The following is a 133,671-nucleotide window of genomic DNA, read 5'->3' on the forward strand; positions in this document are numbered from 1 at the left end:
GACTTAACAAAATCGACACTTCCTGAGCCGCCGCAGATTGGCGCTGATACAGAGCTGCCATGTGGGGATGCCTTGTAATCGTGGCCAACACACAAAGATGCAGGCGAGCACAAAACGTGCAGCTCCCAGCTTTGGAAGGACAAATACGCACATCACAATCATCTCACAAAAGAGAGGTTCTATTTTGGTGAAAGTGTACCTGCAACCCTTTTTGTCTGCTGCCGACTTTTAAATTTAGTTAGCGAGGCAAAAATGGTGTGTGATAGGAGATATTTTTGGCCAGTTTGTACCTTGTTAACACATTCGCTGCATAATCTTAGTGTGATCTAAAAGAGCAACACTTCATCAAAATGGAGCAAGATGCCTACATGGATTCCCTGGATACCAGACCTAGATCCTTTTCTGTGAGTTTGATGTGGCTGAAGACTTCATACCTCTGCAATGGCTGCTTCCTGTGCGGAAGGGAGAACTGTTTCTTTTTGATTACCTCTCTGAATGTTTTGTTTTTCTTTTTAGAAAACTAGCAACATCTGACATAAATATTAGCAGTGTTAACAGAATGTATGTAGTCGCTCTCTTCTTCGAGGCTTCAAGATCACAGGGCACCTTTGCCTCAACATGAACAGTGCAAAAATCCTGAACTATGTCTCCATTTCAAATATATTGCTCTTTACTAATAAGACTAACAATCTATGCAATTTTACCACAAATTAAAACAGTCTTAATAAAATGTTTGTGACATGCTTCAGTGAAAATACCCCACGGACCAAGAATTACAGCACATTTATCACCCTCGCTAAACAGCCCTGTTCAGAGCAGCCAGTTTTAGAGGGTTTTTAGAGTCTGATGTACATGAACCCCTCCCTAATCAGGACTATTTGTTACATTGCGGTGTGTGTCTGGACCCCAGATGCAGAGGGCGAGAGGCAGTGGAGGTAGTAGGAGTCTTTAATGGTCCAAAAAATGTTAACAAAAGGCGATGGCGAAAAGTTACACCATGACAAACTTAAAGTCAACCTGGCAGAGGCAGGTAGCTGCTGGAGGCGCAATGCGAGAAGCGTAGAAGGAACAGCTAACAAGACGAAGCTCTAGAGTTTGTGGTAGTTGGTGAAATAATCCGGCATCTCACAGCTGGCAGTAGTAGGCATAAATAGACAGGTGGTAATAGGAGTCAGGTGCGTCCAGCAACTCCGCCTCCAGCCGGGAGTAGGAGATCTAAAGAAAAAGAAACACAAGGAGAAGCAGGAAAACAGAACAAGGACATGTGAATGTGACACTATCGCGTATGCTGTATATGTGTTTATTTATTTCCTGAATCCATCAGGATGTAAATAAGGGAAAGACGCAACAAAAATGTTCCATCTTGTGAAAAGACCCGACTGCCCACTGCCAATGCATTGCACCTTTCTTCTCGCAGATGGCTGTGGCTGAAGGGTGGATATCATCTACTGTCCTCTGCAGTGCCAGAGAGGAGGTTTTTTTGGATGAAAGGTAAAATGGGGGGAAATTTACAGGAAACCAGTAAATTGGGAGGCCAAAGCATGGTTGTTTCGTGGGGAAAACAGCTGGGTTAACAGGTATGGTTTTCTTGTAGGTAGAGTTTAATTTCTTTTAATTCTTTGTATTTATACCATTGCCTTTACCATATCTATCAATATATCCATGTATAACTATGTCTTATTTTTTTAACACACAAAAAAGATGTCCCAAATTGTTGGGGCTTCATCGCTTTGCTCAAGGGCACCACATCTGTGCTCTGTAAGGAAATTGGTATCTCAATTTTAAAATTTTGGTCTTTTTGTTTACGGTGACCTCACCACCTTGCATATTCCCAGAGCCAAGCTGGTTGAGCTGCTGCCACAGCCCGGGGAGGCGACAGGGGGGGTAAATGAACGGATGTGGAGACCTCGTTGTACGACATCATTTCCATATCACAGGAGATTGATAGTTTAAATTGCAGGAAATCTGACGTCAGCACTGCAAAACGGAGCTTTTAAAGGTCAAGGCAAAACTGACTCTTAATGACCACCAAATATGAGAAATATCATCTCCCTTATGAATTTGCTCCACTGCTGAGAGAACAGGCTTTGAAATTCTGGGTTTTTGTGTTGTCATGAATGAAAACCTCCTAGATACCACCTACAGAGTATACGCCCACCTTTGGGGACCCAGCCAGTAGTGATGTGCGATTTACCACTGAATAAAATTCGGGCTGGTATCGGCAATACTGCTCCGATACCGATACTTTGGGCAAATATACTTAATGTGTCTGGTAAAAACCCTTGCAATATCATGGTTCGTGCCCTCGCTCTATTGCGTTTTTTTCCAAAATTATTTAATTAATAAATGATCAGTGTTTCGTGGTTGACTGTGGCCTATTTTTAGTCCAAAATATATTGAAAGACAAAGGTATATGTAGTAGTCTGGCCACTCGGCGTCAGTAATGTTCCATTATTGAGACATGACGTCAGATGACGTCACACTGCATGTAGTCAGCCATGGCATGTTTGGCATGAAAGTTCTCCTCCCATTCCCTGCAGAAGTGGTACATTTTTGGCTGTTCCCCCACTCTGTTTTAAACCCTTTCTTTAGTTTAGAACACAGTAAATAAATTGGAGGCTCACTAGTTAGCTTGCTACCGAGTGGGAGTGGTAATGGTTAAAGTCATGCCCGTCTCTTGTGTCCCTGCAGTGATTCTGTAGACTACGCAATGTGGCGTAAACAAAGAATAATAGCAATGAAAAGGTGACTACATTTCACCTCTACAGGGCTCTAATAATGGAAAAGATTGTATTTAGACTGCGATTGGCTGGCAACCAGTCAAGGGTGTACCCCGCCTGTCGCCCGAAGTCAGCTGGGATAGGCTCCAGCATACCCCCGCGACCCTAAAGAGGAAATGCGGTATAGAAAATGGATGGATGGATTGTATTTAGAAAGTCATAAACAGGTTTTCTATGCTCTAACTACAACAATGTTCCATTTAGTTCCCACTCACCACGTATCACTGAGACAAGACCTCAGTAATAGCGTTACTTTCCACTGTGTTCCTGTTTATGGTATATCTCACCTCAAATGACTGAAGTCTCAAAGCATCAATATTTTGATGTGAGAATCACCTTTAGAGAATAAAGATCTGGTATCGGAGGTATAGATCGGCACATCACGACCACCCTGTTAACATTAGAAGCAGGTGATTGATAGACAGCGACGTGTGGTGAGGTTCATGGCTGGCGAGGCACCGACTCCTTTGGAGTTTTTGTAATGTTAATACAGGTTGTGTCATTATCTGTGTTGTCGCTCTGCTGCCGCCTGCTGTCGTGTCGTTGTAGTGCATGCTGCCTTGCTGAGGCGGCGCTGGCGACACACACACCTGCTGCCAATTACCTCAGTCTGCTTTTAAGCCGTGGGAAGGCAGCACTCCAGTGCCAGATTCTTCTCAGCCCTTCGCCTGCAAGCTGCGCCAAACCTGACTTCCAGCTCTCGTGCGTTTGGCTCATTGTTACCTACTGTTGAGTAGTGAGTTCTTCTGTTGTTCAGCCTTGCTAGCACGTAACCTGCTAGTGTATTCCTGCCTGGTACTCGGCAGCGTTTTCTGTTCCTTACCTTAGTACAGTATTTTTACTCCTGCAGCACGTTTTGCTGGCAGTGATTTGTGTTGTACTTTTGTGGCTTCCTTTATTTTGTTCTGGACGCTCGTATTTTTACATAGACTACTTGTTACCTCTGGTGAGGACACTTTTTGTTGTAAAGACTCTTTTTGTTATGTGGACTGTGTGTGTGATTCAACTCTGCATCTTGGGGTTCAAAACTACCAACCACGCCAGTTGCTCATTAAAAGGATAACCCCCCCCAAAAAAGAAGAAGCTAATTCGCTTTGGTTAAAAAGACATTTAAAATTGTTTTCAGATACTTCTTAGTCCCATTTATTTATTTTTCTATTAACTGAAAAACATTGGTGTTCTTACCTTTTGTCTGTATATGAAGTACTGTACATGCACCCTCCCTCCCAAGGAAGTTCTCATACATCGCCTCCTGTAGAGGTTGGGTGTATAATCCTCCATCTTAGCAGTCAAATTCATGCATTCATTCAACAGAGCATAACAATATCTTGCATTTGACTGGTATGTAAATCTAGCTTTGGCCGGCACTGTTTATGTATTTCAATAAAGTAAAAAAAAAAAAAAAACGCTGGCTTTTCCGTGCAAGGATGGGTGACAAGTACCTTCCAGCTATCGCACACCCCCACCCTTTCAGGATTCATCGGTACTGCAAGTGTCTCCCTTTTGACATTTCTGTTTATTTTATTGTGTGATTAGCAAGAATAATGATGTCACACGTACATTAAAGACATTACACAGTCATGGTGCATAATAAATGTTTCTGCAACATATTATTGGCAGGGACGCGCAGTCAGGGGAGGCAGGTGAGGTAGAGGTGGAAAAAACCCTGAATAATAACATCAAATAAATAAAAAATAAACTGAACTGTATTATAAATGTATTTTCTTTATGATTCCAGTCATTTTTAACATTTTCTTATTTTCCCGACTATAAGTCGCACCAGCCAAAAATACACAATGAAGACTGTTTTTAAATTTAATGACTTTTAATTTTCACAACTTTGCACGCATATTTGACTTTGACTTTGTCTAAACTCACTTTGTGAAAAAAATATCGGGATATATCGCGTATCGTATATCGATATTCAACATAAATATATGGAGATATGAGTTTTGGTCCATATCGCCCATATCTCTCACACACTACATCATTACAAATGTAATGAAGTAAATAACAAGATTACTTCATTAAACAAAATATTGACATCTTTAGAACACTAAACAATGAAAACATTTTCATCACTTTCTAAAAAAAAAAAAAAAAAAACGGGACAGCATGTGAAAACAGGACATGACCTGTGAAAACAAGAAAACAGCTCGGTCACCCTATTTAATACAAGTATTTTCTTGGTCATGTGATTTGTCTCGGAGCTTCACTGGCGCTCAGAAGCACACCTCAGTTGTCCTTTTCAACGTTCATCTCCCTCCAAGTCAGTAAAAGGCAGCAATACAGAAACAAAAGAGGATTATGGATAATTAATTTTACTGGAAGGTTGTGCTGGGAGGGAGATTGTATGGAGGCTTTTTTGTCCCTCATGACTTCTCGCCTACAGTCTGGAGAAAACTGCACATGATTAATTCACTTTATGCTGCTTTCTGCCCGCCGCCTCGCTCTCATCATGGCAGCCCCCCCAAAGGGAGTCATTTCACCCATTGTGAATGTTTGAACAAAGAAAAGGATTTGTGCACGCTCGTCTCAAGGAAATATTTAATATGCGACACAACAAAAAAGAGGCACAAGTTGCCGCTGCTCCTTTCTTGATGTGTTTGCTTGTTTGTCAGCTGTAGCATAACTCACATTAAAGGCATGCTCCCTCAGGGTTGGTTTCATGTGCACTGTCAGGTGCTGCAGGCTGGTTACCTGCCCGAGGGCCTCAGCACGGCCAACAGGTGAGCAAATGATCTGGAGGAAAAGAGAGACAGAGATAATTAGGTCTCCACAGAGGGGCCCCACCATTAACTGAATCCTCCCTCAGACACTACTTGCTGTTTCACTTATTATCTTGCTGCCTTCCAGTGGAGTGGGCGTGCAAAGCAAGCCAGCTCTGTCAAATGAAGCAATTCCAACACACAACAATGATTCAGCAACACTCGTGTCTCATTAGTTTCCTCACCTACCAAGAGATGACTGTTTGCTCTGTTTGTTTGGTTTCCTTGGTAAGATGCAGAGGATGTACCAAAATCAAAGTCCAGCACCTTGTGGCAGGATTAAAAACAAGACAAGTACAGCTGTATTCTGTTTATAAGTGACATCCTCAGTCATTACGCTATTTGGAAATGCACATACAGTAAGTGGCATGCGCGCCTGCCTGGCTGTGTTCTCCTTTCTGTCCTCTTTCTGCCTCAAAATCAATCCATGTATGAGTTAATCTGACTACTTGCACACCTCCACGCTCCATCCTGATTCTAATCGGCAATACGAGCCCCGGCCAAGTCTCTAACATCATGACGAGGAGTTTCTGGCATGAGATTCTAATCACAGCGTCACATTTGACAAGCTCCGACGTGTGGGCCTGACATGCTTCCTAACATGGCCGCTGCTTTGCTACTTTGTGCTTCAGAGGCATCAACTGCCAACAACATCTGATCAAATACTGTGGACCCATATGGTAATTATCCCAGGATTCCATCTGGAGGCTTCACTTCAACCTATAAAAACAACAACAAATAGCCTGTGGCAGCTTTCTCTCCCATCAGGGTTGTAATTGCAAGTTGTGCCATTCTGTGCCATGACAAACTATGTGCCAGAGCTTCATTAACTTTTTCCACAGACCTGCACGCCTGCACAGGCACAGATGTTGATGTTGCAATGAAAACCTCTTTGATTGTCTCTTATGGTAAGTATGAGGAGTGTAAAGATTCATAGTTTATGTTCATGGTTTATATTGATAGAGCATGAGCCAGTTGTCAGTATACACAGTATACTCATCATGGGTATGAGTGTCATATTCATTTCTTCAATTATTTATTTGAACCATTCTTTTTCCAGGATGCAATGATTATACAACGTGCATCTGCGAGAGCTTGCAAAACTTTTGCAAGAGAACGCAAAACTATTTTGCGTTCCCTCGCCAGCCATATTACAACTGTATTATGCCAACCGCCATAATACAGAAGAAGAAGAAGACATTTGTAGACGGTCCCTGCGCTCTGGTCTCGCTGCCGGCTTTTCACAGAGATCAATGTAAGTCAGACTGTACAGAAGACGGCCCGTTTTGATAAAAACTGGGTTGTAGCTGTTTGTCTGTGTTGTCACGTTTGGAAAGAGGTATGGTTTGCTGTGTTAGAACCATTCACTTGGGAGTTATTGATCCCGGAAGTTTGAATATGTTTCTAACTTTACCGCAGTCAATTTTGCGAGATCTCGCAAAATGGTTTTGCGTTGTCCTGCTAAATTTTTGCGAGCTCTCGCAAAAGTTCGTTCTTTTTAAAACATTTTTTTTTAATTCAGCAGATTTTTTTTTTCTCCATGTCCGCTGCAGGGCTCCGTACCTTTCTCCCTTTTAGCAAGTCAGTAAAGCATCACAGTTACTTCCAAGCTGTTCAATAATGTCATAATTTTGTCTGTTTCTCAACTTCCTCAACTCAACTTTTTTCTCTGACTCACTTTTCAACCAAATTCTGCCGCCATGCTGAGTCACCCTACTCTGCCTTGGATTGACTCTGACCTGGAGACAGTAGGCGTTTAAAGTGACCAATCAGAAAGGAGGGGAGGGTGCGGGGTTGTCTGTTCAATGCCTGACCCCAGCGTGCCAAAACTCAGCAAAGCCGAGCGCGTAGAAGGCACAGAGAGCGGCAGCAAGTGCTCATTTTATGCACGTTGATTATGGTTTTTATGCTCGTTGATGTTGGCATTGTAATGACGCCAAATCAAAGTCATTTTTTCACTAGTCGTGCCAGTATTCGTTTCACATGAATAAAATGTGATTATTATTATTGGTGTGGCTATTCTGTATAGAAAATAAGAATAAAAGTTTCAGGTTAATTGTTCATTTGACACGAATAAATGTTACTTTTCTGAGTTTCTTTAATTATGTGACTGTTTTCCCAGGCCTGTTTTTACACCCTGTCTTGTCCCGTCCTGTTTTTTCTTTTTAGAAAGTGATGAAAATGTCCTGGTTTTCATTGTTTTCTGCTGGATTTATACAGTATAGCCAATACATTTCATATTTTGTATTAAATTTGATGAGAGAGCTATTATTTTCTTACAGGCCAGTTTTGTAATCCAGAAAAGACATTATTTCTATCATTATTTCATTCCAGAGGTTTTAGTGATTTGAGTATCTCATTGCCGGGCTGAGTGTGCTTATTTTTGGTAAACAAAATATGGTCATCCTATCGAGAAAGAAAACTATTCACTTGCACTGTCCAGGTATCCAGGTATTTAATTCACATACATAAATACATACATAAATTACGTTTATAACTAAAAACCTGCTATATTGATTTATAGTCCTTGATCTGAATCCTACTATGTTATTCCAGATGAAGCAAGGAAGATTATGGAATAATAATGTTTGTTCATGAATCAGTTACACCTATTTGATACCATGAAAAAACATACAATATGAGAGAGTTTGTGAATAATACCTCAGCTCCTGCATTGTTGTAGATAATAGATATTTTTGGTGCAAATATATCTGGATACAAAAACAGATTCTCCAACAGCAATATGAATGAATTGTGTTTTACAAGTTCTAATGTAAACAAATTACAACATGTATAAATAACAATGATACAGTTTCAATAAGAATGGGAACACTGCGGCGTTGCGTGTTTGTGGTGTATCCAGCTGTACAGACGGGCCCCTGTGGCCTCAGCACTGCTTTTAAGTTGTCCTTTTAAAAAAGGTTAGAAGGGGCAGCTCAGTAAAGGAACCAAGCAGTTTTTCAAGGTCTAATCTTTACTCGAATGGCTTTTTTCTTTTCTTTTATCCCCGTGCATCAGATGATCTCCTTCTGCAGTATAGTTCATGCCATATTGACCTCCACCAACTCCTCCAAGTTCAAAATATCCCATTTGTCACGATGAGCATCCGACATATCCATCCATCCATTTTCTATGCTGCTTATCCTCACTTGGGTCGCGGGTATGCCGGAGCCTATTCCAGTTGACTTGGGGCGAGAGGCGGGGTACACCCTGGACTGGTCGCCAGCCAATCGCAGCATCCTACAGTACATATAGTACCCCTAATTTTGGATGTAGAATTCATCTTGAATTCCCTTCATTTGGGATTGCCACCGTGTGAAGAGACAATTCCAACATAAAGCAGCAGTCTTAGAAGCGGATCCATGTCTGTAAACCACCTTCCACATCTTTTTGGGTGAATTTGAGTCTGTGAATGCTCAAAGTTTCAAATGGAGTCATGTCAGTCCATGATAGCATATTAATGTTGGCAGGCAGCCAGTACTAATCCCTGTGAGAGTGTGTCTTTTGTATCAGTATGCATCCCAATATGTCATGGAAGGACAAACAAACAAGAATGTTGCTTGCTTGTCTTCCACTTCAATGCTATGTTAATTATTATTTTCTCCTTTTTGATCTTAGTAGACACCTTATTACCATGAGAGCTGCGTTATACTGGGTAATACTAAATTCTTTTTAGAGAAATATATTTAGCTAATGTATTCTCAACAGCTTAAAAAAACAGGAAAGAGTTACTCCAAAGTGCTGACAAAATTGCAGTTTTTTCAGGGCGCTGCCACTGTCCTTTTCCAGGCAGTTAGGGTCAGGAAACCTTCCACAACAATTAGGGGGCCTGTCTGGACACACAAATGGCCTAAAATGCAACATTTCCGGTTGGTTGGTTTTCTTTTTCGGGCCGGGAACCCATTAATACCCATATCAAACATGATTGATAGTGCCTTTTTCACAGGGTTTCATTTTCAGCTGTTTTGTCAGGTTAGGGTTTGGGTTAGGACCGGGATGTCGGGTTTAGGTGTCCTCACACCGGGCCATTTCTACTGTGCTAAACTACGGCATGATTCCCGCTTTGACATGGATTATTTGGAGCTTTTCTATTTACAGTCGTACTTAGCCACTTTTGAGTTTGAACTTCGCTCCCTCACTCTATTGCGTTTTTTCATAAATGAATAAATGAATAAATGATCGCTTATTAGTCAAAAAATATTGAAAGACAAGTCGTATGTAGTATTGAGGTCACTGGGGGTCAGTAATGTTACATTGAATATACATAACCTTAAAGGAAAACTGCATTTTTTTAGGAATTTTGTCCATCATCCACAATCCTCGTGTGAGACATGAACACATGGCTTTCTCTGTTGTGTGCGTTCTAAAAATATAAAAACAGCTAAAAAGAGACAGGTAATTAATGCACGCAATGGGACACACCTATTCCGCCTACAAAGCCCACTATTAAAACACTTCCAAAATCCTCCAACAACGTTTTATGGTTTTATATACATGCTGTTACCATGTAGTAACAGATACATTCATGATAACATGTAGTACTTACAGTATTTTGGTCATTTTAAGCATTAGCGAAACTTCCTTTCTGGGTGCATTGATTTCACATAGCAACATACTGTAGAAATAAACGCTACACCCAGTGTTAACTTTTCCAAACTCAAAAACAAAAACACAGCAGCAGTGGTGGCAGCTCCAAAATGTAGCGTTACCTTTCAGTAGTGGCCTGAGGCATTGTGAGCGCGGCTCTCTGAGCAAGTGTGTGGTGAAGCTAGTCGCTAGCCGGCCCGTAGCTGGCCGGTGTGGTGTGGCGAGGTGTCACTACGCCATTAACGTATTATTAACAAAGTTAATAATAATAATAACAATGTCGCTGTAGCTTGGTTAATATGTACGCCACATTATATGTAAATGGAGTGTTGTTGGCGGTTTCTGGAGTTTTTTTCAGAAGGCTTTATAGGCGGTGGTTTTCCTTGAAGTCTGCATGGAGTCAGCCATGGCATGTCTGACATGACACAGAAAACAAGTAAGAGTAAGAAATAGTACGTTTTTGGCTTATTACTACTCCGTATGAAACCCTTTCTTAAGTTTAGGATAAATATATTGGTGGCTAACTAGTTAGCTCAATAGCATGCTAATGCTTAAAGTGGCGACCGTCTCTTGGGTACCTGCAGTGATCCTGTGTGTGGCCCAATACGATGTAAACAAAGAATAATAGGAGTGTAAAGGTGATTATAGAGGTGTTATGTTGTCTACAGGGCTCTAATAATGTTAAAAACCAGAATTAGAAAGTCATAAACAGGCTGTTGATGCTCCAACTACAAAAACATTCCATTCATTGAATTGTTATTATTCTTTATTGAAGCCTACTTCACGGAAATTCACTTATCGCGGTCAATTAATAAACGAAGGACGAGCTGTACTTCCATTACAAAAGGTGGCAGTTATAATTAAGAAGTGTCAATTGAGCAGCCGCTGGCCCTCTTATGCCAGAGAAGGGGAAGTGTACCCAACTTGTATATGCATCACAGCAGGCAACTGAGCCAGATTTTAGGTGATAAGGGGGCCCAAGCACAGCATGGATTGCCTCGTGTGGGGGTTCGGGGTTAGGGTAAGGTCTTGCAGTAGAGTTAGGGTATGGTCAAGAGTACCTGGCACAAAATCATGCTTTTTTTTAAGCTACTGCCACAACCCATTTTTTAATCGGGTAAACTTCCCCAGTCACACCAGGAGCCTTGACCAGAAAATGAAACTCGCCCCTGGGGGTTAATTTTTGGCAGTTCTGCTTGTTTTTTTTTTGGTTGTTTTTTTTTTACTTGCGCTAACACCATCCTGCACCCTGTTAGATAGTTTGACTTAATTATTTTCTTAGATATGGTATTGCGCCATTTTAATCATGACAGACTTGGGCACAATTTCCCATAACAGCGATTGTATGACAAGTGGCCATGACTCCCACTGGGCTCTTCTAAGCATGGATAAAGGGAAGTGTACCGAAGTCTTATTCAGAGACTTGTACTGTAGTATTAGTGGGTGTTAAATGTGCCAGCCTCAAGGGTGCCGCCAGGAATTCTGGGCCCCATAAAAAAATAAAAACAATCACGTTGGGTCCCCCCTCTTTTTTTATTTTTTTATAATTACCTATTTCTAACTTTTTTCCCCTATACGGCCATAAACAAAAAGGACTAAGGTAACTTCTGCTGTGGTTAAAAGACAATAATACGGTGCATCATTATTACTAGGGATGAGCGAGTGCACTACTATCAGTATCTGTATCTGTTCGCCCATCTAAATGATCTGTATATCTCTACTTGGAGTGGGCGGGGCATACACATGGAGTAGGCGTGGTTTCATCTAAAATGGGTGGGGCTTAAATCAGTACATTATTTTAAGTCTGAAATAGTCATGGATTGATCAGAAGTTGCTATATTTAGTGTTTATTATTCAGCTACAGTATATGCGTACTGTGAATGTGTGTAAGTGATCTGTAAAACTATTATTGAATTGCTTTTTAATGATCTGTTTGAAGTTGGTGATTCATGCAAACATCCAGTGATGGCAAACAGGGAGATAATCCGTCAGCCTTATTCACGGTAGTTTTCCCAAAAGCACTGCGTTCAGTACTACGAGCAAAGTTTTCCAAATGATTTTATGTCACCAGCCAAATTAGAAGCAAGCAGACAAAAAAAACAAAAAAACAGTGACCGACGCAACACGAGCCATTTTACAGCTCTGTCTTGTCAAATGCACCGCGTACGTAACGAAACAAGGCATGGCTCCTCTTTACAGCTGTAAGGAGGGGCGGTCGCTGGCCAATCACAGAACGTGAAGAGTGAATACATAAGCATTTACCTAATGAGGTTTTTCCTTCATCACGATTATGGATAATGACGAGCTGTACTCGTTTCATGCTTAGCAAAAGGGCATTATCCATAACGGATATGCGTTTTAAACAAGTATCCGGCTCATTCCTAATTATAACCATTTTTAGAGGTATCAAGGTTACATTTTGGGACAGCCTAAATGCACCTATAAGCTATAAGCTAAAGACTTGAACAAATGGGCCAACATGGAACCTCAAACAAGTGGGCTTTCATCTGGCCAAGGCTGCTGGCGTGCCTTTGTGTTGATTTGCAGTTTTTCCACAGACCTTGGTGAAGTTGTTACATCAGCCCTTTATTGCTCTGATAAAAAAAGTCAAACATTTGTTGAAATGTTTTTAAATTACATTTAAAAAAAACAACACCTGCCTTTGAATGACATCTCAAACACTCACGCATCTTTCAGCTAACACTGTAACCTGAGTTTTACACACACACACTACACACAGTGTACATTGTATGTTGAGATGCCAAGGAGAAATGTTTCTAAAACGTATCAGAGCAATTACATGAGGCAAACCAATTTAGCACATTAAAAATCAAGAAAATCATCTCCTAATCAATTCAGTTACAGACACGTGACCAACAGTTTGATGCCAATAATCCTTGTCTGGCTAATAGTTCCATGGCAAATTAGCAGGGTTTCACTCACGTCACATTCAGAGGAAATCAATATTTGCGCAGTCAGAAGGGATCAAGCATCGACTTTTCTACTTGCTTGTTGATGAAAGGCTCTAATTAGACAGTCAGACATGAGCGCCACGACATGCGCATGCAAATACATTTTGGTATTTGTCTGGTCTTTCAAGAAGGTGGATAATTGTTCACTCGGCTGTCAATCACCAGTATAACATTTCAAAACAATGCCTTGCAGTTTGTTAGTGAGATTGAGGAGTACAGAGAGAAGACGTCACAGCACATCCTGCCGGCTGCTTCGACTTTGTTCCGCAGTTGATCCATTCCCAAGTGTGCGATTTTAAAACCTCGGTCCATTTTAATCAGTATTGTTGAGGTGGATTTTCGGTAAGCAGATTATTTCTGTTGACTGGCACCTCTCTGCAACACTATAATCTATAAAATGGGTTTCAAGCAGATGACATAAATACAGTGATGATGCTCAAGTTGCTTTAAAAAATTCGATTCAAACAGCACACCGGCTGGCAAGAGTGGAATACGCCAATACGGTGGAGGACTTTGGAGTCCTCCTGATTGCAGTCGTAATCACACGTGTTACTAGCCGCCAGTTGATGGCAGCTTTAAAAGCTTGAAAAACACACTTGCTGATTGGCTTGCAGATGCTTTTTCCTTGGGGGAAGTTTCAGAAATGAGGGCACATTTTGAAATCAGTTATGCAGTTATTCGGTGCTCTGACTGGAAGCTGGAGGAGACTTTGTTTGAAGTGTAAAGTCAGCACATGGATGATTTGTGCTATTTGTGAGCGATGCACACCCAATGGAGCTGAGCAACTGGATTAGTAATATTATGACTGTAAAGCATGACAACGGAGTTGCCACAGAACCAACATTTATACCACCGTGCCGTGCCGTGGAAATAAAAAAATATGTACTTTCATTTCCTGGAAATGTCTAAAGGAGACACTCAGCATTGAAAGCAACGAGGTCTTCTCAGAGGACAAAGCAAACGTTTTACGGCGACATCACTCTCAGATGCCCATATAATCGACATGGACAGTTTAACGGTGTCACAGCCTGTAAATGAGCACAATGTGTGAAGGATCGGCGGGTCAAGCAGAGTGTCACTTGCATGGGTGCAAGATGGAAGAGCAAGTTTTAGGGTGGCCGAACGCCCAGACAAAACATTGTTTAAAGAGTCAGTGAACAAGAGAAGCCCTGTTCAGAGGAAGAGACATTTTATTGGCTTAATGCCTCTAAAAGAGAATAGACAGTGTTTAAGCTTCATTCACGAGGAGAAGGTTCCAATTCACAAAACATACAAAATGAAACTTCGTTGTAGTGCACACAATAGATGTCATGTTATACTTAATTTGCTTCATTATACAATGAATTGGCTAGATAATTTATACATTTGTCCAACTATTAAAAGTTTAAAAAGCCGAGAAGCGTTTGTCTCTAGAGATCAAAGCTGCTTCATCAGAGGAAAAACTTCAGATAAATGACCAAAGTCTTACTGATCAAACATATCCAGCTGAAAACAAACTGCAAATTCAGCTTGTTGCATTTTCTTTCTGCTGAAATTAATCTAGCTTCACAGATTGTTTTCCGTGCCGCAGGAAAGCGAATTAAACTTCAAACAACTCATCGTCATCCTGCCGCATCCCACTCAGCAGATACTAGCAGGTGGAAAATTGTAAGAGCATTTTCAACATGTAAAAGTTCTTTACAAATCCAATTGTTAGACTTCAAACCACAGCCTGTCTCAAGGGCACTTCAGCAGGGTTTGGAAGATAATTGAACAGATTTTGTCTGTTGAGGAAAATGCATTCAGTGGGGACACACTGGACTTAAAGCTCTTCATGAACGTGAAGAGGAAGGAAGGATCAAGGATCAATGAGAATCTCCAAACAGCAACCAAACACACAAGTGCCTTACCCACTAAAGCCTTCATTTGTATGTGTTTTCAAGAAAAAACAGGAAGCAGCACAGAGTTCTTCATGGCACTGTGGAGCATCTTCTCAAACATAAAGGAATCGACATTTCCTCTGAGGGACTGCACAGCATTTCCCAGAGAAAGGCCCGGTTATGTTGGTTATTTATAACCTCAATCTTCATTAGGAAATCTAATCTGCAGGGCACCAGCAGGTCTCTGCAGTGAAAGTGAATTTGTTGAAATGTATCTAAGTGGGTCAAGTAGGCACGTCGAATACAAGTAAATATTTCCTCATTTGCCACAGAGCTGCACATGGCTCGGGATTTACATGCACCGAGGTATTCTGAAATTGCCTCTTCATCATGCTAATCGAGACAAACGCGCATGAGGGTAACATATTTCCTGTTTACTCAACGCTGGGTATGTTTTAGGCTCTGTGGGTTTCTCATTTTATGTCGTTGCATAGAAAAACATGCTTAAAAGATGAATTACCTTTTAAGCAACCTTTTAAACCCAAACAGAAAAATAGAAGTTAAAACCTACAGATCCCTGATACATGCAGCCTTTAGGCGCAGCCATGCTTCAAAATGTACATAACACCTTCTCCGATCCCGCTAACTAAAAACCTGACAAAGGAGTCAAAATTTACAGTTGAGGTGCACTCAAAACTAGAAACATAACTATACCATGATAAGTTCATTAAACATAGTGGCAAATAAATCCTTGCACTCACCGAAATACCTTTTAGTGATAACAAGCATGATGATGTGAACACCACAATAAGAACGGTCATAACGTTTTATTCACATGGAGTAATTTGTCCCCATAACTATGTACAGTCATCCCTCATTTAGCGTGGTTAATTTGGTTCCAGACCCGACCGCGATATGTGAATTTCCACAAAGTAGGATTCAATATTAATAAATGGAACATTTGTGTAGTTAGAGCATAGAAAACCTGTTTATGACTTTCTAAAATACAATTTACCATTATTAGAGCCCTGTAGACATGAAACAACACCCCTGTAGTCCTCTGTACACTCCTATTATTCTTTGTTTACAACACATTGCTCAACTTTAATGACACAAGAGACGATCATGACTTTAACCATCAGCAAGCCAGCGAGCCAACTATTTAGCTTCCAATTTTTTTTTACTGTATTCTAGAAAGAGTTTAAAACAGAGTGGGGATGAAGGACAAAGAAGCCAAAAACTTACCACTTCCACATGGAATGGGAGGATAACATCTTTTCATTCAGTCATGCCAGTCATGCCATGGCTGACTCCATGCAGTGTGACGGTAATCTAATGTCATGCTTCAGTAATGGAACACTACTGATACGTGGCCAGAATACTAAACATACCCTTGTCTTTGAGCATTTTTGGACGAAACGAAACCATTTATTAACTAATTTATTTTTTTTAAAAACGCGATAGAGCGAGGGAGTGATAATCAAACCGCAATATTGCAAGGGACGACTGTGTGGCCTAGCTTCTTGTTTTGCAGCTGCTGTGAGAAGGCATAAAACAGAAGGCGCTTCCTATGTTTATTAACGAGCGTGATGGTGGCAAACACGAACGCTGACAAAACTATATTGTCAATATTTTCTGTGTAGCAGAATTTGTGTGCACATTTTGCAAACAGCACATCAATATTGACTTTTACTGAAAGTTACTTTAAAGGATGCAACTACAGTTAATGTAAGAGCAACACAATAAAATATTTGTGTCAGTTTTTTCCCCCGATCCAAGATCAATTTGTTCCTCACAATACCTCCATAATGCAACGATTACAACCATGAATTTTCCCATTTTTTTTTCCATTTCACAGATGCTGACTAACAATTTCAAAATATATAACAGACCATAACCTACATACATACATAAACCTGTACCAACATGTAATTGTTTCCTCCTAGGCCAGTACCCAAAAATTGGGTATATTGTTTCATAATCCTGCTAACATATCCACAAATAAGCCAAACTATTACCTCTTGGTGGAGGTTATATGCTGTTTCAACTTGCTCACATCCCTCACACGTCCGTGTCTTCCTATCTGCACTCAAGCTGGTTGTCCTCCAGCCCACTCCACCTACACACAAAACTGACAGATCAAAAGTCTGCTTTTCCTTGTGCAAGGTCATGCCTCAAACGAGCTGTGCAAATGCAATTCACAATTCCACTATAGTACGCTGCGGTAACACTTTTTTATTTATTTATTTTTTAAATCATGGCATCCCCCTAGATGTGTGGTTTTATGGTTTTATATTTACATAACTTTGTTATTGTACATTGATCTGCGGTCCAGTCAGCCGCATATCCTTGCCACAACCAAACCACTCCACCTGATGCTCTAACCACACTAACCTTCTGCATTCAAAGACACTCCTGTACAATTTTCTGGCATTTAGCAGGGCTGCATTTGTTTCCCACACACCGTACTAGCATTTAACATTAGTTTTAATGTTTACATCATTTCATTACATTTTATATTTATCGCTTCTCTCCCTTTTTTTGAAATCACACATGATGCACATGCTGTCCCTGCACTGTCTATTTTAAACGATTTGGCCCAGGTCCACCTCATCCATTAGACAGTTTTCAGCTATGCTTTTTGAAAGTTGTTAGGTCAATTGTCCAATACCTCAGGGAATATCTTTCTCATTTTGAATGATATTGCAACTTTAATGATCGGACACAATGTTGTTCAAGCTCTGATCTGTTCATGCTTTCAAACAGATTTTCCTCGTAGGAAACAAAAGTAATCTGTTCCAGAGTCCAAGTGTCACCATCATAAAACCTGTACAGGACGGAAAATATTTTAAATAACATTTTAACATTCTTAACTGCCGTGCAAGTGTAATAAAAAAGTTAACCACTTTACAATAAAACTAAAATAAAACAAAGTTACTCACTTTTTGACATTCATAACGTCATATACAGTACAAACATGCATGGTATCCCAAATTTGAGGGTCTACTATACATCCACCTTGCAAATACATGATCCATAAGTATTGGTATTGTTTAGGAGCCATGTCAACACGACACTGCATGCATTATTACTAGGTAAATTAATATGTTCTATCTATGCACTTTTCCAACTTTCAACATAATCTTCAAGGCTTATTGCATTGAATCATTCTCACGCAATTTTTTTTGGGTGGAAGGGTGTGGGTTAATGTGATTAAAGTGGGCATAATAATTAGGCAGATTCGTTACACAGTAATCCCTCGTTTATCACGGCTAATTGGTTGCAGACCCGACCGTGATAAGTGAATTTCTGTAAAGTAGGATTCCTTATTTATAAAAGGAATATTTTCGTAGTTAGAGCATAGCAAACCTGTTTTGCAAAGTCATAAATGCGTTTTTTAGCATTAATAGAGCCCTCTAGACATAAACTAACATCCCTAAAGTCACCTTTACACTCCTATTACCCGTAGCAGCCACAATAAGTGTCAATAAGCCATTTAGGACATAAATAATGTCTTACTATAAATATGTTATTTAGGGGAGCTGAGTGGAAGAGATGTTTCAGAGGTGAGTTTTAGCTTGGCATGGGTTACAGCAGCAACAGTAGCCCGTGTTTTTATTAGGGATTATTATTCTGCCTGTTGTGCGATAATTCAAACCTGCAATAATCCGGCGGTCAAATCTGGGGTGTTGTGTGTCTCAATGAACATTACAGTAACATTACTGACACCTAGTGACCAGTGTAAAATACTACATATCATTCATAGCCTTTTTAAATGCATCTTCTGAATGCCTTGCACTATTCATGTATTTTAGTTCATTTTGTTATTTTTATGCTTGAAAATGCTTAATTTTGGCAAAAATATATGTAAAATTAGCTTCAATATGCATTTATTTTTTTACTAATACCAACCACGAAAGAGCATGATTTATAAATTCATATATTATTGAAAAGCCGTGATCGAGGGAAGCCGCAAAATTCAAATTGTGAAGTTGTGAGGGAGGACTGTAAATAAAAAAATATATTTCATTTATATTTAAAGGTATTTAAAATATTCAAAAAGGCATTTTCTGTTATGTCCTAGATTTTGTTTTTTTTTAAATTATTATTTTCTGGGCCTTGTGGCATGGTGGCATTTATTTGGTTTACTCTAGCCTTGTTTCTAATTTCAGATCTTCTTGGGGTTGGTGATGAGGAGGCGGAGCCAGGAGACGCACCTGCTGACAATTAACTTTTTGGCCTTCTTAAGCCTACCGTTTTCAAGATTCAAGATTCAAGAGAGTTTTATTGTCATGTGCATAGTAAAACAGCAGTTATACCATGCAATGAAAATCTTATTCTGTTCATTCTCCCAAGAAAAGAAAGAAAACAAATGAAAGAATAAGAACATAAGAAACATAAACACATAAACATATATACCAATAAATTAAGCAACAACAACAGAAGAGACATTAATACAAGTAAATAATACAAATAAATAAATAAATAAATAAAGTGCTATGAGTGTGTGCGTGTGTTGCGTGCGGCGTGTGCGAGTGCTTCGTTGAGGAGCCTGATGGCCTGTGGGTAAATTTGTTTGTTTTGTTGTGGGTTTGTTTCGTCGCAGGCCTCATGCCTTGTATGCTAGACTTTTTTGCTTAGCCACTTATTTCTAGTTTAGGTGCCTCTTCTTGTTACTCTTTTGTTACGTCTCCTGGTTACTTTTCCGCCGCCACCTTCGTAGTGTGTATTGATTTATTTTTTATTTTTTGGTTCCCTTGGTGTGGACTATTCCAGGCCTTTCGCCTCGCCCTTATTTTTTGTCTCCTATTTTTTACAAGCCGTGCGCTTCGCCTTCTGTTTCCTTATGCTGGAAAAATATATAGACTCTTCTGCCGTGTCTGCCTCACATTTTTGGTTTCCCATAACTCTGACCACAACATTTTCAAATGAATGGAACACTCTGGGAATAGCTTTTCAACTAAGAAGACATGACCACAGGACAGTGAAATGGTTTGTTGCAAATAGTCAAAAACATTGCAAGAACAGTACATAAAAGAAAAGAAAAGAAAAGAAAAGAAAAGAAAAAAAAGAAAAGAAAAGACACAAATTGACTGCAAAAGACTTGAGAAAAATCAGAGTTGAAGCTTCCAGGAAGCCATTATGCTCCAATGCTGTCACATTCCAGAACTGCAACCTACCTAGAGTGTCCAGAAGTAAGATGTCAAATGTGCAGCATCACGACCAAGAAAAAGAGGCCAAGTGAAGAAGGTTGAAACATGACCACCACTGAAGTATTAGTACGGCACAATTAAATAAACAAAATAAAAAGTAAAAAAAAACACAATCTACAATCTACTAATATTCTCAATAGTAGCCAGCCTAGTGCTGGGCTAATGCAGTGTTTATTCGGAACTGGCTTGGTTATGATGCTATATATAGGCGGTTAATGTGCTATCTTGCACAGCTTGCAACAATAAATCCAAAGGGTCGTCTTTGATGGCAGAATCACTACAAATCTTAGAAAAAGATGTCACATGTCACGACCAAATGAGTGACGGTGGGGGCATTGGGTGCAGCTTGGGTTGCAAGGTTTATAGTGTGTGTAAAACACTTAATTTGCGGTTCCAACCCCACTTCGCACACTGCCACTTCCATATTCCATATTATTATTATGTGCATTATCAGTCACAATAGCAATGCCGTAGCTCACAGTCTAGACTTCTGGCTTCTCATGCTTTAATCTTGCGAGATCACACCGCTGTTTATGTCAAAGTGTGGGCATAGTGGAACATTAGTTTGCGCCGCTGCCTCACAGCACGACAGTTATTGTTAGGCTCGGTTTGAATTGTGGCTCAGACCTCTCGATGTGCAGTTTGCTGTGCTTATGAGAGGTTTCTTCGGGTATTATGGCTTCTTTCGTCAGCCAGTAGGTTAATCAGACTCCATACATTTCTCATACAGTAGGTGTGAATGAGTGTGAATGGTTGTCTTTATGTGCTCTGCGATTGACTAGTGACCAGTACTCTTGAGCTTCCCTGGGACCTTGAACCGGATAAGGGGTTTAGAAATGAGTTAATTGCAACATGGCCATGTTTCAACTTGAGCCCTGACCTCAAACAAACACCTTTGGGGATGAACTAGAACAGAACGGTTCTTTTACTCACATCCAACATCAGTGACCTCTGACCTTACAAATAAATGTTCTTCAGGATGAATGCACGCAAATTTCCACAGACAAACTCTTGCTGTATATCATTTACAAGAATGGATGCTGTTATAGATGCAGTCAGTCAATTCTTTTTCACAATACTTCCATTTAGTCTACCTGAAACCAAAGCTTCATCCAGTCTGTTTTCACTCTACTAGTCAACAATTTTCATGTCAAAATTAATGATCCTTCTTTTTTTTTTTTTTTATTACAGTGGCCAATAAGGACAAACGTGCATCAACGTCCAAGACAGAAATGATCCAAAAGCAAAAACACACAAACACCATAAAACACAATTTGAAAATTTTGCAATCCCATAAACTTTGCAAGATCAAAAACAAACACAAAAGAAAAATGATGCAAAGTTACAGTAAGTTAAGCTAGTTATACTGCCGCTGTACTTTTAGCAGAGCACCATATTCATTTCGGTCTAGTCCAAATTGTCTCCTTTCTTGATAAATCCAAAATGTAGCCAAAATGACTGCAGTTCTGCAGGACATACAGTATAGCATATTTCCTGTCCTGTTTTCCAGGACATGGCCTGTTTTCTGTTTTGGTTGGAATCAGACCTTATGAAACGAATTAATGACACTAACGAAGGTTCCACTGTATTTTTGTAGAAAGTGAGGAAAATGTGTGTTTCATTGCACCATTAAATTGATCGACAATAGGGCACTCCGCTGCATGTGACATAAACCGTGAGAGGCTGCGAGATTTGCTAATATAGCTAATAATATTTCATATTTTTTAGTTACATATTTGTCCAGTATGACTTGAAAAGAGAGCTATTATTTCTAACAGGACGATTTTTTTGTAATGCTTTAGAGAGATTATTTCTATCATTAATTCATTCTGCTAGTTATTTTTGCACCATTGAAACTTCCATCCATCCATCCATTTTCTATACCGCTTCATCGTCATTAGGGTCGCGGGGGCATGCTGGAGCCTATCCCAGCTGACTTCGGGCGACAGGCGAGGTACACCCTGGACTGGTCGCCAGCCAATCACAGGGCACATATAGACAAACAACCATTCACACTCACAGTCATACCTATGGACAATTTAGAGTCTCCAATTAACCTAACATGCATGTTTTTGGGAATGTGGGAGGAAGCCGGAGTGCCCGGAGAAAACCCACGCGCACACGGGGAGAACATGCAAACTCCACACAGAAATGCCCGACGATTCGAGAACCCAGGTCTTCCCGATCGCCGGACTGTGACTTTGTGGACAACATGCTAACCACTAGACCACCGTGCGGCACCCTTAACATTATGTAACATGTAAATTAAATCTTCAATCAAAGTCAAGAAGGTTTTGTTGCTGCTGCTTAAAGTACACTCGCCTACTCTTCCCGATCTCCAGGCTGTTCCTGTATTGGCCAACGTGCTAACCACTAGACCACCGTGCGGCCCCCATTGAAACTTATCAAGTAGATATTATTTTAGCCATAAAAAAACATGTTGAGTAACCCCTGAGAAGCCCATCTGAATTAGAATTTGAGTATTTCCGGGTGTCCTGAGGGCCAATTGTCCTGGTTTTTGGTAATCAAAATATGAGCACCCTAAAATAGCGCTACTTCCGCCATAATGTGCAGTGATTACACTCACAATAGGGCAATAGACTGGCACATTTCTAAGTCATAACACAGAGGGTCTTTAATATCAGTTGCGCATTACCGATTTTCTTTTCCAATGATATCTGTGACACAGTTTGTCAAATCGGGCCATTGCATCTTACCATGTTTTTATCACATCCCTACTCCAGAGATAAAAGGGACCCCAGGATGCACCTACACAGTACAAGACAAACAAAACTCAGCACTCTTATCTTTGCAAAAACCAGAATATTTAATCCAGTTCTTGTATTAGACCACATTGGATTGTGCAGATGTACCTAATGGTGTGGCCTTTGAGTGTGTAGATGTGCATGCTTGCGGTCAACAAAATATAGAGTTAGCAATTGTGACAAGCTGCTCTAAAAAGAAGCATTTTTTTTTCTGGGAGTTTGAAAGAAAAATGTGAAGTTTGACGTCCCACTTGTGCTTCATTGGAGATTGGCAGCTCTGATGATGACTATGTCCTTCACTTTTATGTAGTGCTTTTTCTGCCTTCTCAGTATGTTGTGGAGGTACTGTTTCTTCTGAAAACTGCTCAGTATGGTAGCCAACACTGCACCAACTCTTAATGGCGAATAAACCCTCCTTCACAACACCCCTGTGGGTTGAAGAGTGACCTTTGATTTCATCATAATGAGATGATTTGGTGGTAAAAGCTGTGTCACAATCTGTCACATCACATTGAAGTCATTTGTGGTTCCTACAAAATTAAACCCGTGGTCTCCTAGGAAACCGATAAAGCATTGAAGAATTGATGACGACAACTCCTCCAGCATTTGAAAGTGACGGCTAAAAAACAGCTTTGTTTTTTCTTCAAAGAAATGGACTGCATGCCGTGGTGTGTACTTGAGGTTCCAACATGCTCTGTAGGAGGCTTTTTCTCTTGTGGCTTGGTGGTTAACATTATTTTATTTCTGCTCGAATCACAGAGGCTCTGTGGTTGTACCGAGGCATAATTGTTGCGACAGATTCAGCCATCCACAATGTGCGGGGCTCCTCCCAAACACGAGGATGTAGCACTGAGGACATCTGCATGAAGATGATGACAAAGTTTTGCCATTTTGAAAAGGTTATGTGACGAGCGAAGAGGACAGCAATGAGTTGTGACAGTTGGTTCCCAAGCCCTTCCCTGGTCCCGCCCCTAATGCGTGTTGCTTGAATGAATGAAAGAGATGTATCAACAGCCAAAGACTTTCATTTCAGGATAACATGATCGATGGGAAAACAGCATTTCCAAATGCATGCAGTTGTGCACATAAACCCCAAGTTCCCATCTGCTTAATAATTTAAATTACTAGTCTGAAAATACAAGCTCTAATGTAGATAAATGACGAAAAAGCTACGCTAATAGATACTATTTGTCTTATTGCTGACAGTCATACCCTCCACAAAGTGTAGTTTTATTGCCGTGTTTGTGTGTTTCTGTGTGTGCGCTTGCATATTCATAATTTATCCTGAGTCCAAATGTGATAAACATTTTATGAAGACTTTCTTTTGCATAGAAAACGTATTTTCACACCTCATACAATTGCTTCTACTAGAAAACTGCGTCTGTCCTTTCCTATGAATGCATCATCGCAGATTAGCAGCAAGGAAGTGCTGCCAAAAAAACATACTGGAATTATGACCTTTCACCCCTTCTACTTGAACTGCAATAGGGTTAGTAAGGTGGCCGCGGAGCAACGTGCAAACACAGAAATGATTCAAAATCCAAACCACACAAACACCATGTAAGCGGAAAATAATGCAAATTAAAAATGCTGCAATAACATAGACAATGGAGGATGAAAAACAAATGCTAAAAACCCACACAGACCTCCAAAACACATGCATGACAGAAATGCTGTAAATTCACAGAACAAAATAAAAATTAGCCAGGCTAGCAGAAATTTAGACAGAGCTGAGGGAGATCCATCTTGAAAACATGATGATGCCCAGAAGAAAGTTGGCGGAATGAAAAGGTAACATTTTCTTTTTGTCCTTGTTAAACACTTGGCCCTAAAAATCGATTTCTCTATATGGGTATGCTGGAGCCTATCCCAGCTGACTTCGGGTGAGAGGCGGGGTACACCTCGGACACGTATAGACAAACAACATTCATTTTAATCGCCAATTAACCTAGCATGCATTTTGGAATGTGGGAGGAAACCGAAGTACTCGAAGAACGAACTCCACACAGAGATGCCCAAGCGGAGATTCGAACCCAGGTCTTCCCGATCTCCTGACTGTGTGGCCAACATGCTAACCACTTGGCGGTTTATTGGTTCCACATCCAGCCGTGATAAGTGAATTTCTGAGAATCAGGATTTCTTATTTATAAATGGAATATATTTGATGTGCATACACTGTAAAACTAATATGTGATCTTCTAAGTATGTTTTTTTAACACTACGGGAGCCCTCTAGACATGAAACAACACCCCATAGTCACCTTTACACTCATATTTCCCAATATTGGAGGCATAATCACAGAAAGTAAGCCATTTAAGACATAAATGACATAATGACATAAATTCTCGTGTGTCGCATGAGGATTTTCAACACGAGGAGACTTGAAATAAAGATAATAGCTTCTTTAGTCCTCTAAAATGTTGGCGGACCAGCCTGCTTATGCTAGTACTAACCTTACTGTTCACAGATTAAGTAGTAATATTCATTACATCGTGCCAATCATTGCAATGACAGTGTGATGATAAAGACAACTGTTGTTCACTAGATTGCTCCTCTGTGGTTTTCATGTCGCCTAAAGGAACAAAGATGGCAACACACACGTGAAACAGCTTGCTTGTTAAAGTCAAGGGCTCGCTATGGTTTATATGAAAAGATTTGACTAATAACCAGATGAACATAAATGTTAAAATGAAAAGCTGAGTCTATTTCCAGCCCAGCCGATGGTTTATGGCTTTATGAACACTGTGCTCCCATGTGCAGTCTTCTTCTGTCAGCTTTGAACAAACACGTGTGGCTGACAGGAGGCCTCTGGCAGACAACAGAGAAGCATCCAATTCCCTAAACATCAGAGCCATCTCCCAAAACTCTGACGCTGGCACATGTGAATATTTTATGTGTTTCATGTTCACAAGACAGAAAAAGAACACAGCAGTTTAACACTGTTTTCTTTTTTCTTGACAGTGGGGTTTCTTTCTTCCCTTAATGGACTTCTGCATTCTGCAAGTTTAAATCACTCGTCTCAGCCTCAAATAGCAGGACTGAAAGTGTGGTGTTGCCGTGTTGAGACACCATCCGGTCAGCTGATTGCTCATTATTTTGGAGGAACCCGCATAGCTCTGCTGACACTTGTCTCTGGGCAGCACCAAGTCAACAGCAGTGGGAGGTTTGTACCGACATTACATTATCTGTCAAATTGGATCAAATGCTGCACTGATTTGTCATATTTTTCCTGTTTTCCCCACAGTAATCCTATTTCAACCGTTGGGCGAAAATGGATGATTTGTTTTATGATTATTCCAGCAACTACAGCTATGAGGAAAGCCTCATGCCACATGAAGAACCTGTTTTTCAACACAAATCCACATGTACTGGCGATGTCCTTTGTGTGTCTCTGCTCGTGATCACCTCACTCATTTTTGTGCTGGGCTTCTGTGGAAATGCTGTGGTCATCTGGATCTCTGGCTTCAAGATGAAGAAGACAGTCAACACAACATGGTACCTGAGCCTGGCCATCTCCGACTTTGTCTTCTGTACTTTTCTGCCCTTCATCATCACCAACATGGCCATGGAGAGGTGGATCTTCGGACTCTTCCTGTGCAAGTTTGCCTCGTCTGTGTTGTTTCTCAACATGTTCAGCAGCATATTCCTCCTGGTCATCATCAGTGCCGACCGCTGCGTGTCTGTCGTATTTCCCGTCTGGGCTCAGAATCACCGCACGGTGCGAAAGGCATCTGTTGTTGTGATCCTGGCATGGGTTCTCGCCATAGCGCTGAGCCTTCCCTCCGCGGTCTTCCGTGACGTTCAGAATCAAATGGGTCGAAGCATTTGCTACAACAACTACACATTACATCAGCACAGTCACAGGATAATCGTAGGCAGCCGCTTCCTGGTGGGCTTTGTTGTGCCTTTTGCTATCATCAGTATCTGCTACTTGGTGATCATTTTCAAACTTCGCACCAACAGAATGACTAAATCCTCTAAACCCTTCAAAGTCATGACAGCGCTCATTGTGACTTTCTTCGTCTGTTGGCTGCCCTACCACGTGTTTATCCTTCTCGAGCTAAACCACCAAAGCTACAACCATAGCCTTTTAACTGCTGGACTACAAGCGGGAACATGCCTTGCAGCAGCCAACAGTTTCCTCAACCCGGTGCTCTATGTGTTCATGGGCAATGACTTCCAGCAGAGGTTTAAGACTTCCTTGCTTTCAAAGATGGAGAATGCCATGGGAGACGAAGGCCGCACCACCAGCCGGTATTTGTCCAGGTCCAGCTCTGTAGATGTAGGCAGGGCGTCGACACACATCTAAAAGTCTCTGAACCGAAATGAAGGTAATTTGCACAGCAACACTATATGACCAGTAAGCTGCAGGCAATTTCATCTTAAACGCGTGCGCAGGCTTGGATCCTGATGTAAACTTCATGCTGTATTTCATCGGGGGATGACCTCAGCAAAGGCCTCCACACTTCAGGCGTGTGACAAATAAATAATGAAAATGCAAATTACTCGCATATTTCACATCCAAAACAATTCACACTGGCGGCAATGGCATTCATGAGCGTCTGAGCACATATTCCCCGTAGTTGGGAGAGCCAATAAAAAATTCATCATTCCTGAAAAGAAAAAAAATATGTCATGTTCATGTTCAGTGTGAAAGTGTCAAAAAAAACAAATGTATTAGTTAATCACACGAAGGCCAGCATCTAAATTACAGAGGAAGAGACAATGTATATAAAAGGGATTTTTAACAAATAATACTGTATATATTTTCTGATTGTAAACATTTAACCACTGCGTTTAACAATGTACTGTGTATCCTCCCTTGTGAAATACACACAAAAAATGGGGTTCTTTTATTAAAAAAAATATACCACATATATATATACAGTATATATGTGTGTGTGTGTGTGTGTGTGCGCTCATTTACCATGTTCATTTGTGACCACTGACCCACAAAGATAAACACATTACTATGCAATTTGAGATCATTTCAGCTTAAAAGCAAGTCTTTGCTGAAGGGAAGAGAAACAAAAAATGATTACTGTTTTCTCCATTTTCAAATCTAAACTGAACCTCCAGCCGCCCTAACATCGATCTGTAATTGTGTTTGCTTGGCAGTGTTTATTTACTGGTTAGTGGTTAAATGTGATGGATAAATGGGTGGATATATTTTCGGAGACAGGGTGCACTTAGTTGTCACATGAAGGCCTCGCTTAATGACAATGGGAAATGAACATCTTCATTCAGTCCACTGCTCTACACGCTATAATTGCTTTTGGACAGGAGATTATTATATGATGAATAGATCCCTTTGAACAATACCGTTCATCCATCACGCTGCAGTTGAAATACAACACGTCCAGCTGTTCTAGCCAGTCAGAAAACAGCTTGTTGAATGGACCCATGCCTTTTGTCATTTTCACAAGTGAAAGCTGTACATTATCATCCACGCATGTAATTATTTAATTTGATTTGACCTTTTTAAGTCTCCATTTTCAGAAATAAAAATGTAACTACGGCAAACAGCTGTTACGTGTTCTTATTTCTCAAAATGAAAGTAAGATAAGTGGTTCAATCACAAAGATAGATGACGCAATTAAGTCTCACCAGTGAATATTTGCTGAGTGAAATGAAAAGCACGGGTCACGTTAAATGTCATTATTTCATTGTGACCTGACATGCCAAAATACACTGCCGAGGACTTTGAAGTCACCTCGGCTACTATCAATCTGAGTTGTGATTGCTCATATTTTGGAAACGATGGAGCATGTTTTGGGGTCAAAAGAATACCTCCATTGCAGGTATAAGCTGCACACAATAAGATGAATGAGTCTACTTTGCCCTGTTGACCTAGGAAATGAGTTTTGTAGTTACCTATTTCCCACAGCAGGAACAATTTTGAAGAATTACATGAAAAGAGCAAGAGAACCTGGTTCTTTTGATGTCGTAATAGACAAGGTCCGCATTGCATGGTTACATCACAGAGCCTGAACGGTGGCTCCAATCATCTCTTTCAATATCCCGACAAGTAGAGCATGAGTGGTGTGAAGTGATTCTGTCACAAACCCACAGAAAATGACATGGTGATAAAGTCATTCTTTTCAGTTCAAGTCCAAAACTTTGCTTTTGAAAAACAAATGAATAGCAGCTTACATCCCTACATACTACAAAAAGTAACAAAAGTGCAGTGATTTATTTCTCAATTAATTCTAATATAATCCAATCCAATCCACTTTATTTATGAAGCACATTTAAAAAACAATGTTTACAAAAGTTTTGCATAGTGATTAGAATACAAATAAAAACACAAGATCAAATGCAAAATCAAAATAAATGAAAGAGACAGCGATCACGCAACTCTCAGTATTGCTCACTAAGATTTCTGTTTAGGCTTGCCCAAATTGTCCATATTATGGACATTGAAGCTGAGCTCTGGAAACCATTTTCACATTTCAAACTAATTTCTGAAACGAGAGGCTGTGCGCTTTCAGCAATGTGCTTGTTATTACAGTAACCCAAGGACTGCGCGTCACAGCAGCTCTGAGAAGACAAGGCTTTGATACAAAGCGGAGCGGAGGTTTGTTAACGAAGGAGCGTGAGCCTGTGTGACAAAGAGGGACGGGGAAGCAAGCTTTAAATGACAAAGTTCTGCAGAAAATGTATATTTTATCGTACATTTGGGTGTTTTTGCTGTGTTTTTGTTTGATAACAAAGGAGGTCGTCCGGCTGAGATAAGGGGTTAGGGGTAGAATTGCGGTTCAGCCTAACAGTGACGGTCCTTACTACTTATTGAGATTGAATGATTTGTTTTATGATTATTACGGCAACTACATCTATGAGGAACGCCTCATGGCACACGAGGAGGCTGTTTTTCAGCACAAATCCACATGTACTGGCGACGTTCTTTGCGTGTCTGCTGGTGATCACTGCACTCATTTTTGTGCTGGGCTTCTGCGGAAATGGAAATGCTGACTTCCTCCCTCCTTGAATAAGTTGTGTATGACTTATTCAAAGAGGGAGGAAATCAGCTGAACCCCAATAAGAAGAAGAAGGACCGTTAGCTAGCTCACTGTTCCCGCTGAATCCCAGTTCGACCCCTTCCCTCTTATCTTAGCCCTTACCCCAAGCTTTTGCACGTTCACGAGAATCAAGTGGTGTCCCAATTCTCCTTAAATCAAGGGGTAAGTGCTAAGGGGTGTACAGCCCTAGAAACCAAGTGTGGGCGGGGACCAGACTTGAAATGAAGCTGTGGCAGAGTGAAGATCGAAAGAAGCATATGAATGTAAGTAATAGCATAGCATAATTATTGATTTTCACTCATATTTGATTAGATATTCAATCACACCACGTAAATATTCACCATGTTTTGAATTGTTGGTTGGCTAATTATAACTAGCCGGCTAACACCGATGTAACCTAACTTCACTGCAATCTACTGCATTTCATGAATGATTAGACAATGACTAGATAGCGACCACATTCGCCTGTTAATTGTAATTGTATTTTAAGATCGCTCGTTAGCGAGGGGACTCTACATTACTGAACTGTACTGTAACGTTCGCATTTAGTTGTTGGCTATCTAATCACTAACGCAGCATTTCGTAGTGAGGTCTGTTTGCTGTGAATTACAGCCACCCTAATCCACCAACAATTCTCACGGTGAGATATGGTGAGGCAGCACACCACATTATCGAAGTTCATTCAACTTTGGACTCTAACATCCCATCTATTTTGTTTTTTTTACCATTACTCTATATTGTTTTCCGCACACTGTTACGATACTACTATTACTATTATTATTTTAGTCACAATGAGTAAAAAGTTGTAGCCCATCAATCATGCGTATGTGTCATCCCTGCAGGAGATGCTGAGCCAACTGACCTCAGCCCTCTGCTACACCGCACAGCACTCCAGGACCATTCTAAAGATGCAAACCCAGTATGGACAAGTCAAAGGCAACAAAATGCCATTCTGGACTTTCTTACAAAAGAATTTGGCAGACAACATCAACGACAGGAGGAGACCGAAACAGGGAGGTTTTTAAACCTAGGTTAGAGTAGGAAAAGGGATGGTGTCACTTTCTCTGTTTTGTTACTTCACGAAAACTAAACATTCAACTTAATTGTGTCAATGCTTGTACACCATTTTTCGTCTTTTCAATCCTCCACTTTTTCGTATTCCTCCTAATTTTCTGTCCGCTAACTCCTTTCACATTTCTCAACCAATTCAAACCAATCCAAGGTCAAAATGTTGAGCTCATTCAGGACGTGTTGGCTATCTCTCAGGACTTACAAATATTACCACATTCACTGTTAGTTCATATTTCTGGGACAAAAAAAATTATATGGGGGGCCCCCAACTGGTAGAAAATCCTTTCACATTTTTCCATTACTGTAACATTCTGCTTATTCTACAGGGTGACATGGCTCAGGAGGTAGTGTTTCTTTCCCAATGTGATGGTTGATGGTTTGCGCCTCGATCCTGCTGTAATCATTCAACTTATTTATACATTTCAACATTCAGTCTGCATTTTTACTTCACAGCATTTCAAATTCCGCTGTTTTTAGTCTGCTAAAAACGAACGGACAAATTAAATGGTGCCATTCCACTTATTCTACAGGGTGATATGGCCCATGGGGTAGACTGGTTGTTTCCCAACCCGATGGCTGCTGAGTCAATCCCTAATCCTCATGTAATCCTTCAACATATTTATACAGTTCAACAAAATCATTCTCCATCTCATTCCATCCATCCATCCATTTTCTATGCCGCTTATCCTCACTAGGGTCGCGGGTATGCTGGAGCCTATCCCAGTTGACTTTGGGCGAGAGGTGGGGTACACCCTGGACTGGTCGCCAGCCAATCGCAGGGCACATTTGAACAAACAACCATTCATACTCACATTCATACCTATGGACAATTTAGAGTCACCAATTAACCTAACATGCATGTTTTTGGAATGTGGGAGGAAACCGGAGTACCCGGAGAAAACCCACACACGCACGAGGAGTACATGCAAACTCCACACAGAAATGCCCAAGCAGAGATTCGAACCCAGGTCTTCCCGATTTCCTGACTGCTAACCACTCTGCCGCCATGGGCCCCCCATCTCATTCCAGCATTTTTAATTCCGCTGTTTTTTGTCCCCTAACTACTCCCACATTTCTCAACCGTTTCAACCCATTCCAACAACAAAATGTTCAACTCATTTAGGACATGTAAGCTAACCATCAGAACTTTTTTAAAAATTCTCAAATTGTCCATAATTCAATATTTCCTGTGACATTTTTCCCTTTGAAAATGAACGGACAATTCCAATGTCGCCCCCTATAATTTTACCCTTAACATTATCCATCCATCCATCCATCCATTGTCTATGCCGCTTCTCCTCGTTAGGGTAGCAGGTGTATGCTGGAGCCTATCCCTGCTGACTTCGGGCGACAGGTGAGGTACACCCTGGACTGGTCGCCTGCCAATCGCAGGGCACATTTGAACAAACAACCATTCACACTCACATTCATACCTATGGACAATTTAGAGTCACCAATTAACCTAACATGCACGTTTTTGGAATGTGGGAGGAAACCGGAGTACCCGGAGAAAACCCACACACGCACGGGAAGAACATGCAAACTCCACACAGAAATGCCCGACGATTCGAGAGATTCGAACCCAGGTTTTCCCGATCGCCGGACTGTGACTGTGTGGCCAACATGCTAACCACTAGACCACCGTGCGGCACCCTTAACATTATGTAACATGTAAATTAAATGTTCAATCAAAGTCAAGAAGGTTTTGTTGCTGCTGCTTAAAGTACACTCGCCTACTTGTTGGTAGCCAAGAAGATTATTAAGAAAATGACTAAAGTTAAAAGAAACAGTGGTAAAACACAAACAAAAAGTCACTGTTTCCGCTACACTGAACTTTCTTCCTGTTTACAATAGTGTGTACTCCACTGACCAATAACAGAAGAGAGCATTGTCACATGTATTATTATTTTATAGCTTTCTTATTATTTTTTTGTGTGTAGCTCTCACCTTCTCACAGAAGAAATACAGACGCAACATTCTAAATAATTACCAAAGGTCAAACATCTTTTGAAAGAAATCAGAAACAGCACCGTGGTTTAATATGTCAGATGATGTTTGCTTATTCAATCAGGCTCTGAACACCAATTAAAGTAGGGCAATGTCACGTCAATGCTCGTTGAATTATGTATAATGAGTAAACAAATAGTTCATTTACTTTCAGTCCACATAGTGAAATCCATAGAAGAATAACTTTCAGTTCACTCAGCAGTTTAACTAAGGTTCTGTTCTTTTTGTTTTATTATTATTAAATTATGGCAAAATTAAGATAAGGTCAGGTCAATGGACTGTCTGACTGTGTGTGTTTGTGTGCGTGTGTGTGTGTGTGTGTGTGTGGTGGAGTGTGGGGAAGAAAAAATGCGGGATTGGGATAAAATGGCCGTCGAAAAAGGTCAATGGGTGGACTGATTTTGTGTCTGAAGAAAGTTTTATTTGCAGGAGATTTTGGAGTACCGTAATAGCACTAACCCTTTTTACAGTACGGAATGAATGTCGGTACAAGATGGACGAAGAGGTTCTTCCCACCTTCATGTGCTGCACGCTGGCCATCCATCCGCTGGTTCTTTAAAAATGAATCCTTATTTCTCCTGCATCCTCCTCCTGTTCACTTGCTGTCCTGTTCTTTCATCTCACCTGTGTCACCTTTTATCTCATCCCCACTTCCTGTCCCTTGGTTGGACTTCCTGGGTCAAGCTAATCTGAAGCTGTCTCTCTCTCTTTTTATATGCACATACACAGTATATATTGTTTTAACTAGAGTTGTCCGATAATATCGGCCACCGATAATTATCGGCCCCATATTGGAATTAAAATGTGGTATCGCCAACATTTTTTTACCTGCATTGAAAGCCGATATAGAGCTTTTAGCACCAACATCGCAAAGTTGCTGCATCATGTAGTTAATACTGTGCCGCTCACAAGCCTGTGGGGAAGAAGCAACTCTTACTTAGCAACTTAGCAAGCAGAGTAATAACAGAGGTCACAATGAACTTACCAGCTCCATAGAAATTGCGGGGGGGTTACCAGTCTTTAAAGAAAGAGGAAAAAAAAAAACATCACACAGCAACATAATAGGTAGATAACAACAGAAAGACACTACCAACGGATAATGCTGAATAATCAACAACTGTGAGCTCGGAACGTGTGACTTAGCGGCCATTTGCTATAACAGTACAGCAAAGCGCGCTGAGAAACGGGAAATGCTCTTGGCAAAACCATATATGTAGACGCCGCATCGAGCGCTGCGCCTTACTCAATGTCGCCGCCATATTGGATGTGGCAAGGCTGCGCTGCAAGTGAATACAAATAAATGTACTTACTTTCATCCCTTAGCAAAAAGTTTATTCAAGTGTACTGTGAGTATACTTATTTGATACTAAAACTGAGGTAGTATACTTGAAGTTTACTTTTTATAAACTATATTTGATATACTTAAGAATAGTACAGTGAAGTACAGTATACTTAGCGTATGAAAGCATAAATAAAAGACCGAGTACAGTAGTACCTCGCATAACATAAACCTCCTTTTACATAAATTCCACTGAACATAAATGTAAAGTTTTTATTTCGTATTACAGAAGAAATTCCATATAACATAAAGCGTCAAGTCAGTGCAAGTTAGTTTTTTTTTCAATCAACTTTATTAATGCCTCGAGCCGGTGCACGTTCAGACTAACACTTGCTGACGCCTTCTGACGCGTCACGCTCTCATTGGCTGATTTTTGGGGCACCGCCTCCGCTCTCATCTCATTGGCTGATTATCGGGGCACCGCCTACGCTCTCATCTCATTGGCTGAGTTATACAGCACGTACGTGAGTTTGTGTGAGAGACAGGCTTGTCCCTTCAACCTCCTTGCTCTTCGTAGTCGCCCTTGAACTAACTTATAAACAATTAAGTTAAGTTACAAATTAAAATTTTGCACACAGCATTATCGTGTAGTGCGTGTGCGTTTGTTTGTGAGACCAGCTGACTCTTAGACTCGTTGAATCGCGTTTCGACTCAGGCTAGTCCTCCTCCTCCTTCCTGTCTCCACTTGCGCTGCTGATCAAGACATCTCGTGAATGGTAGGATTGTTTTTGTTTTTCAGTTTTATTCATTTACAGTAATTTTATTTGTTACCTTATTTTAGATTGGAATGTTACTGTACTATGTTTGGCCCTTCAAAATATTCAAAGTCCACCAAATATGGTGGGAAAATATAAGAAAACGTTAGCATAAACATAGTACAGTAACATTCCAATATATATATATATCGAAACGCGACTCAAAGAGTCTAAGAGTCAGCTGGTCTCACAGACAAACGCACACGCACTACACGATAATGCTGTGTGCAAAATTTAAATTTGTAACTTAACTTAATTGTTTAAGTTAGTTTCAGGGGGGCTACGAAGAGGAAGGAGTTTGAAGGGAGAAGCCTGTCTCTCACACAAACTCACGTACGTGCTGTATAACCAAGTGTTGGTCTGAACTTGCACTGACTTGAGGCATTAATAAAGTTGATTGAAAAAAAAAAGACTTGCACTGACTCGACGCTTTATGTTATATGGAATTTCTTCTGTAATACGAAGCAAAAACTTTACATAAATTCTTTATGTTCAGTGGAATTTATGTAAAAGGAGGTTTATCTTATGCGAGGTACTACTGTACTTTAATACGAAAACTTATACTTGAGTATACTTTAGTATCTCTTGCTCCAAGTCTCCTGGTCAGTGCTCTCGTCTCCCATTCCAAGGGTACTGTGGTCGAGCCCCAGAGCGGGCAGTGTGAAGCAGGCAGGTCATATATACCAAGTACATCGGTTGTACGGTATATAGACGAGTGTATTATTTAAGTGTACTTTTGCAAAGTTGAAAAGTATACTTATAGTATACTTCTATAAACTTAAAATGTTCCAATTTAGTCCGAAAAAAGTATTAAATTAGTATACTTTCTAGTACACAAAAAGTACATTGTCTGTTGTATACTTGTTACACTTATACTGAAGTATACTTAATAAAATGAACTTTAAGTATACTACTTTTTGCTAAGGGATAAAGCGCCTTTCTACAAAGAAATTTAAGTTAATGCCTCTTGTTTATACTTTCACACACGCACTAATATACTTGGGAAACAGTTAGGCACCAAAAACAATGTATTTGATCTTCTCAGATGGCTAAGATAAAAACTTTATTGATCCAACACAGTAGTAATTCACATTCCATCAGCTATAGAGCACAAAGTAGTGCCCAAAAACCATACACCGTGTATATATATATATATATATATATAGTAGTTTTGATTAGTTTTATTGCAATAAAATAAGAATCTAAAATAAGAACATGATATCAATCAATCAAAATAATAATCAGCAAATTCATGTATTTTAAACAATACGCCTTTAACTAAAACTAATGAAATCTTTCCAAAAATAACATAAATGAAGCCACAAGAACTTACTTTAGAACGATTTTACTCAAGAAAAAGACACAGTATGTGATGTTACGCATAGTGGTATCGGAATCGGAAATGGAGTGTTGGACAATATTGGCATATCGGTTATCGGCAAAAAGGCCAATATCGTACATCCCTAGTTTGAACCTTTCTGCTACAGGGCCAATGTCGGTGTTTTTTTTTGACCAGCTGGTGAATGTCACTCTTTGCAAAGTCAGGTGGGAACACCAGCAGACAAATGCTGACATATAATATGATAGGAGGTCATATTTCACCGCACTGGCATGTGATAGTGACCCACAGGGCGTCCATACGTATGCTCTAGAACAGCCTGTCAATCAATTCCAAAAGGAAAGCCTATTATATCTAAATGATGCTCCAAAAATGTGCTCTTATCTCTCACACATGCTCTACATATACAGTACGTGTATGTTTCCTTCTCACCTTGAGAAGACCACAGTTGATAAATCTGACTAGTTTAACATCATCGTGGCTTTAGAAAGCACGGTGTGGATGGTGTTTATGGTCAGAGGCAGCTTTTACAGTCTTGTTTCCTTCTTGATGCAAACAAGAATTGAACACAAATCCAGTTCTTACTTGACCCATCCACCTACACGGACCTTCTCTGTCTATGACATCTGAAGCGGAGTGAGTCTCATTTAAATGCAAATGGGTTTATATTTGAATTACCTGGAACACAGACATGCCCTCTGCGGTGGACACACACCAGGGTGAGAGGAAATCTCACTATCTGACGAGCTGACAGGGGCGATATTTAACATTGGGGGATGAAAAGGAGGATGCATTTGTGTTTACAGTTCATGAAAGTGTTATTGTTCGTTGTGTTATCCTTTACAGCAGGGGTGTCAAATTCAATCGCACGGGGAGCCAAAACTCAAAGCCGACTTTAGGTCGCGGGTCGAACAAGACAGCCGCTCCCAATAGTTTTTTTTATATCGGAGTGGGGGAAATGTGCATTTTTGAAAATATCTGTGTTTGTTTTTGTTCATTCCTGCTTGAAATGTCTACTTTCCAAGAGTCTCTGAATAGGGATGAGCGAGTACGCCACTATCTGTATTTGTGTCTGTATCTGTTCACCCGTATCCGTATCTGTACAATGAGTGGACGGGGCATAAAAGTGAATTTTGTGTTCAGTTGTGCTGTCATTGACTAATATGTAAATTTATTTGATGATATGAAACATTTATTTGTGACAAACATGCACAAAAATAAGAAATCACACCACTGTACATGAGACAGGTTTTCACAGTGCAGGGATTGGAACGCCAATATAAATTAAATCTTCAAGATGAAACACTCTTAATGCACAACACGATCATCAAACGTACTTACTTGTTCATAAAACTCCCACAGAGCGATAAAGAACGTCACGCTTTGTCTCCTTTTTTCTGTGATGTCTTCAGGTACACTCGTAATTGTAAGCGTTAGGCGCGAGTTGTTTTTCATTTTTATTCACGTACACCCATGACAATTGCCATACCCCTGGGGGTAAGCATACTCCGAAGCACCGTAAAGGAGGGAAAAGTTAGGACAATTCCAAGGGCCTATGACTGACAGGGGGCCCCAGCAAATAGGCAAATCATTTTGCTATTTGGTTGTGATTGTTTTTATATATGTAGGCAGGAAACAATTCAAACAACCTCTTGTATTTGGTAGTAACAGCTAAATATCCACATTGATCAAAGTAAACTTCCATATTGACTCACCACCCCCCCATAGCTACATGAAATGGTTTGGTCTTCTACTGCCTTCACCTTGCTTCGTAGCTGCAGCGTGTCGCCTGTCATTCGGCAGTCGCAGCAGAGCAGAGTGAAACAATGCTACCAGCGCCTACTAAAATAATGACAGAGTGAAAAAAGGAAAGAGAAAGGTGAGAGAAGAAAGGCAAATGAAAAGGGGGTCAATATGTGACCTGTTTTTTTTGTAGCCAAGGCAGACTGTGTGTTGTGGAAATTAACCTGTTAACCTGCTTAATGTCCACAATCAAATAAGCTAGCTGAGATGTGCTTTTAGCCTACATCTCACTCCCTTTTAACCAACATTTAATAAGCGCAGGTAAATGTTTAGCATGTATTATTAAATCACTTATCCCTCCCCCATTTACCAGATTTAACAACACATGAGTCAGCGGCAGCCGTGACTCCCCATAAGTAGATTTACCCCTCCCAGTCCGAGCGAAGAAGGTGAGCAACGTTGTGTGCAAGGACATGTCACTTAGTGTCATTGCAGGGAGTCTGGGGGAATTACCAACAAAGAAAAAATATTTTTGTGATGACAGAAATTCAAACAAATAATTTTGCCACATAATTATTCCATTTCAACTTTATTGTCTTGTTGGCAGATTTCAAAGGTAATGTACTCTATTAGTAACTTTTTCCTCTTGTCTTTCATAAATGTTAAAAACATTTTGGAATTTTACAATTAAAATTACAATGAGACCGTAAGAGATGCCCTTTAGCACATTTGTTATGTTCTCTTGCATCAAATAGTGAATCACATTCTACAGTATATGTCGATTTGCATGGACAACTCACTAGCAGTGAATATTACACTGGTTGTATTGACCAATAAGAAGCAAGACATTTACACATCTTCAGAGTTGGAGTTATGTAAAGCTCTGGTTGGGTTAGTTAAAGGGCTTCTTCGTATTTTTTGACATGAAGTTGAATGACATACCCATCACCGGTGTAGTGCATCAACACTGACTTACCCCCCACTTGGTCCCATGAGCCCAGTTTTGGTCGGATTTCGGTGATGAGGAACGTAGTACTGGAGTCACTTAAGTAAAGAGTTTGGCTTCTCAAAACAATATGCGTTCAAAAGGGTTATAATAGATTTTCATCACAAAAATGCCTCCTCGAAAAAAATCAGACCTCACAAATCGCTCGGCATTACTTTCCTCTTTCGTCATATCTCTGCACGCTGTCACCTGTCCATTGTTGTGTATGTGATGAAGATGGCTGCGACCCTCGCATATTCAACCTCTGTGTAACACATACGTAAACAAGATGGCTGTGATGCTCGCGGAGGACGCATCTTCATCACATACACAACAATGGACAGCCGATAGCTCTGCCCCACCTGCCTCCCCTGACCACACGTCACTGCAAACAGTTGTGTTAGCATCCTTAGCTTGCTAACAAAATGGCAACCGGAACCAAAAGTCAGTTACGTAGCCCGTCTATGATGTCATCAGCAGTTGACTCTCAAAAAAGTTAACACAAAACATGTTTCAATAGATTTACATGCATAAACCAATTCTAAATGCATATAAAGGATGAATCAAAGGAATAAATGAACATTTAAGCTTACTTTTACCAGCACTGAAGACGTGATTGTTCACGTGACTGTTCCTAAAGACATGATGTGGCAGTGAGACACCACAAGGACGGGTCCTTCCTGTTTTGTCAGGGGTTATTTCTTGAAGTCAATAGTGTTTCTTACTGTCTTTATCAAAATGGTGACACTTGTAACTTTATTTGGCGCCATTTTGGGTTATTGTGAGAAACACTATTGAATTAAAAACCAATGGCAAAACAGGAAGGTGGTCTCCGTGTTGATCTTGCTGCCACATCAAGTTTTCAAATATTCTTTTATCCCTCTCATTCATGATTTATTTATTTATTATTTTATTTATATCCATTTCTGCATTTTATGCATGCAAAACTGTAATTGTAAGTCTATAAAAATGTGTTTTGTGTCAACATTTTTGGCTTTCTGGAACGGATTAATTGGATTTACATTATTTAATATGGGAAAAATGTATCCGGTCGGACATTCGGGGCGAACGAATTAAGCACACGAACCAAGACTTCACTGTATTATTAAACCTAACCCAACATTATTAAACCTAACCTACCCAAATTGTGAAAGTTAGATTTAAAAATGCTCATTTCTTTATTTCTCACAAGCGGCAGCGCATCCACTGCCATCCTCTTTGAATGCCGCTGATTTACATAATCCATTTGATCATCAGACTATTTTATTGTTCTTGTCAGCCGCACTTCAAAACACGTCAGTTTGATGTAGTGTTGAAGAACACTGAACTGAAATATTCAAGGGGTTTGTCTGAAAACTCAGGCGAGACGGAAAGAAAAGAAGAAAAAAGGAGCACGACCTCTACTTTTAATCGCTTGTTGCAGTAAACACACCCCAGACGCTAAAGCGTCTGCAGGAATGACATAACCCCTGTGACATCATGCAGGCACTTTTCAATGACAACAAAGCTTGTTTTCGAGCTCCATAGGTGAAAAAGGTGACGTTCCCTTTTAAATGTTGTATTGCTTTCAAAGCCGCTCATCACGGTGGTGACATTTGCCTCATTATTAAAAATGGAGACAATTAACGCATTATCCAATGTACTAATTTATTGGGCTTCATCACAGTACATTCGTTCCATGGCGATACATTCAAATACGACACATTTGTGCCTGTTTGTCAATGACAACAAGAGCCAATGAAGTTTAAAGCGTCTGTCAAAAATAGAAACAGCGTCTACCATTTGTTTCTCGTAGTACAAATATTTGGATGTGCCAACACGCATTATAAAAATATAGAATATCCTGAAAATGGAAGTCAGTTATTGTCTCTTGGCTCTCAGCATTGTTATTTATTTATCTGTTTATTGATTTATTGTACATGCTTGTTTTGTTTGAAGCATGTGGCAGAGAGAGCACGTGTGAGACGTACTGATGTTATGAGTTGAATTTTTGCAGTTTTAAATTCACTGGTTTAACTATTGAGTTGCCCTTATCACAACAAAGCAATAAAAAAAAGTATTGAGTGTTATGAAAACTGAAGGAAAAAGAACTAATCTGACCTAAAGCACACAGAGAGGGATTCTTTAGAAATCTTTGGGCCAAGTGTTGCACTGTCAAGTGCTTTTTGGGTTTCGGCATTGAATCCAGTGTCAAGAGAACATCATTCACAAGCAGAGTGGACACGTGTGTGCTGCACACCAGAGATAAATAAATGCTCTCAGGATAAATCATCGTCTCTCTTTGACTCAGTGCCGAGAAACTGAGAACTTTATCATCAAAAAGAGAATTCCTGCTGCAAAGAGTAAGTTAAAAACACAGTATCATTATCAGGTAGTTATAGCCTGCATATTGCATGAATCCCTCTGATAAGTGGCTTTCTTTTCGAGAACTTCACCTAGAAATGTTTGGAGGAGGAGGAGCAGCAGAAAATGTTTCCATCTTATTTCTTCTTCTTGTTGTACAAAATAAGCTCAACATACCAAAGCGTATTAAATTGTTTTCACTGCGCTCACAGCTTGCTATCGTAGCCTCTTCATGTTAAGGCGTGTGCACATGCCGACACAGCACATGTGCACGGAAGAGGACAAGTGCTATTATGTTCTTGTCCAACACGTCAATTGCAAGAAAAGAAGAAAAAGTGTCTTCATGAAAAATAAAAACTAATAAAATACTATGACTAAGGAGGAATCTTTCCAAATGTGCTGCAGAAAGTATCACGTGTATCATCTTGGCATGTATTCATCTGGAACGCCAGACATGTTCCTCTTCTTCAAGGCAGCGTCAACCGTTCTAATTAGTTCATTGATGTTTGCTCGCATTTCAGGAGTGTATGGGTCATATTCCAGCTTGCGAAGCCCTGACCTCTTGAAGTTGCCATCCTTCTGGCCTTCCACGCAGAGCAGACGCTCCTCGGAAACCTTCAATCCCAGGAACTGGACCATACACTTCAGCTGGTAGAACAAGTCTCTCTTCAGGACCTCAAAGTGGACCACATGGACGTTCTTCCCATAATGGAGCCAATCCAAGGTGTGGGATGCCCACCACGGAGCGTAGTTCTTCACAAACTCGGGCCACTCTGCAAGAAAAAGAAGCAAACAGACATTGTATCTAATATACAATCGTATTGAAGACTTGAGAAGCCCAGCCAACAACGACCAACGATAACCTTCATCTGCCAAATGTTCAATTCTCCAAATACCTTCATTGTTCATAATTCATTATTTTACGTGAGAAATAATTAACACGGAGCAGGAAAGAAAGTGTGCAACTGGTACTTGAGGTACGTCAGGGAAATCACATCTCAGACTATGATTATGTATGGAAAGTGAATGCAAATAAAATACACCGTATTCGGATTTAATTCTCTCATCAAGGGATGGAAAATGAAATGTGCTTTTGAAGTAAGGAAATGTGCTTATAATGGTCCAATTTTAAGCCTCTTGTGTGATCTCTTTAAGTCAGGGAGCAGTCTGAAACAACATTTCGTTTACTTTTTTTCCTATTTTTGAAGTGTATTGTTGAACTGCATCAAGACACTAAAACCTGACATTCAAAAAACGGTGCTTTGCAAAGTGTCTGTTACTGGTGCAGGTTATACTATATGAGGGAAATATGAACAGTGAAAATATTAATTTGGTCCTTTCTTTGCAGCTATAACAGCTGGGAAGACCCTGTACAAGCTCTGTGACGTTTTGGGACATTGATCCTGGACAGCATTTGTGATGTTGGACCTGAGAGAGGGCCTCCTGCCTCACCATCTCTGTTCTAGTTCACGCCAAAGGTGAGCGTTGAAGGTTTGATGGGTTTGAGTCATCCACACCAGATTCATCCAAGCATGCCTTTAGGGACCTGGCTTTGTGCACCAAGACACGTTAAACATTAAAACATTAAAATAATTGGTCCAGTTGGGGGTGCAATGTTAGAATAAGACCGCAGTCATGATTCTATTTTAAATCATATACTGTACTCATTAATGCAAAGCACCACGGACGAGTAGTATAAGAATAAAAGAACTTAGACTTACAAGAATAAATTAAATCCATTATTACCTCCTTGGTGTCACCAAATTTATTCCTACTGGAACCTTGGTTAGCGTAGGCCCTGGTTATCGTATTTTTACATCAAAATTGTACACAAAAATGTTGCCTTGGTTCGTGTACATTTGCCACGGAGGTCTGAGACACTGCAGGTTTTCTTCTCACCCGGTCACGAAAGCAGGTGATTTTAATGATCAACACCAACTTCAATTTGAGGGAAGGAACTCATCAATTAAATCACCTGCTGGAAAAACTGGTTGGAGAGGAAACCTATAGCGTCTCGGCCCTCCGTGGTACACATGATAATATTACCGTCCACCAAATGGGAGAACAATCTAGGTATAGAGATGTTTGTTTTATCACTTTTGTTTTTGTTATTATAATTACTCTTCATTTTTTCCATCTATTTGGCTGCGGGGTCATGGCCCCTTCCGGTATTCCTCCTCTGCCCTGGGCTAGCCGCCAGTGACAGCCCCGCCAACTTGCACAGCCGACCACTCTTTTTAATGCACTACATATGCACAGGAATACAAAGGGGGAGAAGAAAAAAATATACATGAAAGAATAGTGTAAGCACAATACTTATTTTAATGCACAACATACCAATGCAGGGAGAAACATGGGAAAGGGGACAAACAAGAATTAAGATTGGAGTGGGCGGCGATGTGTGGCGGTTTGTCTGGCCTTGGCTGTGGGATGGGGGGGGGGGGGGGGGTGCTGGGGGTGCGTGGGTGCTGCCTGCTCACGGTGGGCTGGGCTCACCAGAAGGTGAATAGCAAATAAGTGCCTTCTCTCAATCGGTTGTCAGAAAACATAACATAACAATATTAATTATGTTTAGTCAATTATTTTTTAAATTTTGATGTTGTCCCATTTAATAAATTCAATTTTTATTCTACCTATTTTGTATTAAGTGACTTTTTCCCTTTTTTATTTTAATTGAATGACTTAGTTTAATTATACACACGTAGGTATGTATGTGTACATGTACATATGTGTCTATATCCATCCATCCATCCATCCATCCATCCATCTCTATGCCGCTTATCCTAGGGTCGCGGGTATGCTGGAGCCTATCCCAGCTGACTTCCGGCGAGAGGCGGGGTACACCCTGGACTGGTCGCCAGCCAATCGCAAGGCACATGTCCAATGAATACCTTTGAATGGTACAAAGGTAAGTGGTGAAGTGGTGAAGGTTAAAAAAAAGGTAAGGTTACCAAAAACTGAAAAAATAACATGTATTTCAGAATTATACAAAAAGGCCTGTTTCAGGGACCACAAAATGGGTCAACAATTTCAAGCTGTTCTGCAGAAATGGAGGCTGATCAAGCCTTGGTAGTTGGTGCAACTAATTCCTACAGGTGTTCCCAGTTCTGAAGTACGTACTACCTCCTCTGTCTGCATAAAAACAACGTTTGGAACACACCGTCGTACTATACCCTCGTGAACATCAGTTAAACAGCACTGTATGGCAGAAAGTCATTTGTTGCTGCCAAAATGGCAAGAAAAAGGGAATTAACAATGTAAGAGAAACAAGAGACTCCTCCAGAGAAATTGGAGGGTTGTAAAACTTTTGACCGGTAGTATATATATGTATGTATATACAATATACATATATATATACACATTATATGTATGTATATACAATATACATATATATATATATATATATATATACACAATATACATATATATATTATATATATATTTACAGTATATATATATATATATATTTTATATATATATATTTTTTCTTTTCTCTCTTTCTCAGTCCAATACAGCACAACTAAGTGACTACTATTATTCATTACTATCGTGTATAATATTGCGTACTAATAGTTTTTGCTAGTATACAGACCATTTCTCATTTAGTGACAAACCCCCCCAACACCGAACAACCCTCCCTTCCTCTTGTACAAACTTGTTACTTGTCCTATGTTTTATGCATTGTGTTGTACAACCCCCTCACGTATGTAAATAAGCACTTTATAAGTTCATCACTGCTGTAAATACACGCTCAATATTTGCAAAAATAAAAATACATAAATATCTATACATATATATTTTATATATATGTATATACAGTATACAGTATATTCAAAGAGGCTTTGGAAGCCTGTTGAGTCTGTGGTGACAGACACCATTAATATCACAGGGGACCTTATCGTAGTATCTATTGTAGTGTATGAAAAAAAAACACAGAGGAAGTGCATCTCTGTCGCAGCGTTTACATTTCTCCACAGCCTTAAAGAAAAACCTGAAAAAACCTAGTAAGCATAAGATAAGATAAAACCAAAAGAAATGCATTATGCTCTGCTCACTTGTGGATGCATTCTAAGTCAGGATCTGAATTGATTTTATTATTTGTGGACTTTTGACCTCTAATGCCATATAACTGTGCAAAGCATAAAAGTGTAAAATAACAGATAGCGCTTTATGAAGTCACGGTGACATTTCAAAGAAATGACACTTGACCCCAAGCTGACTCCAAGGGACCCCGGTAGAAGGCATCTGTGTCAGCAGCATCATCTGCAGAGGTGAGTTCATCAAATGATACATGCAGCTCCCCGTGCACGCTGTCATGCTAAGTCTCAAGCTCGCAGCTTCTCTCCCGTATCCAAAGTGGCAGCTGTCGAAAGGCCTTTCGCTTACTGATGTCATCGCATCATTTCCCCACCAACACAAGGGGGGAATGTTCATCGGAAATGGCAGACCAAATGTGCTGATGTTTTCACAAAGAGATATAACTGCTGGGTAGGCAACTCACCAGCCCCTGGAAAATCGATTTTTTCAGAGAGAAGATTCGCGGACCAGACAAAACCAGTTGCCATAGTTACAAAGACATACCTAAATTGATGTACTAGGGGAAGGGGAATATGCATGAAATATATAAAGGACTGCGAGGGGAATATCATCTGGCCTCATGGGGTTACTGAATCCATAAGTCTCTCTTCTTCTATCATGCAGAGAAACAAAGACTTCATACTGAAGCTCCATTTAGTCGTCAAGTTAACACAATTAAAAAGAGACTTGATTCAATTAAAAGGTTCCACAATGTTGAACAAACTTATTAATGAGAAACAAAATACCAATTTCACACAAACACTCGCTTTGGATAGAGAAATATAAAGCCAACTGAGGCAATAACTTAAAAATAATTTAAGTAATAACTTTGCAGTTTTATTGTAAGCTGGACTCTGGACCTGGTCTTCCCTGTTTTCACCATAATTTGCTGTTTTGGTTTCATATTTTGTAGTTTCATTTCTTGTTTTGCTCCGTATGTGTCGCCTGTACTTTCTGTTCAGACCACTTTCAGCACACCTGAGTTTGTCGCATTTAGCATGTTATTTAGTTCAGCTGTGTCCTCCTGCTCGTTGCCAATCAATGTCTTCTCATGTTTTCGCATTTGCTGGACGTTTTGTAGCTATGACCTGACTTCAGTTTACATTCTGTCTGCATTGTGGTAAGCAGTAGTCTGACTTCCCTAGACAGCTTTGTGTGTTAGTCATACTTTTCTGACTTGAACCAGTTTGCTTCTTGGAAGCTACCCCTTTCCCCTTCAATAAAGGACTACGGTTGTCACTAGTTACATCGCGGCCTCACTTTTTCAAAATTTTATTAATAAACGATTGCTGTTTCATGGTAGAATACGGCTATTAGTAAAATGGCGAAATGAACTAAATAAATCAGGGGTCGGGAACCTTTTTGGCTAAGAGAGCCATGAAAGCCATATATTTAAAATGTATTTCCGTGACAGCCATATATTTTTTAACACTAAATCCAACTACATTCATGCATTTTTAAGCAAGACAATTTTTGAATATAATAAGTCTCTCAATGTATTCTTTTTAATAACGTTATTATCCTGAAGCTAACTATAATAATAGTTTACTGTATATACATACACTAATAATATAATAATAATAAAATAATAACATACTTCTTACCATTCATGCGACTTATGGCGCTGCATGGTTTTGCATGACACTCCTTATCTTTCTTTCTGTTCGCCATCTTCTTCGTCAAAAGGGTTTGCTTTGCAGAATTAGCTAGTTGGCTATTTCATTAAAGGACGAAAGTTTACTTCTTGAAATCTTAACGACCCGGGTAGGCTACTGCATTATCCAATATTAATCAAGTTTTGGTGTCTGACATGGAAAATATCGAAAGGACAGCTGGCATTGGCTCTGGCCACCCGCATTGCGGTAGAAAATGGATGGGTGGATTAAAATGCATGAGAATGTGAACATTATTTTTAATACTGTGAGCCAGATGCAGTCATCGAAAGAGCCACATCTGGCTCACGAGCCATAGGTTCCCTAATTCTAAAATAAATGGACTAAAATACAAATACAAGGCAGATAGTATTGTTTTTGTAGACAATTGTGAATGTACTATTCTACATTGGCCAGTAGATGTCAGTAGTTGTTCAGTGAGACATGCACCAGACGTGATCGCCAGAACAGGCATTTATTGCAGGCTTAAATTATTTCACAACAAGCACAGTAATGTTGAGGCCATAACCCACGACAAGCTAAAACTTCATATCAAATCAGACACCACTTCCTGTTCTTGTACTTTTACTGTGACACACAGGAGCAGGAGTTTTATTTACGTCTTAAATGGCTTGTTTACTCTTATTATGTCTACTATGTTGACTAATACGAGTGTAAAGCCGCCATTACAATACATCGATGAGACAATAGCCAGGAAGTACAGAAAGTGTAGGAAGTACGCTGTCCAAAAAAACCCAACAAACATAGTGCGAGTCCGTTATCTTATTTATGTCTTATTTTCTGTGATTATATCTACTATATTGGGTAATAAAATTCAAAGGTGACTATTATTTCATCTAATAATGTGAATGAATTCTGTGATGCTCTAATAATGTTAAAAAACGTATTTAGAAGATCGTAAACAAGTTTTCTATGCCATGACTACAAAAATATTCCGTTTATTAATACTGAACCTACCTCGTGGAAATTCACTTACCGCGGTCGATTCTGTAACCAATTAACCGAGATAAACGAGGTGTGACTGTATCTTTTTTCCACTTGCCACAGTGGCTCCACATCATGAGCAACACCCTAGCTTAGCGCATCGTGACACCTTCGTAAATGTACTTGCATTAGTTATAAGAGGTCTACAAATACGAGTGTTAACAAGATTGTGGTGTTCTGCACATAATGGGGCACACCTATTTTGACTAAGACCCTCTAAAAAACCTCCAACAACATTTTATCGCTTGATTTTTTATTTTTTGCTGTGACGATGCAGTAACATTACCGGAACTTCTGTCATAGCTGCATTGATTTCACCAAGCCCATAGATAGGAACTAATGCTACTTCCGTCAACAATAGCAGCATAGAAAGCTTGTCTGTTTGCAACTACTAATCATGGCAGACTTTGTGGGTCGCCGACTACTTTTGGACAAATGAGGTAGAAGATCCTTATCTTTTTGAGACTGAGTATACGGAGGATGAGCTACAGCACATGTGTCAAACTCGTGCCCTGGAGGGCCGAGACGCTGCAGGTTTTCTCTCCAACCAGTTTCTTCAGCAGGTGATTTCATTGATGAGCTCCTTCCCTCAAACTGAAGGTGTTGATCATTAAAATCACCTGCTTTAGTGACCGGCTGGAAAGAAAACCTGCAGTGTCTCGGCCCTCCATGGCACGAGTTTGACACCCCTGAGCTACAGGTTTTAGAAGGTGAGTGGGCAAGAAGAGAGAGTGAAGCGTCGGGGGCTGAGAGAATCAAGACCGACATGACTTGGTGGTGTAAATGTGGAGCTTGTCAGGCCATGCCAACAGAAATTGAGTGTTTCTCCTGTACTGATTGGCATACAGTGTTACCATCAATGTATTAGCAGCCACAAATCGTGATACGAATCGAATCGTTATTAAAACGAATCGTTATTGTGACCAAAATGATCACGGTTATCATTATCACGGTATTGTTGTGCTCAAAATTTTTAAGAAGTATTGATACACACACTGAAGTCAAAGTTTTATTTGCTAAAAACAAAATACATTTTTAAAAAGCACACACAATATACTTTCCTTGGCCAAGCCCAACATTGTAAACTGTGAATGTGTGCCCTCTTCTGAATTCTTGCCATTTTCAGGGCACAAAAGTTGAAGTCACAAGGTTTGAGTGCATTTTCTGGGATTTCCGAGCATACCGCAGGGTTTCCCCTAGGATTTTTTGAAGCTGTGGTGGTGGGCTGCATTGGGAGAGCGGACTGCTGCCGCTGCGTCGTCCCGCTATTTCGTCTGCAATTTTTTTTCTAATGACAAAGAGCAATTTTTAAAAACTTATGTATTTATTGACTCATTTAACTTTTTTTTAACAGCTAGGAGAACATGAACCTAGAACATTGCAAAACTGTTAATTTAAAGGCAAAGTTGCTGAGAGCACTGCCAACATTTAAATTGCAGTTTTTTGACAAAGCGCGTCTCCAATCAGTGTGCTCGTTTGTCATTAAATACAGGTGTCATGTTTGAATAGAACACTTAAATATTCTTTGGTGAACTACTCAACATCAGCTGGCGAGCTACCTGTTGAAGACCCCTGTGATAGCGTCACTGTCTAAGGCTGTACACACGACGTGATTCTGTTGCACAACTTCCATACACAACTACTGTTTTTAAAACCAGCCATAAGTATTATAAATGATGACAACATGATGACATTTCTAAGTGACACTTTAAAAAAGTAAATTGTGATGATGATCGTAGCTCGTAGCTTGCCCGACAAAAACGAGCTAGCTAGATGGCGCCGTAAACAGTCAGAAAGTCAGAAAGTGCAATGATATTGAAACATGAGCGATCACACACGCTGGCATAGAAAGGCTTAGCATGTGACAAGCTGTCAATTGACTACACATTTTACGAGCTATTGTTCATTCTCCCGATAATAAAAAACAAAGTGAAAGTCAACACAAGACGTGTCGCGTATCTGGTCACATATTCCAAGTGCCAGCAAGGCAAACAGGCGATTGCGGTGCATGCTTATCAAAATAAAGAACAGTGAAACATTTTTATGATATTTGAAATCGATTTCAAACTAATTGTGGTCAACATGTGTGTAAGTAATAATATATATATGTATCTAAATACTGTAGCATATATATCCATTCATACAATATATTACTTGAAATTCTTTTCAAGTAAAACAAAAATCCCTCACTTTTAAGGTGTGGCGGCTTTTATCTTGTAGCGGAAACCCTGTGCCTCAATGCAACAAATTGTACTTCCGCATGAAGAGTTACAAAGTGAGTGAAAAGAATATCAACTTCACGTTTGTATTCGTATTTCTCTTTATTTAGAACACACATACACTCATAAAAAATACGTTGTTGTGATGTTCGGAGTGTCCGTGAATGCATCTCAAGTGTTGTTCCCAGGACGAGCTGACCACAGATGTGTTTGTGAGTTGGAGATACATATACGGTGTTGGAATTGCACTGCTGTTGATGTGTTCGGGTCAGAATAACGTTATAAAAGAGCATTAGACTCTGTGTGGGGACGCTATTGTTCCTCTGTCTGTCATCATAACTGAGAGGCGTGGCTTGCCATAATGCGTATGTGTTAATTACGCTAAAAAAATGTAACCTAATGATTCAAAAATATTTGTTACCGGCGTTAACGCGCTGTTTTTGACAGCCCTAAAAAAAAAACATAACAGCTCACAGCGGTTGACAAACACATCTAATTATTATGATTGTGTGCACAAGTTTAGACCAATGCACACGCATTCTCTAATTGAGTTTGGCACTGGCGCCCGAGGAAGGAGCGGGTTGTACTCGGTGACACGACTCATCATGCCATCAAGCAGCGTGACAAAGGCCCTGTTTCATTTCTCATTTCTCAAAACAGATGGCGTCACTGCAGCCTTCCCCGCACGAATAATTTACCCTGATATTTAAAAAGATTGCCACATCGGGTTAAAAAGGTCACAACTGCATCAACACTCAGTTCAGCCGTCATTTCCCCAATTTCCTCATTGTTCCACGTCATCGAACAAATGCTCATACAAATGCAAAAATGAAATATACAGTAACAGACTACCTGCCCAAGTCAACAATACATTGCTACCCGTCAGGAGCAAGAGGAGGTTCCGTCTCTGTTTGTGGATGCATGACCTCAATGTACAAGTACACTGTGAGGGATGCACAAAACTCTCTGGCTCACTTTATTTCAGCCAAATGCCCCTCTTCAATAATTTCACCTAGCCCTGCTCCTATTGCTTGCAGCAACTAAAAATATTTGCATGGTGGCCATGAAGCGCGTAGTACAAAGGCCAATCATAAAAGCAAATGGAAAATAGACAAAATAACCACAACTCAAAAGTATGAGAAGGTACTTGCTATTGATTCAGTTGATTTGATGAGCATTTCTTTGTCAGTCACATTTATGACTGACCATACATGATAGTGGAAGAGTAAATTAAATATTCCTAGACTGAAAAAAATCTTATCTTGTTGTAGCCAAGTAGGGGAAAAGGAAAATTCCTTTAAGAAAATGCCTTCAGTGCTTCTATGAATGAAAATTTATTTTTCTTCTTTGTAGTAGTGTCTACAATTTCTGATATGATGAAAATCAACCGACAATGATGTCTTGCCGTCGGCACAAAAAGTATTAGGCTGCAATCCACATATTGATGACATAAAACTTGAATTTTCCCTATGTGATGAATTGTGAAATACATTTTGACATGGCTAACCAGGCAGTTATTTAAATCAACCCTTAAAGGGATAGTTCAGATTTTTTGACATGAAGTTGTTTGACATCCTCATCAGCAGTGTAGTGGATCAACAGTGACTTACCACCCACTTGTCCCGTGAGCCGATTTCTGGTTGGATTTCGGTGATGAGGAACATAGTTCCGGTTAGTTGGTGGTGACACTTAAGTAAAAAGTTTGGTTTCTCAAAATAATATGCGTTCAAAAGAGGAATAAATTTTCATAACAAAAATGCCTCCTCGAAAAAATCAGACCTCATAATCACTTGGCATTACGTTCTCTCCCGTCGTATCACTGCGTGCTGTCGCCTGTCCAATATTGTGTACGTGTTCCACAGCGGATGAAGACCGCTGCGACGCGAGACTCTTCATCTGCACATGTAAATACTGTGGAACACGGAGGGAATTAATTCTGTGTTCAGGAACTTTTACTTATTTATATACATTTATTAATGTATATACACCACAGATTAACCCATCTCTCCCAGACATTGAAACATTTCTCTATACCATAGTTACCCAAATTAAATGAAGAAAAGGCGACAAACTTAGATTTAGCCATTTCATTAACGGAACTTCATGATGCTCTACAGCGGATGCCAAATAAGAAAGCACCAGGACCTGACGGGTTCCCTGTTGAATTTTATAGAACATTCAATATTTCATAGAATGGTTTTCGAAGTTTCTGCTACAATCAGTCTCCTGGTGAAACCGGATAAGGACCCAACACTACCTTCCAGTTATCGTCCAGTGTCACTGATTCATGCAGATCTTAAAATAATATGCAAAGTATTAGCTAGAAGACTGGAAAAAGTTACCACTCATATTATACACCCTGATTAATCAACATTTATCAAGGGGAGACACTCATCTACCAAAGTAAGCCGTCAAATCAGTTTGATTGATCACTGTATCATCCATAATTTAGAAACCACAATTGTCTCATTAGATGCTGAAAAAGCATTTGATAGAGTAAACTGGAAATTTCTCCTTGCAACGCTACAAAAATTTGGCTTTGGAAACTCATTTAGAACATGGATGAAAATACTATATAGCACACCAAAGGCCTCTGTTCAGACCAATAATCAGATCTGATCTTCGGCTGCCGACCCGCTGTATTTGTGAAGATCAGATAATATAGGCTTCCGCCACGAGATCTGGCCGATCCGGTTGCCGTATCATGTTCGTAACTCTGAGCCACACTCCGACATGGTAGGTGCAGTAAAGCGCCTCAAAGCTGGTTGCCACTCTACTCCCGCCACCCGCAAGAAGAAGAAAACGCAGCACTACCACATGCAGACATGTAAACAGCAGTGAAGTTAATTTCACGTTCGACGTTGGACATTTTCACGGTGTTGTGTTTTACCACGTTAATGTAAGGACTATTTTACAATGCCCACTGACGACGTGCAGGTTCTCAGTGAAATAAGACAAGAGTCACGTTTATTCTCGCACACAGCGCGTATCAACCGTCAATTGCCATTCTCAACACACGCAACACATTCTGGTCTTCAAAATAAGAGCGCTCTTTGTCATGTTTGTCGAATTGTGTAAACAAAATAAGGGTATCATTAAAATATCTTACATTAATAACGCGATTGGAATGACATCTGTGACTACATCTTCCCTAATCACAAGCACGGGCAAGATTTTGTAGCAATGTGCTGAGGCTGACATCTCATTAGAAAAGTTTGCTAAGCTACATCCATTTCTCAATTACTGGACAAAATGGGCCAATGATGTATTGTGTCAATAAATGATTTTTGCATTTTATTCACCGAAATAACACACACTCTATGCTGGTAAAATAATAGGAAAAGGTAAAAAACTGAATTCTAAAAAATGAAAACAGAAAAAAATGGCCCTAAGAGAGTGTGTTAAAAAATGTACTATATTCTAAATCACACCACAAATTCATTTAGTATAGTATATTAGTCACCGGAGACTGCTGGACACCCTGCAAGGCAACCCCACACCCCCGCCACGCCTGACCATGGGCCACCCCCCAAAGTCCTATATGTACACTCAACAAAAATATAAACGCAAAGCTTTTGCTCCCTTTTTTAATGAGATGAACTCAAAGATCTAAAACTTTATCCATATATACAATATCACCATTTCTCTCAAATATTGTTCACAAATCTGTCTAAATCTGTGATAGTGAGCACCATCTCCTTTGCTGAGATAATCCATTCACATCACAGGTGTGCCATATCAAGATGCTGATTAGACACCATGATTAATGCACAAGTGTGCCTTACACTGCCCACAATAAAAGGTCACTCTTCTTTTCTGTCCCCTCCTGCTCCTCCCGGCCGCTCCAAATTTGCATAACAACAAAACATCAAATAAAGTCAAATGAAATCTATATAACAGGGGAAGAGTATCTTACACTTTTCCCTGGCAGAGCAAATCTTTTGAGCATGTAAGGACATTTAGATCAACAATACTATCTGCCCTAATGGCTGGACAGGACAAGGGGAAGGAAAAAATAAATAAATCAAGTAAAATAACTAAATACAATATTTTCATAGTTAGAGCATAGAAAACCTGTTTACAATGTTCGGAATATTATTTTTCACATTAGAGCCCTCTAGACATGAACTAAAACCCCTATAGTCACCTTTACACTCGTATTACCAAAAAAATACGACATTTAAGCCATAAATAAGATTTGTGCTCATGTGTATTGCTATACTGTAAATGTGTTCCCTAGGGCAGCTGAGTGGTGGTCGCACAGGAAGTGACATCGGGGGTTCAGAGTTGAGTTTTAGATAGGTGTGGTTAAATCAACAACAGTAGCCCGTGTTTTTATTTGGGGATTTTTATCAGGCATTATTGTGCCTATTGTGAGATAATTCAAACCTGCAATAAAAGGCTGTTGTTTTGTTGTCTGGCCTAACATTACAGTAGCACCTGACACCTGTGACCATTGTAGACCTACATAGAATACAACATATCATTCACAACGTCTTTGAATGCATCTTCTGAATGCCTTATATATGTATTTTAGTTCATTTAGCCCTTTTGATACTTGAGAATGTTTAATTTAGACAAAAAATATAGAAACTTTGCTTCAATATGCATATTTTTCCACTAATTAAAGGCCGTATTCAACCCTGAAACAGCATTGATTTAGTAATATATTTTTGAAAAACTGTGATAGAGTGAAGGCGCAAAATTCGAACCACAAAGTGGCGACGGATGCATGTATTTAACTATAAAATTAATTATTACATAATACACTACAGCATATATGGTTCCTTTCCATATAAAGTCTTACAATGGAAAAATCCCACGTTTGCTGTGATGTCTGCCAAATCTCATTGTGTCATTTGTTGTGCTTATTGTATGATCTTGACAGCTCAAAGGATTCACATGTTTAATCAAAATGAGATTTCCTTCTGGATCCAAGGGATCTGATGCTACAGTCGATGTTGCTCATGTTTAAAATGGTAATTTTTCATGACTTTTTTCATGCAGTTGTAAGTTGTTCTATTTGAGGTTGTCATTTGCCCATTCCTGCCTCTCTACTTTGTGCCTTTCCACCTCAAAGTATTTCTCCTTTCTTGAATATTTCAACAACATGGCAGCTCTTAACATGTGAAATACATTAGCACCATCTTCTGAGACTCACCTTTTCCTTTCCAGTGGGCCTGGGAGGCAAATCCAATGTGCCCTCCATATTTCCGGTTAAATTCCGCCATAAGAGCCTTGTAGGGGTTTCGGATCATGAGGATGCTCGAGTCAAAAGCTTCGATCTCCTTCTTGCCGCTCTCATGTGTCTTTATGCAGATGGTCCTCCCGCTCCGCCAGTGGTCTCGCTCTCCTTTAAATCCTGGCAAAAGACGAGGGCACAAAAGTGATGCATTTTTTCCTCAGGGCCACAGAGGAGAGTAAAACTGCGGTTTATATTGCCATATAAAGGCAACCTACCTTTATTGTAGAGTGAGCCATCAAAGTAATAGCTGCCGGTGTAGAAGCCAGTGGCAAGTTCTATGAGATGACGAGCCCAAGTATTACCTGCTCCAGGGAAACTGGCAAGGGCTACCAGCTGACTGGCACGAGCGGGAAGGAAGTGTCTGTCCATGCAGCGGTTGTCTGAATGCAATAAGACAAAGATATTTTTTTTATGTATTTCTTATACAGCATTATTACTGTAGGATTTGAATGACACGTTGACAGACTGATAGTGATTGTGCGTCTGCTATAAACTCTACAATTTGATAAGAGTGTTTATATGTTCATTAATGTGGTCGTAGTTTGCAGTGGTGTAAATATGCACTGCATCATACTGAGAGGATTTTGCACTTTTTGTGTTAGAAACTCATCTCAGTATGATTCAGTATAATTCAACACCACCGCAAACTCCAATCACTATAATAAAAATATCGTCAAAAGAATATCTATCAATAAAACTGAGCATTATTACCTTTGTAAAAGCAAATGCAAGTCTTGTATGGGATATGGTGGCTATTTAGTACTGTATGTTTCACAAGAACACAGTGGATACAGCACGGTTATTTTCCACTCTGCTCATTGGAAGAAAAAGATTTGAAGAAATAACACAATGTTGGAATGTTGTGGCATAGAAATAATTACAGAAAGAGGAAGGGGAAAGGTCACAACACGTTTTTTATTGTTGTGTTGGCAGCTTCTCCTTTTTTTAAGCCAGTGGAAAATCCTGACATGCAATACATACACAATAGATACTGAAGTACACAAAACATTATGTGAAACTGAATATGAAGTTCTCCACACAGCAGCTTAATTGTAGTGTGTGTGTGTGTGTGTGTGTGTGTGTTTCTTTCCAGGCCATTTATTTTTGCTGAGCCAAGCCACTGCTGGCTTTTGCCCTGAGGAAACATCGCCCACAACGGCGAATACAGACTGACACTTGAGGCCAACTGCTGTGTGGGAATAACACAAAAAATCTCCTTCACATTTAGATATGAAAACATCACAAACAAGGCACTCAAGAGCGGAGTGCAGACATTACAAATTTGGATCGGTGCCAAATTGTACATCCACCTCCTACATTTGCCTGAATTTTGGCATTAAGAGTCATGCATTTTTCACTAAGTAATTAAGGGTCCTTGCACCTATATGATGATCTTCACTAAAAAAAAATCTGTACAATGTTATAGTTTTGTGTGCAACCCTGCTTACCTGCAAACATAATAAGCAAAAAGAAACACAAAATGCTTTTAAGACTTTCTTAATAATTAAAAAAAAAATAAATGGTAGAACGACAACCGGCTTGCGCTTAAAGCACCAGCCAGCTTCTAGTACATGAAGACGCATGCATTAAGTGGAGTGGTGCACTCAGCAGTTTGACTTGTTCAACCTTAATGCACCACTGCTCACTTGCATGTCTGTTATTTAGTGAAAACACAGGAAGCGGCTGTCTCACTTTCTACCTTAGAGTACAAAATTTACCTTGAACCTGGGTTTGATACACCACATAGTAATCGTCATTGCCGCAGCTTTCAAACTCTTCGCCGAGGCAGCGGTGGAGACACATGCCCTCGTCCTCCGGCTCATGAAGGGAGAAGTAGGGGGTCGGGAAGCCGCAGTGGCATCGATCTCGAGCCAGGACGGCCAGCGATTTCTCCTGAAATATGGCGGCCATTAAACACTGAAGGCGGGCTGTCATGCACAACAAATCCACCTCACCTTCTCCGTGCACGTGTCGACACATTTGTCAACAGACATGTTTCGGATGGAGACGCTAAAAGGGAGAGCCAAAGTGACATTTTCTGGCCTGTGGAAACACCCCTTGAAAATGGCGCTGCCATCTGAAAAAGACAGAAAACGCAGAATGGTGTTCACCAACAGGACGAAAACAATATATCCTTCAGTTTTACGCTTCCTGAGCGCAGCCTCCACTCGTGACCTCCATCCACTGACCCCTGATGAACAGAGCCCACAGGGATGCCGCCTGCAGTCTATTGAGGCCCTGACCCGTTTCTCTCCATTACTACTCCCATTCCCATAGTGTGTTGATGACCCTTAACCCCACAACATCATTCTGTTCTGATAGTTAGACCTGAAATCAACAACAGCAGAGCCAAGCTGCTTCTCTTTTTCCACTGTAAATTTAATCTCATTTGCTGGATGTTGCTACTTCACTTACTTTCAGCTAGTGCAGACATGCCCCGACGCCTCTTTAGTGTTAAAAAAAAAAACGAAAGAGGGAAGAGGGAGAAAATGATCCAAAGTTGAAGGCTGAGCATATTTGCTGACATGCAGGCTGTTTGCATACCACTGAAACAGACTTTTCAACATTAATATTCAAGTTAGAAGAGAAAGTAATTGTTAGCTTTGACAGTGATGTGCAGAAACTTTCTACACCACAAAGACATTGTCCCCAGTAATCAGTCCGATCAGGATTTAAATTAATATTTTTGAGCTCCAGTCATGTGACTCCATCTAATGTTTTATTTATCTCTAACCTTTTTATTTCACGGAAGCTGCATTTTTAATGGAATGTCTATGTTTTTGCTTTTCACCCCTATAGTATATCTCTTTTCTGTCACCCATTACAGTCCTTATACGCTTTTGAAATTCTACAAAAATGGATTTTCCGTGCACTGTTGATTTGCACAACGTGCATATGTGCTCCATGCAAAAATGTCACATAAACACGGTCTTGAGGGATGAATAATAGACCAATAATGTAAATATGTGGATGACGAATTGTCATAGCGCTGCCTTGTGAACAGATGGTCTGAACAAAGCGAAAGAAGTCTCAGAAAATATATGCTGCATGTGCTCTGAGGAATGAGCGCAATTTATCAACTTTTACTGTGGAAATACAAAAATCATGTGAGTATAATGGTTTGCTAAGCAGCATTTTTTTTTTTTTTTCATTGTGGCTCACATGACCAACACGGGTCAGAGGTGTCAACATGTAGCTGACAAAGCAGCACGCAAAAGCAGAATTGAAAATAGTAAACAAACAGCCTGTGTGAGGAAAGTAGTAGTAATCACTTTGTATAATTTAGTGCATGGAAACAGCCGGAAGATGTCACAGAAAGTATTATATAACATGATACTGAATTACAGTTGGCATTATAAGCAGTCGCGTGCGGTGAGGTTCATTGTTGGTGAGGCACTGACTCCTTTGGAGTTTGTTTTTATGTCAATACAGGTTGCTCCTTAAGAGGATAACAAGAAAAAGAAGAGTTATTCACGTTTGTTAAAAATGTTTTAGCCCCATTTATTTATTTTGTTTAATTAACTGAAAACATTTGCGGTCTTAACTTCTATTTCTATATGAAGTACGTGCACCCTATCTTTCTCCAGGAAAATTTCTGAAACTTTGTTGTAAAAGTTCCATCACCTTGTGGTGAGCTTGGATATGTAATCCTTCGTCTTGGCAGTCAAATTCATTCATTCATCCGATCATTAAGCACGGCATAATAATATCATTAATGCATTTGACTTGCTGCTCTCCAGCTGGTGCTGCTGTCAAAAAAAAACAAAAAACACTGGCTTTTCCTTTCTATGGAAGGACGGCAATTACAAGTACTGCAGCGCCTCCGCGTATGACATTTATGTGTATTATTGTTCGATTAGCAAGAATGATTGGCGACATGCTAACTAACAGAAACTGGCACGCACCATGATCCATCTCAGTGCACTCACTGAATGCACTCAGACAGTAAGCAGAGCTTGCGCACTAAACCGAGAAGACGTGCTTGCAATAGCCTCATCTTAGCTTTCTGCCCTGTATTTGATCAATAAATGCGCAAATAGATATATTTTTACTTAAGAAAATGTTCCAGATGATAGGAATCATACAATTTATAACAGAGTTTTATAATACAGTTGAATGGACAAATATTAATACTTACTTTGCTATCATTATTCATTTTTAAATTTTTCATCAGACTCTGCCTCACCTTCCTCCCCTGACCGCGCGTCACTGATTTTAAGTATACCGTGACCCCCTCCTGCAGCTGTAGCTATGTGAAATTTCCCCAATTAAAGAGTCCAACAATGAAACTACAGTTTTTAAGGATTTGAAAACCAACCACCTCCAGACTGGTGCCACACTTGGAAACAAAATGCAAGATTCCATTTCTATTTCCGAAAATCAGCCTTTCCTGCCGTTACCTCGTTTGTAAAACAGCAGGCAGCGAGTGTTTAGGATGCAGACCACGGTGTGCTGGGGGAGGCAGGTTGCACATCTCTCCCAGGGAGGGAGTAAACACGACAGGGCAGCCAGCTCCCCTATGTGGCATTAGCATCCAATAAAACAAATATTTCCCCTTCAAACAGTCAAACGTGGGCTAAATTACATCTTGGTGGTTACTGTCAATTACTGTTAGGTCTTTCTTGGGGCATGGGTAATTTTGTTTCAGTTGTTTAGACTAGAATTGTGGAAAAATCTTATTTTTTATGGCCAGAATTTTATTGCATCCTCGGTGGAGCTGGCAAGGCAGATGCATTGTGCATAGATAATAATGACAAAAGTATTCAAAATAATCATTCTCATCTCAGAAATGCCATTCCTCTCTTGATAGTTGCTATAGCCCTACAAGCATGTGGTTCCAATGAAGTAAAGGGGATTTTCTCACAGCGCCGTGCCGACTCCTGGCTCAGTTCCAGCCTATAGATGGATAGCCGGTTGGCTCCCCCGCACACGTTGCTCTTCTCTCCTTTACACTCCATGTTACATTCACTCTCTGAAGTATTGGCGGCCTGAATCTTGTGACCGCAGTAGCATTCGGCTCCAAACTCCAAACCTGCGTACATGTAACCTCTGCACAAAGAGAGGGAAGAAGGATTAACATCATTAGGAAAGTCTAAGAGGCAAGAGTTAATGACCTGAGCATTCATTATGTCTTAATCCTTCCCAGGCTAATGTAGACTCATATTGAGAGCAACTGTAGTCAATAAAAACAAATAAATGATGCGCAGAGGGTGTTGAAGTACAAATAAGAACTCATCCAGACATTACTTTGGAACCACATCACTCTCTCATCCCAAAGATGAAAGACGTTATACATGCTAAGAGGTTTTGAGGCACAGCCAATTATAAATGATTGCAGTAGTCTTTAAAAAGCTTTCCTCCTGTGGACCTCCCTCTGTTGCCTTATGAAGGACTTGACTCCCAAGAGGCCTTTCGGATGCAATTAGAAACCCCTCGCACAGGACAAGCCCCACCCCTCGACACCCCCCAGGGCTGCCAATCAAACTCAAACCTCTTTACGCTGCTATATGCCACTGCCTCTCATTTGTTTGTCTTCTGTTATTAAGCCACTGCTCTGGAAATAGCAGGTGGGCCGGCCGGCTACAGGAAGCAAGCGTGAGGAGAAAGGAGCTGAAAACAAGCAGCTTTCTGCACCTATTCTCCACTCGGCGAATCAGTGATGGGTGTAATTCAGTGCATTCGATAGAGCTGTCCCTGCTATTCCTCCGGGAGGAAAAGGCGCGGGAGAAAGACGGTGGGGGAGAAAAGAAGACGGGAAGTGAGGGGAGGAATACAAGAGAGGAGCAGAGCTCAAAGGGAAACAATGAGCACTGATTAAACTGATTGGAAGGACTGGAGGGAAAAGGCAGGCTCCTCTAATAGTGGACGTTTATGCAGATTATACAAGTGAATCACAACATCTACTGCAATATGAAAGACAATTCATGACTTGGCTGTAAAGTGTAACACAAATACAGTATACCAAGATAAATATGGCCCATCGGTCAACATTTAATAGTCTCTACTCTACTGCAATGGCTTTCCACACCTTTATGAAACCTGGCCGCAGGTATTTTTCCAGTTCAGAGAGATGTGTTAAGTTCTGGCCCACAGTCGGCCGACTAAATCATTGCAAAGGTGATGGAGGGCGAGGTTCAGGCTTGGCTAGTCAATTTCATCTACACCAAAAGTCAGAAAACCATTTCTTCATGGAGCTTTGTGCACATTTGCTCCTGGGTCTCTCATAAACAAAAATCCACTGCAGCACAAGTGAGAGAGAGAGAAGGTTTGAAAGCAAGTGCTTAAATACTTACAGTCCACTTTATTAGGTTCATCTGCACCTGTCTTCCTACTGTGTTTTTTGTAGAAATTAGTAGTTATTCTTATGTAACTACATAAAGTAGGCCTTATGATTTCCGTGTTAACGGAATCGGGGACGGAATCACGGAATTGGCCAATAAAAACGGAATTTGCTGTTAAACGGGGAATTTCGCGGAAAGTGAAATAATATGAACGAAATGGTCATCGTGACGCCATTGTGACAAGAAAGAACGTTCGTGTGGGGGAGTATTTCCTTGGCGAACCGCTCAATCTTGGCAGGATCTGATCACAAACACTAACCCGCCCTCTCACGAACTAAACATGTCAAAAGGGTGGCAAAAAAAAACGTGGAAAATCCTCTCCTCCGGAGTGTGTATTGAAGCTAGCAGGATTAGCTTAGTTTAGCAGAGCATACTAGTGCGGCTGTGTGTGTGCAACTGAGGCTGGATGAATGTTTACACCGTGTTGTGTTTTACTGCTTTAATGTAAGCAAGCGTTTTACAATGCCTGCTAACAACGTGCAGGTTCTGAGTAAAAAAGACAAGACATTTATTCTTGCACCCAGCTTGTCTTAGCCGTCAACACACATGCTCAACACACACAACACACGTCCGGCTTTCAAAACAAGAGCACCAATTGCCGCATCTTGTCTAATTGTGTAAACAAAATAAGGGTGTCATAAAAACATCTTAGATTAATAACACGACTGGAATTAAATTGGTGACTACATCTTCCTTAATGACAAACATGGATATTACAGTTTGTTGAAGATTTTGTAGCGATGTGTGCAAAGGTTGATATCCCATTAGAAAAGTTAGCCAGGCTACATCCATTTATCAATTACAAGGCAAAATTGGCCAATAATGTATTTGGATTTTTACATTTAATTAATGGACATTTTATTCAGTAACCCAAAAAGCACACACTCTACGCTGGTAAAATAAGTGTAAAAGGTAAAACGAAAAAAAATGAATTTGGAAAAAAATACAACTAAATTTGGGACGAAAACGCATTTTGTAGGGCCCTAATAAAGTAACCATATTAGCCCTAAATCACAAATTATTAAATGAATTGATTCTTTACAGTGCCAATCAAAATTGAGCATTACAGTCACCCCTCGTCACTCCACTTTCACTCTATCACGGTTTTTCAAAACATATTAATAATATAATTAATAAATCATGCTGTTATGTGGTTGAATACAGCCTATTATTAGTAAAAAAAAAAATGCATATTGAAGCAAACTGTAGATATTTTTTGCCTAAATCAAGCATTTTCAAGCACAAAAATGGCTAATAGATCTAAAACACAAACGTAAGGCGTTCAGAAGAGCAATTAAAACTGAACACTGAATGATATGTAGTATCCTACACTGGTCACTAGGTGTCAGTAACATTACTGTAATGTCCGGTGAGACACACTAACGCCAGATCACCAGAACAACAGGCTTTTATTACAGGTTTGAATGATCTCACACACAGGTGCCTTAATCCTTAATAAAAAAGCCCAATAAAACCATGGGCAACTGTTGCGGCCATAACCCACACCAAGCTTAAACTCAACTCTGGACCACTGATGTCACTTCGGGCCTGCTTGCCCCTCAGCTCCCCTCGAGAACACAATTATAGCAACACACACGAGCATGAGTCTTATTTATGTCTTAAATGGCTTATTTACTATGTCTACTATATTGAGTAATACGAGTGTAAAGGTGACTATAGTGTTCATGTCTAGAGGGCTCTAATAATGTTATAAACAGTATTTAGAAGGTCGGAAATCTTCCATTTATAAAGAAGGAATCTTACTTCGCGAAAATCCACTTACTACGAACCAATTAACCGCCATAAACAAGGATTACTGTATTATGTTTGTAAAGGCAGAGGTTTTCATACAGCTTGTGTGCTGGCTCACATTAGATTGTTGTGCAGGTGTAGCTAACATTAAGGCTACTGAGAAATGTTAATACATTAATTCATTTTTTGCAGCTTATCCCGTTGAGGGTTACAGGTGAGCTGAAGTCTATCCCAGCTGGGTAGACCCTAGACTGGTCGCCAAACCTGAGTACCCGGAAAAACCCACGCAGGCACATAAACATGCAAACGCCACACAGAGGCTCGAACCAACAACTTCCAATGCTATCCACACTTCTGCCATGTTGCCCATTTATTTTAATACAAAGTTTGCCATTTTAGCTTTATAGAACAATAAAGTGTCAGCTTGTTCCATGAGCTTCAGCAGTTCAAAGCAGCATAAAGGCATGAGACAAAAGTACATCAATGTCCATTTGTTTTTTCAGTAGGAGGTGTTCCGTATCCAACATCTCCACTAATGAGGGAGAACCTTTTTAATCAGCCTTTTTGAATTTGCATCAGCTCCTTTGGACAATCAATTTTAATTTATATCTTAGCCTGACATGAGGGTCAGGAATAGATGAGTGTTTTGTTGTTTCTCATACCTCTCTGCACAATTGTCTTGGCAACGAAATACAGTCATTTTTTTGTAGTCCAAAAACGAAACTCCTTTTAGGGCCCTCTTGTGTGTGTCATCAACGTAGCAGCCGATATATTTTGCTGTTGAAAATGACAAAGAAATGACAATAAGTTAGTTAAATGTGCAGTAAGGACCCAAGCAGCATTTATGCATTCATTATACATGGCATTTATGGCATTATACTTTACTGCTGTTAAACAAAAAGTCGCTTTTGTCCGACTTCATGCATTGTAAGAGAGCGCATGAGGAGTTCAAACTGGGGCAGAATCTTTATTTATTTATGAAGACTCATATCCCCTTCTAGTGGCCAGCAACTGTACTAGCCCTCAGCTTTGCATTTTTGTGTATGTGGAAGTGGGGGCATGCTGGGCTTCAGCGAACCACTAGCTTCCTCTTTAATGACACACAGTTAGTCTGAGTAACAAAGCTCAGCTGAACCTTTACCAAACAATCCTAATGCCATCTGTGCTGTGTCATTACCCCTCTGAGCCTGTGCTAATAGCTAAATGGGGCGGCCATCGTCTTTGTCCCTGCATTACTTTAATTGTTGTGGTTTAAAGGTCCGCATTTGACTGGGCAGTAATCTTCCTAGTAACTACAGTTCAGATGGGAAAAAAAAATAAGTAAATGCAGATTAAACAAATGTTCTAGGTTGAGGATGCTGTTTTATTATGGTTTTAATATAAAGTGCTCCACAATGACGTGACTCCAGCAGATGCACTCTGCAAATGTCAATGTGATTCAGCTATTCGTTCTTCCTTCGTTCTTCCGTCTCTCACTGTCATCCTACCGTTTCCGCACTACATCCTGTGCGATTGCACCGTGCAGTGCAAATGTGTTCATGTGTGCTGCGGCGACAAGAAGAGCTGCAATATTCGCTCCAAATGAGATTCCGAGCCAGTGAGAATGAGTGCAGTGAGAGTGAGAGGAGGCTAAAAGTCTCTTAACTCCTGCATAACAGGATTCTGAAGATGGTTACGGAGTAATGAGAGGGTTTGGATGTAAAACGATGAGAGCAAGCCAACGCATTCAAGTTGCTAAGTAGTCAATCATCACGTTCTGCTGCACTCCCACAAGGATTGAAATCTGGGGGGAAAAGGACAGGGGAGGGAGATCGAAAAGACCTTGGTGTGATCAGATAACCTGAAGCTTGAATGTATCGTGTAAACATGTTGGTTTCCAAGGCCTTCCTGGGGAGAAAAACACCTTCCCCACTGACATATTAAATAATGATATATAGTCCGCGTGGTTGCTTACAAAATTGAACACAGCTTTTGTAGTGGAATAACATTTTTATGTCCTCCAGCAGACTGATCCTTCTCCAGCCTCACAAAAGGTCTCATGCAAGTCTCACCTCAGCAAAGCAGCCCCCACATTTAGAACACAATCATATATCTATTTGAATCCTGCCGTGTTATTCAATCATGATAACGTTCTTGCTGCCAACACTGTTAATGGTGCAAACCTGAAACCCACATAGTCACAATGGAGCAGGGGGGAAATTCATGCTTTTTGAGATCTATTTTAGGATGCCATGAATGAATAAATGGAAACACACAAAGAGTGTGTGTGAAGTGTGTGTTATCTTCCTCTCAGTGCAAGTTAAGGGGAGCCTGGAGTGACTTTAAGTGATAAAATGAGCGTGCACATTATACAATACAAAATACAGCCATTTTCTTATTGTCCTACAGAAATGACTTTCAGCTAGAAAGGTTAGTCACATTGCTGAATGCTAATGGCGTCACCGCAGTGCTTTGGTGTGTCTTCCACTCTTTGACAGCAGTGATGGAAGGGAATTGAGGTGCTTTATTAAAAATGTTGTCACCTCTCATGTGCAATTTTAGTACATTTGCACAGTAACAAAACAAAATAAATGAGCTCAGATTGCTCCTCTCGTGCAGCATTTTGGCATGCAAATTATCCATATTTGTCATCTAAAAGTCTGCTTTGATGCTGCTTTGTGTCAACACCACTGCACCTCAGGGAGAAATTTTACATTTTCTTCTATTGTATAGTAATACTTCATTTATCGCGGTTAATTGGTTCCAAACCCGACCGTGATAAGTGAATTTCCCCCAAGGAGGATTCTTTATCAATGGAATATTTTCGTAGTTAGAGCATAGAAAACCTGTTTGCGACCTTTAAATATGGTTTTGTAACATTATTAGAGCCCTCTAGACATGAAATAACACCCCTATAGTCACCTTTACACTCATATTGCCCAATATAGTAGACAAAATAATACACGACATATTAGACATTAATAAGACATAACATAGACTCACATGTTAGCATTAGGAGAGTTCTTTGTTTTTTCTTTTTCGTACTTCCTGCGGTGGCTATTGTGTCATCAATGTAACATTACTGACACCTAGTGACCAGTGTAGAATACTACTAATATATAACGGCAAGTGTTTTTGTGAGGTCCGATTTTTTTGAGAAGGCATTTTTGTGATGCAAATGTATTCATCTTTTGAACGCATATTGTTTTTAAAGGCTAAAGTCTTTACTTAATTGTCCCCAGCAACTAAGTGGAACTATGTTCTTCAACACGGAAATCTGACCAGAACTGGACTTAGGAGACCAAGTGGGGGGTAAGTCGCTGGTATTAGACTGCAATGCTGATGGGGATGTCATACAACTTCATGTCAAAACATCCGAACTATCCCTTTAAACCTATCATTGTTTATTGGAAAACACCCGTTCCCCATGTAGGTAAATAATACAACCAATTATGTACTATTGTGTGAATGCTGAAAGCAACATTTTTCATCTACTGTACAGTATTTATTCCTACTCCTCTTCTTCACTTCTGCCTCATTTTTATCTGCTAACTACTCCTCCATTTCTTCACCAATTCAAAAAAAATCCAACATCAAAACGAGACAAGTGTGCTACCACTTCAGACTTTTCAAAATATTCCCATATTTTGTGTAATTTCATATTTTTAACATTTTTCCCATTGGAAATGGGCAATTTAAATGGTGGAGAAAAATCATGTGACATTTTCCTTTACTGAATCACACAGATACATCTACAGCGTTGACATGGCTTAGGTGGTATGAGCACTTGATCCCAACCCAAACTTCGCGGGTTCAAGTCCCATATGTGCATTCAGAGTGGAGATCAAACTAATACGCTATGCTTACTTTTGCTCTACGTTTTAGCATCTTTCCACAGCATTTCAGTTGAGCTTCAGCTGCCAAACAGCTCCTATATTCTAAATTCAATCATTGGTTTTCACACCTTTTCAAAGCATTTAAGTTTCGCTTCAGCTTTTCAGCATTCACACGCAATGTCCACTGACATTCTGGTTTCCTCCCACATTCCAAAAACATGCATGTTAGCTTAATTGGTGACTCTAAATTGTCCATAGGTATGAATGTGAGTGTGAATGGTTGTTTGTCTATATGTGCCCTGTGATTGGCTGGCGACCAGTCCAGGGTGTACCCCGCCTGTCGCCCGAAGTCCGCTGGGATAGGCTCCAGCATACCCCCGCGGCCCTAATGAGGAAAAGCGGCATAGAAAACGGATGGATGGATTGATGGACAAGATGCGGCTTGTGCAGTTAAGTGGTATTGGTTGCGTGATTATAGAGCAAATTTGGATAGTATTAACTACTTGTATTTCTATTGATCCGTTTTTTATATTGCTTATCTTTTACTAAATTTGTTACAGTTACGGAGAAAGATAAGGACTTAATGTCAGAAGTACTGTAAATTAAACTATACAATTAGCTAATTCATTCATTAGCTCATTCTTTTCTAAAACTTATCCTGCCTCCAGTCGGTCACAGGACACATCCAGACAAACAACCTTGCACATTTAAGCACGGGAGACCATGAAAATTCCACACAGAGAGGTCTGAGGCAAGATTTGAACCCAGGCTGTGAGGCAGACGTCCTATCCACATGCCACACTGTGCTGCCCTAGCTAATTTACACTATCGTTAATTTAAATTACACACTAACAGGTTTTGGCAGTATATTGACGTTATTAAACAGCAGTTATTGACCCTGGACAGACACTTGCTGTCCTAATATGAGCCTTTAAAAGGCTGTGAATGCTGTAAGATAATGCAGGTGTTTTATGCACAGTGTAAAAACCTACAACAATTGCGAGGGGAATTTGTAGTTACGGAGTTTATGACGAGGCGGTGAATCTCGCTATTTAGTTATTTAGATGTTGTGATTCTTTAGCTAGGCAACGTGAAGCATATCTGAAGCATGGCAGAGCACAACCCTCAAGAGGTTCTTTCTCAGACAAGGACTTAATCATCATGACGCTCACCGACTTCCGACATCTCTACAAATTGTCAATCATTATCATTGAGCAGTACGTAAGTAGAGATGACTTTGATCAATATCATATTACTGAGTCTTGGGAAGTGCCAATGCTCCCAGTGTGTTTGCAACTAGAATTGTTTAACGAATGAGAAAAGAAATCCATAAAACCATCACCATTGCAGAATATTACAGAAATATAATCTAATCAGTTTGGAAAATGTAATACAGTACGCTGATTCAGTTCTCAATTAAAAAATCCTCAATAACCCAGCACCACCTCCTCTCAAAAAACCTTGTACAGAGAACCACTAACACAGAGGTATTCAAGGTACAGACCGGAGGGCCTGTAGCTTGTTTTTATTGGCCCGTGGCACATTGTAAAAGTAAAATTAAACCAAAAAACCCCAGCAAAAAATAAAATACCCTGTGAAAAATAAAGCGAAAAGGCAAAATAACACCGAATGATAACAAAATAATACCTAATAATAAAACAAAGCTTTGTCTTTAAATATATATATATAAAGGGTTAGTTTTTTTGGCCTTTTTACAAAATCTAAAAATAAAAAAATCAAAGTGGCCTCCCGTATCCTTTGATTTTCAGTATGCAGCCCTCGGTGGAAAATGTTTGGACACCCCTGCTCTATCAGAACAACTCAGTCCAGCTCTAGAGGGAACTGTTTGGTTCCATTTAGAAAAAGTGTGTTTAGGCAACTCTCTTTTTCCTATCGAGCATGTCAAACCTGGAACACAATTCCTGTGAATATAATGAAAGTGGTAACACAAGCAACATTTAATAAGGCCTTGAAAAAATGGCTGCTGGAGGGTCAAAACTGTAACCATAATTTATAGGCATTGGTATAAAAGGGTGGAATATGGATCTTATTAATGGTTTTATGTATCCGTGTGGTGTATAAAATGAATTTGAGGCACTGTGCAATCCACAACAGCACCTTTGGCATGAACATTTTAATATTGTTATTTTATGTACTGTTTTTTTATGGGTTTGTTTTTAATTTTAACATTAACCTGCCCAGGGACTGAAGATGTAAATTAGCCACTGGCTACAATCTCACATATTTACATGTCAAAAGTTTATTAATGTGCATTGTCCCCTTCTATAGAAATCCAAATCAAAAAAATGCTGAATCATTACTTGAGAATTGTAATTAATAACTTCAGAAAAACAGCATGGGGTTATTATTGAAATGACTCTATTATTACAACAATTTCCATGTAATAATTAGCACGTTGTGATTATTACCTCAATTAAAACCCGGCTAGTGAGCGAACAAATGTGATTTATGCCCTCTGTTGTGAAACGCGCTGTGTTTGTGTGATTTCTTCTAATGGATTTTGCCGGCAAGACGATCCAAGGAGTGTGAGATCTGGAAAACGGCCAAACTGAAAATCCATTGCTTAAGTGTATGACTGCATTACAGTATGTTTGTGTATAGCCCACCTCTTCCGTCGTCCATGTCCTTAGCATTGCGTGCTTTCAGTGCACGGTTCCAGTTGTTGGAGTAGTCTCCATCTTTGCCCTCCGTGGACATACTGGTCTTTTTTTTCCACAGGGGGGCGTAGCCTCTTCCAGACCTGTGAGCCTCCTTAAATACACGCATGATGCCAAGCCCTCGACTGTCTGACGACATGGTCTGGCTGCCCATCTCTGAGGCCACCACAGTGTCACGACCTCCTCGCCCTCCGGGGCCGCTGTCTCCGACAAAGCCAGAGTGCAGGAAGACGAGGCTTCCAGCAGTCAGGTAGAGCAGGATGAGGGTAAAGAAGCGGACAGGTTTCCTGCGGAAATAACGCTGTATCTTCAGCAGAGGTTTAGCCATGCTGGCTCACTGGAGCACAAGGCCCAGTGATGAACACTCATAAAGCAGACAAATCAGCAGCAGCTCTTTCTGCTTCCCACTGACAAAAAGCTCTAATTAAAATGAAGACAGTCTTGATGCGTTAATCTGGTATGAAGGTCATCCAGACAATTGCATGACTTCTCCTGTGTGTCTCCTGAGGAAGAAGCCTTACATCCACCTGTGAGAGTCCATGCTAGTGTCTGTTCCTTTCCTGTTGACAGCACAAGCCAAGCGTGCTTGTTCTCTGCATCCAGTATGAAAGGAGTGAAAGATGATCACTCAAAACTGCTTTCACGCCGGTTATCAGCCTACAGAGATGCCATACCAGCCCCGTTGTGGCACTTTCTCCCACGCTGTGCAGCAGGAACAGGGTTTTATTTAGTGGCCAAGCTGAAATCCTTTCACCTTTTGAGTGGTCAGCTCTTCATGGGGATCCAAGAGAGTTATGGCATGACTCACTATCTGCGGAAAGAACACAAAAATGGAGAAATAAGCGGACATGATAAGGTTTTTTGAGCAGCACTAAATAACATCTGTCAAGCAGTTAAAAAACGATTTAATATAATACAATAAAAATAGGAATAAAAACAATTAAAAAGCTGTGAGAGCTGTGTTACTTCCCAAAAAGGCGGAAAGCTTCACTTCAAGGAGCTCAAGTTGTACAAGTTACTTTGTCTTTAATAAACTGGGTTAAGCCGGAAGGGAAAAAACAAAAACAAAACTCTACCCTTTGGCACTTTCACTAATGTCTTTTGGGAGGGGAAATGCACAGAAATTACAAACATTCTCAGTCAAGATGATGAGGCGATGATAATGTTCAGAGGCTGAAAAGTATTCAGAGCAACAAAACATCTACAGCTGCTGCTTTGCGAGTGAAGCCTTGCAAGAAAAGCAGCAAAGCAAAAGTAATCAAATGAAAGAACTGCCATGATTCAGTTCAGTAATACTAGAAGATCTTTAGATGACTAAACTTAAGTGTATGTGTGAACCTAAATGTTGTTGTATACAGGTCAACAACGATGTATACATACTTTATATACAACAATTTTGTGTACAGGAAAAAGAAAACTGTGTGTGAGATGATCAATGGGAGAAAAGAAATGAACACAAAAACTGAGCTATAGGGAAAAGCCAACATTGGGGACCAAAGGCTGCATGACCTACGCTGCAGTTCCTCCTCGTCATGTTTACATACACACACAGGAATGTTCCTGAAATATTTTTTTTTGGGCGGTTTGATCCATACTGTGCCGGATTAGTAAATAGTTGCATCCAGACGGGAACAAATCACCGAGTGAAAACAATGTAATACACAAGGCACACCTACGTGTGGCGCTGTGAACACGTGACACACCATACCATAAAAGAAGAAAGACATCAGTCTGTGGTTTTCCGCTTTTCAAGGCTCTTTCTGACTTATGAGAAGTGGAATTACTTTTGCAAGTCATTATGGAGTACAGTAGTACCTCGCATAACGTAAACCTCCTTTTACGTAAATTCCACTGAACGTAAAGAATTTATGTAAAGTTTTTGCATCGTATTACGTAAGAAATTCCATATAACGTAAAGCGTCAAGTCGGTGCAAGTTCAGAAATTTGATTTGAATAGCGCTTGGTGACGCCTTCTGACGTTTCACGCTCTCATTGGCTGATTATCGGGGCACCGCCTACGCTCTCATCTCATTGGCTAACTTATAAAGTGCGTACGTGACCTTGTGTGAGAGACAGGCTTGTCCCTTCAACCTCCCTTCCTCATCGTAGTCGCCCTTAAACTAGTTCGCACGCATTGAAATCTCTTCTTAATTTTTTTACTTTTCTTTGTGTTAACTTAACGTAAAATTACCGTAATCATGAGCCCTAAACCAAGTGTAAGTGATAAGAAAAAAAGGGAAAAGTTGTTGATAGAAACCAAGCAGGAAATTATACTCCTGCTTCCACTTGCGTGCTCCTGATCAAGACATCTCGTGAACGGTAAGATTGTTTTTGTTTTTCAAATTTATTCATTTACAGTAATCTTATTTATTACCTTTTTTTATATTGGAATATTACTCTACTGTGTTTATGCTAACGTTTTCTTATATTTTCCCACCATATGTGGTGGACTTTGAATATTTTGAATGGCCAAGGGGTGAGTTTGGGAAGATGTATTTTAGGCTTCGTATAACGTAAAAACCCTATAACGTAAATGTTCTCGGAACGGATTATTTCCGTTGTAGGGGAGTCTACTGTCGACTTGGATGAGTTATGCCTATAATCTGAAATATTCTGGAAGCCGTTTTTAAAGAATACCGTTTCAGTTTACCCCTGAAAGACGTTCCCTTGTGGATCAGAGGCTGAAACGATAAAATACTTTGCTGTTTTGACCTGAAAACGTTTGCGTGGAGATAGCCCCTTAAGTAAAATACTACACCTTTATTTGGCCTTGTGTAAATAAACTGCTCACGTTCTTCGTATGGCAGCATGCACCAATATCATGTGAATGTGACGGCATTGGAAAAGAGCTTAGAGCCCCTTGAGGGGGAGAGAGATGCGATCTAAATGCAGCTCATTTAACCTTAAACAACTCATGGTCATGTGAAATGTGAAAAGACTACGCACTACTTTTTGTAGGACACAGTAGGATTTCAGTGCGCACAATGAAAGCAGAATTACACATTGCTGTTTTTGTAGTAGTTACAGTAATTAACTTAATGCAGACACTGCCATATATAACTATCCAGATGCTTTATTACAACATAAATGAGATAACACAAAAAAATATAAATATGTGTGCAATCTGTCCTTATACTGCACTTTTGTTGCATACTTAAATATTCTGTAGTATGCAGTGGAATTTACCTTGGAACTATTCCTAAGATTTTGCATGACAAAATTAACAATATAGAAACAATACACACAATTAAAAACAAATAAAATAAAGTCACACAATGTGTTAACAACGATTTACAACCATATAAGGTTGTAGGAAGCTGTCTCCAGAAAACCTAAATGGAGTGAAACCCTAAATAATGCGTTGTCGCCTATGTCTTTCCTATTGTAACATTTTATTACAACATTAAAATGCTATAGGTCATCCTTCATTCCAATCATTATTTACAGTATATAATGACTCCACTGAGTTTGAGATAGATACTCATAGTCTGCATATTAACATATGTGCCACAAACAATTCATATTTACTTAACAATAAAATAACTTTAAAATTCTGTATCAAATTACTGTGGCATACTATGTTATATTTACTACATACTGTACAAATGCTAGCATGAGACATTTGTTTCACTTTCATCCTTTTCATCTTTAATTATTTAGAAATAGCATTAATTATACATTGCGATAACTTATAAGCTTTCTTATAAGAGCTTAGAAACTCTGATAAAGATCACAGACACAGACCTGTTACAATGGTACCTTGTTTTTTTTTCATAGGATAGGAGAATTTTCGATGAAAATTCTTGCCAAAATGATGTCTCGGTTTTAACAAACTAGTTTGTTTGCTGACGTATCATTCCGCGGAATCGAGCGCCAAAAAAAACGCATGCACTCACTGGTTGGTGACTCAGTATCTGTGAAGAATGGATGGTGGTTCTTCTAGATTTGGGGCACTATAGACATTTGTGTGTAACTGTGTGTGTCTCCTTCTTCCCTGTCAACATTTGCATTTGAAAATATGGGACATTTCCTGGGAAAATAGAGACAAGCCGGGTGTTAGAAATCTTTAAAAAAAGTACAAGTGTGTCCGACCCTGCTCTTCTTTAGGTAATAATAATAAGCCTCCAATTTCTCAAGATATTTACAGACTTTTTTTTTTTTTTGGCAGACATGTCTTCATGTCCATCCATCTCTCTCGTGCTGTCGATTTGATTGAATCACATGACATGCGGCTCGCCAGGCACTGTCATAAGCCCCGTCCCCGCGTCACCATCGTCATCTGAAAGTGGTGCGGTGCAAGTTGCAACCTACCTGGCATACTTTTATTTTGAAGACCTGACTTTTTACCTGCTGCAGAATGAGTGTTATGCTAACATTTACAGAGTTGTTGCAAAGGTCAAGTGGACCGTAAACTGTGCTGCTCCGGCGGCCAGCAGATTTTGTTTCATGGAAGTAAAAAAATACGGAAAATATACAGCAATGGGAGGACGCGATGGAAGAAGGGCAAAATGCAAAAATATCCTTGAGAAAACGTCAAGGTTGACAGATATGGTCTTATTTCTTGCTGTTGGGGCAGGATCTCTCAAGCACTGTGCTCCCTGCGCTGTCAATGCGGCTGTTTACGTGATGAGGTGTTCAAGCGCACTGCGTAGTGTTAGGTGAATAGGCTTTCAGACACTTTCTGTTTACGTGAGGAGGTGTTCAAGCGCACTGCGTAGTGTTAGGTGAATAGGCTTTCAGACACTTTCTGTTTACGTGATGAGGTGTTCAAGCGCACTGCGTAGTGTTAGCTGAATAGGCTTTCAGACACTTTCTGCGCTTTATTGTTATTGAGTACGACTACAAAATAACCCACACAAAACCAAAGAGAGCTGCACATTGATGTGGGGTTGCGGAGTCATGACAGCATCACGTGTTATAAAGCGTGTGAGCGCTTCATTTGATGTAAACAAAGTTGCGTGAGCACACTGTCGTTGTCCATGCGTTCTTCGATAACACGAGTGACAGCACTTTGATAAATAAGATGAGAAAATTTGAAAAAGAAGTCGTATCAAAGTATTGCCGGAGCATCCCAATGGCTCCCCCCTGCCGTCCTCCCTCGCCGCTCATCAGTCTTTGCCAACAAGAGTCTTCAATAAAGGTAAAAGTGATGTTAAATGTTCATTATTCCTTTTTAATTTGTCTTTTATCTGCATTTCACATTGTTTTCTCTAGGCAAAGCCACAGTCGTTCTACATTAAATGTTTTGTGCTAACATTTTTGGGTGTCTGGAATGGAGTGATTGGCTTTGATTTGCATACTGGACATTTTTTTTCAGTTTTCGTAAAAGTCGGTTTTCGATGGACTCTTTGGAACCGAGGCACCACTGAATATCTACTTCACAGAGATTCATGCATTTGGGGTTAAATCCTCCTACAAAGAAGTCCTCTGTTTTGGGACAAACCCGTGTGGCAATAATTGGCAGGTGTAACAAGACGCCCCTCTGAGAATTTTCCAAACTATTCAAAAGGGACACTCAACCTTGTGACGCTCGTCTGCCACCAGGACAAAATGCTTGTCACCTGATATATTATTGGAATTGGACCACCACCCCCCACATAGAGCTACTTTACCCTCTGCTGGTCCACAGTCTGAAACCCTCAAGGAGAAACAGATCACATTCTGCACAAAGACACCCCTCACCCTGTTTGACTCCTAAACGATGACTAAACTTTACTCGTGTGTCCTTAAGAATGACTTTGGCACACCTAAAAGAGATTTCATTACTGATATCTCCATGTTAATTGGGCTCAGTTTTACCAAATCTCTATTCCTAGGTCAAATTAATTTCCAAAATGCCAAACACTAAATGCTGAACTTAAAAAATGATGGGTGTTGCGGGTCAATGCGTCGCTAAATCACTTTAGTGAGGTCAGGGCAGCAGGATATAAAATGTCCATTAGAGTCTCATTTGTTCACATGAAACAAATGAAATAGCAAAAAATGTACTGTCAGTGCCTGATTAGGGTCTGCGTGCCTGAGGCTGCTAAATACCCCAGGACACATACCAGAATATACTATTACTTTCTAGGGTTTTAATGGAGAATTAGCCCCTAACCCTTACTTGAACAAGCTCAGAATGTACCTAATCCCATTACCATGTGATACAAACTACAGTATCAAAGGTAGGTACAAACCTCACATTTCAGCAAACATTCTATGAGATCTTTGAAGGGACAATACTATAAAAATTAAACTTGGATATACACTTATGAGTAGTCAGTGTACAGTTTGGCAAGCAGTAAAGATTTACTGTCCTCTGAAAATAAGGCAACACACAGCCATAATTGTCTAAATAGCTGGCAACACAAGTGAAAACACCTCGCAGTGAACATGCCCAAATTGTGTCCAAAGTGTCAATATTTAGTTTGAGCACCATTGTTATCTTGACAAGTCTTAATCCTCTTGGGCATGGAATTCATCAAAGTTGCACTGGCTGTTACTAGAATGCACGTCCACCCCTCCATGATGACATCACAAAGAAGGTGGATGTTAGACACCTTGTGGTGCTCATTGGGGTTCAGGTCTGGAGACACACTTGGCCACTACATCAGCTTCACCTTCAGCTTCACCAGCAATGCACTTGTCATCTTGTTTGGGCTCTTTTCCAGACTTTTCTAAAATTTTCCAAATTTTTGTTTCCCTCACTGCACCAAAGCTCTGCGATGCCGGCAGCACTCATGCAGCCCGAGACCACCATCAAGCTTGACTGTAAGCATGAGACGATTATCTTGGCACACACTTGTGTTACCAGCTTTCACTCTATCACGGTTTTTCAAAATCATATAAGTCATAAATCATGGTATTTCGTGGTTGAATACGGCCTATTATTAGTAAAAAAAAACAACAACAAAAAAAAGCATATTTAAGCAAATGTTAATTTTTTTGGCTAAATTAAGAATTTTCGAGTATAAAAATGGCTAAATGAACTAAAATACAAATATAAGGCATTCAAAAGATACATTCAAAGATGCTGATATGTGGTATTCTACACTGGTCACTAGGTGGCAGTAATGTTACTGTAATATTCGGTGGGATCGCCGGAACAACAGGCTTTTGTTGCAGGTTTCAATTATTTCACAACAGGCACAATACTCCCTCATAAAAATCCCTAATAAAAACAATGGCTACTGTTGCGGTTATTACCCACACAAAGCTAAAAATAATTCTGAACCCCCAATGTCACTTCCTGTCCGCCCGTCACTCAGCTCCCCCAGGGAACACAAGCACGAGTCTTATTTGCCTTAAATGGTGTATTTACTTTTATTATAGCTATTATAGTGGGTAATACAAGTTTAAAGGTGACTGTTATTTCTTGTTTAATCATGTTAAAAAATGTATTAAGACGGTCACAAACAGGTTTTCTATGTTCTAAATACGGAAACGTACTTTATGGAAATTCACATTCATTCGGGTTTGGAACCAATTAACTGCGATAAACAAGGGATTACTGTAATTTTTATTACTTTAATAAAAAATGGTTGCTGAAATTTGAGGGGTGTACTCACTTGTATGAGACTCTTACCTTGGGATACCAACTGGACATGGCATAAAATGGATTAGGTCAGAATTGATCTTAACCATTACCCTGGTGTGTAAATGCACCCTAATCATCACACGTAAGAACTGGACTAGCACACACTGTATCCTAACCCTTAACCTGGTTTTAAAAGAAGACTAACCTAGAATTTGACCCAAAAAACATGAATCGGCTTGCCCACAGCAACACTGAATAAACTGGGATGCAACATTTCCAGGAAATCTCTACATTTTTACAAAGTGTTATATCTATGAAATAGCCAACCCCATTTTTAGAGCAGAAGAATAACTGTGATATATTTTCTCTTTCATAAAATGAAACTAGTTTCAGCCAGTTTCTATCCAGCATAGCTTAGCACAAAGACAGAAAACATTGTGAGTGCTGTCCTCCACCTCTCATTAATCATTGTGCTGCATTGTTTAATCCTACAAAGAAACACATTGTCGTGTACTAAAAGGGATTGCTGCAAACTTTTTCTTGCAGCTGGCTTGAAATATAGTATATTCAGCAGACATGCGGAGTATTGATCTTATCTTGCACTGTGCCATTAAATGAATAACTACAGTATAGCCTCCTCTGATTATCTTTGTCTTCAAGGTTTATGAATCCTTTCCCACGTAGACAGCCTTTGAGGCAGTGATTTCCCCCCAAAAATGGAGATACGATGATGAGATGAATTCAGATATTGTACACAGCTGTATAAACAGCTTGAAAACTATACTCCTACACTCCTTTTGTAACCATGGCAGTTTTTCAGCCCGCTGACATTATTTTGCCCACTGAGTGCAAATGATTCATATTTCAAGATGATTCATATTACAAGACCAACTAGCGCAACAGTGAGCCATTGTTTTAAACGGAATCATTTGTTTGTCATGGAAAAATGTAATCATAGCCCAGTGTGGTGCATTTAGCAGGTGGAAATCCAAAAGTACAGATTCAATCTTCATCATGCTTCATAATGTACCCGCAAATAGCATCTGAAAATATATAGCATCCGACTGGTCGAGAACTTTGTTTCTTAAGTTCCAAGATGTTGGAGGTGACAACTAGAAAAGAATGAAGAGCTCCAGTTTAAAGAAACATAACTGGAGACAGCAATTCTTTGCACTCACTTTGCTCCTCAAGGCCATAGAATCCAATGAATAATTGTGAAAAATGCTGAGAGATTCCACATGAGATGAGACTGTTACTATGTCTCCCTTCATATGCTTGAAAGCAAAAGCATATTCACACTTAAGGTTAAGTTGAATTGGACAACCTCAATGGTTGCTATCATGACTATGTAGTGCGGAGGGTGGAGTGGGGGCAATATGACTTTTATTGTAAATGGTAGCACAATTCTTGATGTGGTAAATCATTTTCACTCCATCCTATGTCTATGTGTGTATACCTTGCTCCCTCAACAATGGTGCAGTTATTGCTAGTTCCTCCAAGTCCCAAAGATCTACCTCCTACTATATACATAGCAAATATACATTTACTGTCTTGATACCTCGAGAGGTATAGTTGAGTATAACGTTGAATGCAATATGCAGCAACACCTTGGATGTCCGCGGTCTGGAATTATGTTCAAGTTTTGTCTTCAGATTGTCTTCAGAGCCTCATCAAAATGTAGCATATTCTGTGTGGTCCATGTGCCATACTTCTACAAAATAATTCGAAATTCAGCCAATTGTGTCGGACCTTGTAACAAAATGGTTGCTGTGAAAGTGTTCATTAAAACAATACACTTAGCGCTGACCTCAGACTTTTGCACAGTAGTGGATGTTGACAAATACTGTACCTCTGATGTTTATGTGTTTATGTTGTGTACTGTATGTGTAGGTGGCATGTTAGCCCAGGTCAGGACAAGATGTATTGTGTTGTAACACACTTTAACTAATACATTGCCATTATTTCCTAATTAGTACTGCAAGATCTAATAGTTATGTGAGATCTGAATTGCACCGGTGAAATCTGAACTGCTGCTGGGGCTCCTCAAAGTAAGACGACTGTATCCTCCAGGAATACTGTGACACACTTTGATGCATCATACTAGTTTCCTAGACTTTGTCAATGACGGCGAAAGTGGTGGACCGTCAAGGACATGATCAATCATGGAATTAGCTGCTTGTGCATGTGCACCTCTATTTTTAACAGTTGTACATACATTTCAAGTGTACTGTATATGTTATTAGAGGCATATATGAGCATGTCACACATTTATAGATAGTCTAGAAAATTAGGAAATAAAAATTAGACAGGACTTTGGACAACAACAACTCACAGGGAGAAGAAATTTAAACAGACAAGAAACTCCAAAGAGTTCTTTTTTCCAAATCATGTCAATTGCTGCAGCTGAGCGGACATGAACCCACGGACTGACTGACCATTTAGTCGCATTCATAATAAATGAGCCAGCAAATATTTAATCAGAAAGGATTTAGGGGAGCTAACATCAAAGTTCATCTATGGTGAGCGGGATGACAGCTAGCTCGGCCTGTGCTGCAGGCAAAAGGCTCCACAAGTCAACCCATAAATATTATTCCTATCCGTCTTGGGACTCATTGACCAGGAGTAGACTTGAGCAAGACAGATCTGTAGATCAACACCTCCTGGGGTGTTCACAGGAACACAATATCACTTGTGACCGAGAGCATCTCGAAGAAAAAGTGATGGGAATCTAAGATTTTGACTCCTGAGGATTTAACACAGCGACACAATAGATAAAGTAATGATGAAACTAAATAAATGCGTGGAATAACAGGGGAAGTGCTTTGCAGAGACAATAGCCTCTGGTGAACATTTTCATTTCCTCTTCACCACAGTTCCAATGGGAAAGTGAAATATTTATCATTTGCATATATTGCCTTATTTCTACCTAGCTATCAATCTACAGCAGGGGTGCCCAACCTTTTTTCATCTACTAGAGCTACTTTTACAAAATTCAAATTGACAAGGGGTACTTGTTTTGGTAACATGTATTTTCAACATATATTTCTTTCAACACAAACAAACAGAATATTATTAAGGATATATACTGGACCCATAATTATCAGGTCGATATGGGGAATTATGACCTCATACCTTAGCATTACTTGGCCTGTCACAATAATACATAAATCAATCAATTAACCACACGATAAATAAAAACAAACTTGATCATTATTACATATTACATATTGAAATGTGCATGCATGCTTTATTTCCTCCTCTCTCGCTCTACCAAACAGGTCATCATGGCAAGGAGGAACATTTGTGTGGGGAAGTATTTCCTCGGCGGACCGCTCAATCATGGTGACATGTCATCACAAACACTAACCTCCCTCCTGAACTACACATGTTCATATGGCGGCCTGAAAAGCCGGCGAGAGTACATGGAAAAACTACTCTTAAGGAGCAGGAATGGAAGCTAGCTGGGTTAGCTAAGTTTAGCAGAGCATGCTCGTGCGGATGTGTGTGTGCGACTCAGGCTCTACGAGTGTGTTTACACCGTGTTGCCTTTTACCGCTTGTTAAAGTCAGCGAGCGTTTCATGCTGCCCGCAGATGTTGTGCAAGTTTTCTGTGAAATAAGGCAAGATGAGCGTTTATTCTGGCTCCCAGCTCGCCTTAACTGCGCAGAGATTCTCAACACACAATACACTTCTGGCCTTCAAAATAAGAGTGCCACAGCCTGCCACATTGTGCAAACAAAATAAGGGTGTCATAAAAAATTCTTACAATTGCAATTGGTGACTATGTCTTCCTTAGCAACAAGCACGGGCATTACAAATTGTTGAGGATTTTGTAGAAATGTTTGTAGTGGCTGACATCCCATTAGAAAAGTTAGCCAAGCTACATCCGCTTCGGTTCCACTGGGCAAAATTGTCCAATGATCTTTTGCCTCAAGGAAGTGTATATGCAAATGAGGTGATATCTGCATTGACACTCAATGTGAACTTCGGATTATTTCTGGGTTATTTCTCCATTTTTTTGTCCCACTGCGGGGACAAAATGCGTGCAAGTGTAAACTAGGCTTTAGTCTTAGTGAGATGACTGGCACTGCATGGAGTCAACCAGAAAAGTGTATTGTGGAGTGTACGCACCGAACTTCACTCTTATGGAGTTGGGTCAATGGTACTTTTATCTCCGCCAAAAACTCCTAGATGTCAACTCCTCATAGTTGTCTTTAGGGGCAGTATAGTGGGCTGGTCCTTTAACTCATGGGCCTTTGCTACCCTTAGGGTGGGTTAATAGCATGATAGCTTTTGTGAAACGTACTGAAATGTCTCTCCACTTTATTGTGCCACTTGCCGTAGCCACAGTCAGAAATGAGACACACACAGATTTCCTTCACAGAAGTAAAAGAACTCTTCCTCCAATTCGCTGTGAAAATGATTTTCTTCCTTTTTTTTAATACCATGTTTGAGGGGATACAAACCCATTCAGCTGTTCATCTTTGCTATAGTCACTAGCTTGTCTTGTTGCCAAAACTAACGCAGTTTTGTCAGGTGCACAAAGGCGACCTTTGAACTAGACTAGGTCAGAGTTCATATAGTGCACTCCAGACCTATTGGAACAGTGAGGTCAATTCCTTTACTTTTGTTGTAGACTGAAAACATTTGGGTTTGACATCAAAAGATGAATACAAGACCCGAGAGCAACATTTCAGCTTTTATTTACAGGTATTTACATCTGGATCAGATGCAAAACGCAGAAGATAGCACCTTTTATTTAAACCCACCTCAATTTTCATGTGAGTAAAAGTATCTGAACATGTGACTGACAGGTGTGTTTTGTTGCCCAGGTGTATCCAATTATATTACTTATTCAATCAATATAAAGCACTGAATGTCTGCACTCAGTTTCACATGTTTTGCCTGTGTTGACTGCATTTAGAGGTGAACACAACATGAAAACCACAGAGCTGTCAATGGGTGAAAAACAAGCAATTCTGAATGTGATGAATCAGAAAATGAATCAGAACCATTGCATAATCATTGGTCATGGCCAGTATAACCATTTGGAATGTCCTGAAGAGGAAATAAGCCAGTAGCGTACTAAGTAAAGCCTAGGTCGTTTTTTTTTGGCAGTTCAATTTTTGACGTTTTTTAAAACGCTTTTTGTTTTTGTTTGTGGAGAACATAGTTGTGGTGACTAAGATCTTGATATGCATGTACAAAATATCTGAACGTGCGTTGGTCGCACTAATTATGTATGTGGGGTGCACGTGTGGTGCACAACACACATAGAAGTCCGCAAGTACACATTTTGCCCAAACAAACAGATGGCAGAAAAATGTACGAAAGACACACGTTGGCCGTACGGACGACGCACGAATACGTACAAAGTGCGTAACTTTGTTTTACAACCTGAAAAAATGTAAGAGTCCGTAGACTTTGTTTGACATGACAAAGAACTCTGCGGCCAGTCTACGGGTCAAAAATTAGCACGTCACACGTGCGCCCTCCGTGCTTGTCTTACGTTTTTTTACATGTAGAAGCCGGTACGACCGGTTATGACCTAGACGTAACAGATGTCCAACAGGTAGAACAAGGAAAACATCCGCAGATCATGATGCAAGAGCTGTAAAGAAAGACCCTAAAACAACAGTTGGTGGTATCACAAACAACCTGCAGAGGGTAGGAATGAAAGTATCACCATCTACTGTTCATAGAAGACTTCATGAACAAAAGTACAATGGGTACACCAGAAGAGGCATACCACTCATGAGCAAGGCCAGGCTGGAATTTGCCAAAAAGTACAGAGATGAGCCTCAAATATTCATCAGTCCATACATTTTTTGTCTCACAATTATTTAAGCTCATCTCTGTACTCAATTCTAGCTGCAACTGTGTTACAGCAGAAAGTAACCATCTATGAACAGGAAATTAGCAAGTAAATTCATAAGAGTCTAGAGAAACAGTATTACGTTACGGCATACGTCCGCAGCCAAAAAAGGAGCCTAACCTGTAACGTGTTTAGAGATGATTCTATTGTAATTTATATGGCAAAGAATATATTGTGAAATTGTCCATAGGTATCAATGGGAGTGTGAATGGCTGTTTGTTTATATGTGCCTTGCGATTGTCTGGCAATCAGTCCAGGGTGTACCCCGCCTCTTGCCCGGAGTCAGCTGGGATAGGCTTCAGCATACCCCCGCTACCCCAATTAGGATAACCGGCATGGAAAAGGATGGATGGATGGATGGATAATATATTGTGATACAGTATATGTTGTTATCACAAGTGGCTCCAATATATCACAATATGGATTTTCGGCCATATTGCCCATCCCTAGTACCAAGATAATTGTGTCTTGCCTGCAGTTAAGCATGATGGTGGCAGGGACTGCATGAGTACTGCCGGCACTGAGAAGCTGATTCAAACAAGGAAACATTAAATTCCAACATGTACTGTGACATTGTGAAGCAGAGAATGGCCCTCTCCATTTGGTATCTAGGCTGCCTGGCAATTTTCCAACATGATAATGAACTCAAACATACCTCTAAAATGACAGGTGCCCTGCTGAAGAAGCTGAAGGTGATGGAGTGGCCAAGTAAGTCTCCAGACCTCCAGGGCTTGGTGTCCCAAGTCTTCTTTGCTGGGCTGCCTGCCTGGGGGGGCTGGTGGGTGAGGGTGGGGGGCGGAGGGGGGCCGTCCAGGGGGCGGCATCTTGCGGGTGCCAGGCACCTACTGCTGCTGGGGGGGTCCGTGTGCAGCTGGTGGCGCTGGCTCTCCCTCGCCTCCTTTGCCTCTGGGGGTGGGGCGGGGTCTGCCCTGGGCCCTCCTGCTCGGCTGCCGCGTGGGGTCGTCCGGTGTGGGGTGTGGGGGCCGGCCTCTCCCCCTGGTGGGGGCGCGGGTGCCTGAGCCCAGCTGCCCCTGTGGAGCTATCTCCCCTGGGTGGGAGGGTGGTTTGGGTTGCCCCTTTTTATTTATTTATTTTATTTTTTTTTATTTTATTTTATTTTATTTTTTTATTTTATTTTATTTTACCGATTTATGTGTGTGGTGTATGTGTGACAGGTGGGAGCTGTCGGCGGTGTGGCCGGGGGCCTGGCCGTCGTGGTGGCTCGCCCGGGGTGGCCTGGCCTGTGGGATGCCTTTGTCTGGTTCACCTGCCCTTCCCTGGGGTGTCCCTCCTTGATGCCGCGGCTTGCGCCGGGGGGGGGGGGGGGCGGCGGCTTGCGGTGCTTCCCCTGGACTGACACGTGCTGCAGGAGCCTCTGCGCTCTTGGGGCGGGTTCGGCGGTCTCCGGGGGGCGGTGCCGGTGCTGCGGGTGGCCCGTGTGCTGCCGCGGGGGCTTGTGGTTGCTGCGCTGCGGCAGCTGCTGGGGCGCCGGGCCGGCTGGTGGGTTGGGGCTTGGTCATGCTTGCGGGTACTGTGGGCCTGGGTGGCGTGGTGGATGCCCTGGGGCCGGGCCCGCTGGGGGGGGTTGTACTCTGCCGGGCGCTTGGGCGTTTGTCGCCGTTGCGCTTTGTGCTCTGCTGGGCCGCTGTCTGTGTCCTCGCCTCCCCTGGTCTGTCTGCGGGCTTGTCGGGGGTGGGGCTCCGGTGCGCGGGTGGTGCGCTGTCGGCTCTGGGGGCATGTGGCTGGTCTGGCTTCTGGTGGTTTGTGCGGTCCGTCGGCTGGTCTGCTGCTGGTCTCGCCTTCTCGGCTCTGGTGCTTGGCCTCCCTGCGGCTTGGGGTGCGGTGCTCCCGCTCCCTCTTCGGGGTTTGCTGGCCCGCGGGTGTCGGTTGGCGCTGTGTGGTGGTTCGCCTGGCTGCTCGCCCGTTTTCCCGCCCGCCTGCTCAGTTTCCTGCTTTCCTCCTCGCTGGCTCCTCTGTCTGCCTTGCTGGCGGCGTCCTACCGTTGGGAGGGTGTGGCCTGGTGTCTTCCTGCTCCCCGGCGGTCCGTGCTCTCCGCGCCTGGGTTCTGGATTGTATGTCTGGGACCCCGGGGTCCCCGGCTCCGCTGCTCCTTGGGTTACCAACGGGGGATAGGGTGAGGCTTCCGGGTGTCGGGCAGTTGACCACTGTGTGCGTGCGTGTGTGTACGCGCTTGAGTGCGTAGGATTGTGTATGTGCGTGCGCGTGGGGGCGTAGGGGTGTGTATGTGCGTGGGTGTGTGTACTTTTATTTATTTATTTTAGTTATTTATTTTTGGGGGGGGGCATACGGGGGTTTGCTCCGTGGGGTCGGGTGCTGGGTGATACATCTCTGCCGCCCGTGCCTCCGCCGCGTGGGTGGGGGGTGTACCTCCTGCATCCCTGGGCGGGGCGGCCCTGTGTCGGGGGTCGGGCGGGGGTTGGCCTGGGGCAGGCCGGGCTCCGCTCCCTGGGGGTGGGGGTGGCGGTGGGCGGGGATTGGCGCTTCCGGCGTGGGCGGGCTTCTTTCCGGTTGTGGGGGCGTCTCTGGGCCTGCCGGTTTGTGGCCCCCGGTACTCATCTGCCTTTGTGGGGTGTGATCTCTCGCTGGTCTCGGGGGTTGGCAGTCCTCCGGCCTGCCGGCGCCCTGTCCTTGGCTGGGATTACCTCTCTTCGGCCCCTTGCTGGTCTTCCCGGGGGGGAGGGCTCTCTGGGCTGGCTCTTGGGGCACTGATCTTTGTGCTGCCTGCCCCTGTGGGCCTGGTGGCCTTCTGGCGGCGGGGGCTCGGCCTGGCTATTTGGGGCGGGGCTTTCTAGGAGGTGGAAGGCGGCCCCTTTCCTTTCATGCATTCTCAGTGACAATTACACGCCCAGACATTCTTGCACCTTTATATATATATATATATATATATATATAAAGTCTTCCCCACATACAGAGATACCTGTACATATGCACACTCACAGTACATACGTACTTCCCTACATTACTCACTGAGTTAACCAGGGTGTTATTATGTTGTTGGTTTTATTACAGCGACGGTGATATCAGCAGTATGACTATAGTTTTTTTTACAATGATGTGCATTAGATGCATAGATAATCATTTTATTACTACAATTATGTGTGACTGTTTCAATGAAGTATTGTCATTGTGATCACTGTCATAGTTCATCATTTCATGACTGCTATTATGTGTGACTGTCATTGACAGCGTTGTCATTGTGGTTGTTGATATTGTTTTGTCCTTTGTCCTTATGTCCTTGTTCGTCTTTATAGTTGTCACAGACATTTATTTGCTGATGTCGTTCTGTATGTTTCTGTTGTTCTGTTCTTGTTGTCACAATTGTTGTTGTTGCTGCTGTTGTCCTTGTCTCTTGTCTCTCTTTTTTTTTGTCCCCTTCTCATCCCCGCCCCCCGCGTTTCCTTTTCTCTTCTTTTCTGTCCCCTCTTGCTCCGGTCCGGTCGCTCCAAATTTGTTTAATAACAAGCATCGAAGTCAAATAAATTTTGTATAACAGGGGAAGTGTATATTACACTTCTCCCTGGCAGAGTAAATCTGTTGAGCACTTGACGGCATTTAGATCTACAATTCTATCTGCTTTAAAGGCTGGACAGGACAGGGGTAAAAATAAATAAATAAAAAAATAAAAAAATAAAGTCTCCAGACCTGAACCAAATTAAGCACCAGTGGGCCATCTTCAAGCAGAATCATGGACTAGTGGAAGAGGATTTCAGTGACAACCTGGGCACCTCTGGGTGAATTCCATGCTCACTTGTGGTGCTGGCTCTTTAGACAAGAATGTGTTGACTAATTTTCCGAAGACAGCATATTTAAACTGCTTTCCAAGCTATACTGACTAATCTAAGTTATATCCAAGTTTCATTTCATTTTCATTTCAACAGTATTGTCCCTTGATGTATTAAAATAGTTGCTGAATTGTGGGAGTTTGAGTGTACTCACTTTTGTGAGATGCTGGATCTGATAATTACATACTTGTTCTGTAGATGTAGTCGATTTCCTACTCCCCAAATCTTCATTGCCAAAAGAGAATAGTTTCACATAGTTGATGAGACAAGACCTTAAAATCCCCTGTGCACACCAGATTAAATCAATTCCTCCCTATTTAAAAGCAGGGTTCAGAGTATGAGTTTCAAGAAACTGCTATGGAATATCGCTATAGTAAATAGGGTTCAGCAGGATTCCTTTTGTGTCTCTCAATGTGTAATACCCACTAATATAACCCATAAGGAAAGTAATTAAATGCATTATTGCACCCTTTCAAGGGCCAAAACAGTACAGCTTGTAAAAGTTATACATTAATTGTAGGTCAGTACCACTAACCTTTTTATCACGAAACAAGAGTTTGGTTAAATTTGGTAGCAAAAGATAAATGATCACCATCAAACCACTTTTGGCACCCTGCTGTGGAGCTAGACACACCATTTCACCCTTAAACGCCAGCGTTTTGCTGTGATGCTGCTGTGTGTAAACAGCACTGACAAGGAATGATGGACAAAGTCAACCAGCAAATCTTCTAGCTTCGGAGGTGGTAACAAAGCCGTAACAGGGGCAGCACGGGACCTGTGTGAAAGCTTATCCCATACTGCCGAATGTCAAATTTAACATCTTAGACTACCTGAGACCTACTCACCACCCCATTGTGTTGAAAGCAGCTGTCACTCTCAGACAAGTGTTTTACCTGTATATGCCTGCATCTATTTTATGATCTGATTGCAGGATTTAGTTACCCTGTGGCAATGTCTCGCTTCACTGAGTTCTGTGTGAAATGCATATACAAATAAACGCAGTACCTACAGTCACAGCACTGATGTGCCAATTTTGCTGTATGGTGTGAAAGAGGCAAGACAATTGTCACTGGGATTCCCCTTTCCTTCTTAAACAAATCTCAATTTTCAAAGTACAAATTGCAGGATATCCTCCATTACTGCCGTTTATTTACTGTGCTGCTCCTCCTCTTTGTTGAGTGGTACATTGCTGGTGTGATGACAGTCTTTTCAAATGAAAGTCATCAGCTGTGCAGATGCCAGTATGAGTATAGTTTAATAACGTTCCTGTCATGTAGGATATCTTAAACAGCCAAGCAGCAGAAGAGTTAACAGTGCAGCTCCAGCAGCCCTGACCCTCTCCTCACCCTGGGGACTGTATTTCCGTTCTCCTGCTGTGTTTGGCCTGCCAGTGCGCATTAGCACGATTTATCAAATCAAATCAAACCGAAAATCACATTCCTCTACTACAGACAATCCATGCACGGATGGTTGTGTTCTTGTTTACAGTCACGCTCTTCACACTCAAATGTCAAAAATGTAGCTGAGTTTCCATGGTTAGGCCATTGACATCCAACCTTACAATTACAGACTGTGAGAACACCACTATACTAGTTGAAGGGTAGGCTTTGGTCATAACAGCAAGGAAGTCCTGTGTAATGAATAAAAGGAAAACGTGGACTGTGCGTAAATGTTGCGTCTTCCAAGTTTGCTTTTGCTGTCTTTATTGTGAAAACAATCATGACAAAACAAGATAAAGTGTCGTGAAGACCAAACGGCACACCTCTGTAATGCCTGATCCTAACTTAAGAAAACACTCATTTTGTTATAGTAATATTGTCAAATTTGAAATGGAATTAGGTAAACACTCAAGCTATGGCTCCATTGTGCTTTCCACTCCATACCGCCAAGCTAGTTTATGTGAAGACACGTTTCTAAAAAAAAATATATATGGCAACCGGGAAAAAAATCTTCTATGTGTTGTTGTTGTCGTGTGTTGTGTGCAACGCAAACGTTTGTTTGGCTATAAGAGCGCTAGCTTTGACAATCATTCCCGTCTCAAAACCTACAGCAAGGTGAACACAAGGTAATATTTATAAAATAAAAGTGTGGGTTATGTAGACGCGTCTCAGAGAAACGCCTTCTCTAGCCTGCTAGCCACTAGTGCAAACCTGACAACCAGTCTAAAGGCTATACCGTGACATGAATCATCTTACATTATTGTTCAATAGTGGGGAGTGCCTATACATTTTATTTGGGGTGTTAGATTTCAACATTACTTAAAAAAAAAAGTACTATAAAAAATACAGGACATTATATTGCATCTACTAATCTACATTATACTCTTCTGTATTCTGTGAACTCTATTCTTGCCTGTTTGGAGGCGAGAGATGAGGAAAACAGACATGCATGCACATGGCAATATATTAAGTTATCAAGTTCATTTTCATTTATTGTATGATAAATTAACTTATTTATTATCGTCTCAGTCCTAGTGCCCACCAGACATTTTTTTTGTGAATGAGAAATCACGTTTTAATCTTGTGAGATCTTGTGACACCCCTACACTTTATACTTTAAATGACAGTTTTACCTTTATTTGGGGTATGGCTGTCTGGGGCAATTTAGCCCTACAAAAATGGGGCTAATTTATTGTCAAAGCTATGCAAAGTAAATCTGAACTGTTTGCTATTTGCAGTCCAACAAGAAACAGCAGTTGAATATGTCAAAATGAAAGGCAAGCAAACAGCTGGATACCAAGCATGTGCACAACAGACTCAAGTGGCTCAATGAGCACAGATGGCTGCTCTACCGACTCCATGACCCCTGAAACCGCGAGTGGGAACATGGCTGCTTCCCACAACAGCAGAATCACAATGCCAAAGTACTTAATTCTTTTTGGCAAACATCACAAAGGTACAGTTTGTGCTACAGTTTGGCTTCCCGGTTTCATGCCAGCCATTTTAATTAAACAAATGGTTGATCTCAGTGTGTGCCTGCATTAGTGTTTGGCTTGAAGCCTGATACGCTTAATTACTGGTTGACACTCAAAAGAAAACACATCAGTCAGTGATTTTTTGCAAGATTTTCTATAACGTGACAGGAGCTTTGACAGGTTTCCATATATTTATTAAATCTAAATCCCAAACCAAGGATTAATGAAACGTTTGCTATAATCACCTCCGCTTCAGAGTCTGTCATGATTAGTTGCATGTTATTCATCAGTAGGATATTGCTCTCATCTTCTCCAGCAAACACATTAGTAGTTTACCTACTTTATCAAAGTACCACTAATTAATTTATTGCTGATAGATAAATGTGGTAATATTTTAAGTGGTCTGAAGAATTATTATTTCTACTGTATATCATCAGTTTGTTTATACAACATACCTGGTTGAGGAAAAAATGATATGTAAACATTGTGCCCTGCACTGTATTGTGGATGCTCAGTGTATTCATTCATTTTCCACGGCTTATCTTGGGACCTTTCCCAGCTGACATTGAGCAAGACAAACAACTAGGACCGGAACTTTATTGTTTTAATTCTGATTCATAAATAGAAAAAAAAGTCAACACCTTACAAACAAATAACACGTTTAATTGCACTTTTCTATTTCTGCAATCCAGGCAAAGCGGGACTTTTTTTAGCTCATTATTCCTGGCACACCGATAGCACTGTGGCACAAGTGGCATTCTGTGACGTCAGCGCACCAGTTAGACTAACAACAACGTTTATTTATAAACAAACTGCCCAATGGGAAGCGTGGAGGAAAGCATGATTATGTGCAAATTGTACAACGAAGACAGAAGCCCTTCAAACCGATGATAGCTATCACCTTAATGTAAAACGCATTGCAGTGAGCACCGAGCTAATCTTAGCACCTTAGCACTGCTCTGTTTGTGTACCTAGTTTCCTGACGGAATATAAAAATTTTGATTGAAATTTGTTGTGTAAGTACAGTATAGTGTCTATTCACAATCAGAGAGGGTCTCCATAGAGTCTTCGAGTAATCTAACATGCATGTTTTTGGATTGTGGCACATAACAGTCGTACCTACAGAAAATATAAACAAGCGCTGGGACAACATGCAAATGCCACAAACATAGGTCTGAGCTGCAGTTTGACTGCTGGCTGTGACGTGCTAACTGCATCACCCACTGTGCTGCACTGTAGTGTGTGTGTGTGTGTGTGTACAATACAAATCCCATTGAATGTTGTGATTGTGGCACTTTATTTGAACTGTCAGAATCTGCCATTTCTGCTCTAGAAAGAAGTGAAAAGAAAATAGCCCAGTTCGACAGCAAAATAGCACATATTTACATATTTTCCACAAGGACTCAAAAGTGGAGCGGAATGTCTACATCACAAAATGTAGATCTATAGAGTCCCAAGAGTTTATGACACATTTTCTGCATCATCACATCACATCAAAACTGCTAAAAAACATTCTATTAACTCCTCCAAGCAGCTGTGGGGCCAAACCTACAGAGGCCGCTTAAAAGGGGTGTGCTCACAATGAGCCTATAATGACAAGTTAAACAAGCAAACTGAAACTTTTATTGTTTTTTTGAGTAGCTGCACAGTTAGTGGGTCACTTAATATGATATGGTTGGGTCTTCTAAAGCTATGGAGAAAAACAGCTTTTTAACAAAATGTCTTTTTCAAAATGCCCCAAACTTCTCCCTGCTATTTCCTAATTAGATGGAGGATTCCAGAGTAATGAAAATAGACTGATTAACATCAGTCCATCAGTTAGTTTGACCCTTGGTCAGGAAATATGCATGTATTTTTCTCTATTATTCTCCATCTTTATTAATTAGATGTCTAACACAGGATCCTTGCAGTGAGCAGTGGATGAGAGCTTTGTGCGGTTGGCCATCCAGTTCCACTGCAAGAAGGTCCGGGGTTCGAAAGTTGGGCCAATGTTTTTTGTGTGGAGTTTGCATGGTCTGCCTGTGCTTGAATGGCTTCTCTATGGGTGCTTTGATTTCCTGCCACAGTCCAAAAATATGTATGATACATTGGGCCTGATTCACGAAACGTTCTTACGCACAAATGTGTTCTTAAAGCCTTCTTACGAAGATTTTTGGCATTCACGAAACGTGTTCCTCACTCACAGTTCTTAGATCTAAGAACAAATTCTACGAACGCTCAGGAGGATTCTTACGCACAAGCAAAGCTTGCACTTTCAATGCGCAATCGCCCTCATGATGGATTTTGCAACCTGATCCCAAAAAATGTAGTGCAAATAAAATATCCCAACAATTATTTATCATCAAAACAACTAAAATATACTCCATGGATAAATATATATTCAAATCCCAATTCATCAAAAAAAAAAGTAGCTGGCTGGACGTGCGCTGCGCAGAGAGAGAATGTAAAGGGACCATGTAGATTTATTTGCTGAAAGCGACAAATATTTGATGTCCCGCTTCAGGCTTCAGGCTTCCCTCTCTGTTCTTGCAGGTGTGCAGGCTCATCAGAATAACATCGCAATGAAACGTGGTGTGCCTATTGCGCACGTAGCACCCCCAGATAGCGACATGCGCCCCCAGCCACGTCTTGAGCCAGAGCACGGGGCTACTGTATTAATTAGGCAGCGTCTCATCAAATGTAACCACAGAAAAAATAAATAGTCACACAAAAACTATGTATTTTGACTTTATTTTTCCATCATGATTGTGTAAATATTTTCTAGAGTTTCCGAAATGGTTTGGTTTCTGATTGATGGCCCACCCCCTTTTCCTCCAGATCTCTCCGGTGCAGTCCAATCTTTTTTTTTGAGTCTATTTTAAGTCAAAACACTTCTTTTTAACCTCTGCTGTGGCACGTTTCTCCGTGGAAACGGCATTTATGTTTCCTGCAATGGTGCTCCATGCCGACTCTTTTTGGATGGCCTGATGACCGGTGGATACACGTGAAAATAAGGTGGTCTTGTGTTCGCTCACTCCTTGTAAAAGCACCTCTATTTCAGTAGAATTGAAGTTTTTCTTTCGTTTGTTGTCCAGCTGCTCCTCAGTCTTGCCCTTGCGCGTTGCCATCTCCGCCTCCAGCTGCCTGTTGCACACGGCACATATTTTACCTTATATAGGAAATAATAGGCGGTGACCTATGCAAATTAGGCCTTACATGCACGGGCATCACAGTTGGCATTCATCAACCTAAGAACACCGGTGCGAACGATTATCCCTACTTAAGAACGTATCGTGAATGTGGCGCAGTTTCCAACCCACGCCTTCTCAAGTACACTTCTTAAGAAGACTTTTAAGAAGATGTTCGTGAATGAGGCACATTAATTGGAGACTAGAAATTCTCCACAGGGGTTTCCCTCTGCCTAACTGGTGGTAAGTCCACGTTGTAGCCAGGCTTCATGACCCTGAACAATTGCTACACTGGAACAGTGTTTCGCTGTTTGCATTTTTCAGTTGGTTTTGGCCACTTTGCTGGGATGAATCACTGTTCTCTGCCAGCTTTCTAGTACACAACAGAAGAATAGTTCTCATAATAAGAACATTGTTTTATTTTACAAGTTTTGGAAACGATCCACAAAAGCTCCAAATAAATGATGTATACTCTGTTGGGGTCCAGTATTAATTCCAGAGTTAAACCTTACTTGCAGCTGTCCAAAGCCTGAGGGCAAATCCAAATGCAAGTCCACTTGGCATTGTAGAGGCTGAACAAACCAATCACAGAAAGACAAATTAAACTTGGCCTATGAAGCTTAAAATTTAAGCCCAGGATGGCAGGGAAAGAGGTCTTTGTAATCCTGATAATACTCAATGGTCCATTAAGCTCAGTGGTGACCTTTTACACTGAAAGAGGTAAGTTAAAGGCTCTAAAAATAATGTAATCCTCCTCTTTGACCACTGCACAGAAGCATTAAGTCACAGCTTTGTAATGGAGTGATTGACAGGATGCTTCTCCATTATCATTAGTAACTGACACACTCGAAAGGAAAATAGCAGCGGTTTCATTGTGGCTGTAGGCACAAAGCTTCAAAGTTCAATTAGGCAATAGAGAAAAGGTAAAAAAATAGAACAAATCAGTTCCAAAAAAATAAGAAAAAGCTGAAAATATTCTTGAGGCTCCAAATGGCACACAAAGCACAGAGGGAAAGATAAAATAGTACAGATCCCATGAGGAATCATGCACCCTCAGTGGATGACACGCCCACCTCCCGCTCCATCCACATAGATGCCCATTTGACAAACAATCACTTGAATTGAGCCTCTTAAACGGCTTTATAAAAGAAGCAATTATTCTGCAGCGAAGAGGCTCTATCAGTGGGAGATCAAATGATGTCTTCTACTATTCACCCCGAACAAAGCTCCTCATTCATGGCCCAACCGAATATTAGCACTTTTATCCAAAGAGACCTTTTGCCCCTTCTCCTCTCCCACCTGCAGTAAGCACCGAGGATCTCAGCTTTAATTAAAAGCAAATTCTCCAAGCTCAGTTATGCTGCAAATCTCAGGCCTCTCTGCTCGAGTGAATTTAAGAGGGGATTGCAGAAAGCTTCAGCAAATGTTTGTTTGGTCAGGCGGACAAGGAAAGAGTTGGAAAAAGTAAACGCTGCTGCATTGAACTTTATTGAGGCAAGTTTCAACTATGTGTCCTGAAGTTAAACTCTCAGGGTAATATATAGTCAAACGCTACCAACAGATTTAGAAAACATACATTCCATGCTAAGGATGTGCAATGACTTGACTGTTTGGCTCAGTTCTCTGTGTGAATACCGGAATACATTTTGCTGTACTCCAGTGCGCTTTAAAAGGTGACCTTATTTTCCTGACTGAAACAAAGATGTAAAAATAACAGCAGGAGGGGTTGGGAGGAGATGTTCAAATATTTCCTGGCAAATAAGACAATTACTTTTCGACTTCTCTGCTCTTCTTTGAACGGAGCGCAAGCTCGGGTTCTTTTCCAGTTCTCTGACAAATAACTACTGCATCTTTACTGTCTCACAAAGCCGACCCTTGTAGACCAGCTTATGTCATCATTTGCACAAGAACCCTGTTTAAGCATCCAGACACATTTTGGAAGATGTACAGACTTTGAGAGCCTTTTTGGCAGTTCATGTTTTGGCTGGGAGAAACAATTTTTATTCTGGAAGGCATGCTGAAATTGAGAAAACATTTTTTTTCCCCTTTACAAATGTCAACATGTTGCGTGTACTCCTCTCACCACTACCAAGCATGACGCTTACAAATATGCGCACATTCCATTAAATCCTGCAACTACAAACAGAGTAAATGTCAACATGGTAACAGAAAGAATGTTTACAGAGAAGTAACTTGTTAGGGTCGAGCAACCTCAGTGATGCAAGGGGATACAATTCTCAGAGGGGGTTGCATCACATGACCTCTTCTCAGTTTGGGCTGTGTGAGAAAAAGAAAAAAACAGCCTAATGCTCTGCAGTGCAAGGAGACACAAGACAGGCCCTCTACTGTAGGACACGCACTCCAGCTCCTACGTGATTGAGCAGCCACTCGTCTTGAAAGTCCTCAAGGAAAAGGCTGATTCCTTGAGCACTGTTGTTGTACAGCCAGCCCTTTACTCGGGCCGTCCAGAGTGGGAGAGGAATGAAAGGAGGATTGCATATTTGTCTTAAACGCATCCACCATTACAGTCACGTGAGAGGGCGCGAGGAAAAGTGCTGCAGAAGCACTGGAGACAGCCGCAGTGAAATGAAAAGGTGTCGAGATGAGGCTTCTTGCATTAGAAGTGATAGGTATCGACAAAACCTCACTCGCCGCCTGCAAGAGTCATTTTACTCTCTTTTTAGTAACCACCACTGTGAGCGCAAAACCTCCTCTTAAACAGCTGAATCAATTTCCAACCTGCTAAAAAAAATCATTGCAAATGTCCTTTTTGCTTAGCCGAACTACTGCGCTTTGACATGCACTTATTCGTTAGGGTTTTGACCAGCGTGCATTATTTGAGAATCAGATAAGACCGCATCAATTAAGAAGAGGATTCAAGTCGTTAATAAAAGATGATATTGGGGGTGAAGGGGGGATCCTAATCCTAAATACCACATGCTGGGATTACTTCAGACAATACACGATCATTAAACAGCAGGCTGTTGTCTCAGCATGACGCACACTAAACAGTTGGCTTTAATTAAACAGTTGAGTAGTCTTTATTTTATAGTAAATAACGATTTTGTGGAAGACCTGTTGCATGTTGCACTCTTCTCTTACGCTCTCTGTTCATGTTGCCTGCCTGCGATTCTCTAAAATGCAGAGAGTGCGAGAGAGTCAGAGAGGGGAAGCCTGAAAACAGAATATTCAAAATTTAAAGCCTTTTAACACTTGTATAAACACATTAGCCCGAGGTGCATCTTGTTCTTTGCTTTGGTAATGTTTGCAGATTACAGGGAAACACACTCCAACAAATATTAGCCTGTTTCAATAATAGAGGCTACATACAGAAATCAACATATGATTATTTTTCCACTGACAGTGTATTCATGCATCACCTATTTCAACTAAAATTTGGTAACACAAAACCCTAACACAATATGGAAAGTGATCCTGTCTTCTATTTTAAATGACACGCAAAACGATTTCTTGAAAACGAGAAGGGAAGATGAGCAGTGCAACATTAAATAACGATCTGACTATCACAAACGCTAACATTGTTCCGTTTTAATAAGCAAGAAGAAAGTCTGGCATTAGGGCTGCCAGCTCATCTGTCACTCAGTGCCGTGTACGAGCGAGCGTGTTGTTTGGGATGCTAACTCTGCACGATGGTGCAGGGCACTGAGCCGAGTTCAGCGGTCTGGATGCATTTGTTGGAGGAACATGCAGTGTGTCGGTGTGTGTGCACGGTGCGATGTTCACATGCCGCGGAAAATGTGAACTGAAGCATGCGGCCTCATCAGCATCACGCAAATCTGCTTGTGAATGTCGAGCAGCACCAGAGGCCTGTTGTCAACATATCTTTTCCAATTAAAAATGATCATCATTAGAAGCCCCCGCTCCATGCGTATCCTATTTTTAGTCAACAGTTGATGTGCTTGTTGTTCATAAGTTGCTGTTATTCACTGCAGCACCATCAATAAATCAGTGGTACAGACCTCTGTTAAGATGCACTTACGGTTTAACATGATGATTTTTAATTCATTCATCCATTTCTTGCTTATTATCCTGTTCAAATTGCTGGTAGTGTGTTTTTACATGAATGGCGTGTTATTTAGGATGGGACTATGTCGTCTCTGACATCAGCTTGTAAAAAGTTACATCAGGCAGGACAACAGCACAAGGAAATTGAGAAAGGGTCACTTCTGCAATGATGGAAAGCTACGTGTGCACGCTTGGTTGTTGCATGCAATGAAATGTGCCTTTGTATGATGTAGAGGTAAAATGGGCAAAGCATCTGGGGATTTGGGCTCTCTGACAGCTGCCTACTTTGAGCTGGCAGGAAGGAGCGAGCCTCGGTGCCGCAGCCTCTGCTATGATGAATAAAATATGACGAGCACACACAGTGGCGGCTCACCGTTGCTCTGATGCAACATGGAACAACATCTCAAAAGCAAACAAAAAAAAACGACATGTGAGTGTGTTTGTGAGATAGAGAAGCAGTAAAAGATTGATAGTATTGACGAAGACGACTGTGACAAAAGAGTGAAAACTTGACTCTTTTAAAGAACACATTTCAGGAACCTGTTCTATGTTGATGAAATTTTGTTTGAAAAAAAGTGAACTGTTGAATTTTTCAAATATTATTATTTTTAAATATATTTATAAAGTAGAAGAACATAAAAGCTCTGAAAATAGAAAGTTGCTTGCTACTGCCAAGCCTCCAACTCTCAAACATGAAGGTGCCCCTTTTTACAAGCCTCCGTTGCTACACAACCAAGAGCACGAGGATGCTTGAAAAAAAACATCCAAATGAAGACTACAGAAAGCAGCCACACAGCGAGCATGAACCTCTATGATGCATTAACTATTACATCACCTCAGAAGCCCCAACATTATTGATCAAAATCTATACTAATCCACCATGTAGATATGTATGCTGGTCATATGTATATGTACATATATATATATATACATAGTGGTTAGCATGGTTAGCATGTTGGCCAACACAGTAACAGTTTGGAGATCGGGAAGACCTGGGTTCCATTCTCCCTTGGCCATTTCTGTGTGGAGTTTGCATGTTCTCCCCGTGCGTGCGTTTGTGGGTTTTCTCCGGGTACTCCGGTTTCCTCCCACATCCAAAAACATGCATGTTAGGTTAATTGGAGACTCTAAATTGTCCGTAGGTATGAATGTGAGTGTAAATGGTTGTTTGTCTATATGTGCCCTGTGGTTGGTTGGTGACCAGTCCATGGTGTACCCCGCCTGTCACCCGAAGTCAGCTGAGATAGGCTCCAGCATGCCCCCGCGACCCTGAAGAGGAGAAGCGGTATAGAAAATGGATGGATGGGTGTATATTCTTCTTTTGGTCACTTCATTCACTTCGTTCAGTATTCATATTTAACTCATCCGGCCTTATTTGAAACGGCTTTTAAGTTACATTTATGGGGACAATATGCAAAGTAAGGACGTTCTGTATGCCTCTAGATGGTAGTTTACGGTCCAGTAGCAGTGACGTCATCATCCAGCGCGGCGTGTCCCAAAAAATGGGCGTGCAAAATACTTTTAGGGTAGGACTAATTATTTGACATGTTTATGGATCAATTTGTGGTGTGATTTAGAATATATATATATAGGGCCCTATGAAATCCGTTGTATTTTTTCCCAATGATACAATACATCATTGGGCGATTTTGTCCAGTAATTGAGAAATGAATGTAGCTTGGCTATCTTTTCTAATGGGATGTCAGCCTCAGCTAATATTGCTAAAAAATCATCAACAAACTGTAATGGGCGTGCTTGTGATTTAGGAAGATGTAGTCACAGATGTCATTCCAATCGCGTTATTAATGTAAGATATTTTTATGACACTCTTATTTTGTTTACACAATTAGATGTGCCTCTCATCTTTTTTCATTAAGAGCCTGCACGTCGTCAGTAGGCATTGTAAAATGGTCCATGAAAGCAGTAAAGCACAACACCGTGAAAATGGACTCATCCAGTCGCGCACACACGCTACAGCTGCACTAACTAAACTAAGTGAACCCCGCTAGCTTCCATTCGCGCACTGTAACAGAGGAGTTTCCAAGGTTTTCCGCCGCCGTTTCGACATGTTTAGTAGTGTTTGTGCGGTCCCTATTATAAGCAACCAGCGGTTAGAGCGGCACTTCCCGTGCGAGCTCCCTACACTACGACGCAGCAGTCAGGGCACAATGAGATGGAACTACCGCTGTAGCTACGGAGCCCGATATCCAACACCCAACTAACTTCACCACGGTACGCAGCGAACATGTCTGCATGGTGCTGTTGCGTTTTCTTCTTCTTGCGGGTGGTGCGAGTCGAGTGGCAACCAGCTTTGAGGCGCATTACTGCACCTACCATGTTGGGATTACGAACGTGATACGGCAACCGGATCGTCCAGATCTTGTGGCGGAAGCTGATCTTCACAAATACAGCGAATCGGCAGCCGATCTCGATCCTGAAGATCGAATCGGGACATCCTTAGCGATAATAAAATAAGGGCGTCATAAAAAAATAGCTTACATTAATAAAGCGACTATGTCAATAACGTTTTCTTTAACCACAGGTACATATATGATCATTTGTTGCGGATTTTGTAGCAATGAAAAGCTACATCTTTTTCTGAAATACTGGGTAAAATTGTCCAACGATGTCAATAAATGTAATGATTTTTTCATTTATTCATTTTATTCACTGACACAAAAAACACACAATCTATGGTGATAAAATACTTGGGGGATACTTGGGGGATTGAGCTCTTTGAGTGTGCTCGTTATCTATCATTGGTTTGTACCTAATGTTGTGGCCAGAGGGGGCAGATGAAATCATGTCTGACAAAGAAAATACTAGTCAACAAAGAGGAAGAAAATAGAAATCAAAAAGGAACCTTGAAATGGCTTTAAAGTATGGCGCTAACATCTCAAATTCTCACAGGACAAAAGCAAATCAAGAAAAAAAGACCACTGCACAATTCCATGATGTTGCTAATGGATCAGCAACAGAACCTCAACTCCCACCTACTGAAGCGTTACATTGAGGTCTGCAAAGTCACATGAGACAAGGCAAATAGCAGTCTGCGCTGTGGCCTCAGTGTAGCCGTGCAGCTCCAGCGGCTGACTGAGGAGAGGGTTGACTCGGGGGTCAGTGAAGTGATGAGCGCCGAGCTTGAGCTCAGCCATCGCCGCCAGCAGCCTGGGGAAGACATCTGCTTGCTCACCCAGACAGCGGAGGCGATGAGAGTTGACAATGTGGCAATGTGCTCTTGGCTGACCAGGTGTGCTTCATTTACTGCATGTTCCAAACATCAGCACCAGCTCGAGCAGTTTAACTGACAGATGGAGAATGTTAAGGCGGCGGAGGAGCTCATGCGTGCGCTGTGCTTACAAGCAGATCCACAAAAGTAGCTGATAAGGGGATAGACTTTAGGCGCTCATCCTGCTTGATGCTGCTAGTGTGGGAAATGATCAGAGCAACATGTAAGGCTAGGCCTAAGAGTAATAAGCAGTTATTTTAAGTCCATACAAATAGAAAAGCCTTGATTACTGTGGTGCATCTTGTAAATGAAATCCCATTGGGCACAATTACTGGGCCTAGAACTATCACGACATATTTACTCTTTAAACACACAAGCCCAATGGGAAATAGGAAGTGTCCTTTAACTCTTTACACTTATAGCAATACTTCAAATTAATAAAAAAAAATTCAACCCAAGATGATTACATTGGAGTATGCAATATTTTTCTCATTTTAGTGACTTTTCCGTTTTTTCATCAGTGTATTATTATTTTTTTCAATCATACTTTTCTGATCCTTGATTACAAAATGTCATTATTGCTTATTGTGAAGTTGAGAATTGGTGCTTTGCTTCAGGACATCTCAGCAGGGCTCATGTAGTGAGCTGACCCCCTCTCCACCAACGAGTCCGAAGGTCTATATGTCTTGATACTGCCACCCTCCATTCCTAAAGCCATCAGCCTTACAGACTAAGCCACTGCTCCCCATTACAATGATTTATAATGACCATTAAAGAGAGGAGCCGAAGAAATTGAAAAGTTCGGCAGTTGAAGAAACATCAAGGATAATATGGTCCAAAACTCAAAACAAGAATCCAAAAACCGAACAAAAATAGAGCATGTGCCCGAGGGGTAACAAAATGACTCTGCATCAGCTGATCTCCTTCACGTTCTCCACGTGAGAAGGTCCCTATTATGCAACATTGACGTTTTCATGATGTTCAAACAGTGCTATGTGTTCCTACCAAGAGCCTGCTGATGAGCGGCAAACATGTCAATCACCTCCCTCACTTGTTTGCTCCACTTCTTCATGGACATAGCTATGAAGATAGCTAGACGAGCCCACCATGTCATGGCGGGCAACTCTGTAAAAAGCCAGGCTTCACTACACATCTTAAAATACAGCCTGCAGCTCTGCCAACGAGCCATCGATTAGCTACAGATGTGGGAGCTGTTTCATCATTTCGTTTTTCTTCAGCAAATAAGCTAACCTAGCATGACTTTACTGTTAAAACATGACTGTAATGTTAGCACTGTAGCTGTGCGAGTGTTGCTAACATTTGTGTCCTCCTGTCCCACTCCTTAATGTTGCGTTGTTGCATGTGGTTTATGGCATCTATTACGTTGGACACATGCAGAGTTACAGTGCAACAAACTAGTCCATTTGCCCTGTACTGTATTGTTACGGGAAATCGAGTACCCAAACAAAGAGCGCTATGCACTGCTGACTCACTGTCCATGAGTGTGACTGCTATAGAAAGTTGCGAATGCCAGCACTTTGATCAATAAGGTGAGAAACACTACTGAATTTGATCTCGCCTGGATGTACATGAAGTTCGCATCGACAATGATGAAAAAATCACATTTTTATGCATTTCACATTGTTTTCTGCATGTAAAACTATAATTATTCTCTATGAATGTATTTTTTGTTCAGATCTTTAGGTGTCCGGAACGGGTTAATTGTAAGTTACATTATTTCCTATAGGAAAAATTTGCCTCGGTTTTCGTCAAACCAAGGTACCACTGTATCTTGATGTTATGTTACTGTTTCTTCAAACATCAACATAACTATATAGTATTTTAAGTTTTAGCATGGAAAATGTTTGAGCCCTGTAAATTACAAATTTGAATTAAATTTGATGTCCATTTAATTGGATGATGAAAATGATTTGGTCATAGTCATTGTTTATATGTTTCTGTTGAAATCCAAGCAAATCAAAAGGTCAAACAGCCACTTGGAACAAATTTGTTCATCTTTCAAGGATCCACTGTGCTATGATTACTGTGATCATGATTAACAATTAAATGGGAAAAATAATGCGCTTCATCAAACTCATTTAGTGAGCCATGTGTGGTCTTTATTTTAAACAACTACTTAGGTTACCAAATGTGGTTCCTTGGTAGATAAAGTGCTCAAATGTGTGATGACCATGTCATCGCTGATAATGCTTTGTAGGGGGGCACTGCAAGCACAGATACACATCTTGATTTAGCCAAGTTGTCCATTTCACAGCAACCTGACAAATTTCTCCAGCTAGTGTGACAGCCCAATTAGGGCCCTGAAGACTGAAGGGAGATCTGAAGTTGGCGCTGACAGACGCAGAGGTGCGGGGGGTGGTGGTCTGTGGGGTAAAAGGGGTTGCTTGGCGCTGTCTGATTCTTTGTCACACTGGGGCTCCTTTTGCTGTACTGCTGTATTGTTAAGACAGGCCTTGTCAACATCTCCTGCCATATTCTTTACAGCAAAAACACGTCTTTTTCCTCCAGTGCTGTCTAAATATGGATGGATGTGTTTTCATAGATCAGCTGCTGCTGCCTGGAGCAAGTGGTGGTCTCAAAGCTGAGGAAGTACCTCTTGGCTCTTGCCTATAATGGATACTCTCATGTCAACTTTATTGGCCTGACAGACATTGAAAACCATTTTTGTATATGTAGAATTGAAATAAGTTAAAATTTACTGAGCTCCCAGCTACATGAGTAACACCTCCCAATAGGGTCAATTACTTGACTTGCCAGCGTCCTAAAAATAAGTGGAAATTAGTTTTGACTGCCACTTTTGGGACCATAATCTGGTTCAGTGAATTCTCGAAGAGCAGCATTTACATTACTGCGACTGCATCAAAAATATTATTTTTGTTTCATTCATCTGCTCCTTTTCATCACACTTACATCAGCACCATTACTCAATGGTTTCAAACTCAAAGAACTAAATGTGTGCCTCGTTCCAAAACAGTTAATTACTTTTCTGAGCCCAAATACTCAACATATTGGACCTTTATGCATTAGTATCAATGATGTGGCAATGATGTTACAATATCACCTCACAGGAGCAATCAGATTGCTCAGATTTCAGCTTCCAGCCTCAAGGGGGTATATTTGATATGTAGGTCCTGCTATTAAATGGTGTGATGTATTGGCCAGCATTTTAGTTCTCAATTTATTTATTTGGCATTTCGGTTTGGGAACAGTAAGCAACTGCAATTTCTAGCAGGACCCGCTTTTAGGGTGTTTTTAAAGACAAATGGTTCTTGAACAAAACAGCAACATTTGGTTCCCCAGTTTCAGACAAGGGGAGTTATTATACCACATCTTAACTAAAAGAGTATGCCGTTGTCAGGATGGAGCAGCAGGTACACAGAAGAGAGGCCAGCTGTTTCACGCCGACAAAGACATTTTTGTGAAGCAAGGATCCCATTGAAGAAAGGACAAGGGAGGTGAGCAATTACAGTGTGATGTGCTAATCTGAGCAACTGGCATCGTCTCAAGGTCATCCTCTGAACACAGCGCCTGTGTCACTTTACATGCACTGGTTGACCACTTTTCTTTGGCACCTTTTTCCATTTGCTCAATTACTTTCACACCCCTCCCTGTCTCCTTGTTCTCACATAAACACAAATTCAACTGTTGTGAGGTGGTCACTTGTGAGTGAGGATGAAATATGTAGGTTAAGCCACCCCTTTAGTGATCGCTTGTGTTACTGCTTCATACCACAGTTGTGTTCACACAATTTGTTTATTGTTATGGTTGCCGTTTTCGGGGGTATACCGCACTGCCGCATACTAGAGGTCTCAATAATATGTTCATCTCAGCTTGCCAAATAATATAACCAAAAAAAGAGCAATAAACACCTCTCTGTATGACGCAGTGCAGTTCTACACTGCAGTCATACGCATTGTTAAAATTACTGGCTAAATTAAAGGGGACAAATTCAGTTCCAAGCAAGTAACTGGGAATAAAATGAGCAACACAAAGTTGGTGAATTCACTTTTTGGTTTCGGATGGATGATAGGCTACTAAACTGTATGTTACAGCCGTAGTGTAATATTTGTGCTCCTGATGTCAGCAAAGAAAATGCAGTTGAAAAGGCCGTGCTTCAGAAGATGGACAAGAGGCCGATTTAGTTTTCCACACAGACAACACACACACACATACATTATCCTCTCTTCATATCAGACCTGACAGAATAAGACAACATCTGTTCCCTCAGCAGGATGCAATTCTACGCCTGAAAAGCTTCACCTGTGGGTTTGCCATTTAGACACTCAGCCATTATTGCTAACTAAATATGAAGCCTATCTATATGTGCATCCAAAATAAACCTCAAGCAGTTGCATAAAAATTGCCTCACTTCATTTATATTCCTAAATCACACTAATGAAAATTACATTGTTTCACTCAGTTGGGGCAAATAAAAATGGAATGTTTCAGTCGTTTAATTAAACTCAACATGTAGTTTCAGGAACTGTGTTGTAAATGTTCTGTTCATAACCTTGGCTTCCATCTGTTTATGAAGTGGATTATACATTGGTTATGCAACATGTGGTTCCTCTGAATTATCAGTGAATAAAAAGTTGTGTTCTTTTTTGGCTTTGTGAAATCAAATATTTCACAAAGCATCTTTTTCTTGCTTCCATTCAACATCAAGCTTTGACTTGGTGAGCTTTTTAATATGCACACAACTGAACTTTTTTAAGTTACGCTAACAGACAACAGACAACCATGTTTTTAGCATGATCAGCATTCACACTAAGCTGTAAAAAAACCCACAGGACACAATTTGCACGCATGCCTGTCCCACACGTGCGCATACCAACTGCTTGTCTAGCTATCTGTCGTATACAAAACATTTTAATAACCTATACAATAAATGTACTCTTCAGTAGAGACGCATCGCCAAGGTCACTATATTGAGTCACACGCACACACAGCCATGTGCTCTGAATCTGAAAGTCATCAGACATATGTCGAAAGTGTAGAAAAAAACAATAATGTTGCTGTTTTCAAAGACTTCCACTTAAATGTTGCTGTTTTACTCACAAAAACACTGTTATTGTACAAAAACAGCACCAAAAAAACATAGAAAGCGGTTTTGTGGAAATAGCCCCTAACTAAAAAGGCCATCAGAATAAGGAATGGGCATTTGACTATGTTTCCTTTGATGATTATGGGGAACATTTACAATTGATTAATCCCTTTTTTTGAACTACTGTTTCCATGCCAGTGTATTGACTAGAATAAAGCTGGCTGGAGGAGCTGTGCCATAGCAGAGGCCTGTGTGGATGTAGCCAAACTTCTCATTGCTGATGCCATGTTGTTCTGTCCGCAAACTATAGTGGAACCTCTTTGTCAAAAGTTATTGCAAAAAATATGTCTCGGTTATTGTACGGCCAAACTCGTCCGTGGAATCGAGTGCCCAAATAAAGCATTCACACGTTGGTGACTCAGTGTTTGTGAAGAATGGATAGTGCGGTAGTTTTTTTAGAGTTGGGACATTACATACAGATTCCAGCCAGGGAACCCTTTCATCATCTTTACAACGGCTACATTTACACTGTAGGTCAATTTCAATTTTTTTGCTCATATGTGATCTCTATCAGAATTTTCCAAGTCAGTGTGAATAGCACAATTCAGATTTTTTCAAATGTGAGTCAGGCCTCATTTGTATGTAAATAAAAATCCGATATGGATCCTACTGCAGTCTGAATTGTTTGGTCGCATATATCCCACCTATACGTCATCGAAAGGTGTGTTTTGTGGTGCAAGACTTGGATAAAGGTACTCACAGATACTCACAGTACTCACAGAAAAAGTTCTTCCTGTCATCCGAAAATTATTTTTTAAAAGTGTCAGTGAAGCGGCTCATGTCACCCACCACTCCTGGGCCCGACATCCATCCACACACTCCTCGGAACAGACGTTGCAGCAAGTTCTCCATGGCCAAAATTCTTGCCCTTTTCCTTCTTAATCCCCAAAGTGGGGTACACCTACCCCGAGGGGTACGCCAATTGTCATCGGGGTACGTGAAGAAAAATGAAAAAGAATTAGCCCCTAACACTCACAAACAGGAGCAGGGGGGGGGGGGTACATGGCTTCAACTCAAATATCTGAAGTTGTACGCGACTGTGAAAAGTTCGGGAAACACTGTCCTATGCAGAAAAGGTTGACTCTCATTGCACAGAATCCTTGAAAATGCTGGAACGCGCCAAGGAGAGCACAAACCGGGGCAATGTGGCAAACACACAGCAATCGGTGTGATGTCATGTTTTGTGCATGCGTGTCACTTCCCAGATGCATCACGTGCACATTTACAAGTCACATTTTTTTAGCAATGGGAGCGACCACATAAAAGATAGGATTTTAACAAAAAATCCAAATTGGGCATCATACCCTGCAGTGTGAAAGTAGCCTGTGTGTGTGGGTGGTTTATTTGTTCATAGAATGCCCACCAAATGATGAACAACTGTGTCTGTCTCCTTCCTTGTTCTAATAAACACAGTGCTCCGTATCCTAATGAGGCGTTCAAGAGCAATGTATATGTGTTAGTGTTAGGTGAATGTGTTTTTTGCCAGAACTTTAATAAAGAAGCTGAGAAACACTGCTGAATACAAGAAAGAACTCATAGCAAAGTACAAAGGTAGCGTCTGTTAGAATAGGATTGTAACGTAAAGGTAGGAACCTTTAACACAGATTGCAGAGGGCACGGAAAAAGGGAGACACATTACAGAAAGTGAGCCAGGCCAGTGTGTCTAATGATGATTTTACCTGCTGCTAAAGTTTACAACAAAGTTCAAGTGAGCAAGTATACCAGCCACACTTCAATGTTATGTTTGTAACAGAGTAGAGCAGGGGTCTTATATCTTAATATCAAATGTAATGAAACCCTGCACATCATCCTACAACCAGTGCTTCTCAGTTAGTAGGGTGGGCCCACTATTAGAGGCAGGGAGGACTTTTAATATTAGTGCAGAGCTGCCAACATGTCTGAATTTGTCGTACCCAGCATGACTTTTGAATATATGCTTGCGTGCATCACTGCTCTCCATTTTGTTGCATTTTGCTGGTTCTGTTTCGAGTTCAGTCAGTGCAGTACAGATAAATAAGTACATGTTATCAGTTTGTCAATCGTATTTCAAATCGGGGGGGGGGGGGGGGGGTGAAAATATTTCCGTCCCCCAGTGGGGGCATGACAGAAAATAATTGAGAACCACTGCCCCACAACAGACTTCTTTTGGCACCTCAATTGCATTTAAAAGAAAACAGGTCCAAATTTCACATAAAAAATTAAAAGTTTGACTGTACAAACAATGAATGAACACAAGAAGCTTATTTTTAAGTTAAATAAAATCACACTGGGTTCTCTGAAAAAATATAAAATAATAACCATTTAATAAGTGTCTCACAAAAAAGCTGCAAAAGTACATTCTCTTAGCCCATGTGGCTCTTCTGTACCCTCCCCTCCTCCCGCCACTCATCTCCGTGTTCACCAACAAGCCTTCAGTAAAGGTAAAAGGGATGTTACATTTTTCATTTATCTATTTCGTTCATCATTTATATTTTATATTTATTTTTATCTTTTGCTTTATTTTATGGATGTAAACCAATAATTATTCTCAAACACGAAAATGTGTATGAATATATTTATTTATTTAAGAGATACATTGGATTTACATTTTCGGTTTTGTCTGACCTTTTGGAACAAATTTATGACAAAAACTGAGGTTCCACTGTGATTCACATTAACAGCACTTATGCTGGTTTCAGCCAAGTAGTGCACTCCATTTTGCCTCAATTGCTTCAAGACACACATATTTTGAATCCCGGTATAAGGACATACACGTTCAATATTTTCTTCTTTGATTTTTGATTATTAAAGAAACATACCCGCATTCAACAGCATTCTATGTATCATACCTGACACATACAGTACAGTCATTGTCTCACCAGACACTTAGTATTTCCTTAGCACCTGTCTATGTAGTGATTATCTAGATGTGTCTTCTTGAAAAAAGGTCTAGTGTTGAGAATAATCCTCCCATAAGCTGAAAATCTGTCTGAGATGTGCATGAAGCAAGGTTGACCCTCTCCTTGGACCTGTGCAGAGATAACTGTGTTTGAAAGATTACACTCCTTCTAAAGATCTAATTTTCTGTCAAGGAAAACAAGTTACAGTAAAATGCTTAATTCAGCTGACTAATGTGCTATTCTACTTCTTGCACAGCTGACATTATCAAGAGCCTGAGAGGTTCCACACGTCACTGCCTGTTACAGCGGAGTATTTAATGCCAGGCTATTTCTGTAGGAGCTCTAATGAGGATCTTGACATGCTTTCTTGATGGTGATATAACAGGAGCTAGTACACTGTCCAGCAGACACACAACTCACACAACATCTCTTTTCTGTCTCTGTAATGTCAACCATAAGAAACCACGTCCTGTCAGTTCCTGTGGCCATCTTCAAAGCCTGCGGCCACTGGATATGAGCCACAGCATGTCCCCGAGAGGTCGCCAAGAGGATGAAAAGATAAGCTCTGGAGGAATTCAAAGCCTTCACAATATGCTGCCAGCCACTTTGTCCCTATATAAGACTTCAGGTCTGCGAGGAGTGCGTTTCGGCTTCTCCTCTGCAGGAGAAGCCAAGCTTACACTCCCCTCGAATTTAACACCAAATGTGCCGTGTAATTGTTGAGGCTGAGGCTCCATTTTTTTGCTGTGATAGCGGAGAGAGATGCTCCTGGTGGCACAAAATTCTGTGACTCTGACCGTGATTATTCACAGCAGCAGTGAGAACAGCACGCTCTCATTCTTGAGCGCACAAATATGAATTGCATTAGTTGGCATAGTTCTCTGACGCTTGTTCACCTCTGCCTCGGGGAGAACAGAGCCAGCAGGGCGACATAGCCCCTGCAAGCAGTACAAATCTTGTGATTTTATTTTTTCTAATGAGTGCCCACACATTTGTGCACCTCCATAATACTATACCGGGATTCAAAGTTCCATTAGCAGGATGTTACAGCACAGAGCAACAGGGAGGGGAAGCTATAATTTCTGTTTAACAGTGACACTCCTGCTATTGATCAATTCTGCTCAGCCTGGATGCTGAAGTGATGAACTGAGCTCTGTCTGCGCTGGTATAACTAGGGCTCTAACGTGCTCTATGCTTCTTATTTACTGGCATAGTACTGGAAGAGCAGCAGAATGACCAATTAGTTGCCATTTATCAAGTCATTTTGTGACCTAAGCAATCTTTTTTTTGTAACCACTGTAACCATTTTTCTTGCATTTCGCAAATAGCGCTGAGCACATAGTTCGATACGGTGATCTACAGTGTACTGAGGCCATCACAAACAATGAAGGGGAAGGTGGATGCATTCTGCTGAATGCGCAGATGTTCACGCATTAAAATCATTAACAGAATTCTGTGTGGTGTCAATATTTTGAAGCACACAAATGAACAGTGGGCAGATAGATACATACAGCCAATGAAGAAAATCTGCAAAATGGAAAAGTTTATATCTGGTCATTTTAAATTAAATTAAATTAAGGTAGAACACACTCCCTGGACACTTCATACTAATCTGTATCAAAAAGTCTGCCTTTATGAAGATAATAAGGCTCGTTTTTGCATGACACTGTCAGAGATGTGTTAATTTAACATGATGTGTTTGCAGTGGTGTATAACTATATGATACTAGGAGCTCTTTGTAATGTTTAATCACATTCTGTACTGCACTGACAATAGTAATACCTCTCAGTATTACTGACTCAATTGTGCAGGCGTACATAATGCGGTGCATGGCCACTAAGGAGTATACAGTAAACGGGCAAACAACATAAATATTTAATATAATAACTAATCTGCTAAACTAAACAAATACATGGAAGAGAGAGAGAATTAGGTTTATTTTGGGTTGTATTCTGCATCTGAATTGCCACCCTAGTTAAAAATTAGAAGGAAGGCTCAAATGAAAGTCAGCTCCTTCACACTTGAGAGTAAATGATTGTTGACTCTCTGGAGCGTCATCCAAGCACTTGCATGCATTTTTCCTCAGCATAGGGACACATCATGGCATGTATTATATGTCAGTGGAAATACAAGAGGCAAACAAAAGTTATCGTGCAATTTCACCATGTAAGCGACAAGCAGACCTCAAAAGTTCACCCAGCTATTCTTTTATTCCTGGAGTGCTACTAAAATAGACAAAGCTGGCTGAAGGACCTGGTCATGCTTTCCTTTAACAAGTGGCAGCACATAAAAAAAACCTCCAGAGTGAAATATGGAGAGCTGCTGCCTGCTGCTTGAGTTTGATGTTTACCAGCGGTGCTCTGAAGCACTTTTGGAACGCAAGAAAAAGTGCACACTATACGTCATTAACATTCACATGAATTGAGATTAGAAAGCTCTTACCTCAGTCAGGAAAGGGCTTCAGAAGCAGGCATGTCGTGGCACTCTCATCGCTGTGGATGTTTTATCTCCACGACATCTGTGGGAACTCAACATGTTCTCTCGGAAGCAGTTCGCATTGTCTTTAGTTTCCCTGTTCAGTCCTATCAGCTCCAACACTGTCTGACTGCTCTTCAATAATCTACAGCGCCGCAGATGTGCCGCTACACGCCGCTTCCAGCTCCCTGTGAGCACAACACTAACTCTTGTGGCCCCTGCAGGCTCACCCGTCCGCTCCAGGCAGCCCACCCTCCTTGTTCCCCCGCCCCTGGCATCTGTTCCACCGCGGCGTGGATGTGACACGGGCTGCGGGATGAGCTTATGGCCTCAGTCGGCCGTCCGAGGTGAAGGACGGCTCTCTACGCTGCGGAGAGGCAGCGCCGCACAGTGCACTCCAACGCGGACCAACAGCACTGCCTGCTGCACTTAAAGAGACACAACACAATACACAACAGTACAGAGGGGCGCAGTGGACGCGCTGTTACTCCCGGACCCTGCTTTCTGGGACACGCAGCACACGTTTGGTGCCCCCCCCGCAAAAAGTCTATTTATCAGCACTGTGGACATTTTTAAACAAAAAGTAAGTGCATTTACTCAAAATAAATAACACTCAAGAGAGCAGACTTCAGCCAAGGCAGAACAGCGGTATAGCCTCCTAGCTTAGCGGCTATTGTAGCGCTTTAGGAAACAAATTTTGTAAACTTGTATTGTTAAAGCACATTCCAAAAACGTTTTCATTGTGGTCCTTAAAACAATCCTGTAGGTGGCAGGATTACTGTGACAAAATGGTAGACATACTACTCTCTATGACAAAATACTCAGAGAATTAGGTAAATAGCCACTGCCTAAACCTGCACACAACAAAACCAGGAAGCCCCAAATTGCTGGATTGCAACCACGAGACATAGAGGCAGTTCGCAGCACTTCCAGTTTTCAAATTGGGGGCAAACATTTCTATATGAACACGTTCAGTTACCACCGTCTGCGCAGATGTTGGACTTTAAGGGTATGTTCACACTGCAGGTCAATTCATATGTGACCTGTATCTGTGTGAACATCACAATTCTGATTTGTATGTAGATACAGTATATACAAGGACGTTAGACAGGCAGTTGTTAAGCCTGATGGCACTTGACAGGTTGGTGTGCATGGCCCAAAATAAGGACATGCTTGTGTCTTCTAAAAATATTTACCTAAAAAATACTGCTGTTCAGTTTTAAGTATTTTTGAGTTGCTGACATTTAAAATTTTCCATCTTAAACAGGCACTGCTCTTTTGTTATTAGCTGACGATTTGAGCATAGCTAAAGGTTTGGTATAAACACACGGCAATGAGTGTGATGTTGTGCTTTTGCGCATGCACGTCACTTCCGGGACGCTTTACGTTCACATTGACAAGTCGCATTTTTTTGGTAATATGAATGACCACATAAAGAATCGGATTTTAACAAAAATACGAATTGGGCATCATACCCTGCAGTGTAAACGTAGCCTTGGATAAAGGTACTCGATGTAGGCAGAAGCTCTTCTTGTCATCTGAAAAATATTTTTAAAAAGTGTCAGTGAAGCAGCTCACGGTTGCTGCATGGCTAAATACTGTCTTTGATAGATTGTTGACACATGTCTGCGATCTTTGTTTATCAGAGTTGGTTTCTGTGTTGCCAAGCAATTCACTGATAACTTTCTTCATATTGCTCTTCTCATATATTTTGCTGTCATCTATAACTCTGTGGGAGCTACGCTGTGCCGCCGTCTGTCGTCATAACAGAGAGCCGTGGCTTGCAATGATGCGTTAATTTAAAAAAATTACATAATTAATGAAATAAATGAGTTAGCGTGCTATTTTTGACAGCCCTAATTATAAGTCTTTGCAGACATTTTAAAGTCCTTTTACCATTTTTTGCTGTCATATAAACTGGGTGTATAATTTTTTGTTGTGTATAGTATAAATTTTGCTTGTTGTTGCTCACTGCAAACTCTAGCGTAGGGATCACCAACGTGGTGCCCCGGGCACCAGGTAGCCCCCCACGACCACATGAGGTGCCCCCAAGCCTGCTTTTCATTCAGGTTTTCAGTTAATAATGAAAGAACAGTAGAAAGAAATGCATTCTGAAATACAAAATGTGAGTTGTGGACACCAGCATTTTGTTCATGTTCTGGTAAAACAAGCATATTCGCTTTGTTTGGGTTTAAAATAAGCTCTGAAAATAAATGTTACAAAAATGAGTAGCTCTTGGCCATTTCATTTTGTAAAAGTAGCTCTCACAAGGAAAAATGTTGGTGACCCCTGCTCTAGTGTGTTGATACTCGGCTCCACTCGATGAGAGTGGAGTTTTTTTGTTGGTCTTTGAATTTCATGATGGACTACTGTAGTAGTAACTTTTTTCCAAAATCCCTATTTAAATGAATGTATGTGGCACTTTTGCTCAGATTTCACTTGACTTGTCTCTACGACGACTTTTGCCCAATTTCCTGGAGCCCGTGCCGACTGTAACGGGACGTGACGTGACATGCAACCCAACAATAACCAAACCTGGAAGATACACACAACCAAACCTTGAAGTTGCACATAACCAAACTAGGAATTTGCACACAGACAAATGATAACTCACACTATGGCAATTAAATCTGCCAACGGAGCAAAATCCGCCATGCATACTTTCGTCACCATCAGTGACAAATAGCATTAAAACTTATGTGATTAATTCATATCCAACATGTGAAATACAGTTGTAAATATACTGTCCACAGTGGCACTTTTTTCACTATACGACAGGGGTGTCCAGAGTAGTGCCCGTCCAATATGAGATTTTTGGGGCCGATGCCGATAGCGAAATTTGGGGGGCTGAAAAAAGCCGATATCTGATATATTGGGCGATATCCAATATATTGGGCGATGACAGATACTGTATATCGGCACAATGTTCAGTACTACGAGCAAAGTTTCCAACTGACTTTATATCACAAGCCAAATTTGAAGGAAGCAGACGGAAAAAAAAGACACGAAACAAGTTTACCAAGTAACTTTAGTTACAAGCTGAGCTGAAGAAAACCTTAAAAAAAAAAAAAACCTGTCCGGAGGCGGGGCAGTGGCCAACACGACTCGAGCCGTTTTCAACTCTGTCTTGTCAAATGCACCGCGTACGTAGCTAAACAAGTCTACCAACTAAATTTAAATATCATACAAACCAAAATAGAGCGAAATAGAGAACGTGAGCTGCAATCGAGACAAGCAAGCAGAGAGTCACTGTCTGTATTGTGTTTGTGTGTGAAAGAGTGACAGGCATGGCTCCTCTCTCTGGCTGTAGTGAGTCTGTCTAGGGAGGGGCGGTCACTGTGTGTGACTGGCCAATCACAGAGCGTGAAGAGTGAACCTAAGTAGTTACCCAATGAGGATTTTCCTTCATCACGATTACGGGTAATGATGAGCTGTTCACGTTTCATGCTCGTACTCAGCAAAAATGCATTATCCGTAACAGATACTCATCTAAAACGAGTATCCAGCTCATCCTTACCACAAAGCACTCAGTCTTAAATGCTGCACGGACCAAAGTGTTAAAATTACAGCAGAGAGCATGAAGAAATTCCAAATATATTACAGAAAATGCGTCAGAAGCGCTGACTCTCTGCTCCACTCTTTCCCTCGAGGACTTGTGCACTGGCGGCCTCCTGATTTGCATGTGCAAACCTCTAGACCCCGATTATAAGACAGTCCATCTTTTTCAGACTGTTTTCTAAGAAAAAAAATACCGACTTAAATTCAGGTCAATACAGTACTCTGCATTTCATCTACCCAGCCGTCCATTTTCTATGCCGCCTGTCCTCATCACGGTCGTGGGGGTAGGCTGGAGCCTATCCAGCTGACTTCGGGCAAGAGGTAGGGTACGCCCTTGACTGGTCGCCAACTGGTCGCAGGGCACATATACAAATATAACAACCATTCACACTCACATTCATACCTATGGCCAATTTAGAGTCTCCAATTAAACTAACATATTGCATATTTTCGAACTGTTGGCGGAACCTGGAGTACCCGGAGAAAACCCACACATGTGCGGGTTGAACACACAGGGATGCACTCTGCTTTCCACTTATTACTGTATAATTGTACTTATGCAATTTACAGTATATACCTTGTAGCGTATCATCGTTCCCTGGTGGTTGATATTTCCTAATGATGTCACACACAAATGCAACGCAATGATTGTTTTATTTCAAAAACAAAGTGTAAAACGCTAAAGCGTAAAAAAAATGGGGCTGTTGGTAGTGACCTCACTTGCACTGGAGAGCGACTGTCCCAGTGGTGTTGCAGCAGCATTTCAACTACAGATTTTGTTGTCCCACACACTTATGAAAGCATTACCTTCTTCTTGCACCTGCGCCAACTCAGGAATACATGTATTATACTGACAAATACACACACCACCTTGTATTTTTACTTATAATTACCTTTTACCAAGACAGGCCTGTTCAATGGAAACATTTTTTGTGTTGATACCATTAAGTATTTTATCGCTGCAGCCTTTCATCCACACGGAATCAGCGTTCTGGGTGCCTTGAATTGGTGTTTTTTGAAAACGGCTTCCTGCGTGAGAAAATCTGAAAACAATGATGTCCCCATATTCAACCACGAAACACCATATTCATTTATTTATTTTTGAAAAACATGATAGAGTGAAGCCACAAAATTTGAACCGCAATGTCGCGAGGGATGACTGTATATCACGAGGTAAAATTTTTTTGTCCTTAAAAACTGAACTTTTGTAAAACTCTGACCAGTGTCGAGATTTTCAAAAATTCAGTGTGTGCTTCAGCTTCAGCTTCAGTGTGTGTGCATGGACGACCAAAACAAAACTTCTTGTTTTTTGTCATAAGAAATGTGTGACATTATCTCATGTTTATAAGCCTTATTTAAGAACTTCAAGTTATTGACTTACAGACGTTGGTTTCATTTTCGACAGCGGCAGACGCTCATGCCTTATAATGGACACAAGCTATTAAAAAACCCTCCTGTTGTTTCCTGTGCTCCATGTAAGCAATAGTGATGTGTGGATCGATACTGAAATATCGATAATATCGATGCCGATAACAGCTCTCTTCTCAAATCAAAATATTGATACCTTCGATGCGTGACTCATTTGAGGTAATATTTGTCTGAAACGTTTGTCTGTTGAAAGGATGACCGATCGTAAACTGAGCCATGTGTGAATTGTGAATAAAGGTTTCATTCTTATAGTAGTTCTTAATAATTAATCATTCATTTGAATAGTTTTATTATGTTACTTATTTTCACATATTTAATATGATTTTGTCCTGTTTTTTTCTGTTGTATATTAGCTTGGCTATATTGTAAGTCACCCCACTACCTCAATATAGGGTTTTAAAATAAATAAATAAATAACTGGAATTATTAAATTAATAAATTACATTATTAAATTCTTACTTTATTAACGTATTGATTTATTTAAAGTAATAATTTATTTAATTATTAAAATTATTAAATATTTTGTCTTATTTCAGCTGTCATATGAAATACACTACTTTTTAAAATTGACCAGACCCATTAGGTGAATTTGCACAAAGTATCTGTATCGGCTCGCTACTGCCGATACCAGCCTGAATTTTATTCAGTATCAGATAGCAAATGAAATCAATGGTATCACACATCACTAGTAAGCAAGTGCTGAGTTTTTACATTGTACATCTAATATCTAACTATATTGATGAACAGAGGCATTATACGTGCGACCAGGTCAATGAGAAGTTGTTTGTAGTGGTCTGTTTGGCCAAAATGCACATGCCGGGGAATGTGTTTTAATGTAGACAGGTTTTTTTTTTTAAAAAGAATGGACATTTTTTAACACTGGGATTGGGGAAATGTGCGTTTTTGAAAATATCCTTGTTAGTGTGGACTTAGCCTGAATGTCTTCAAGTTTATCAGGTAGTTTAGGCTTTGATACCATGTCTAAAATAGAACACAGATGGAATTGAACCCCTGGTTTATATCCTGAGCACTACCGAGGTGCAATTGGGCAACTGAACTGTTCACCAGTGTATTATATTATAATTATTATGCATACTTAAGTTTACTATTAATATGAATTAATTGAAAGCGAGCCAATTTATCCCAAATCAATAAGTCATTAATAATGAAATAAGTCATTAAAGACTATTTTTACAAGAGTAGTACCACAACACATATATTAAACTTGTCTATTTCCTTTAGCTGCACTTGGGTTCCCTTAAAAAGGAACCTTCTTTTTATTAGCAAACCATTTTGCAAGACTTTTCTAGTATCAAGAACACAGTATGAAGTGAGCTGAAGTTCTGCACGTGTGAGCAAGAGCGCAATTTACCTAGTTTGATCACTCAGTGCAGTTTATAGGCCCCTTTCATGCACAACTCACCAAAAAGAGTTCACCTATTTGAAAAGGAAATTATGGAGCGATAAGAAATAGCTCTCCTGCCAGCTCAGTTAATGGCTGTCTGCTGGGAGTTGCTGACTGCATTGCTGGAAAAATGGAACATGGCAATAGAACTGATAACATCCGACACAATGACATTGAGCATCAGAGCTTTTGTTTAGACTGCTTAGAAGTATTGAAAACAACACAATTTTCTTTTGTAGAGTTTTGTGCGCTATATTTATACCCATTTCTTTAGTTATATGTTCACAATGAAATACAATTTAAGGGTTCAAAATATGTTAATGCTCAGTTTTGGTATTCTTTTTGTGCCATTGCAGTTTGCTGTGGTGCAGAACTGTACTGCATTATCCTTCTCGTGTTGCTAAATAGGGAAAGCATCTTTCAGAATGATACAAGGCTGTTCTGCACCACTTCAGTTAAAGCCAAGCATCGTTTGTTTGTTGTTTGTGATAGCTCGTATAGATATACACCTAGTTATCATGTATTTGTGAGTATTATTCATGTATTTATGGTCACATTGTGGGGGGTCACTACCCTCCTGAGGTCATAAATAAAGCACATATATCAGAGTTTAGAATGTGTGTGTTTCTGTGCACGTGTGTGAATTGGGGTTAGGTTCAGTTTAGGCTAAGGGACAAACAAGTGTGTGCGTGTGTGTGTGTGGCCAGATGGCGGTCATTTGTAGCAGTTGGTGTCCAACATTCTCACTGCAAGAAAATAACAAACAAGCCTGTTTACAAAAATGGACTTATGGATACAGACATTTTTATACAAAGAATTACATTACGACAAGTTAGGGGTTTTTTTGTTTCTTTTTGCCAGCTGTGACTTTATATTTTAATCCTGACATCTGCATCTGCTTCTGCCTCTCAAACCCACCACCAGATGTTCAACTGTGTGTTGCTGCTGCTGCACGCAGGATTGCTACAGTGAGATCGGGATGATCATCCATTCTGTTGAAGCACAAATCTCCTTGTGTGTAAACTGTGTCTCTCCAATCAGGCCCATCACTCTCATCCCTGACAGTCCCGGCAATTAAATGAATGTCTTAGAGCAACTGTAGTGCCTAGATCTTTCCACACGTTCATTTCCACACGGAGACGATTCGCATGCAAGCAGCCAGTGCACACAAGATATGCACGCAAGGATATCCAAGAGGACACAAGTATAGACTCCTCGATCAATTTAACACAAAGAAGAGTTAATGAAAAAATGTCGCCCCACCTGTGAGGTTAGGGGATGTCTTATAGATCATCAGCAGACTGAGTAGGCTATTAAACGTCGGCCTGCCCTTAAGGGATCTTGTGCTGACACAACAGAGATGACTCTGCATATTCCAGCAGCATTAATTCATGGTTTGGTTGTTGTCTGTGCTGTCGCCCGTAGTGCTGTCACCTACAATTACTCTTCTCTGTATGGTGACTCAGCGATGGTCTCCAACTTAGAGAGGCACTTTAAAAATCGCCAGTGCGCAAGTGGCGATATTACTCACGCTGAATAAAGCAGACAGGATGGGACCACGGCCAAACAACAGCATCCTAAAATGTATATGTTTATGGAGGGCAAAAGGATTTGTTGGTTTATTCACACAGACAGGACATCAAAAGGCCCCGCATCTCTACATTTGCAAATAAATGCAAAGCATCCCCTGTGTTTTTACGTCCTTCCCCAAGACAAATGTATACATTATTAGAGGTCGCAAGTGGGGGTTCAATCAAGCAAGAGATAAAACTCTGGGACAGCCAGCACAGTGGCAGGTCACATATACACTATCTACATCAAAAGTTAGCTATGTGATCGCCATTGGTTTAGCGCCCACTCAGATGCAAAGACACAAGTAAATAGATGATAATGGCCACATAAAACCTCATCTCTCAAGGGAACACGTTGGCGGTGGTATGAAGTGGGTGGGGGGTGGACAGGCGATGAAGAGAATGTTCCTTCATTTCATTTTCAGATTGTAACCAACTAAATCTTTCCTCTGATGGGCCCGTTTCATGTCACGATCTGTCAAATGTGTTTTGTGCACACTATCCAACAATTAACTCAGCCACTAATGTGCAGTGGTACTGCTGGATCTCCTTTTTATCTCTTTTGCATTGGAATTTTTACAGCGCCATTCCAATAGAGCACAATGCATTGGGCCAGTTTAACAGTGACAGTTGAAAGCACAATCCCATAGATCACCTGTCTGTATTCTGAAGGAGGTTCCACCCCAGGGACATGCTCTTGTGCTGCAAACAGAACCTCATGAGAAACCCAACGGGGACAGAGTCTGAGGAGAGTCTTTGTGGTGTGGGTTTTTGTGAGAAATGAGGTTGTCACGTGTCTTTGCAATGTGACAAGGGGCAAACACACGGTATGATATAGGTCACTCCGAAAAGCAGATATTTCCGTATGAGCTCAATGTTGCCTACCTTTCGCAGACATTAAGAATTCACATTGTCTTATGCTCAGTTTTAGGTTTCTTGAGGAAAACTCATGAAATCAAACCACCCACAGACTTGGTAAACACTCCCAACAGAATGCTATTGTTGTCTGTGCTAATGACATGTTTTGAAGCGGTACGGCGCTATTAATTGTCACACGAGATCAGAAAAGTGCTCCTGGGAAAGACCGTGTTTCCACCAGCATTCCGTCAATGAAACATCAGAGCTGTAACTCGACCGGGTTACAGTGACAGGCCGGATGACACACGCTGCACATGTACGCATGATTTTGTAGGTGTTGTTTGCAGTTACAACCAGCAAATAGCTAGATTACACTGATAATGTTTTTTTGTCAAGCATTGAGATTTCGCACTTTGTTTGGTGGTCCTTGATTGCACCATTGTTGCTGTGAGACACGAAAGTGAAACATACAGTCGTCCTTGGCCATTTTGCTGTTTGAATTTTGCAATTCACTAAGTCACGTTTTTTCCAAAATATATTAATAATGCATGCTGTTTCACTGTTGAATATCTGTTATTAGTTATTTATTATTACTGAGAAACAATCTAACATCTTGTAGATCATACCAGAATAGTGGAAGCTGTTTTTCAATGCTAAGAGAAGACCTATAACTACTAAAATGGAACTTATATTTTATTTGATTTTAATTTCCTGTACGTGCAGGGATCACGTGGCCAAACACTTTTGTCTATTTAGTGTGTCTCTGACACAGCTCTTATTAGATTCTGCAGGAATAATTCACAGGAATCCACATACTGCATAGGTACTGTATAATATGAGTGTAAATGTATATAAATATACAGATAATATTCACTCCACCATTGCCATGCAGATCAGCGCTCTGTCGGCTTGCATCAATACAACTGGCCTGTTTTCAAAAACAACTGCCACCATTGATTTGACATTCACTTTCTCATTTACTTCTGAGATATTGCTAACAAGTTACATTCTCATGTCAAACAGTTGATAATCATGTGTCATGTTCATTGACCTCTGTATTGATTCATTATCTTTCTTCAAGCTGACACCTCAAGGGGCCCAATCACCAATACTTGAAAGGATGAACAAGAAACCAACCCAATAAAAACACTATTTAGGTTCTCTCACTTCTCTTCTTCTCACTCTCTGCAATGAGATTTTTTTGCTAATGGGAAACGATTTATTTTGTACAGCGTTAGGAAGTTTGTGTGAAAAATTGTGATCAATAGCAGTAATAGCTGGGCTGTAAGCTGACCTTTAAACTGAACACTCCCACTCTGCAGTCTTTTCAATCTTTCAGTGTAATACAGCTCAAGGGTGTTGACTGACTACTTTTAATTGTGAGCTCAAGACAACCTTTTTCCACACTGAAAGCTTATGCACTTAGACTGAAAAGTTTTTATGCAACACTTAATAGTCATAAAAATTCTCTTTTTGTCAGTAATGGAAAATGTATGGCTGCTATTCTTGAATGTTCTTCCCTGAGTGCAGATAAACACGGTGCAGGAGTCATAAAATGTCCTGTAATTACCGTAATTTCCGGACGATAGCGAACACTGGTATGTCCCAGGGGACATGGAGGAAAAAAAATTGATGGGTTAAAAAAAAAAAGATGGATTCTTGCAAGTACTAGAAATACTAATTATAAATGATAATTTAATACGTTTCTTTAAAAGAAAAGCTACAACGGTACAACCTCTGTTAAAATTTCAGATGCTCTTGTTATTGTTCTAGCTGACATTGGAATTTGCTTGTTTTTGTCACGCAATTCCTCCTTTTGTTATGTTGGAGTAAGGTCTCTGCAGCCGAAGCACTCCTTCACAACTATCCCGTCAGTGAAGGATTTTTTGTTTGCCCCAACAGCCATACAACAATCACTTGTGAACACTCATTTGCAAGTTGCTGTAAATGAAAGTGTTTCTCGAAGATTTTTCAATCAGGGCCAAGATATGTTATTTTCCGCGCTCTCACATCAGACTTCGGTGGATACTTTCACTCGAATGATTTGTGTTTTGTCAGGTCCGCTTTTGACCAGCACTACAGTTTCAGAGCATATGAGACCCAGTGGTTTGGCACTGTATTGTGGAAGAATGAACATATATCGGTCCGTCCATTCACTTTTAAATGTTCGGTTTTCTATATCACGTATAGAAAACTCATTTTGAGTGACGTCACCACGATTGCCGTCACATAACCGTAATAACTGATTGGTCCGCAAGCATGGTTATATGTTCATGTTATTAGAGTATATTTCCTATTCACTTTAATTTGTCAAGGGTCCATAGGGGGACATCCCTGGGTCCGTATCCAGATCGAGGGCTGCCATTTGGTGATGGCTGTTCTAGCCTATCTTGCAGTCAATCTGTCTATACCCTCGTGAACATCAGTTGAACAGCATTGTACTGGAGAAAGTAATTTGTAATTGGAGTGTTCTAAAACTTTTGAATAGTAGTAGTATATAAAACAGAAAAGAATGAAAATAAGTCTTGCACCAAATAATACCACAAATTTATTTAGGCAGTGAAACGTCCTAAAGCAAAAAATCAGGTATATCATCGTCATCTTCAATACAGCAGCAACATCTTTGCTCAGGCAAACTCAGAGCATAGTCAGACACATGAGTAGACACGGAAAAACTATTCAACTTGTAACATTAATTCTTATTACAAAATTATTGTTGAAGCTTTCAAATAAACAATTTTTGACTTTTTTGAATGAACATAGAAATACGGTCAGGCTGAAGATTGGAATCAACATTGTGTCATCAATTCTGACAATAAATCAACCTTGATTTAACTATATGATCAACAGTGAAAGAATGCATTATACATTGAAACAATGTTATTATTAAAGGGCCATTTCAACACTTTTTAGCCTTCCTCTGTATGTTTCCAATATATCCATCTTTATCGCTTATCCAAGGTCGTGTCGTGGGGGCAGTTGGCTAAGCAGGGAAGCCCTGACTTCCCTCTCCCCGGCTACTACTTCCAGCTACTCCCGACAGATCCCGAGGTGTTCCCAGACCAGTTGAGAAGCATAGTCTCTCTAAAGTGTCCTGTGTCTTCCTGAGACCTCCTGCCGGTCGGCCGTGCCCGGCTACTACTTCCAGCTACTCCCGACAGATCCCGAGGTGTTCCCAGACCAGTTGAGAAGCATAGTCTCTCTAAAGTGTCCTGTGTCTTCCTGAGACCTCCTGCCGGTCGGCCGTGCCCTGAATACCTTTTGGGAGGTGTCCGAGACCAGATTCCCGAGCCACCTCTGGCTCCTTTTAATGCGGAGGAGCAGTGGTTCTACTCCGAGTTTCTTCCGGATGACAGTGCTTCTCACCTTACTACTAGAAAAGAGCTCATCCACCCAACAGAATGTGATCAGCGCCATCCCACGACAGTTGGAACGCACCCTTCAGTCCCCCTTCTTAAAATGGGGGAATCACCACCCCGGCTAATCCAGAGGCACTGCCCTCAAGTCCACGCGATGCTGCAGAGTCATGTCAACCATGACACCCCACAGCATCCAGGGCCTTAAGTAACTCCGGGTGGGATCTCATCCACCCCCAGGGCCCTGCCACCAACTTGTTAACCACCTCAGCAACCTCAGCCCCAAAGATAGGAGAGCCCACCATGGCGTCTTCAAAGCAGTCTGGAAGTCGTTCACTGCAAGTAACACTGAACACCACAAGCCCGACAACACGACCACAAAGTCGACCATTGATCTGGGGCACCCTTTTGCTTGTACATGGTGTTCGTTATGGACAATCTGTGATGATCACTGAAGTCCAATAACAAAGCACAGGTCAAGTTCAAATCAGGGGGGCCATTCCTCCCAATCACGACACCTGTCCAGGTCTCACTGCCGCTGCCAACGTGAGCGTTGAAGTCCCCCAGCAGAACGAGGGAACCAAGAGGGAACACTTTCCAGTACTCCCTCAAACAACTCCAAATAGGTTGGGTATTCTGAACTGCTGTTTGGCACATAAGCACAAACAAAAGTCAGGACCCGTCCCCCACCTGAAGGCAGAGGGAAACTACTGTCTCATGCACCGTGTTAAACTCCAACGTACAGGCCCTGAGCCCGGTTGAGCCCATAAGTACCGGCCCGGCCACCAGACACTGGCAATCGTGCCTCTCCTCTAAGCCTGGCTCCAGAGGGGGGCCCCGGTGACCCGCATCCAGGCGAGGGAAAACCAAGTTCATTTCTCTTACACATCATCAGGGTCTATTTGAGCTATGCTTTGTCTAGTCCCTCACCTAGGAGCTGTTTGTCATGGGTGACCCTAGCAGGGGCATAAAAGTCCCTGACAACTTTGCTCCTCGGCTCATCAGGATGTGCAAACTCCTCCACCACGATAAGGTTGTAACTCAGAGAGGAGTTTTTGATATGCCTTATTAAAAAATACACAGATAGTAAGTAACAGATAGTAACATTGAAACAAAGTTGGTTGTTGATTTTCCATGAGAATGGTTGACAATGAAATTTCCGTGCAAAACAGATGCTGAATCAACATTGCCAAACTGATGAAACTTGACACGTTGATAGCAGTGACATCGAAACAACATTGATATATAAATGAGATGAGCGATGAATGGTTAGGCCTGTCACAACAACAAATTTTGCTGGATGGTAATTATCCTACAAATTATTGCAGATAAACAATATTGTCAACATTATTTTGAGACCATTTTTTCATCTATGTAATGACAATATATGGCATAATAATGCGAGTACACCGTATCAATTAACTTTCATTTCAAGAGTGTTTAACATTGTAATTGGAATGTCATGAGCTTTTAAATAAAATAAATTAAACAAACAACATAATAAACAAACAAAAAAGGGAGGATGTAGTCGCCAATGCAATTCCAATTGTAATGTAAGATATTTTTCATGACAACCTTATTTTGTTTGCACAATTAGACAGGATGTGGCGCTCTTATTGTGAAGGCTGGAAGTGTATTGAGTGCATTGAGAATGTCTGTTTGTCCTTATTTCATTGAAAACTTGCACGTCTGCGGACATGGTAAAACGCTCGCTTACATTAACAAGTGGTAAAAGGCAACATGGTGTAAACACACTTGCAGAGACTGAGTCGCACACACACAACCGCACTAGCATGCTCTGCTAAACTAAGCTAACCCTGCTGGCGTCCATTCACGCTCCGTAAGAGGAGTTTTCCCACCAACTTTTGCTGGCGTTTCAGGCCATCGTATCAACGTGTTTAGTTTGTGAGGGGACTTAGTGTTTGTGACGACATTCCACCACAATTGAGCGGTCCGCCGGGGAAATAATTCCCCACACAAACATTCCTTCTCCTCACGATCACCTGTTTGGTAGAGAGAGAGAGGAGGAAATCAAACACGCAGGCACATGTCAATACATTGAAGCTGGCAAAATGATTGAGTTTGTTTTTATTCATGGTGCGGTTAATTGATTTATTGATTACCGTGACAGGCCCATGAATGATAAATCATGGATTCATCATGAGGTAGAGCAGTGCACCTGCACCCATTAGTCAAGGTGGGACATTTAGCAGATGCAATTCCTGTTACACACTAATGGTGGGGGTAGTACAACCTTTAACCGCCATTTCAAGAAGAAGAAGGGAAGACGGTGGAATGGATGTTAACTGTACATCTCTACTAATGTAGAACATTAATAAGGTATGTGTTTGTTTTTAAGTGATGGACCCGACGATATGTGTACAACTGGACATAATATTTTTATAAAATCATTTGTAATAGCCTAATAGCTCGAACCATGATGCCATATCTGCAGCCACTGATAATGTTACAAGCTGTACCATAATATGTGGCAGCCTACAGTGGGGTGGGGTAAAAATAAATATAGTCTTTTTAGCGCATGATAACGCTATAGTGAAGTGCAGTCAGCGAGAGCAATGGACTTTCACGGATTTTCTTGTTCTAGTTTGAATTGAGTATCTAATGTGATGATTTGCTAGATTGCCTGACGCCGCTGTGTGTGAAAACACTGCTGAGGTATGTGGCTTTGTGTTGACACAATTTGTTTCTCCGTTCCGTGTCTTCACCACATTGTAAGAAATTATCTGAAGTGAGTTACATTTTTTTAAACAGGGCTTCTAAGTGCCGCCAGCCAAACACAAGCTGGGCCAAACGTTCAGTTTGAAAGTATGGTACACAACAGGTGAGCTATTGCTGCAATGCACAAAATAGAATGTACAGTAATACAGGAAAGTATATTATGTTTTTACTTTGTGTGTTTTGTGCTTTTGTTTCAGGTGCCCTCACAGCTTGGCACTGATATGAATAATAATGGCTTTGCTCAAGCAGTGAAAAAGTGGCTACGCTATGCGCCAGACTGAACAGGAACAGGCGCGGCCATGAATGAAATCAAATAAAACCTGTTTGATTTCTGTTATAAAAGTGTGTGTCTATTATTATATGAGATAAAACCATATATCTTTTAAGCCTATGACATCCTGACTGAAGATAAAGCAGGATTTTAATGAAATGCTATGGTAAGGTATTGAACAGCATTAAATTAGCCCTATTTCTTCTGGTGTTATTATTGAAACCACATTGATTTTTAGTTACGTTGAATTCGTTTGTTTAATGTGATTCTGAAAATGCCTTTATACAAATAAAGCACCCCTGCCACCCCACCAACCTTATCCTCCTGCCCCGCATTAGACACCTCCTCCCATCTCCAGTTGAGTGAATAGATGCCCTTGCCCACTATATGCGATAAATAAAATCCTGGACTTTCGTCCCACTGAAACAAATGTATCTTACATGGATGGTTGCATCATTGCTCCTTGCAGCAACACCACGGATTGTTAATCAATGATCCTGTGGTGAAGCATTAATAGCTCGGTCTAAGTGTTGGGTTTGCAGTATGCACCACTTTGTTTTGTGTGGTTATTCTCGGTAGTCTTTTTCAGTTATATCAGCGGTATAGTAGTAATACACTACAGTATGAGCATGCATTTGCAGGTGTTACAATTCCTCCAAGCTCACAACGAAAGAGTGACCTTGCTGCTGCTGAAAACAACAGTTATCGCATGCGTGCTGAAGTTTCATCATCATCATCATCGTTTGAAGAGACTCACGACTCACCAGGATGTTTAATTCAAGGCATATTTGTTATTTAGCATTAAAGATACAGTATCATGAAATAGCATAGGAGCTTATTATTCAGCGCTACATCATTCTTATTTTAGAGGTGATAAGGACCATCTGGATAAATGGAAATGCTGTGTGTGAAAAGAGGTCATACATCAGATCCGGTGACAGCCAGCGACCCTGGCTTATTTTCAGTGTGACCTTCTGAGAAGCTATGTGGGAGACAAGTATTAGACTGATAAGCTTCCATTGACTCCATTAACACACACAAAAAATGTGTCATAGTGTTTTGCATTAACTTTCAATCTTAATCATAGCGGTCAGAGTTATGTGAGGATGCTCTGTGCCAGTCCTAAATGTAAAAAGCCTTCTCTTTTCAACGCTGGCCTTCACTGTGAAACCTGATTACGGCTCTTTCAGGCAACACATGGCAGCAGCGTGACATATGGGGTTCTAGTGTAACCAGCAGTAATGAAATGTGCTCAGATACTCTTACTGTGGTGGTCAAGGGAGTCAAGAAAAAAACAGGTCTGTTTCTGATAAAGGCCATGTGTCTGCATGAGGAAAGAGCAGGTGGAGCAGAATTGAAGAAGGTAGCAGCAGCCCTCATCTATGAAACCCAGTCGTAGCTGCAGGCATTAATAATTCAGCAGTCTCTTTGAAAACTACCACAAAATAGATCCTCAATAATTTAAAGGGCGCAATGCGTTAATTCGAAATATCTATAATTAATGAGATTATCCTAAGCATTCGACTTAAATGCCTGGCAGTTGCACACAAATAATCAATTGACAAATATATTCTATTGTAGATTTTATACACTGGGGAACTGTGGCTGCGAAATTCAACCTTGACTGTAATTGTTATTCCGGAAGTGTCTCAGTGTCACTGCTGCTGCCAGGGCTAGTATTACTAGAGACCTACATCTTTCGGTCACTATGAAAAAATAATGACTCGTTCACAGAGTTTCATTTGATCCCTTTGACTGTTGTTTCTCATTAGACTGATCCGACACAGTTATGGATGTTTTGGTCTGCAGTCTTGTTTCATATAGTTGAGGACTTTGGACAAGTGGGAAACTAGTGTTGCCTGGACACAATCCATATTCCTCCTGCAGTCCAGTCCTAGCCTCTTTGTCCAGCACAGCACAATGAAGCTGTCCTCTCTGTGAAGGCCAGAAGCGTTAAAAATTGGTAAAAGAATTACAGACATGAGACACATTCTTTCAAGTGGCTTTATTCCAATCCCTCATAGCTGCCAAACTGTCTGAGAGCTCCTCCTCTTCTCTTCTGCCTGCTTTTGTATTATTAATGCCTGCAGTGTGAATGATGACTGACAACAGAGACAAAGAAGTATTGTGGGGCGAGGGTATGTGTGTGTGCAAAAGAGAAGATCTTTATGTTGTGAAGACAGTCCACTGGAAGTGACCAATACATTTGTATGTGGATAATTTAGGAATTAGTCTAGACACCAGTACATATACTGTACATTCATTGCTCATTTCCTTTCCAAATGGTCTTTGTTGCATCTAAGGGGAAAAATGTCATGCAAAGATCCCCAAGGCTCTATTCTTTCATCAAATCCACATGCTCCCACTAGCTCAGATTATGAAAAACAACAAAATATGCTACGTTAATTATGCAGATGACAGACAAATTTGCATAGCAATCTCTAAAGAAGACTATAATCCCATTCAACCGCTGAGCAACTGCATCAAATAAAACAGCCATTGAATGTGCCAGGTTTTTTTCTTCTTCTTCATAAAAACAGAAGTGATTGTCTTTGGCGCTAAGAAAAGCAATTATAAGTGGCGTTATGAAACATAAACCAAGGCCGAAAACCGGTATTGGACTTCAGCAGCCACTTTAAGATGGTTACCGTCAGCGTCATTATCATTTGAAGATTAGGACTTGTCTCTCAATAGGATTAGGAAAGACTTGCCCATGTATTTTTAATCAGTAGATTCAACTGCAGTACTTTAAGTGTCTTTAACAAGAAGACACAAAAAATCGGATCTGCTCTGAGGTCTACTCATGTCTTTCTGCTGAAAAATCAGGGTTGAAACATTGCTGTGATGCAGTGATGTGCAATGAGGTTCATGGCTGGTGAGGCACTGACTCCTTTGGAGTTTTTTTATGTTAATACAGGTTGCTCATTAAGGGGATAAAAGAAGACAAAACAAGTCTTCAATTTGTTTTCAAATACTTCTTAGTCCAATTTTTTTTTTAATTAACTGAAGAACATTTGTGTTTTTCCCCTTTATTTGTATATGAAGTACATGCATCCAAAGCTCTGATACTTTGTTGTAAAAGTGTGATCACGTCCTAGTGAGCTTGGGTATACAATCCTCCGTCTTAGCAGTAAAATTCATCCATTCATTCAGCAGACCATGAAAATATCTTGCATTTGACTTTTTGCTCTCCAACCATCGAAAAACGGTAGGCAGACGGTAGGCAGAGCTTGAGCACTAAGCCGAGAAGAGACACTTGTGGCAGCAAGTATCAACAGTAGCAACACCACTTAGGTTTCTTCCCTGTTTTTGATCAGGAAATAAATAATAATAATAATACATTTAAATTATAAGCGCCCTTCAAAAAACCCAAGGACACTGCACATGATACAGATAAAACAACAAAGGATAAAAACAACATATAGAAGTCAAAGTGAGTATGCAGTCTTGGACGGATGAGTTTTGAGTCTGAAGATATGAAGATGAGGTGGGATGCGAAATGTGCAAATTCAGCAATTTTCTCATAAGAAAATGTTTAAAACAATTGCAATCATACAGAAAATACATTTAGAATACAGTTCAATGGACAAATATTAATATTTAGTTTATATTCCATTCATTTTCTATGCCGCTTTTCCTCATTAGGGTCGCGGTATGCTGGAGCCTATCCCAGCTGACTTCGGGCGGACATCACAGGGCAAACAACCATTCACACTCACATTCATACCTCGTCGCCAATTAACCTAACATGCATGTTTTTGGAATGTGGGAGGAAACCGGAGTCCCCATAGAAAACCCACGCACGCACGGGGAGAACATGCAAACTCCACACAGAAATGCCCAACGGAGACTCAAACCCAGGTCTTCCGGATGTCCAGACTGTGACTGTGTGGCCAACATGCTAACCACTAGACCACTAACTTGCCATGATGATACAAAGTGACTGATTTAGTCCACAAATGTGAACCATGAGGACCTCTGGTCATCCACAACAGAATTCTGTTGTGGATGAAATATTGTCGCAATATTGTCGCAATACCTATACATTTACATTTTATTTTATTAAAAATAATTGTTCCAATGTATCCAGATTCAAAACCAATTTCTTAAATGCATTTGCTATTCCCATGCGTGTTACAGCAAAATGATTTACTTTGTGTGCTCGCCAAAGTGTTTGTTTATTATTGAGCAGAAAAAACTCAATCTGGTAATTGGGGTTTGTGTCATCAGGAAATTGCAGGGTGTCAAATTGTTTTTAAAGCACTGCCAACAACACCCGGCCTGCAGGGCTAATAATACTTCAATGAAAATCATTCACATGCTGGTGCACACCCACGTACTGACATGTACAAACTAGCAGCCCATACATACACGCTACGATGAAATGTAAGTGTATAATTATCAGCATTCCATTTGTCAATGTAATGTTCATTATGTTAAAAGTCACAGCATGTCCCCAAGGATGCAGTCGCCTGCTGTTTATTAACAGAATGAAATAATATAGATTTTTAAACAGCTGTCGAATGGCAGCTCCATTGTGACACCATTCTCCATTCTGAGCATGCCCAGGAGAGTTGACCCATTTTCCCATGCAATTTGTCTCAGTGACATACTCCTTCACGTCTGTTTTATCCTGCCAGTCATCATAAATTACTTCAGATGACCTTGAAAGGAAGTGAAAGTCCACTTTGGTGTTTTCTTGTCAATGTTGACTCATTTCAAAATCAATTTCATTCCTTGTGGATCAACAGTGTTTGATCCACTTCATATAGATTATTCTGGCTGAAGTAAAGCGACTGTTGAGCTGCACCGATGATGAACTTAGGTTCCGCTAATTTGGACAGGGGATGGGGGGGGACATGTTTTGGTCCTGTGCAGTTTTTATCATCCAAAAACAATGTTCTACTATTTTAAATGGACACTAGTCAAGCACTAAGGCCGAGTTGAAAACAGCCACTCAAGCTGAAGCCTGTTTCCTTTCAGACCGCCCACAAGCTCATTGATGGGCTCTGCTACTTCTTGCCAACGTGTGATTGGCCGTCCATGCTGTCAGGCCATGCACCTGGACTAGCATACCGGTGTTTTGTTCGCTGGCCAGCGTCCGTGTTCATCTGCCACTGTAGTTGTTAGCAGGTCATGTCAACTAGACAGATTTAAATAGCAGAGGTTTCATTTCCGATAATGTTTTAATCTGTCCCTGCAAGCATGCTTGTGTACGTACTGAATTAGTGATAAGTACTCAGAAAAAAAACTATGCCGTTAAAATCATGACAAAACCTCACAAACACACAAAACATCTTTTAACAATTCACAAACAAACTCAGTGTGGTTTGCTAATACAAAACATAATTCACAAATGAATGCATTGTGTTTGTTGGTTTGTTTGAAATAAGAAATGTAAGAAACATACTCTACATCCTGCTTCAGAAATAAATACAGCATGTTTTACACACACAGAAGAACATGTTTTTTCAATTACAAAAAAATATCCTTCAAGTACAAAAACAGAACAACCTTCAAGTGCAAAAAACAGTTCTACAGCTACGAAAAAATCCTTCAAGTACAAAAACAAAAAACAATTCAACAACTACAAAAAAACGTGACTTTTGGCACAATCATGCCTTGCAGATCCACACACAAATGCTTTCAGATTCATATTGCGGTAAAGTTTGAAATATATTCGCAGATTCAAACTTTCAGGATCAGTAACTCTCAAGCGAACGTTTGTTAGGCAGCAAACAATACAACAATGGTACAACAGTGGTAAGACAGACGAGATAAACCTATTTTTTGAAATCAAAAGCACCAAGGCCAGACTGCAGGGACTGTCAACAAATGTCTTTATCGAAACGATCATTCAAATTCAACAAAAATTATGTAAAAGAAACCTTTTCCCAAAAGTCACGAGACAGTTTTTCATAGTTGGAGAATATTTTTTTTGTACCTGAAGGATTTTTTTTGTAGTTGAAGGTTGTTTTGTTTTTGCACTTGAAAGATTTTAGTTTGTACTCAAAGGATATTTTTTTGTAATGGAAGAAATGTTCATTTGTATGTGTAAAACGGGCTGTATTTGTTTCTGAAGCAGGGTGTACTTGTTCCATACGTACATTTCTCATTTGCAAATGCATTAGTTTGTGAATGATGTTTTGTATTTGCAAACGACACTGCGTTTGTTTGTGAATCGTTGGGTGTGAGTAAAACATGTTTTGTGTGTTTGGGAGGTTTTGGCATGATTTTAACTCCACACAAAACCCAAGCAAACACGGGGAGAATACACAGAGATGTTCCAATGGAAGTAGGAACCCGGAAGTCCAGACTGTGAGTCTACAGGGACACCGTGCGGCCCTTAGACTGACATTAAGATGACAAGTGACAGAATAAAAGCAGAATACAAAACTTTGATTTATTTTAATGAATAGGATCATAAAAAAATATGTAGGGCTGTCAAATGATGGCAAATTATAATCAGATCAATCTTTTTTTCCAAATTAATTAATCATGATTAATCACCATTTGCAATTATGTCTGAAATAGGCCGATTTTTACTGTATTTTAGTAACAGGAAGGTAAATGACAGGACAGGACTATACAGTATATATTTGTATGATTTAACATCTCCAAATGAACTGAAAATTTCAATCAAGTTAAAAGATCCCACGTGTCTGAAAAGCCATTCATCCTAACATGAGTCGCTTTGATAGTAGCAGAACATTTGAATCACACTTTAACTGTGTTATTATGAGTAATGAGGGTCTAAAGACACTGCGTGATTTAAGTTGAATTATATATGTTTTGGGTGTATTTTCTGGGATTTCCGAGCATACTTAAATGCAACAGTGCTAGCTCCTGTAGGTCTTGCTCTGATTCAAAGAAAGGAGACGATTATGGAGGTGTTCAGTGTTTGTGTGCATTATATGGACCAATAAGTCATTTCAATGATGATGTTTTACATCAACAATGAGTTGCTTTGAGTGTTAGTGATGAGATTACCGACTTATTGTTTTTCTTTGTCTTTCTGTTTATTCAGACCACACATACACGCATAATAAAGATATTCGGGGTGCCTGCGCGAGTGTGGTGAGAATGAGGGTGTATGGGGAGACGTGCTTGTGAGTTGTAGATACATGTATGGTGTTGGAATGGCACT

At 40.7% G+C, this 133,671-nt stretch overlaps 2 protein-coding genes across 2 annotated transcripts; one reads left to right on the forward strand and one right to left on the reverse strand.

The window, feature by feature from the left end:
- The first annotated feature begins 26,010 nt into the window (after positions 1 to 26,010).
- On the forward strand, positions 26,011 to 28,441 carry cmklr1 (chemokine-like receptor 1). The gene is made up of 2 exons (XM_054773574.1): positions 26,011 to 26,107; positions 26,189 to 28,441. The coding sequence occupies exon 2, from the start codon at positions 26,216 to 26,218 to the stop codon at positions 27,251 to 27,253; it is 1,038 nt and encodes a 345-aa protein (XP_054629549.1). The 5' UTR covers positions 26,011 to 26,107; positions 26,189 to 26,215; the 3' UTR covers positions 27,254 to 28,441.
- A 10,349-nt stretch (positions 28,442 to 38,790) lies between these two features.
- Positions 38,791 to 111,764, reverse strand: wscd2 (WSC domain containing 2). Its single transcript, XM_054772902.1, has 9 exons — positions 111,306 to 111,764; positions 70,279 to 71,140; positions 64,499 to 64,613; positions 60,608 to 60,792; positions 57,699 to 57,820; positions 57,462 to 57,636; positions 55,959 to 56,123; positions 55,660 to 55,860; positions 38,791 to 42,318 (listed from the first exon to the last, which is right to left on the reverse strand). The coding sequence occupies exons 2-9, from the start codon at positions 70,655 to 70,657 to the stop codon at positions 41,966 to 41,968; spliced, it is 1,695 nt and encodes a 564-aa protein (XP_054628877.1). The 5' UTR covers positions 70,658 to 71,140; positions 111,306 to 111,764; the 3' UTR covers positions 38,791 to 41,965.
- Between the last annotated feature and the right edge of the window lie 21,907 nt (positions 111,765 to 133,671).

Source organism: Dunckerocampus dactyliophorus, chromosome 4 (genome assembly GCF_027744805.1).
Source record: "Dunckerocampus dactyliophorus isolate RoL2022-P2 chromosome 4, RoL_Ddac_1.1, whole genome shotgun sequence".
Classification (NCBI taxonomy): Eukaryota; Metazoa; Chordata; class Actinopteri; order Syngnathiformes; family Syngnathidae; genus Dunckerocampus; species Dunckerocampus dactyliophorus.

What these genes read in the sequence shown, in the direction of transcription:
- wscd2 (XM_054772902.1), bottom strand. Translation starts at nt 70,657, where the DNA reads ATGGCTAAACCTCTGCTGAAGATACAGCGTTATTTCCGCAGGAAACCT. An exon ending in CCAGGAGTCGGCACGGCGCT is followed by an intron (nt 57,821 to 60,607) that starts GTGAGAAAATCC and finishes TGTCTTTTTCAG; the next exon opens with ATGGCAGCGCCATTTTCAAG. An exon ending in TCGACACGTGCACGGAGAAG is followed by an intron (nt 57,637 to 57,698) that starts GTGAGGTGGATT and finishes GCCATATTTCAG; the next exon opens with GAGAAATCGCTGGCCGTCCT.
- cmklr1 (XM_054773574.1), top strand. Translation starts at nt 26,216, where the DNA reads ATGGATGATTTGTTTTATGATTATTCCAGCAACTACAGCTATGAGGAA.